The sequence below is a fragment of the Sciurus carolinensis genome, chromosome 4, assembly GCF_902686445.1.
Source record: "Sciurus carolinensis chromosome 4, mSciCar1.2, whole genome shotgun sequence".
Lineage (NCBI taxonomy): Eukaryota > Metazoa > Chordata > Mammalia > Rodentia > Sciuridae > Sciurus > Sciurus carolinensis.
Window position 1 is genome coordinate 48133271 of NC_062216.1, and position 144179 is coordinate 48277449.

The window sequence follows — 144179 nt, forward strand, 5'->3', positions numbered from 1 at the left end:
AGCTGGTCAGTCAGAAGCAAAGTAAACCCTGGGGCTTGCAATTGGAATCCCAGGCATGCAGGGGGTGGGAGGCCAGTCTTAGAGACTGAGCCCTTCAGCTAGTGGGATGCGATGCTATCTCTAGGTGGATAGTGTCAGATTTAAGCTGAATTATAGGACAGCTAGCTGCTGTCTGCTGCAGAATTACTTACTTGCTTTCCAGTGGGGAAAAATCCCCACACCTCTTGAGGCCACTTTTGTGGTGTTAGAGCAGAGGAAAAACCTGGTTTGCTTTTTCTAGCATGGGAGTTTAGGAGAATTGGAGAAGAACTGGTATCAGTTCTTTTCCTTAATATTTGGTAGATTTTACTAATGAAGTCATGCAGTCTGGGTCTTTGTGGGAAATTTAAAAATTAATTCAATCTATTTACTTGATATAGGTCTATTAAGATTTTCTATTTCTTTTTGAGTCAGTTTTGGTAGTTTTTGTCTCTATGGGAATTTGTCCATTTCATCTAGGTAATCCAATTGAATCAGCCTACAACAGTGTTTCCTTATAATCCTTTTTACTTCAGTGACATCAGTAGTCATGTCTCTTTCATTCATAATTTTAGTGATTTGAGCCTTCTTTTTTTTCTTGTTCAGTCTTGCTGAAAGTTTTTGTTTGTTGATCTTCCCAAAGATATCATTGATTTTATCTACTTTGCTATTCCATTTCATTTATTTCTGTTCTTTATTCTTTCGTTCCTTCTATTTATTTTGCGTTTAGTTTGCTTTGTTTTTTCTAGTTTCTTAAGGTGAAATTCAGTCTCTTAATGTAAGGTCTTTCTTCTCTTTAATACAGGCATTTACAGTTCAAACTGTTCTGTGCACTGCTTTAGCTACGTCTTATGATTTGGTATGTTGTGTTTTCATTTGTATTTATCTCCAAGTGTTTTCTAATTTTCCTTGTAATTTCTCTTGGGTTCAGGTATTTAGGAGTATGTGGTTTGATCTTTACCATCTTGTACACTTCCTTATTCCAGTTTGACTTCATTCCATCTGCCTCTTTTGGGCTCATATTGTCAGTCATGATTCACTTAGTGACAGGGCTACCTTTTGAGAAATGCCACCTTAGGTGATTTCATTCTTATATGACTATCACAGAGTGTGCTTACACAAATCAAGATTGCTACGAAGTCACTAGGCAATAGGTCCTTTATGGGACCATTGTGGGATATGCTCTTACTACGTGGCACATGACTATATATTTCATTTCTTTGTGTTATAGGATCAACAGTATAATTAAATGAGTCATGTTTTGTGCAATTACTTTTTAAAAATAAGTCAAGAAAAGAAAGGTGAAAAACATGCAGTGATGAAGTTATTATCATTACCCATATGATTTCTTTTACGGGGCTCACAATGTCCTTAATCAGACTTTTTTTCCCCCCTTATTTTTGTTTGGCGGAGCTACTTAGAGGTCTGCTGTAGGCACTTACAGGCCAAAGATTGTACTCAGGACCCTTTGTCTGTTAGACTTTTACCTTTTACAGTTGGATGTATGTATAACTTGGAGTTTGCAATCATACTTCAGGAAATTTACCTGTTTCTTTTTCTTTTTTCTTTCTTTCTTTTTTTTGCTCTGCATTTAGGGACAAGGAGTTTGGAACTCTCTCTCTCTCTGATCATTTGAGGGGTTTGGCCCATGACACACAGTCTTGTAGACTGCTAGGAATCAGTGTGGCTTTAGTGCTAAGATGGGCTTCCTGGGATTCACCCTGAGGTTGGAGTAACTTATTTTTCTGTAGGAGTTGCTCAGTGGCTGTGTTTAAGCCCCTCGGGCCATGAGGCTTCTGCCTTGTGTGGACTGGTCTGTGTGTGTGGCTTGGGGAATGCTTTCAGGACTGCCCAGCATCCTGCTTCAACAGCCCTGGCCGGTGCAGCCTTGCATATGTGCGAGGTCTTCCCATCCCCCAGGATCCACTGTGATGGCAGGGGTGTTCTTCTTGGCTCTTCCCCTGGTTCTATTAACCTCCAGTCTGCTCTGCATTTCACCTGCACCCAAAGCTGTCAGTTGCCTTTCCTGATGTCCACCAAGGTCTCCACTGGTTTTGAGGATGCCCTTGGGCAGTCTGTTCTCTAGTCCCCTCAGGTACAGCTGAGGAGCTATTCCTCTTATGGACTGCCTTTCCCCTGGCAAAGCCCTGGCCTGCTTGGAACTGAGGGAGAGGACCCTCTTTTGGAATGACACTCCGGCTCCACAAGTGGGTTCTATGGAGGGTAAGGCAGCAGCCTCTGGTTTTGGTTTACCTCCCCTGGCATGGCATCTCTGCCCTGTGAGAGCTGGGCAGGAGCAATCAGGCTGTATTCTTAGCCCTCTGTGGAGCTTCAGTTCTATGAATTGGAGGAGCCATGTTTTCAGTTACTTTTGCCTGGAATAGAGCTTCTGCAACAAGGGGCTGAAGGATATGAGAAAGGTCAGGACCCTGGCCCTCACTAAGTAAAACTGTAGCCCCAGACAAGGAGTCAAGGGAAGGGGGAAATTTCCTTCTACTTGACCACATCTGCCCAGAAAGGGCCCAGGGCAGAACTTCCAGAACTTGGAACTCTGGGAGGGGCCAGGGGTATTAATAGCTTTTTTTTGCTATGGCCAAAATACCTGAAACAACTTAAAGAGGAATGGTTTATTTTGGCTCATGGTTTCAGAGGTTTCAGACTGTGGTCACCGACTTCATTGCTCTGGGCCTGAGGTAAAGCTGAACATTATCATGACATCATGGCAGAAGGGTGAGGTATTGAAAAGCAAAGAGAGAGGCCAGAGAGAGAGAGAGAGAGAGGCGAGAGACAGAGACAAGATTTAGTCCTACTGGTCATCTTCTCCAGCCATGTCCCACTGCCAACATTTACCACTTAGTAGTCCATTCAGATTATCAATCCAACAAATGGATGGTTTGGATCTTCAATGTTCCCCTAAAAGCTCATGTGTTAGGTGAAATTCTGGTAATTTCAGAGGTGAAATCACTACATTACAAGGGCTATAAACCTCAAATGCACTACTGGGTGGTAACCATAGGTAGATGGGGCATGGTTGGAGGAAGTGGTCACTGGGGACTACTGTTGAAGTTTTCACAAGTCAAATAAATTTCCCAAATTTATGAGTTGTATTTATCTGAAAAATCTTTGACTGCACTGAAACAACATTGAAAAATTATAACTATAAATTTCAAATTTAAGAAATAATTTTAATCCTCCAATAAAATTTTTGTCAGCAATTTTAAAAGCTTTTAGGGGCCCTTCAGACATTCTTAATCAAATCACCTGTTCTTTCTGTAGATTGTATTAGACCGAGGTAGGGGTGGCAGAACAGATTCCTTAGTGGTCTCAAACTCTGTCTTCCCATGTTACCCACACATTCACATACCAGTTTCCCAAATTTTGCACACCTTCACAATTTTCTCTGTATTTGTGTATTGCTTACACTTATTCACATACTATTCTTCTAAGACATTTAAAAATATCTTTTTTTTTCTTTTTTTAGGGCAATAGCTCCAGTACCAGAATAAATGAAGTATTTCTTTTTAAATTTTGTTTTGTTTTTTTAATTTTTTTTGTAGTTGTAGATGGGCAGCATGCCTTTATTTTATTCATTTATTTATATGCGGTGCTGAGAATTGAACCCAGTGCCTCACACATGCCAGGCAAGCGCTCTACCACTGAGCCACGACCCCAGCCCTGTTTTTTTGTTTTTTGTGGTGCTGGGGATTGAACCCAGTCTCATGCATGCTAGGCAACAGTGCTACCACTGAGTTACATCCCCAGTCCAGGGTCAGTGTTTAGAATGACATTCATTTCTTTCAAAAACTTTTTTTTTTTTTTGCATAAAAAAAGGCATTTCTTTCCTGAAGGAACTTATAAATATTCAAATCAGTTTCTGCATGGGTGAATTTTTTTCTTGCTGCTCAACCCAGATAACTTCCAAAGGTCATCTGCTGGAGAAGCCTTCCAGTCCCACCATGCCATAGGCCTTCCTTTGCAATGCAGGTGCAAGTCCCGCCAGGTGATGACTTTCCTCACTTCCTATCCCACTGGGGGCTACGCAGTCATGTGCAAAGTTGTCCTTCACAGTGAGAGTCAGCAGAGAAGCAACTTCTCTGTGTTAGTTGTGCTGGATTCAAAGTTCAGTAAACCTGGGATCTATTTTAAAAAGTTGGGGAAAAGAGCCTTGGGAGGGAACAATGTATGTGATAAATAATGTACTTCTAATTGTTAACACTGATACCCGCTTCTCTGTGTGACCTGCTCAGCAAGTTTAACTCAGTTTCCTGACTTAAAAAAAAAAAAAAAATTGAGGGCCAAATTGATGACATATGCTCAATCTGTGCTCTCTCCAACAGGAAGGGACAGCAGTGGCATTGACTGTCAGCTGTGAGGGGCACTTCAGAGGGGCCACACTTCCTGTTACACTACCCTTGGAAATTCTGCCAAATGGTTTCAGCTTTTCCACTGCCAGAGGCATGTTTGATTTCAGGGTATCCAGTGGTCTTACCTTCCTTTTCAGAAATCTTGTGACAAGGTCCACCTGGTCTGAGTGGGCCCTTTTTCCTTGTACCCAATGTCTTACACTTCAGGTCAGGGCTTGTCTGGTCTTGGTCCTTCCCCAGAGGCTATGTCTCTCTAAGAAGCAGTCACATTCTTTTTCTGCTCCATACCTCTGTCTGCCCTTTTTAAAAAGGCAGCAGGAACAGAGCCTCTGTCTGGCCCCCTGAAGGTCTGCTCTTTCGACCTGTCAGAGGCCCCAGGGCAGGACTTACAAGGCTGTGGCAGAACTCCTGCTAAAAGCCCTTGAAAAGAAGATCAGGGAAATGGAGCTTCCAAACCTATCATAAATCCATAACTTTGATTTATAATTATAATGGCTCACCAAAAAGAGGATCCCATTTAGAGACCGCGCCAATGTCGGGGACAGGAAGTAGCTGAGACTTAGAGTGCTGGCCTAGTATGTCTGAGGCCCTGGGTTCCACCTCCAGCCCCAAGAGATAGACAGTGTTCCAGACTCGGAGTTTTAAAACGGACTGAGTCTTCACCCTCAGGGACTCAGTTCCCAGAGAGATGAAAGCTGCCAACCCCCAAAGCTCAAACTTAACCAAACATAAAATAGCTACTCCTGAACTGAGAAAATTAAAAGTAAAAACAAATAACTAAACTCCAGGAATATCACTGCTTAACCATTTCTTTGTATTTTTATTGAATTTTTTTTTTTTTTTTCTGCCCAAATAACCCACAGTGAACTGAGAAACCACAATTACAATTCACAGACTGTGGCATGAAAAACATCACACACTCCATCAGGAATCACATCAAACCCTTTCCTCTTTATTCATTCAAAAGAAAGTCCAATGCACAAGTGTCAAATATGAGCACTGTCATTTTTTTTTTTCTTAGAAGGGGAAAAACATTTATTCTGGCAGCACTTTTACAATTCCAGGAAGTGGCTCTGATACCACAAGTTGCAGGAATAGAACCATAACAAACTTGGAGGGCATTTCTTTGAGAGGCAAGGGACTCCGTGGTTGGAAAAAAATTCTTCTTGTGCTTAGTGAATTGCCTGTCAGCCTCACTGGCCGCTGAGTCTTCCTGGGTGTTGAAAGAGAAAATGGAATTTCCTACATAGACACTGTGGAAAACTCCTGTAGAGCAGAGTGTTTTCTGTATCTCCAACCCTCCCCCCATGCTGAAGCAAGTTCTCACGCTTTTCTGGAGCTTCTTGTGGTCACATGACCCTCATCATGTGAACCTTTTGGCCAAAACACACGTGGTAGCAAGGTTTCCTCTTCCACTGCTTCTCTAGGGTTCAGATGATAGCACAAAACATGACTTGTCAAAAAAGAGCGGATATTAAGAACATGGGCATTTATGTTCATGAAAATAGCAAACACTTTGAGGGTATGTCACCCGAAGGGGCATTATTTCCATTTACATGGCCCTATGGGGAGTTGGCCCAAAGTCATACACTTGGGAGTCTCTTTCAAAGGACTAGTCAAAGTTGGTTGATTAGACAGTGTAAGAACTATCTCATGCCAATTAAAAAACTTATTGCCCAAGAATTCAATGGTCCATAGAGTGATTAAATGTTACCATTCAGTTTACACACACACACACACACACACACACACACACACACACACACGAGAACTGTGACAAAAGGATTAACCAGATTAGTCTTGTGACAGTGTTCTAAAATGAAAATGAGATCTCAAACTTGAAGTGTCATATTCAAGTATTTTAAAAAAAAATGTAAAAAGTCTGATCCCAGTTGATTTTAAGATGATAAGGAAATCATAACCAGGGCTTCTGGAGTCAGTGAAGTTAACTCCTGGGGCACAAAATATTTTACAAAAATTGATTTGTGATGTCTTGAAATGCAGCCACTTGTTCACTCTTTCTTTTAAACATGTGTGAAGACCTCGACTGCTGTGGCATTCCAAGAGTCAATACTTCATCAACAAAGTGAAAGAGTAACACCAGCTGACTCGCTCTTCTGTCTGACACTGGTGTGAAATGGTTTTGCACATTTTCTATCAACACTCGGAGGAGGCAGATGTAAACAGAGTCCTTTACATTCTTCAAAGAATGTGTTACTACTGCAGCATATGCTGTTTGGCCCCAATTAGGAGGAGACTAGAGAGCAACTTGTTGGGTTTGCTTTTTAAGTTTTACCTCCCAGAGATTTCAAAACAAGGGTTTTACTAGTTCTTGGCAGTAGATTGTCCTACTACAAGAGGCTCTGTATGAATAGCTAATGTGGGTTTATGCTCCCCAATGAGGAAGCTCATTATCCCAAGGTCCCACAGCCAGATGTGGAGGGCTCACAAAGTGCTCCGCTAAATTCTGGACCTGTTCTAGAAAGGAGAGGTTATGATTAGCAGAGCCCCTTGCATGTTCAAAACAGACTCCCGATGATCTGAAGCTACACTGATACACTGACTGAGGTTTTCCATGGACTCTCTGTTCCATTAAGAGCACCCCATCTCTGCCTTGACAATAATGATAGAGAACAGGAATGCTTCTGCCACCATGCACAGTGACTTACAGGCAGGGACCTAGAATAAAGATGGGAAGGGACACTGCCTGAAATGCATATGGAAGGATCCTGCTGATAAGTGGCGATCTGTGAAGCAACACTAGATCCGTGGGCTAACAGATACATAGACATCATCTTTTTTCTTTTCTTTTTTAAATCTGAGGAGGTAAAGAATAAAGAAAGAACAAAAAAGTCTTACACTAAAATAAGAAATCAGCCCCATCTTGGCACAGTCCTCATGCAAAATATTGCACCCAGTGTTAACTAACGCTAGAAGCTTCAAACTGTATAAATTTAAATGTATTTGCATATTATAAAAATAAAGATAAACATATACATATTTTACACTAGTTACGGAACAGCAATGAATGTCAGTCGATCCCTCTTTCACATTGAACAGAACTGAAACCCGAGTGCTCTAAATACTGCCACTATACTGTAACTATGGCTTATATGTGCACGGAAAACAAAATCCCTGAGAAGCCATTCAAAAAAAATTTTTTTTTTCTTTTCTTCAAGTAGCGCTCTCCTTGGAGGATCACAGTTCTGAGGTTCCGGTTGTGAAACATTAGCTCCATGCTCTCTCCCTCCTTCCCCCGCCCCCTCCCCACCTCTGCGGTGGTCCTCTGGAAGCACCCTGAGCATGTCTTCGCTCCAGTGCTTAGCACGTGCCTGGAAGTGCGGAGGGTTCCCCAGGTGAGTTCTGATGCTCTATTTTCTCCATGGAAATCCCACAGCCACAAGTCACTGGTTTCTGTGCTTTTCACCAACGTTCTTCCTAGATGGGTGAAAGAGAGGAAAGTACAGAAATGAGGACAGGCAACCAAGAATGATAATCCGAATGATAAGAAACGAGAGTGGTGATACAGATCCATTTGCTGCATGGGTTTTCATTTCTACTCCTATAACTCTCATAAACATGTACATGTCAGACCACTGACGTCCTCAGGAAGGGAAGTTGTTTTAGCAGTAAATCAGTCAAATATTTCTGTCTGTGACATTAGTTGCACATCAGCCATAAAGAGGGAATAATGCTAACTGGCTATAACACTTAATGCTATTGTAAATTTATAGAATAACTAGATTTCTAATTTACAACCCAAACTCTAAACACAAAACTGTTTCCTTTCAATAAACACATGCACGCCTGTGTACACATTACACCACGCTCCAGGAGTGGAAATATATACCAATAAGTGAGAAAGGATGCCTATCTGGTCTAAAAAGCATGATTTTAGGTAGTGTTATAAGCAAGGTTGTTGACTCAGGTCTAGAGTTTGATGAGTATGCAGTGAAGAATCTGCTGCATCTCAGTTGACTAGACACGGCGGCATTCAAGTCAAACCAAATAGTTACAGGAAAGGGACATCAAATATCCCTATCCTTTATTTCGGTTTTCCTACAATGACACAGGACAGCATGTTTTAAAAGCATTTAAGCACCATTTAATAAGCCATTTAATACAAAGACAAGGAAGGAAAGAAAAGGAAAAAGGGGTATGATCTGTGACCCCCCACCCCCATCTCTTCTTTTTTTTTTTTTTTTTTTTGTGCTGCTGGGGATTGAACCCAGGGCCTTGTGCTTGCGAGAGCGAGCACTCTACCAACTGAGCTATCTCCCCAACCCCCCCACCCCCATCTCTAATCATGCTTCCTGAGTTCAGACTCTGATAATTCAATATCCACCTAAGACATCCTTCCATCCCATGTAAGAATCAGCTTGATCAAGCTTAATAAAAGTAACCTCACCCAAAGTAAGCTTCTTCCATTGATTAGTTCCATGCCGGGAGCGGTGCTTTTCAATGTAGCACATTATTTGATTAATTCTCACCACCTGACTATCTCACCAGGTTAGCTCTATCTTACTGGGCACTTTACTGAGACGGAAACTAAGTTCCAAGAGGTTAAATGACTTCCTGGAGGGAGGTAAAACCCCTAGTGCGGGCAGAGCCAGGCCTTTAATCGGGACCATGTGACTCCAAAGCCCGCTTGATGAATACAAGACAGGTGGGTTCTTTGGGACACAGGATAGTTTCACAATTCTGTGTCATTCGACTATAAAGAAGGCCTATTCATACAGTAAACTCCCAGTACAGAAGGTTTTGAAACTCTCAAATTCAAGCAATAATATTATTGATCAAACTGTAAAGAGGATGGGAGTATGAAAATATGTATCTCAACCAGGCAGTTCGTTTTGGTGCTATGAGTTTGGGGTTCAAGTGGGAGATGGGCTATATAATTTTTTTTTTTTTTTTCACTGAATCTAATGAACCTTTGGAAATGCAGCCAGTTGGGTCTGGCTGGCTGCTCCCTTGAGTCACACCTAAGACTGAGAATTGCAAGAACTCCGAATCAAGGGCCCCTAAGAGGGAATATCCCATTGTTTACCAGTTTCAGCAGTTTCCCACATCACCACCAATTTTCACTTTTGAGTTCCTAGGGGAAAAAAGCCATTGAATCTATTTCTCAATAAACTCATCCTTCAAGATCCACCTCAAATATGACTTCCTGGAACTTTCTCTGAAAGTGGAGTTCTTTCTTCTGAGTACATCCCAGATTCCATACACATACTTATCATGGTAGGCATCCTATTTTAATAGCAATTCAACAGTCACAAGTTTGCTTATTTCTTTGATTCTCATTCTATAAAAGAGTCTTGAGGGCAGGATCTGACTTCGTTATTTCTGCATCCTCAAAGACATGCAGGAAAAAATAACTGATTAGAGTTAGAAGCCTTCCCAGAGATGAAAGATGCTAAGGTCCCACAGGGGGTGCTATGGTCGACATCCTCCATAGTAAGGGAGCATCTCTGGGTCAGTAGTGTCTGGGTTCTGTGAAGGGCCTCGTGGGACATGCCCAGGACTTTGCACTTGAACATGTAATCCCCAGGAAGACATCCAAGGCTTTAGGGAGAGATGTGATGGGGGTTGAAGTTAAAAGATAATACTGAAGGACAAAATGATTAGAATGTAGCACGGCAGTTGACACTCCATCAAGTTCATGCATGTCAAGGCACACTGCTAAGAGGGGACAGCTGGTCTTGGTGACAGACCACGCATGGGGAATAGAGGAGAGAAAGGCATTGAGTCTGACAAATTCTTGGTTGGGAAGATGGTTGCAAAGCTCTGCCCCTACCTGAGAGAAAACAGAGACAGTCGAAGATCTTTGGGGGAGATAGACAATTAATTCAGTCCTCCACCTATGCATCCTGAAGGACATTTAGGGGAGTTGCCAAGTGGGACACGGGAGACTGAGGTGTGGAGCTGAAGGGAGAGCTCAGCCTGGGGGTTCCTGGGTTAGAAAACCTGACACTCACTCACAGGATGCAACAAAGAAATTTTGACTTTGAGTCAAAATCAAAATTTCTTAAAACACTGAAGCTGAAAATGAAGCCATAACATTTTGTATTAATCATATCTTTTATTTTCTATGTTCTGATGCTTTGATATCTGGGGTTTTGCTGACCATGGAGGGACTGGCCCTCCCAGAGGTAGCCAGGTCCTAAAAAGAGTAAACAACTCACTGTCCATGTACCTTCCACATACAAACCAACCTGTCCAGAGCCCAGACCCCAGCCACCTCCTTCATTTGCGCTCACAGAGTCTCCATCCACCTGTCCTAATCACCCCAGGGTCAAATGCCAGACATCCAGGGACAGCCTTTTTTTTTTTTTTTTTCACCCAAGAACACTGAAATAATTTAAATGAGCCAATCCCAAGCTTCCTTTCACTTCTTTGCTTGCTCCTTCCCATGGAAACCACAATAAAAGCTTTGCCCATGGTTCCTCCCTCTTTCTCTGCTTCATGATCAACCCCAGTACGTGCTTCCCTAGGTAGCCCCCAACACCGCAGTGTGGCATACCCCCATCTCCTGGGAAGGGTGGATATTAAAACATCGTTTCCATGGCAGTCATCTGCTGATCTGTTGGTTTACTGTACTTTACATCTTCTATGAATGTACTATATTCTTAAATACAAGTGAGAGCCTCCAGAACCATGACAACTACCCCAAAGCAGATTGCAGACACAGCAGTGCATTCAGAAAATGGCTTTGCCTTGGACTCTGCGCTCTCTGTCTTGTGTGATTTACATGGTTGCTGGCAAGATCCAATGAGTCAGGGGTTTTTGCTCTGAGGAATTTATACAGATATTGTTGGCTTGTGACTACAATAAGAAAGAAATGATAGCTCTCATTTCCTCTTTATTCCATGAAGATAGGGTTGGTGTATTGAGGTTTACTGCAGGTACCTTATAAACAGATCTTTGTGCAATGAACCTTGACCTGTGCCTGGTGGTAGAGAAGAAGGGAAGTCAATATCCTTTCCTACCTATCCAGTACATTATGTTTACCCTCCTTGAGCAGGCACTTCAATTAGTAAGCTGCTGAGTAAGTTGGTGGGCAGATTTTTGTCACAGCGTCTACATCCACAGAGGAATTTTGTTTTTATTTTTTACTTTTACATGCTATCAATATATATTCCTAGTAGAAATGATCCTAGCTAAATAACTAGCATAAAAGTTAGTAAACTAACTATACTAAATGATTTACCTGCAATGGCCTGTACATATGAAACAACCTCATGAGATAAGTACTTCTAATATCTGTACTTTATAGATATTTAGAGTCATAGCACCAATAAATAGTAAAGATCCAAACTTGGGAAATATAAAACAGTTTTGAGAAAAGAAATAGAAACACTGTTTTTAAAAAGCTATATGCTGTGTTAACTAACCTTGACTTTTCCTGATGTTATATTCTGGCATAACGATAGAATATATATATATATATATTTTGTATGTGTGGTACTGGGAAACAAACCCACAGCCTTATGTATGCTATACAAGTGCTCTACCTCTGAGCTATATCACCAGCCCTTTAGTTTTATTTTGAGACATGGTCTCACTAAGTTGCCCAGGCTGATCTTGAACTTGTGATCCTCCTGCCTCAGGTGTGGGCCAGTGTGCCCAGCATAGTATAAATGTTTAAAAAATCTTTTTTTTTTTTTTTACCTAGTATGTATCTAAGATTACTGACATATGAAATATTACAGTAAGTTAAATGAAAGAATTAAGCAGCTTCCTATTCCTAATTCCCAAATGTGAGTGCATTCTGGACAAGCAGAAGATTAGCTACCCTAGGATGGCCTGCTCTGTGGAATCTCTTCATCCCCAACGCCCTCACCCCATAAGCTCTCCAGGTCTTCAGGAGGGCCTTACCTATTCAAGACCCTCTCTGCACTTCCCCCAGACTTACCCTTAAAACTTGGTGCTCCTAAAGTCACAGATTTGGTACAGTAAAAATGATGGCATAAGGGAAAGAAGCACTATCTTTTCCATTTAATTTTCCAAGAAAGTATGAAGGTACCTAAGCAGAGAGGGGAGAAATTCCAGTATCAATGTGGCTGATGGGAGACTAAAGGATTAAAGAAACACAATTTTTCCTAGCCTGTAAGAACAGTCAGGCGATGAGTGGTCACTCCTTGCATAGGACAAAACAAACCAATGCAAACCAATGTGACCACTCCACGGGCAACATCCACATTTGGCCTTTTCCTCTGAAACACCAGACCATCCCCATCATCCATGCCTTAAAATTCTGTGACCACTGAAAACTTCTCTATTGTGATAAAACCAAATTCATCTTGTGCCATTGTTTTTAAAAATACGTGATCAAGCCCATACAAACTAATCGTAGGGCACTAAGACATATTTTGCCTCTTTATCTGGTGAGAATAAAGACCACAGAGTCTTCATTCTACTTTTTATAAAAGCTTATTTTAGTTGGTCTTAAATATCCTTATGTCAATACAAAGTCATTGCAAAAATTCCTGTGCAAAGTAATCAGTGGACTTTTGAGAATACTTAGAAGCAGCAAGTCACTGGACTGTTGCTTGAGTGAAAATTCTACTGTACATAGGCATGAATCCAAGTTTTTAAAAAGGGATTTTGAAATGCACTGTATATCAGCCTTGCCCTCTATTGTTATGAGTACTTTCTAGAAAAGGAGAAAGCTTAGCCCAACAATTTTCAAACCCGCCCATTTTTGCTAATTCTTTAACACAGGACCTGCCAAAATCAGAATTAACTGCCTTCTTCACTCTGCAAACTCCCACCACTCCCCAGATGATGGAAAACACAGACATGGTGCCACCAGAAGAGAAGGGTCAACTGTCAGGAAATGAAAATGATACATTCCCACTTCCTGTATGTTCAAGGGTCAGTCCATTAAGAAACCGCATGGAAGAATGTGAGTTGGATTCCAGCCTGCCTCAAGGTAAAATGTTTTCACTGGCTAACCTGTTCAGTTCTGTCTTTTGCACAGAAATCAGCAGTTCAATTTGGTTATCAGGCAGTTTATCACACAGTGTACAGTTTAATTGGTGGAGCAGCACATTGCTCTGAACTTCTTTGGAAAGAAAAAGAGAGACATCCTGCAGAATACCTACAAATGACGTATCACTGGCAAGTTGCCATTTACCCAAAGAAGCTCATGTTCCCTGTGAGCTAGAATATTAAATATCTCAACCTGGATGGAGACAGGCATTCACAAATAAAAATGTAAAAAGATTGAGAGTACAGTTGGCCCTCCCTATTCTTGATTTCTGCATCCTCAGATTCAATCAACTGCAGGTTGAAAATATTTTGGGGGGTTGGGGAGAGGGACGGCATGTGTATGGAATTTGCCTTCATCATTATCCCCTAAACTATACCTTTTAGCAACTATTTATACAGCATTTGCATCATAAGTAATCTAGGAATGATTTATAGTATATAGGAGATACATATAGTATAGTCATATGCAGGTATGCATAGTACTATGGTTTTTTTAAGAAGGGACTTGAGCATCTACAGATTCTTGTGTCCATGGGGGTGGGGGTGGAGTCCTGGAAACAATCCTCTAATGGATATCACAGGGTGAACACTTACTTTTGCCTCTTCCAGCTCCTAATGTCCAAGACTCAGCATCCCCTGAATATCTAGGGGTCAACTGGGCCACCACCAAGAAGCCCTGAAGGAGGGTCATCTCCCTCCATGCAGATCCATCCATCTTTCCTTCATCCAGAACACAAGGGGTCTGCAGTGGGGGTGCAATTTGATTCCTTACCATGGGAACTGAACCGTGCCTGGGATAACATGTTTTTCTGAGAACTTCTTTAAAACTTAGAAAACTGTTTAATTCTAACACACAAGGGAGCAAAACCACTCTGGAAAGTCACACTAAAATGATTTATTGACTGCATGGGACACGAGGTATTGTACTAGACCCAAGTGATAGCAATTAGCACAAGGCATCTTTCTGATGAAGACGGACTGTGATGAATGATGCACTGCACAACTGTAAATACACTGATAATCACTAAATGGGTGAGTTTTATGGTATGTAAATTATGCAACAGTACAGCTTGAAAAAATGAATGTCATGCAAATTGTGTCCTTGAGGAAGTTGGCATTTCTTGTAGCAATGCAGGCGAATTTGCTACAAGATGCAATGTTCATCTCCTGTCAAATGCAGATATCCTTAAAAATCAAGATATCTAAAGTATGGAAATAACTCATGTTTCTATCTAATCATCAGCAAAGAGGACAAAAAGTCACTTAGTTCCCATTTCTTCCTGGAGGGACAGATGTGGGAAGGGAAGCATTTCATTCCATTCCTGAGACCTCTTCTCAACAGAATGCTGGTGGAGACCTGAGTCACCAACCATGGAGACAAGCCGCAGGAATAAATTGTATTTAAAAAAAAAATCACTGATGACTCCTGATTCTGCATCTCTCCTCATGGGGGAATATAACATCTAGAAAAAAATTTAAGTGAGAAACAGAAAAGCTTGGGATTCATAAAGAAGGACCATGGTAGAGCACTTGTTTAGCATACATGAGGCCCTGGGTTCAATCCCAGTACTGCAAATAAACAAAACCAAAAACTCATACAGAGCTGGGCGAGGTGGTTCACACCTGTAATCACAGTGGCTTGGGAGGCTGAGGCAGGAGGAGAGTGAGTTCAAAGCCAAGCCTGCTAAGCAAGTCACTGAGACCCTTTCTCTAAATAAAATACAAAATAGGGCTCAGGACGTAGCTCAGTAGTCAAGGGTCCCTGGGTTCAATGACCAGTAACAAAAACAAAAACAAAACAAAACAAAACCAAAATCAAGAGGAGGTCCAAATAATAGTCATGGATGTTCTTTTTCTTTATAAACTGTACTGTACCACCATTATTTTACATTTGGTCAGAGGCAGGGTAGTTCAATGACAAGTGTCTGATCTAATCTATAAACGAGAGGAGTTGACTCAATTGAGAAAGGTTTGAACTGTCTTTTTTAAAACCACCAAAAGATCTAGACTGACAACCCGAGTAGGGTGGTTATCTTGCTACCTGGGACTGTTCTGATTGGTGCTTGTCGTCCCAGTATGATTATTAACAGCCTTCCTGTCACTCTCCATCCTTTCTTGATGTGAACAACAAATGACAGTTTCACCCTACCTGAGAGTGGAAGGCACTGAGAGAGGCTGATAGTAATGCAGCACCCATCAGTTCTGTCTTGGTGCTGCCAACTGGATATGGACAAGAAAAAGGTCCAACAGACAAAGGCGAGGCCTCACCAGCCAGGAGCCCACCTTAGAGGTGCAGAAGGGATCTGAGAGACCAGAATATCTAGCACACACACATGAATCAATTGAGAGACGTCTATGTTTTTAAGGCTCATGCCTGGTCCTTTTTTCTCCAGAAATTCCGATGCCTGATGAGGCCCCATCTTGCCATCCACATTCATTTAGTGAGATGAGAGGAAATAAAAGGTCACTTTTTAGTGATCAACAACCTCAGTCTCCCAATTTCTCATGCTTGTCAGACTCCAAGTCTCAGACTTGGCACTATGTCACATTGACTTAATGACCACCTCTTCTGACAGCTGTCCTCATCGATCCCCCCCAGATCTTCCACATCAATACACTGTCATCCAGGTATGTTTTAGACCTTCCATTAGACCTTCCACTGGGCCAGGCTGCCTCCATGTATGCTTTTGTGTGTGTGTGTGTGTGTGTGTGTGTGTGTGTGAGTGTGTGTGGTGCTGGGGATCAGATCCAGGGCCTTGTATATGCGAGGCAGGCCCTCTACCAACTGAGCTATATCCCCAGCCCCCATGTATGCTATTGTGTTCATGGATGGGCTGTGGATGCTTAAAGGATGTGGGGTGTAAAATGGATGGCATAAGCAGAGGCTTCAAATCTTAAGCATACGTTCAAGTACATGGTCACGAAAGGTACATTTTCTCCTTGCCTCCACGCTAGAAAATAAGTCCTGCCAGAGAAGTGAAATGTTCCAGCTTAAAGAAAACTCCTTCATTTAGAGTTGAGAATTACACTGCAAAGCTGCCATCCATTTTATGAGACATTGTGGTTTTTTTTTTTTTTTACCTTTTCAAAATAGAGCTATTCAGATTGCTAGGTTAAAAGTGGTTCGATCCCTAATGGTGCTCCCTCCAGCAAGGCCGCCTTTTTCTGATTGCCTGAGATTTTAAAGCTGCCAGTTCATTTAGGTTCAATAAGCTGTCAGAGGGAAAGGCTGATAACATTTTTTTTTTCAGGTTGGTGTAAATGTGGTCTTTCTGTGGCAGTACAAGAAGCCCATGGGAAAACACTGATAACGCTGGCTGGGGGCCAATATGGATATTATAACTCCTACCCCTACTTTGCCTATTAAATGGCATGCATCTACAGCAAAACAATAGATTAATGTCTCTCTTGTCTCTCTTGGGAAATTTATGCCAATGGAAAGTGTATTGAATAACTGTTTCCCTTTATTCCATACCTGCTGGTTCTAAAATACCCCCACATCATGGCCCTAGATGAATCTGAAAAAAAAGGAGGGAACCAATAGATACAAATTCAAAAAAAATTCAAAAAACATAAATAAAATTTCTGCATTGTTGATATGTTCAGGATGGGGGATAATAGGAACTTGCTAAGCAATCCTACTTTAATATTTAAGAAGCACATTCAGATTTCAGTATGTTAGGGTCACATCAGTGATGAAATAAACTAGGCACGTGTTAGATAAAACAGCATGATGAATACAGTATTAGATTAGAGTTTCCCTTGGCATTCAGTGATATTTTCCAGCGAAGATGGATTAGGGATGTTCTGTCTTATGAGTTGCCCCATTTGGTGAAAAGGGGGCTCCCACCTCCACAGCAGCTGCTAATGTGTGACAATGCCACTGGAGAGTCCGGAACCAAAGCTCCTAAAAGAGCTGCCACTTTGAGGACAAGGCATGCATGGTTCCTACCACGCAGAGCTCTGGCATGTGGCTGAACAGGAAATTTCCCCAAGATGATGAACAGTCACAATTCTCAAAAGCAAAATTTCCAGCTTCCCTATAAAAACAGCAACCACACAAAACTTAACATATGAGAAAATAATTCTACGTGGCCAACCAGGCACAAAAATTAAAGTTTGCTGCATGCATAGGAGTCATGTTGCTGATATCACCCAGATAATGAGATGTGACCCAAGAAGATCTGTTGCTGCTTTTTCAAGGTATGAGATACATGGGCATTTCATCTCAGCTAAAAGTGGCCTTTTGGGTTCCTAGTACTACAAAAATAAATATGTAAGTTAAAAACCCAAACAGACAGGGTGGGTTCCATCTAGAATACCAAGCTCACATTCTACCCAATAATTAGTGTGCATACATGCATTCTGTCTTTAAGTCCTTTTTGGGAGAAGGTGGTGGCAAGCTGCATGGTCCTTGATTTTCAGGGATGGACTAGAAATGCAGAGCCCTGCAGCAAAAAAGAATCTCTTACAGATTTTCAGCAGGTTTTTCTTACTTAATGGTTCCTCACTGTTCTCTAAAGTGAAAACCACTTAATTCTGCAATGACAGAGTTAAGAACTCACTTGGGACACTTTTGGGGTTTAGGCAGAACCTAACAACCTCTCAACAAAGCTCTGCATAAATGATGTGGGGGGGAAAATGTTCTTTTGGTTACATATGCTTATAAATATACAAAAAATTAAGCATTTCATTTTACTCATATATATTTATATTTATTTTATATATTTATATATATTTGGGGGGGCACTGGGGATTTAACCCAGGGTGCTTTACTACTGAGCAATATCTCTGGTCCTTTTTAATTTTAATTTTGAGACAGGGTCTCACTGAGTTGCTGAGGCTGGCCTCAAACTTGCAATCCTCCTGTCTCAGCCTCCAGAGTCCCCGGGATTACAGCATGTGACATGGTGCCTGGCTAAACTGGGCATTTTAAATAAGTAAACTGTGTAGTTTGTTTGTGATAGCTCAATGAAGTTGTTAAAAGATGCTCTAACTTTATCAGTGAAAGTAAAAAAAATAGCAAAAAGAGAAAAATAATAGTTCACATTTTGCTACATAAGCCACGGTGTTGACATCATTCAGAAGAATCACATCTTTCTTTTTTTGGAACTGGGGGTTGAACCCAGGGCTTTGTGAATGCAAGGCAGATGCTTTGCCTCTGAGCTACATCCCAGCCCAGAATCACATCTTTCTGCAGGGACTTTTGAGGATTTGTGCAGATGCAATTTAACTTGGCTTTTGGTTATCACATCTACAGAGCCAGGATTAGGAGTGGGAAGCGGGGGCCGGAGGGGCTTTCTAAACTCACTTAGAACAGGGGCTGATCACAGTCGGCGTAGGTGGGTAAACCAAGGCAACATTCACTCGCTCGCTGCCGTTCTTGGGGCAAATGATTTCTGCCACTCCTTCTGGTCTGGGCTGGCTCAGCAACTCCCCTGCAGAAGAAGAGGAAAATGCATTAAGGAGGGGTGGCCTACAGAGAAAGGAACACAATGCCTGAGGTGGGAAAGGGAAGGAGAAGGGCAGGTAGCGAGGAAGCCGGTCTACGGACAATGGAGGCGGAGAACAAAGGTGCTCCCAGGAACAGCAGGACTGGCTGGGCTCCCGTCCTCACTGTCTGAATTGTCATCTGTATCACCATGGAGAAGGTGTTATGGCAGGAAGGCTCCTCTCCTGGACAAAGACAGCATCTGCCACCATCCTGCTCACCTTCCTTTTCACAGACCAACTCAGAGATCTTTATGAGCCAGGCTCCCTAGAGCCCAGCGAGGCAGCACTGCCAAGGAAGGCGTTCATAATTAGGATTTGGGACAGATGGGGTTGGGGCAGAAGGTAGCAGCCTTTCAACAAAGCCCTGCACACAGATGATCTGGACGGGCGGGAGACTCAAGGTGTTAACAAGGTAAAGGGCCCCAAAGCAGCCCAGCCCCCTCCTGGCAAGAGCATTTCCAGGCCAGGTCTGTGTGCCACGCTCAAAGCACCAACTCTGCACTATCTTATGACTAATGGGACCTAGTAAAAACAGATGATTAACTTAATGGATTGCCACAGTGCCTAAAGGAAATCAGATACTGCATGCCCCGGATATGATCTCTCTCCAACTAGATCATCAGTTCCCTAAGGGCAGTGCTGGACTTCTACTTCCATTCCTTAGTTTCCTCCTGCTGATCCACCTTGCCTCCTTCTCTTCTTGGGGCCAGCACAGAGTGCTCCGTCTTCTCAGTTTTCAATAAGCAGCTTTGGCAATGATGATGGCAATTTTTGCCTGAAATTTCCTAGTCAAACCAGGAAAGTCAGTAAACCAGACCAGGGACACAAAAGGTATGCCCGCGGGGGTGAGACATGACTGAAAGTCACACTTCATCTTTATTGTCGTCATGGCTTTTCTTGCTCATGTGAAACTCTAGAGATTCGGAGGACAAGCTATGATCAAAAAAACAAAAAAACAAAAAACGCTTGTTCAAAATACTGTATTTCTGAGCACCTGTTAACTGTGCACAAAGCACATGTTCCATGTGCCAGCACTGCACTTAGAGCTTTAAGTAGACATAGCATTTAATTCATACGACGTCTGGTGAAGGTTTGTCCTCAGTTTATGAATGGGGAAGCTAATGCTCAGGAGGTTGTGTGACATACAACAGGAAATAACAAGTGGCAGACTGAAGACATAAACTCAGTCCCATCTCTTGGGCCCCTCCCGTGGGCTACCAGCCTCCAGATTCTCCCCCAACCAGGGATTGCTTGTTCATGTCAGAATGTCTTTCCTGGAGGAGTAATCTAAAATTCACTATTTAAAAAAAATGAACTAAAGGTTTTACATATTTATGCTTTCAGGAAAGGCACTAGTTTCCGGACTGGAACATTTTTACATGACTTTGCACAATATTCAGTACCACAAACTTACCGTAAACACCAAACTACCACTAAAATTCATTTAGCATCATCGGCTTATCTCGAGGGTGTCAGAACTGCACTCTGACAGTTAGGAAAAGATTCCAAAATATAAAAAGCACAGTGACGAATGTAAACATTAAATGCCATCAAAGTAATAAGGTAAACTCAAGTAACAGCATGTGAGAACTAGACTGAAACCTGGAAGTCCTCCAGTCCAAACACCACTTGGTAAATCAGTAATCTCTGAGTTTTAACAGATCTGCTCCAAGTCCCCTAAGAGCTATGCATCTTTAAACCAACCTCTCCAAACACACCCAGGGCCAGGACCACAAGAGAGGCTGTTTCGAGCACCCCGGCTGGACTGCCCTCACCTGCCTCCTCTTCTGTTAGTTTCGAGTTCTACTTTTGGTTCTAAGATTGTCCCCAAGGACTGAATAGGCTGGGCTTCTTTGGTTTCCCCTCAAAACTCTGTTGGTCAGAATTTCACACAGGCCTCAACTCCATCTGCTTTTGGCTTCCTGGGTTCCCTAGATAACACTGTGGATGCCAAGTCCCTGTCCCCGACGCCCCTCCCAGGCAACAGTCTAGCACAGCTGGCTTCTTTGCTGAGCAAGTTGCAGCTTTTGGTGAGCCTAAGTTTGGTTTGCCAGAAAATTGGAAATAATTTGCAGAAGACTATTAAGCCTTAGTTACCAATTTCTTTGAAACCAATACTGTTACTGTCCTTCCTTAAAAAGCCAGGTAACTGGTTTTGTTTGAATTCTATTCCTAGCAGTGTGGTCAGTTTTAGTGTTATACTTTGGATGTGGTTTGTACCCCAAGGGTCAGACCCAGTACCTTGTGTGGAAGTGCTGAGAGGTGGCAGATCCTTTAAGAGGTGGGGCCTTGAGAGAGATCCTCAGGTCAACTGCACACATGTCCTCAGATGAGACTGAGGGACTCTTCTCTCTCTGACTTCCTGTTTTTTGATATAATTTCTCTTCCCACAAGTGCTCCTATCATTGCCATCTGCCATGAGGTGATGCAGCCAAAATCCTTGCCAGAGTCTGCAGCATGCTGTTTGGACTTTCAGCCTCCAAAACTTGAGAGCTAAATAAACCTTTTTTTTTTTGGTTATAAAAAATTAGCCTGTTTCAGGTATTTCCTTATAGTAATGAAAGGAGGTCTTATACACATGGGAACAGAGCATGAAGGTAGAAGGCAGTTGGTTATAAAAAATTAGCCTGTTTCAGGTATTTCCTTATAGTAATGAAAGGAGGTCTTATACACATGGGAACAGAGCATGAAGGTAGAAGGCAGTTGGTTATAAAAAATTAGCCTGTTTCAGGTATTTCCTTATAGTAATGAAAGGAGGTCTTATACACATGGGAACAGAGCATGAAGGTAGAAGGCAGTGAAGTTTCACATATAAAAAATTCACTTGATGCTAACGAATACTGAGCAATAAGCAGAACAGTTCATAATTTCAAGTGCACTTATATAGTCCAACAATGTACTATATGTGTGTATATATGTCACAAAAATCTCACTATTATAATTATAATGCACTAATAAAAATTAATATACACAAAGAACAATTTTTTTAAAAAAGGAAAAAAGCATGCATAGTTCCTACACTACAAACATAAGAACAATAGCTTTTTCCTCTCAAACCTGTCTCTAAAATGACGAGAGGTTTGTAATGTGTATATTATCAAGAAAACTGTAAAGCTAATCATCCTCAAATTTAGCACAAACTTGATCTTCAAAATAAAGTACATTCTTGAGCTGAGGAACAATTAAGGCCTTCCTGTGTGTGTGGGACTGTAGAAGATGCAGGGGAAATACAGATGTAAGGCATGGATTCTGACAGGAAGGACCTCAGGATCTATAGGGAGAAGATGTACAAAGCACTCAATCCTGCATGACAAGTGCCCTTAGGGAATTCCTATGAGATGTTAGAGAATGATGAGAAGGTGAGGTCAATGCTGATTTGCAGGAATGTGAAAGAGCTCAACAAGTGTGGAATATTTAGCCAAAAGACCCACTGCTATGATCTGGATGAACGCTGTCCCAAGGTCCACAGGTACAGGCATGGTGCTTAGGGTGATGGAATTAGAGGTGCTGTGGATGTTTAAGAGGCAAGGCCTTTTGGAGGCTCCTTAGGTCATCGGAAGCACGCAATGGGATTGTGGGACCCCAGTCTTTTCCTCTGTTTCCCACCTTGATATGTGAACACTGGCTCCAACATGTGCTCTTGCCATGACATTTTGCTCTTGCTAGAGGTTCAGACCAGAGGGTTGCCTGACCTTGGACTTGAACTTCCAGAACCATGAACCCAAATAAATCTCTCCGTCAAGTAGTAATGCAAAGCTGTTTAATACAATCAGTAAAATTCATTATTAAAATGGAGAAAAGAATGTGTGCAGACGTGACAAACCTCAAGCTGAAAACAAAACTGGATTAACCCAGGGAGAAAAAATGATGGCCACAGTAGCTTGATGTCATATATGTATCATCTCAACCCTCATGACAATACTATAAGGCAGGGATAGTTATTATCATGATTATACAGGAGAGGAAACCGGAGCTCAGAGGGGAGAAGGAATTGCTAATGGTCACAGGAGGAAGGAGCAGGGCCACGATGGGGACCCAGGACTGTCTGGCACAACTCTTAACCACCACATCACAGTGTCCAGGATACTGAGATAATTAAATGAGATAACATATGAAAAATAGTGAACACTATCAGCTGGCATTTGATGAATTCTTGACACTATTATTATAGTGATAAGATTATGCAAGAGCTTACTCTTCCAAATATAAAAAGAATTCATACAAGCATATAAAAGCAATATACCAGGATCAGACCATAAATTATCATAGGCAAAACATTACCTCACTAGACATTTGAGAAATTCAAATTTTAAAAATTTAGATTTTTTTTTTTACACTATCCATCATTCCTAGCAAAAGTAAACAAAAAAGGTAAATCCCCAAATTGGCAGGAGTTGTAAAAAGAAAAAATACTTATGAGAGCAGGTTAACAATAGATTGAGAAAAAAATATACGTTTGATCTGGTACCCCTCCATTTTCAGGAACCTGCTTAAAGGAAGTAGGTCTTTCTGACAAAAATTACACAGTGATTGCTCACAGGTCACTGGTGGTTCTTTTTCTTACTGTTTAAAATATGGAGAAAATTTGGTAACTCTCCCAAATGTCCCCCACACAGGGAAATGGCTAAAACAATGACACATGAACAAGAGAGAATACGTTGTAGTCATTAAATATGAGATTGACATTTCCATGTAAATTTGAAAACACATTCTAATTTGAATTCAGAATGAAACGGATCATTCAAGGGTAAACAGTCCTGAGGTTATTTATTTTTTATGTTAGAGTCAACAATAAAAGACTGCCAAGTATGTTTCCTATGGAGGAAGATGCCAGTGATAAATGCTGATCTTTCTCCTTTGTTAGAGATTTTCTGTCCCTGTGCAGTTTCCAATGCAATCAGAGTTTTTGAAGATGCATAAATGCGGCCTACTGAGCAGCTCACTGGCATCCAGAGAGACCACTACACAGTCTCCTGTGCCCATTAAAGTTATGAAAAACCACTTTATTACTCTGGCTCAAGACTTTTGCCATTAAAATGCTAGCCAACTCTTATCAACTGCCTTTCCCTCTGTGCAACGAGAGAACACCTGATTTTATTACATTTTTTAATTGATAGAAGATAACTGAAATGAGCCCCTTTTTTTGCTTATTACAGGAATTCTCAAATATCAGACACATTATGCAAAATACTAAAAAACTTATTTTACTGACAATTCAAACCACAATACTGAATGTTGAAATATCTTTTTAGTGTAAATCAAAAAGTCACTTGTGAGTTGGGGATGTAGCTCAGTGGTAGAGTATTTGCCTAGCAGGAATGAGGCCCTAGGTTTGATTCCCAGTGCTACAAAAAGGAAAAAAAAAAAAAAAAGAAAAGTCACTTGCTGATCTAGAATAAAGACTCAACATATAAATCTCTCAAAGCAATGAAAGTTGCCTAGAACAATTTAAAAATAATTTATACATATAAAATTTGGGGGAACATAATCATTCAGTCCATAGCAAGGAGAAATTGAGTGAATGAATAAAAGAATCGGTCTAGGTCTAGCCAGGAGACAGAAACCACAAAGTAAGGTTTAACATAAATAATCATTTGCTGTTTACAGGGAATTAACTACCAAGAGGGAATAGAAGAGAACTCTAAAAAAACATCCTAAGGCTAAAGAAGGATATCCAAGGAAGGAAATTTTGGAAGTGAAGAGACCCCCACCACCACACCAAAGGCTGAGATTTAAACCTTGCTGGACTGAATTTGGTACAGTCCTTCTCTCCCCCCACCTCAGGTGAAGTTTCTTGGGTTTCTCCAGGTCAGATTAGCCAGAGTTAGTTGACCGAAGCCAGCAGGCAGGGAACTGACCTCTGAGTGCCAAGAAATTCAACTGCCTTTGGAGTTGGGGAAGCAGGTTGAGAGGAGGACATGTTGCTGAACTCCCTGGGAATCCTGATGGGGCACTGGCTAGAGTCCCTGGAGAGCTAAACCCCCCAGGCTGTTGCTGAATTCATGAGGAAGACAACTGGAAAGATCACCCTCAAACCGCAACCCCCCCCCCCCCCGAAAATGCCCATGAGAGTCGTCACCGAACTGGTCAGGAAATTGGCTGAGATGCCCATTATTTCAATAGGACTTTTCCTGCTGAACCACTAGTAAGTCAGCTGGGGTGGTCACAGATGTTTCCCAGCATTTGGCCATCTCTACTCTCAGGAGGTATACTCTGCAGGGAGGCTGTATTCTTTGTGGGCACAGGATTTGCTTTTGTCTCGGTTAGTTCCTCTTAAAAATTAGTCAAACCGATAGGGTCAGTTAATAACTAGACACATCCTAGGGCATAAATTCCTAACACAGCTGCAAAAATTTAAACCATTTTGAAAACTGTGAGCCTCTTCTAGACCAGTGTTTTCATTTTCACCATATAGCCTTGCAATGCTTCAAAATGTAGGTATAATACTCTGAGTTCTAGGCAATTTCATAATATAAGAAATTGTCATCTCTAGCCATTTGTTGAATTCACAAGTCAAGTTTTGATTATGAATAATGAGATTTTTTTAAAAGAAAAAAATATCAGAAATGCCCTCCTGTGCCTTAAAGCTTCAGGGGCAATTTGTAAAGTCTTATTAGTACAGACCAAGTAAATGAGGTCAGTTGAGGGATTTTGGAGATGCCCTTATCTAAGGGTGCATTTCTGCTGATCCTCAGTGAGGTTTCAAGGCCTGGTCATCAGGCAGCACTAAACCAACTAAATTCAACACTTCAACTTCTTCCTAACCCTCTCCAAAGTGATGACAGAGGTGACAGTTACAGGCAGAAGGAAAAACAAGGATCACAATCTTTATTACTTCCATGATTCACACAATGACCCTACTCTGTGAAGTGCTCGAATTCTCCTGATGAATAATGCAATGGAAGCCAAGCAGGGTCCATACTCAGGGTACAAATGACTGACACTGTTCATCATTCTTTCCTGTGGTAGGATCTGCAGGCCTACCCAGTACATGCTAAGGGTAAATAGAGCATTCAGGTTTGAGAGAAAGGTATTTTATCATGAGGTGGGCCTACTTCTGAAGCCCAGGTTAATGGGTCCCCAACACACTTGCCTGAATGAAAAAAACGAGTGGAAGAATAGAGCGGTTGATAAGGTCCCCATCCACTGAGCCACACAGTCAGCCCCGAGTCTCCTTTGAGAAGCAGCAGTGAGCATTGGGGCAGCAGCCCATGAAAGCCGGAGCATGAGCGTGCTGCCTGCCACGATGGCAGGCCTGAGGTGCAGCGAGGGACTACAGTCCAGCAGCATGAAAATGGATGGAAGTTCAGACTCGAGCCTTAACCAAGAGCAGTCATACTTTTCCAAAACCTGATTAGCACAAATTTTAACCAATAGCCCTTAATACTTTTTCCAAACCCTGATTAGCATAAATTTGGACCAATAGCATTGACCCAAGTGCTATATAAACCCCTAGACTAGCACACTCAAGCAGCAACCCCTATTGGGTCCCCTCTCACCTGGAAGGCATTGTTTCTATTTATACTTGAGTAATTCTATTCTTACGCTCACTCATCCTTGTCTGTAGATGTCATTCTTTGAATTCACAAGACAAGAACCCAGAAAAAAGAATTTGCAATGAGCTACTGGGGTCTACTGAAACACTGTAAGGCACAGCCCACAATTAAGAGTTACAATACATTCCTAGGCTGCAGAGGCCGGCAGCTTACCCCACCCAACAGAGGCCAAGAAACTCTGGTTTCACAGTTCTAGTTTTGAGGTCAGATGGATTTGCCAATGTGTCTTTGTACTGACACTTGACAATTTCTGAAACACCATCCTGTGAAAGAACATTGTAAACAGTGCCTGCTCACTAATTCAGTGTTCAGAGAAGATCAGTAACCGAATGCTTACCTTTCAGGTGCTGCCTAGATAACAGAAATTACCCTATTACTTAGAACACCCAAAATGATTTTCTCTTATAGTGAAAAAAGTAGAAAATCTATTTTCCATTTTTGATGAAGATAAAAAAAAAAGATGAGATAAAAAATAAAGTCACTCATAATTCTACCACCATTATTAACACATTATTTTATATAGGTTCTTATATAAGTATAAGTATATCCATAAGTATAAGTATATCTTATAAGTATATCCATAGTGAAATTTTACTGCATTCATGATTTTGCTGCATTTGTCCCGTTATACTGTGAATACTTTGAGTAAATATTATTGTAATATAGATATTCTGAGAAAATATTCTTTAAGATCTATAGAGGAAAAAAAAAAAAGTCATGGCTTTGAACCTTGGCATCTCTTCCAAAGCATTTGGCAAAAGGTCAGTCAAGGAAAACTCGGGGAAAGAGTGCTAGCAAAATTTCTTTTTCAAATTTCCACTTGAATTTAGCTCCCTTTCTCACATTAGAAGCTCAATTTTCCCTTTCATAAACCTCTTGGTTTTTTGTTGTTGTGTTGTTCTTTGATTCACACATACACAATCCTTGGTAGCTTTCTTCCCTATGCCTTCCTGTGCTTGACCATTGGAAATTTCTTTTCCTCCAGGACTCCTGTTTCTAGTATCTTAACTACAATGACAGCCCATCTCCTCTGCCTCTGGTCTGCTCATCCTCCCAGCAGCTCACCAGCTGTGATGCCTCAGGTCTCAGCATCTCCAGAGTTTGTGGGTTGAGGCCCAGGTAGAAAATTCTGGAGGATTCTAGAACATGAGGCTCTAAAAGACACAAAATAAATATTCCTGGGGGCCAGAATTAACATCCCTGAATGGCAGGTGAACCTAACTCCCCTGGCACTTAATAATGACCACGGAGGCTGCAGGAAGCTGAGTTGCCTACTAGGAAGGGCTTTGCTTTTGGTTCAAAAATAGCAAACAATAGCAAAGTCAAAGATATTTTATATCAGAGTTCCTTAAACTTGCTTTTCTCATCAGTCCAGGATTCACTCAGATATGATACAGATTGCAATAATTGGTAGTGTACAAGAACAACAGTTCTTTTCTTTAGATTCTGTATGAAATTTTACCAGAGGATCTAAAAGTGAGCTGCCCCCTATTCTAGAAAGAAAGAACCAGGGGGAACTACTTGAAGTTTAAATGAGGGGGTTTTGATGAGAAAGCATTTGCACGGATGGCAAACAACACTTCATAAACTCACTGTTCACAAGAATTGGCTGGTCCCAAAAGGATTCAACAAATTTATGCAAGTGAAAAAAACCAGCATGACATACTGTGTGAAGCTGAAAGTTTTGGACACTGAAGGTACGGAGGGCAGGGAAGGCTTCCACACTGTTCTCTTAGTAACAACAGCATAAGGTGAACTGCTCTCCACACACACACACACACACACACACACACACACACAAACACACAGAAGTCATGACTAGAGTTGACTGGTCAGCTCTGGCTCTGTTCCCTGCTGTTCCACAGTGGCCCTACACCCTAGCACGTCCTTGGGAAAATGGGCAGGAGGACTTAAACCATCCTCTTCTCCCTGACCCTTCAAAGGCCTGATACAGTCTGACCCCAGTTGAAGCTGCCTGGGGAAGAGGGCCAGAGGGCCATGCCTCTTCCCGCCACGCACCCATTCCCATGGGGCTCCCCTCAGATGTGTGCGCCTGCCACTTGGCTCCGTTTTCATGGCTAAGGGTTTATATAAATACAAATCCACCCAAGAAAGGAAAACTATTTCCCTTTTTCCTGCTCTGGATAAAGTTCCAGCAGACTTGGCTGAGGATTAGACAAGCTTCACAGATCAAAGTGTGTTGAGGGGCTGGGGAGCAAGAGAAGCCCAGCCCAAACCAACTCAGCCCTCCCCTCTCTCCAATGCAAGGCAGGATCATAAAAACCTGCTCTGCTGGGCTGAAGCGCTTTCAAAAGGTGACTCTTTATTTGGATAGCCTGTCACCCACTTCTTACTGGGAAATGGTTCCAGTCAGAGAAGCTAATGCAGACAGCACAGCAGCATCAGATGAAAACATTCTCCCTCCAGCACCAGGAAGAAGCTTAAGTACCTGAAATTGGAAACACGGGCCCAGAGGCCTTGTCATAATCAAACTGGCTTTGCGGTACTAAGGGAGTCAGGGGAAGTCTTTGAGAAGATGATGATCATACACCATTCATTTGTTTCTTGACTCCTAATAAGGAGGAAGACAAATTTCTGCAAATTCACTTTTCCCTGAGTTAGGGAAGGAGGAAGAGGAGTGGGAGTTGGGGCTGGAAGAGCTGAGAGTTCCCTGAAGGGGCTAGGAGACATGAAAAACCCAGACTTGAAGTCAGACCCACAGTCTTAAGATGAGAAAGACCCTTGCACGGTTCCTCGTCCTTCTGCACAGGAATATCTCCCACAGCATAAATAAGCAGGGCAGAGAAGAATCCCAGATGGGACGTGCTTCCCAGGCCCAGCTGTCACTCACTAAGGATCCAGATTGGAACTCAGGCCATTTTAAACACATGGCATCCATGATGACCTCAAAAGCATATAAATTGCATGAAATCACTGAAACCCAGCACTCCTTAGCCTCACCAACATCTGAAAACTTGTAATTGTGAACAAGAACAAATTCTTTATCTTTCATTTATACCTCAACCAGTGAACATCCGTAATGGGTATCCAAGCAGAAGCCTAAACACAGACAGACAAAGAAAAGAACATACTCAGGAAAGCATTCAAGACAGGAAGAGAATGTAGGATGACCAAAAGGGATGGGCTTCATCAAAGACCAGGCAGGGCTGTGCGGGAGCCACCTCTGTCTGGCGAGGGCTCTCTGCTTCTTTTGCTGTATCCCCACAGGTGGAAGGGGGCGACGGAGCTGGCATCAGCTTCTTTTATCAGGGCACCAATCCCACTCAAGAGGGCAGAGCCCTGGTGACATCACCATTTCCCCCGGCCACATCCCTCACACCTATCTATCATATGAATTTGGGGGTACCAACATTTAAAACATAGTGACCAGTCTCCTAGAGAAAATGAAATGCTTGACAGATTCCAGGAAGGGCAAATTTTATTTATTCCCCGCCCCCATGAGTTTCACGCTGTGGAATCATGGAATCTCACAGATCAAATTGGTGGAAAGATAGAAATGCCCTATGGGCACACATCCGTCATTTTGATGAGATTCTTGTTTCAGTTCCTGTTTATGGTCACTTCCGTTTGTGCCTCACTGTGATCTTTATAAAAGGAAAGGTATACACTATTGGATAAAATTCAAGATGAAGCTATATTCAATCATGTAGGAAGTTCTAGTATTAGTTATACTAATATCTAATAATAATTGGCAGGTAACATGATCTACCAATGCTATTAAATTTTATAGATCAAAGAACTTAAAGATAATTGATGGTTTAAGCTTTCAAAGAGTTGTACACTATGTTTCCATGTTATTATGCTGTTAAGTACAAACATGGAAAAGCTGACACTTAGGACCAGGTAAGTCGAGGCAAAGAGGCCTCACCTATCTCTAAGCAACTAAAGGCACATAAGCTTGGCTTCTTTTTCCTCCTCTTCCTCTTTCATCTCCAGAAATGACTCCCCGCCTGTAACAAGCTTAAGAGCATCATAACCTTAAGGTGAACTGGGTTAGTTCATCCAACACTATTTCACTGAACTTCAAGGAGACAAGGCCAAGAGTAATTGGAGTAAGGACGCTGGCTCCTTTCAGCACTGAAGTACGTAGTAATTGAGTGGCAGGCTCACAAAATTAGCTCAGAAGATCATCATCCTCTCTCCACCTGGACTGCAAATTATACCATTTTTGAGAAAATGAACAAAAAAAAAAAAATGAAAAACTTACTATAATAGTCTCTATAACTTACAAAGAAAATTCTTTCTGGCTTTTACAGAAGAAAAAAAAAATCACTTTATTTCTTGAGCTGAGAAATTATGCCAAATTACATCCAAGTCCTTTTAAGGAAAGCCCATTTGATTCAGAAATGATCAGTCTATTAGAGCCATTTGAAATAAAAGGTATAGGCAGTCGCCAAACTACACACACTTGATTTTCCAGAGTAGCAACTGGTCCCGTTCCTCTTTGCTGTGCTCCGTCTGAGGCCTGCAGCAGGCAATTCCACCTGAACCAGCCCCAGCCTCCTGTAGCCCCAAGTGCTCCTGCACAGTCTCTCCTGTTTTTCTTCTTGCTGTGGCTCCAGCAATCCATTCTCAACTATGCATTTTTTTTGTGGGCTGAGTGTGCCAAGAAATTATGGCCACCAGCTTTCTTTGAGAACACTGCTGGTTTTGTGGGCTCTGTGGATAGGCCTGGAAGCCTAACCAGTATTTAGAGCACCACAGCTTTGGGGCTGCGTCTTCTCCTTTAGAATCAGTGGACCAAGAAGGATTTTTGGAACACAGCCCTTTGTGGTTACAGACAATCCATATAATCCCACAACAAACTTTCTCTTTATACCACACAAACCTCTTAAAAGAAAACTCTTAGGCACAAAGTCCTGCGTCACAGGTCAAACTTAGGTAAAACTGGTCTTATACCTAGTTCACTGCTCAAGGCACCCTCAAATTTTACACAATGCAAAAGCTACAGAAGTTTCTGATTTTCTGAAAGAAAAAGGGGTCAGGAAGGATCAAAAACATTTGAGTACTCTGACAAAGTCTGGAAGATGGCTCTGCCACTTATCTGTCCACTGTGTGACATTGGGAAAATTACCTGGCCCCTCTGAGACTTGTCTTTCTCATCTGTGAACTGTAGATAATACATGCCAAATATATACCTGATATGAGTGCTACAAGAACTAAATGATGATATTTGCAATGACCTAACCCTATATGTGGTACTAAATTGCAGCTCACCAAACAAGAGTGAAACATAAAAGCCAAAGTTTGAGCAAAAATGACTTTTAGAAAGAGAGGTGTCTAAAAGAGGAATGACTGGAAAGGACTAGACTTTCCTACTTCCTTCTCTAAAAGCCCTGTTGCTACCATTTGGCTTACATCCCACCTCCGAGGCAGTACTTCAGCACTTGTTCTGTGAAGAATATCAAGCATGTTGATCTATTCCTGAAGGAAGTATAAACTTATACCTCCTCTTTGGAGAGAAATCTGGCAATCCCACTTCGATATTTATTCTATGAGTGTACACACAAATGTCAAAGGTACGGTCTTGAGGATTTACTACAGTATTGTGCACAAACAAAATACTGAAAACAGCTCTGATGCTCACCAATGGAAGGCTGGTTAAATAAAACCATTTCATATAACAGAAAGTCATGCAGGCAATAAAAAAAAAATCATCTAGCTCCCTCTATACTGATATGCCCAGCATATATTTTTAACTTTAAAAAAGGATACAAAATCGTGTTTATATCATGCTACCATTTCTGGATGGGTGACTCTCCTTTATTCTCTCTCTCTCTCTCTCTCACTCACACGCACACACAACCACCCCTCTTCAAGGATAGCCAAGAATTTGGCAACAGCAACAGCTCCAGGAGGGGAAATAAATGGCTGTGAACAGGAGAGATGACATTCTTCTCCCCATCAAGCCTTCTGGACCTTCTGTAGTGTGGAACCATTCACACAGACCATCCATTAAAAACAAATCTTAAAATAATCAACTACCATGTGAATTTAATTATTTTTCCTTTTCTTCCCCAGAACAGCTTTGTTGGTCTTTTAAAATTTTTCTTTCAATTTATTTCTTTAATTATGAAAGTTAACAAATTCTGGCTTTATAAATAAATCAATATCAAGATGTATAAGGAAAAGGGTATAATCTCTTTCGCTCCTTCCTTCCTTCCTGAGTACCCAGTGTTGGTCTGGTGTATGCCCTTCCTGATTTTTCTCCAAAAGCACCATATATACCAAAAAAAAATTTTTATTTTTTATTTTTTTGCTAAATTTCTTCTCTTCCAAGTAGAATCAGCCCATAAGCCTAACTGTAAATTTCTTTTCTTTCATCTGATAGTATGTTACCTGGTAGTCAAATCTAGACTGAAAACTGTATTTGTTTTCAATTTCTTTATCTACCTAATCTCAATGTCTTTCTCTTCCCTACCTCCAACCCCATATTCATACAACTTTACACAAATGGACTTGTGTCATACCTTAAATTTTTGAGTGGGACTCTGTATGCCTAAACAATCTCAAGTCCTGGGGAGGTAAGTCTACATGTCCCCACCCCACCCTGTGGTCCTCCTCCCAAAGCTCTCCTATTTCGCTCCAAGGGCTTCCCAGAGTCAGGGAAGGAACCAAGTCAGGGATTCCCTGAGCAACTTCCAGCCACTGGCTAGACCTTTAAATGTAGGTGGGCTGGGGCCAAGCATGACCTGTGATTTTCAGGATAATGCTGTGGTGCTGTTTGCATCATAGAACTAAATGTCTCTAGATAATCTTAACAAACTCAAATCACGCATTTGATTAAGACAAAACAAATGTGGCAAAGGAAAGCCTGAAGCAGGAAAAGACCTTTAGTTTCACTGTCCTTCCTTCCCCTCCTTTCTTTCAGAGCCAACAGAGAGCTGAGAGCACGTAAGTCCAGGCAGGGAAGGAGCTGGGTCTCAGTCACAGACACTGGCCCCACCTGCCTTGGGTCTGCAGGCCCAGTGGCCACTCCCTGCCTGTCCTTGGGTGTAAGAGGGAGCAGCTGCCAGATGAAGACAGAGTGAACTGCTGGGGGATTAGTGGCTTCTGTGCAAAGCACAGGGAAGCCTCCAAGGTCCCTGTGGCAGGAGGTCCAAGAATCTTAATAGGGAGGAGGGAGTGGAAACGGAAGGCCATTTACTACTAAGCCTATTTCCACCCTACATTTCTTGGTTCTTAGATTTCACCATGGCAAATTGTTGTGGATTCCAAGCACTTATCTCAGTTTGTTGGGCAAGGAGACTAGTGTAGAAACAATCACCTCCCTCCCAAGTGCGCTTACAATTCTTAAGTCCATGGAAAGTCTTTTCTGATGCCAGAGATGATGAAAATACAAATCAATCATCACTGATTCATTATGCTGAAGCTTCACTTTTTTCTTTTCAATGGGGTTGGGGGCGGCTTTTAAGAACCTCACAAACCAGCCAGCCATGTTTAAACCTTCCTTTGGTGTTTCCAGCAGCACTTGACCTATATCAAAGAAATCCTTCGACCCCCCAGCATGTGAACATATTAGTAGACAGATGCAGGCTCCCAACTGAGGTTTTAGTGAAACCTGACATCAAGCCTAGATTGACAACCTTGGGGCCTAAATGGTAACTTTGCAAAAATGTGCGAGAGACAGTTGGGTTCACACAGCAACAGAGCATTTTGACTTAAAGTCGTCTTCCCTTATCTGCAGTTTCACTTTCTTTGGTTTTGGTTACTAGTAGTCCATGGTGGTTCAAAATTACTAAATGGAAAATTTCAGAAATTAAAAAAAAAAATTGTAAGTTTTAGACTGCATGCTATTTTGAGTAGCACAGTGAAATCTCTCACTGCCCGCTTTGATCTGCCAAGGAACGTGAATGGTCCTTCTGTACAGGGAATACACCTGTATATGTGTGACCTACTCATTAGTCACTTGTGGCTGACCCAGTTATCACACTGACTGTCACTGTCAGTACCACAATGTTTCTGTTCAGGGAGCCCCTATTTTATGTATAATGGCTTCAAAATTCAACAAGATTGCTAGAAAGGAGGCACCAGAGCAAAACACAGAAGGACGGACTGATTCGGGTACTATGTGTTCACACCACAGGGCACCTAGGATAAACAGCAAGAATAAGGTTTGGCACTGTCTGAGGTTTCAGGCATCCACTGGAGGGTCTTGGAATATATTCCTCACAGATGGGGGGACACTGCATTAGGAATTTTCTGATTCACTTCAGACAAGCTCAAGTTAGCAGAAGGACCATGCAGTGCTGTCTTCAGGGGGTGCCTGCTCATTCTACCACCCTGGCAGTGGGACCCTGGCAGTGGTTTTGATGTCCCTGCCTGTCTCCTCATCTCCACTGCATGCCTCATGGAGTTGTTGTGAGGACTGAATGAGACAAGCACAAGTATTTGACATGAGGTCTCAGGATCCTGGCCCCATAACAAGACCAGGGCTTCTACCCAGCCACGGGAAGCCAACTCCTCAGTGTGGCAGCGACGCACAATCCAGGGAGAAAAGCTAAAGCAGGCAGGTCAGGTTGCTCCCCGGGGAATTTGAAACTGGGGTGAGAGACGGAATTAGTCTGTGGTGGGCGACTGAGGTCGAGAGAGGCAGAAGCTGTAGAGCAAGTTGCTCTGAGGGGAGAAAGAAATGGAGCAAGTCCTCGGGGAGAGACGGAGATGGCACCGAGATGTGACCATGTTCGAGGCACAGGGACAGATGGAGGGACAGAGATGGGAAGGGCAGGGGTAGGCCAAGTTTAGGAACTAAGATGGACACTGGGGACTCAGATGGGGACAGGAGACAAAGATGGGGACACAAGACTGAGAAGGGGATGAATAGGACACTAAGAAGGGGGCAAAGGACTGAGATGAGTCAGGGGCTGAGGTAGGGACAGGGGACTTAGAGTCAGGGGACTGAGACAAGGGGAACTCAGATGGAGAAACAGGACTGAGATGGGGACTAAGATGGGGAAATGAGATGGAGAAGGGGGGTCAAGATGGCAATGAGGAGACTGGGATGGGGGACAAAGATGGGGACAGGGGACTCAGATGGAGACATGATACCAAGATGGGGACAGGCAGACAGAGAAAAGGCTGAGAGATGGAGATAGGACCAGGGTCTGAGATGGGATGAGGGACTGACAACTAGAATTGTAGGACAGAAGGTACCCACAGCCTAGGGGACAGTGGAGACAAACCCTGGACCTGGGGCAGAACAGGGAAAGAAGCTAGGAGGAGACACAGGACAACCCCAAATTCCCAGGCACACAAGAAAGGCCCATGGTTTGTTTCTTATTCTTGGGTTCTGGGGTGGCTCTCCCCTTGCCTGAATCCTGATTTTGCCCCTTAAATTAGCTTAAAAGCTCTGGCTTGACTACAATAATTAATAAGCATCTTTTATTAAGAGCATGCCTTTCTTTCATTAACTATGTTACTATTTGCAAGTAATTATGTGGCCCTAAAATTATTATTAAACGATTCTTGAAATCTTGGCTTCCGGATGAACATGTTTTTCTTTCCAGAGACTTGTCACAAAGGCCCAGTGGGCATTCCTACTAAAGCAGGAAGGATAGGGAGCCGAGCCTTGAGCCTGGGTTCTGACCCTGGGTGTGCACTGACTCCCTTCAGGTTCATGGCAAGCCATGGGTCCTCAGGGCCTTGATCCTCAGCTGTGAAAGGAAGAGACTGGTTGATCTCTAGGGTTGTTCCAGTTTTAAATAGTCTGTGGCAGCTTAAAATACTGTGCAAATGTATTTTCTACTTAATTTTCTAGGCTTCTCAAGTTAAACTCCTCACAAATTTAGCATGAAGTAGAACAATCTCCTAAATAGGACACACAAACATGTCCTTGGCTCTGCTTGGCCACCCTCCCACCAGTTCCCTAAATCTTCCATTGGCACCCAGCACCCTCTGCCACAAGGTACCAAATCCAACCAGCACCAAGAAGATCAGTGAAATTGTTTTATCTATGAAATTTCAACAGATCCACGGCAGCTGTGCTCAGTTTCAGATTTAGCACAGGGGACAATCAGGGCCAAAAAAAGAAATTATCTCTCCAGTAAAGCCCTTCACAGTGTGGAGGAGATGTGCCCGTCTCAGTGGGCTTCAAAGAACTTAGCCACATTGTGCATAATGCATGAGCTGAATGCTCACATAAAAGGCCTGTTACTCTGTTCTTCATCAGGGCAAGTTTCCCTAGAGCAAAGCAAATAAGGGTAACTCGTACCAAAAGAGGTGAGATTTAATTTTCCATGTAAGTAAAAGTGCTTTTCAGTCCCCACTTAGCAAAACAGTTCCCTCTAGGAGCTCCCAGCTCCACGCCTATGAATCAGATCTAAATATTTACATGTGTGCAGCCCTGTTCTGACACCTGGCCAGTGGCCTCCCCAGCCATGCTCTATGCCTGTTTGCAGCAGAAGTTAGTAAAAAGGCAGGAAAATCCCCTAAGTAAGGCCAACCATCCCCGGGGCTCCGCAGAGAGCAGGATCCCCAAGGTCAATCGGCTCATCTTCAGTTATTCCAACATCTGTCAGACATGCAGGCCTGGCTCCCTCCCAGTGCACAGAGTGTCCTGGAGTGTTATCCACCCAGCAGGAGAAAGGCGCCCTCCTTCGGACCCAGAGAAGATCCAGTCTCCTTGGAACCAAGTCTATTGCAATCTCACATTGTCCTGGAGATTCTGCAATATAAACTGCTACTCTCAGGAAGGTGAAAGGGCCAGAGGACTGTGTTAGCTTGCTAGGCTGTCACACATGGTGCCACAGACTGGTGGCTTAAAGAACAGACATTTATGATCTCACAGTTCTGGAGTCTAGAAGGGTAAGATAAGGTGTCAGCAGAGCAGGTTCTTCAGAGGCTTCTCTTGTTGATTTGAAGAAGGTGTCTTCTCCCAGAATCTTGCCCTGTGCATGCCTGTCTCCCACCTCCTCTTCTCATAAGAAGACAGGTTTTGTTGAATTCAAGCCCATCCTAATCATCCCATTTAACCTTCGGTGACCCTATCTCTAAAAACCATCATATTCTAGGGTCCTGGGAATAAGTCTTCAACATATGAACTTCCAGAGTACACAATTCAGTTCATAACAAAGATCAACTAAAGAACCTGTTCAAAATGCTCTTATGTTCTTTGACTCTTGAGGACCGGGTAATTAACTGCAGGAGGCTCAGAGCTAGATTGAGTCCAAGATGATGTCTAATGGGACCTCTCATTTGACAATTGAGGCTGAAGCCCACAGGAGTTCAGGGACCTGGCTCTAAATAACTGACTGGACAGCTGTACCCAAGGGGTTCTGCTAATGGATTGATGTCAATTTTCTACCAACTTCCTTTCTCTACAGTTAACACATATTCATTGTTTAAAAAAAAATGCTGCAGGAAAGAACAACATAAAATGAATAAATGTCCCTTTTCCTCTTGACCATGGGACTATTCTGTAGAATAGCTGCTGCTATCCTTTTCTGACACCTTCCAAAAATACTGCATGCACACACACAAGTGCATGTGTTGTGTGTTTGTGATCCACACTGCTAGCTGCTCATTCAGTATCCCCTCTCATCTTCTATTTTCACAGAACCCTGGGATTTTGCATCACGGAAGAACATGGGCCTAATCAAAATTTTAGCCTTCAGCAATCCCTTTGAAGGTCTCAGCACCTGTGGTGGGGCAGTTCCAGCCAATGAAATCTGAATACAAGTTACCTGGGGATTTCTGGGAATGTTTTGGCTTTTATGATACAGGAGACTTCATCTTAGAGCTGATATCTTCCTTACTGACATGCCACACATCTTTTTATTAATATACAGGATATCAGCCTACAATACTGATTTGCAATTTTCATTTAACATCCTGAATCTTTCCCAATCAGTACACAGAGGACTTTGCCATTTTTAACACTGCACTATATTTTGCCAGGTACACATAGGTAGCCATATAGCTGCTTCCATTTTTTCCTATTATAAATGCTATTAGAACAGATGGTGTAGCAATTTTTGCATATCTGCTGGAAAACATCCACAGGGTCAGAAGTGGAATTCTTGAGCCTAAGGATATGTACCTTTTAAATTCTCGTAGATATTGAAGAATGCCCTTCAAAAACTCTCACCAACTATCTATATGTGTCAATTTCCTTGCACTCACCCCAACAAATGGAAATTCTCAAACTTCACCACGGTCAATCTCACAGGTGAAAAAGAATGAGATCTCATTACTATTTTCATTTGAATTTTTTTTAAACAGAATGAAGTTTAATATGTCTTTTTATGCTCACTTTTAACAATGAACATTGGTTCAATAACTATCTCATTGTTCATCTTTTCCTTTTTGATGTCTTGGATATACTTCTATACAAAAGGAATTAGCCCTCTGTCGTATATGCCACAAATATTCTCCCTCAGACATTACTTATCACTTGACTCATGTATGAAATTTTTGCCAAATAGGATTCTTAAAGTTTTTTCTTTTTGGGAAGTCAAGTCTCTTCCTTTATGGCGTCTGTGTTCTGTGACATGTTCAAGGCAGGGAGAAAGGTCTCTGGTCTCCAGTACAAGATATACTTAGAAAGTTTACACAAATTCTAATAATCTTTGTGATTCCAGTAAGTAAATCTTGGAGCAAGCTATAATTCATTTTTGTCTAGAGAATGAAAAGGACCTCTAGATTTCTTCTTCTTCTTTTTTTTTTTTTTTTTTTCCTTCCCAGTTGCTATTCAGCCATCCTGAACACCATTTACTGAAGAGTGTATTTCCCCCATGGATCAGAAATGCTACCTCGTCCCATCTGGAGGCACAGTGGGAAGCAGCTGACATCTCACAGGAGTCTGATGCAGGTCTTCTTTACGTGGGCATATCAGTTAATGATGCTGATGAAAATATACAGGGGAGCTCATAAATCACTTGTTTGGCTTACAACCAAGAGAATGAATTAGCAGAATGAAACCTCAGCCTTAAAAAAAAAAAAAAAAAAAAAAAAAAAAAAACTCTCGAAAGGCTAGAGCAATAGGAAATGTAGAACAGGGTAATGTCTGATAGGATATAGTTAGATCTTACATTTAAATACAGTGAAATCAAAGGAAAGAAATAGAGAATGGGAAATAATAATGTGGTAGGCCAGCACACATCAAATCTTTGGGATGTGATAAGTAGCTTCAACTTAACAGTTGAGAGTCAAAATGGTCTCAGATTGCCTTCAAAGAAGCAGGTCCATGCTATGTACATATATGAATATACCACTGTGAATTTCACCTTTATGTATGCCTATAAAGTACTAATTTTTAAAAAACTACAAATAAATATCAGTATAGAGAGGAAGTAGAAGAGGGGGAAGGAAGAGGAGTGGGAAAGGGGAAGTATGGGGACTGAAGTAGAGTAAATTATAGTCCATGCTTGTATGATCGTATCAGAATGAATAGTATGTATAACTATAATGTACCCAATAATGTGTTACTGTAATGCACTCATCAAAGTATGTGTCAATTATCAGTGTTTTCCTACATTTGGTAATAAAAGCAATTATAGTTTTAAAAAGTATGTGTCAATTAAATATTATAATTCCAAGTAATCCTAAGTAAAAAAAAAAAAATCTCAATAAAAACCAGAAAATACTTTTAACTGAGGAAGGAAGTGGGGGGAGGGGGAGGGACTAGACTTTACCTTAGAGCATCTTAACAGAAAGGAGGTAATACCCAGGCCTTACTTGACACTGCTCAGACTACTACCTGGACCACTAAATTCTATTCTAGACACTGATGTTTAAGAGGAATATTAACCATACCATTTCCATGAGGATGAAGGCAGTGATAAAGGCATCCTAAAAACATCACGTGAGGAAGGAACAATCTGCGATGTCCAGGCCCCAGTGAACACTGAAACTCTGGAGGAGGGCAGACCCATGCCTTCTCCATCATACATCCCCCAGGCCAAGCAGTCTGGCATTAACCAGCCCCTAATAAATAGGAGTTGAAAAGTAAATTGAAGGGACATTTGTTTCTTTAGTTTTCTGAGAGAGACCCATGATAGCCCTAGGGGAAAGTCCTAGATCCTGCCATTCCTTGGGTCCCTCATCTTTCCTTTAGATTAGGCCATGCTGAGCAGGCTACCTGCCTCTCTCTCATTGTCCTCTCCCTTGGCCCTCTTCCCATCTTCCATACGATAGCCAGCAGCCATCTTCCTAAAACAAACCTCTGTCCCCCCAACCTCCTAAATAAAACTTCACTCCTCGCACCCTAACAAGTCCTTTGTGATCTGGCCCCTGCCCACTTCTGTAGCCATTAACACTGTAACATAAGCCACTTCTTCAAACTTCTCAGTGACCGCCACTGCAAGTCATCTTTCTAGGGCCTCAGCAAAGTTTTTCTTCTCTATGAAATGCTCTTTGTCTTGGTGACTCTCCCAGAACTCCTCCTCCACTCTGTGTGGAGTAGATCCCCATTCAACCCAAGGGTCTCACCAATATCCTGTTCCTGACAGAATCAGCCCCTCTTCTTGGTACCACTTCAGCACCCTACACATAATTGTCACTGTTATTCACACTGCGCTACCGTGCTACAGTTCATTCACAGATGTTTTTTTCTCTATATTATACTATGAGATCTTTGAAAAACAAGACCCTGTCTTATTGACCTCTGTGTTCCTAATGCCTGGCACATTGGCAGTACCAATGGAGGACTACAAGTTAAAGCAGAAGATAGAGAAAAATGTATTTCAGATCAATGTGAAAAAGAAACATGAGCAGAACAATCCAGAAAAGAAAGAGATTGCCTGTAATGGGGTCACCTTCAGAGACATTCAAAAGCTAGATGGTGTGCTGGGAAGACCAGATGAAGGTTCTCCACTGTTCAACTTGAACAGTGTTCCTCAACCTTGAATGTGCAGAGGTGTGAACACAATAGATCTGGGTGGGGAATGAAATTATGCATTTCTAACATGCTGCTGGATATGCTGAGCCCCTGGTCCAGAGACCACCCTTTGATGGGACAAGGGAATATATGGGCTCTCATTTCTCCCCAACCCTGAGATCTGTCCATGAAGACAGTAGGAGAGGCAGCCTTGAACCTCTGGTTTGGGAAGCTGTGAACTAAGGTGCAAGTGGCACTCGGGGTCACATGTCAGGAAACACCAAATGAAAAGACCCTAGGAAGGAATGACTGTAAAGACTCTTACAATGAACTGAAGAGTCTGGTTCTCCATTAGGATTGTCCTGAAGCATTCTGACATAAGAGTACTAAGCTGTTATTATCAGTCATTCTTTTCATAAGCTATTTGTTTTCGAGCATTGTTTTTGCTTGGCTATTTTAAACCCTGAATCATGGCACACTGTATGATTAAAGGAAAAATCATTTATGGTTCATCAAATATTACAGGTTAGAATTACATGGTACATGAGTGGGGACTACTCCAGAGTCCTCCAGGCCAATCTTCTCATTGCACAGCAGGAAAACTGAGGTCCCAGTTCATCAAAGCGGGGGATCAAGATCTCCTGCCCTGTCTTCTCAGTACATTTTCCCTGCCTTTAAAGTCTGCTTACAATCTGTTAGTCAGCTCAGACTAACTAAAACAAAATATCACAGACTGAGTACTGACAGAAATGTATTTCCCCACAGTCTGGAGGTTGGAAAGTCCAAGGTCAGGGCACCAGCATGGTGGATTTCTGGTGAGGGCCTTGCTCCTGGCTTACAGATGACCACCTTCCCACTGTGTCCTCAGATGGTACAGGGAGAGAGAAAACAGCTCTCTGGGGTCTCCTATAAGGATGCTAATACCATCAAATCAGGGTGCACCCTTATGACCTAGTTCAATCTTAACTACCTCCTTACAGGACATCTCCAATACAGTCACAATGGAGGTTAAGGCTTCAACATATGAATTTGTGGGGTAATATAATTCAGTCCAAAGCAATGCTCAAGTCTAAAAGGAAATATGCTTCAGATTTCAAAAGTAGATTAATGCAGTTTAGAAAAGTTTCATTAAAGAACTCAAATTTGGTCTCCAAAACACTACCTCATTTCAAAGTTTATCAAGAAGTTAAAAAAAAAATCAAGGTAACATGAATAGACACACAGATCAAAGGGCCAGAAGAGAGTTCACAAACATACAAACATAAAAATGCTAGATTTTTCATGAAGGAACTTAGGTAAAGGAAAAAAATTGAAAATTTAAACTCTTGCTCTTCAAAAGACAGTTAAGAAAACAAGAAGGCAAGCCACCAACTAGGAGGAAAAACCAGATATCTGGCAAAATACTTGTATGCTGAATCAATCAATCAATCTATGTATGTATGTTTGTGCATACACATATATGTATATGTATACATATATATAAACTCTTACGATTAAATAAGACAAACAACCTGGTTTTAATATGAGCAAAAGATTTAGCCTCCCCCCTCCCCCCCAACTAGCAGCCAACAAGCACATACAGGGATGCTCACCAGTCTTCAGGGAAATGCCAATTGAAACCTTATTAATACATGCAACAGCTACCTTAGAATAGCTCAAATCACAGACTGATAATGATATTTGCCAATACATTGTTGGCAGGAATGTAATGGAACAAACACTTTGGAAAAGTTGAATAGTTTCATATAAAATTTAAAAAGCACTTACCATGTGATTCAACACTTCTAGTCTTAGAGAAGCATTCTCTATGATTAGTATGAATACACATACTGTAGAATTTCTTAAAATGAAATATAATGATAAAAATAAACTACTAATATTAGATAAAGATCATTAGCATTATACATGCAGCAACACGAATGAATCTCAAAAACATTATACAGAGTAAAAGAAGTCAGACCTGTAGTTCCCAAATCCCAGGATACCACAGTGAACTCACATGTATACAATAAGCTATTTTATATTTTTGAGAGAAACAGCAACAATTGGGAAACATCATGCAAGCTACTTCCAGTGAGCTCTCTAGATCTAATGGAATTACTAGGCATTCTTTTAACTGTACCATGTAAAAATCAACTGCTTCTCTGAGCTGGACACCAAAGAGTATGTATGAGACTAAATCTACTTAGATGAAATTCTAGAACAGATAAACCTAATTTACAGTGACAGAAAGCAGATCAGAGGTAGTGTGGGGTTGGGAGTGAGAGAAATGTTCCATATCTTGACTATAATGTTACCACCTCAAAATTTATCCAATGCTTAGGGCAGGTAAGTTTTACTACATGTACATTATATCTCAATCAATTTTATTTAAAAATAAAATACCCCCAAATAAGTTAAGCTAAAAAAAAAAAAAAAAAAAAAAAAAAAAATCCTCTCCATGGGCCCTAAGCATTGTCCTGGGTTGGTAAGTATCCAAAGCAGGAGCTATGCAACCACCATCAGAGCTGCCCCACAGTGACTAGCACAGACTCCCAAGCGGTACTCAGGAAATGTTCATCATTAATACCCTAATGTTCTTCATAGTGGAGATGTTTCCACAAGGAAATGAAAACTAAATTCCGAACTTGCTATATAATTATCTTTTTATGAGAACAAATTTTATTTCAGCAATTTAATTTTCAGCATTTATAAGTATTTATAAAACTCTTCTCCCGTATTCCCTCAGGAGTCTAGTCCCTGAATAAGGTTTCATATTAAAATTTTAAAAGATTCCTTAGTCCTCTAGGAATATTGGAGGCCTCATAATACCCTAGTGAAGAGCCAACATTCAGACACAATTCTCAGGAACCATGTGTTGAGACTAAACTTTTCCTGGCCCCCTACAATTATTTAGAACAGGGTCAGCAAAATACAATCTGCTGTCTGCTCTTGTAAATAAAGTTTTATTGAGCACAGCCATAGCTAGTCATTTACATATTATTTATGGCTGTTTTCCAAGATGGTAGAACTCTGCTTTCCAACTCTGCCACTACAGCAGAGACAGGAAGTTGCCAGAGCCCATGGTCTCTGAAGCTAAAAATAATCATTATCTGACCCTTCATAGTTAAAGTTTGCTGAACCTTGATCTACACTGTATCTGACCCAAAGCAACATAATGAGGCATGCAAGACAGAGATGAAAATATAAGAGAAAAACCAAACAACTTAAGTGTTTTATTTTCAAACACAACTAAATGATTACACGCAGTTGATGACACAGGTGGGAAATTGATTATTTCAAATGCAATTTTCAGGCAATTCAGTTGCTTTGAAAATTGGGGGGAAATGCATGTCTTGCGTAGTGTCAAGCATCTAGATTGCATTCTGCTCAGAAAATCTTCTGAGTTGCAAATAGTATTATTCTAAGTTTCTTAAGAAAAATGATCTAGCTTTCCTTTTTAAACACTTTCTGGGTGTCTCAACCCACCTATCCAAGAATTCAACAGCACAGAATAAAGTCGAGATGGCTTTCTTTTGTCCCCCTTCTCTTCACATGGATGCTATTGGGTAAGTGCCCTTCAAAAGCCCACGTGTTAAAGACTTGGTCATCAGCCCATGGTGCTATTTGGAGGGAGTGAAATCTTTAAGAGGTGGGCCTTGGGGGCATGTTCTTGAAGAAGACACTGAAATACTGACCCTTCCTCTCTCTCTTTGCTTCCTGGCCGCCATGAGGTGAGCGCATCCACGTTCACAGGTGAGCAGCTTCCTCCACCACACACTCTCACCTTCATATACTGCCTCACCACAAGCCCCAAAGCAAGGAGTCAATGGATCCTGGGCTGGAATCTCCAAAACTGTGAGTCAAAATGAACCTTTCCTCTTCTATGTTGATTAGTTCAGGTATTTTGTTATAGCAAGGAAAGTTGACAAAAAATGGGTCTGAAAACTCTGATTCCTTTTCCCATCTGAATTTCATCTTTTTTTGTTTTTTGTTTTTGGCAAGTTAGCTACCTTTTCCTCTTTCCTATTTTTTCCATAGTATTAATCATTTCATTGTTTATTTAAAAGGGTTCTCCTTATATACACACAAGTAACTGTAATTCTGTTTATTTAATGTAGTGACCAAAACATAGTTCTATGTTTAAAAAAAAAAGAAAAAAAAAATTTTAAGTATTTTTGTATAAGCTGATCTGGGTTAGGGAGAGCAAGGAGGGAACTAGTGATCATGGTGAAACATAATAAAATAACTGAACTCAGTAACTACAAATACTCATTTTAGAATTTTGAAATATGGACTATTATAAATATGTACTCAGCAGCTTGATGATCCTAGCACTACGGTTCTTAAATGATGATACAAATGTGCTCCTAAATTGAAGAAGCTCTTTGTGTATTCTTGGAGCAGAACAAAAAAAGTGATCTTGCTGGACTTTCAAGGTGAAACAGTCTAAAGAGCAATATAGCACAGGACTTCAATAGGCACTTCCCCAAAGAAGAATCACCAATAAACATGTGCAAGGCTGTTCCACGCAACTTATCACTGAAATGCAAATCAAAACCACAATGAGATATATTCACCTCACATCCACCGAGATGGCCATTATCAAAACACACAATAAACAGAAAGTAACACTTGATAAGGACAGGAGAAAATGGATGCTTTATTCATTGCTAGAGAATGAATGGTGTAGCACTGTGGAAAACAGGATGGTGGTTCTTCAAAAAATTAATAGAATTCAGCAATTCCACTTCTGTGTATACACTCAGAAGATTGAAATCAGAGTCTCAAAAACACACCCATGTTCACAGCAGCATTATTCACAACTGCTAACATGTGGAAGCAACCTAGTGTCCACCAAAAGGTAAAAGGATGAACAAGATGCTATGTGTGTATACACTGGACTATTACTCAGTCACAAAAAGGAAATTAAGACATATGCTACAACACAGATGAACCTTGGAGACATTATGCTAAGTGAAATAATCTAGTCACAAAAAAGACAATTACTGCATGATTCCACATCTATCTGGTACCTAACATCATCAAATTCATAGACGGAAGGAAGAATGATGGTTGTTCAATGGGTATTGTGTCTTGGTTTTGGAAGAATAATAATTCTGGAGATGGACTGTGGTGATAATCATACAAGAATATGAACATACTTAAAACCACTGAACAGTATACTTAAAAACAGGATGGTTAATAGTTTTATGCATTTCACCTCAATAAAAAATTGAGAACTACAAAGAAAAAAAATGCAGCAAAAGACTTACATCCAGAATACATAAATTCTTATCATAATAAAAACACAAATAACCCACTTAAAAAATATGCGAAGGCTTAAAGGGACACTTCACAAAAGAAGACATAAGGTCAAAATACATGTGAAAAGATGTTCCATCAACAAGATCTTAATCAACAAGAAAGTGCAAATTAAAATCACCCACTCACTAAAATGATAAAAAAAGAAAAATTGCTGGAATTCTCTCCTACATTGCTAAGGGGGATAAAACAATTTTGCAGTTTCCTATAAAATTAAACCTATACTTACTACATGACACAACAACACCACTCCTAGATATTCACCAGGAGAAATGATAACGTAGGTCTGACACAAAGACTTATACATGAATGTTAAATGTCTATCAGCAGGTGAACGGTTCAACACATTGTGGTGTATTCTTCAATGAAAGGACACACTTCTACAAGTACAACAACACGGGTGAACCTCAAAATATTACAATAAGTAAAAAGACCAGTTGGAAAACGGTCCTTCGTAGTTCCATGTATACAACGCTCTAGAAAAGGTAAATCTGGTTTCTGATGATAAAAAGCCCATCGTGCCTGCCTGACTGGGAAGGGGTGGAAGGGAACTTTGGGGAGTGATGGTAATGATCTGCGATCTTGATTGTGATGGTGGTTATACCTATGTGTGAATTTATCACAACTCACTGAACAGCATAATATATCTACTAAATGGTACATTTTATGAAGTATATAAATTATACTTCAATGAAAAATTTAAAATTATGTGGCTGGGTGTTCAAGAACAAAAAAAGTTTAAAAAAGCAAAGCAGGAAGCCTGTCTCCCACCTTCTAAAAACCTTGTTAGGTAAGAGTTCAGAGTGCAAGATGTCCAAATCCAAGATGGCGGAGGCAGGGTGCAAGAAAAATGCCACTGGAGGACAAGACAGGGAGACGAGTCATCAAGTCCCTGATTGCGATAAGTCCCATTACCATAGCAACTGAGGACTGATGGCCCATGAGAACTCCAACCACAGATTTGTTATTCTACAGTAATCAATGGGGTAATATGGACAGTATTCTAATTAGGTTTTCTAAAGTAAACAACAGGGAAAAATTGGACACTATTCTAATCAAGTATTATAAGGCAACCAATGGGAACAATGGGGTAAGGTGGTCAATTGGGTCTGTATTGATATACAAGATACTAATTTCCAGACATGGCGCCTGCAGCCTCCTTCTTGCATGGCCCACACTGCTCTCCCTCACAGAGTGAGACCTCCAACTTTGCCTTGGATAAATCTGTACTTTGCCTGTCACTTCTGTGTGTCTCACTATATTCTTTGGGACATCAAGAACTTGGACCCCCACTGGATACCCTGATGACAACAGCCCCACACATAATTCCATATAATATCCATGTTCTCCTTTGTCCTCCTGAGTATGTCATTTTCATATTTTAGGGACTTTCCTCTGATTTAACACAATGCAAACTAAGCAAAAGCAAGTCACATTTTATGATACACACAGGATCTGTTTGCTGCTTAACTTGGCACATGAGAAAGGCTGATTTTAATATGATTATGAGTTGCTACTTAAAAAGACCAATGCTACTAAGAAATGAGAATAATATTGACAAACTAGAGCACTAAAATTCTTGAGACCAATAAACCTATTTCCTGTAGGAGATATTTTTTTGGATACTAGTTGGTATTACATTCTTTCCACTCTGTAAAATTAAACCAGGAGGAAAGAAAATAAAAAGAAATCAGGACTATAAGTTTAAAGGATTTGATGCAAAAATTGGGAAAGCAAAAAATAAATGTTTTTTCTCAAATCTTGTCTAGCATCAGTAATTTAAAGAATTGTGAAGAAAAGGTGGCATCGGTGTACAAGCCCTGGCAGACTATAGAGTACTGCACACTAAAAACTACCAACCGTCAATAAGCCAGGATGTCCCTGTGACGTGGAATCCCAGAAAGAACACTGAGCTAGAAATCAGGTATCCTAGTTATGGTCCCAACTCTAAAGATGAAGAACTGAGCTCATGACGTTGGGCAAGCAAGCTAACTACTTGTTTTAAAACCTGTTTTCTTTCATTTTGTTTTTTTCACTGTCAATCTTGCCAGTCTCACTGCTCTGCAGCTCTGCCTGAGGACTGCACATGAACTATTAAAATCATCAAGCTTCTCTCAATCCAAGACAATCTTACTTATTCCTATAACTCTGATTCGAACAACTTACTACATTATCGATTACACACATCAGTGGAAAACTCTCATGATATTCTTCCAAAACAAGCCCAGGGAATAATAATCACATAGTTGAATCCCATTGTTCCTAAGGAATAAAGAATATCTCATTTCATTTAGTATCAAAGTAGAGCGGGTACCTACAGATGAGTTTTCGTGTCAACTCCATGTACAATAACTGGAGGGAAAAACATTGTCATGGCCCCACAAGTGCCTGCATGCATTTCACTTAGCTCCAGTACATGAATGAAAGAATAGGTATGGGTAGACACAGTCTAACTCTCGACATCGTAAAAGTTTGTTGCTCATCATAACATGCATCCCAGCACCAACCGTCAATTTCCCCATCATGGAGGGGACTCCAGGGATGCCAACGATGGCTCATCACCATCTGCACCATCCCGTTCAAATCTGCAGGACAGGGCAACAAGATGCTGCTGGTGAACCAGGGGCCCAGTGATGACAGCGGCAGTAAACATGACACACTAAACATGAAAGCAAAGTGCCCTTTAATTGTTATAAACACACAGTCTTTTTAAGTAGATGATCATTTCTTCAAAATTCTTGTAGGAACAATGCCATTAGTTGGATGCTCCTAGGACTAAGAACCCCTGCCTACTCACCAGATTCCACCTCACTATACTCCCCTGCGATTCTATTTGCCTAGAAGCCTTGCCTGGTGCAATGCGTGTGCTCTTAAAAAGATGGTGTCTGTGCTAACATGTTTAAATGTCCTAAAGACACCTACGGTTTACAGTTTATTTATAAATCCTGCTGTAAAATGATCCACTTCATATACCAAAGTATAATTGCATATTGGATTTGTTTGAAGTAAAGCATAAAAACTGTGATATTATGTGTACACTTAGATATTAAGAAGTTCAATTGAGTCAGGCACGGTGACTAATGCCTGTAATCCCAGTGGCTAGGAAGGCTGAGGCAGGAGGATTGTGAGTTCACCCAATCTTAGCAATTTAGTGAGGCCCTAAGCAACTCAGCAAGACCCTGTCTCAACATAAAATATAAAAAAGGGCTGAGGATGTGGTTCAGTGGTTGAGTGTCCCTGGGTTCAATTCCCTGTACCAAAAAAAATTTTTTTAAAGAAAAAAGCTCAATTGTATGCAGTATCTTAAATGTCTTCATTTAACCCTAATAACTAAATCATAATCGATTGAAGGGCAACTCCAAAGCTAAGTTCCCTAATAAAGACCTGATGCTAAATATGAAACACCTCCTAAAAACAGGTTTTTGAAAATAATGACAGGGTCTGGGGTGTAACTCTGTGGTTGAACTCATGCTTAGTGTGCATAAAGCCCTGGGATCAATTCCCAGCACACACACACAAAAAAACTGATGGCAGACTGTACTTTGATTTCTTTTTGATCTTTATTAGCAATGAGCCCACAACATATAAAACACTGAAACTAGCGCCCTTAATTCAAGAAGCCATGTGAGTCAGATAGTCAAGTTGAAGACCCTTATTTAAAAAATGGTAATGCTGAGGTCCAAAAGGGTTTAAGGAACTCAGTCCAAACTGCAGAGGCTGAATAGGAAAAAGAAGTCCCTGGCTGCCTACTCATCACTGTTTCAGCTTTTCTAGCCCCATTTACCCCACAGGCTCTCCAATTCTCTATGCAGAATGGGAGAAAAGACTTGATCTTACTGTTCTTTTACCAGAATAAACCATCCCTTATGTTATTACATACTTTTGGGAAATATGCCATCCTATTTCGGCAACTCTACGTGAGATCTTCCACATTAAAAAAAAAAAGAAAGAAAAGAAAAAGAGGGATGCATGTTCTGATAAGTACCAGACATAAAACCCCTCCTCAGTCATCAAGGCAAGCAGTTAAAAAAATCAGGACCTGACCTCTAGAGCAAAAGTGAAGCAAAGAGTCAAGCAATGGGTGAGGTGGAGCAAACAGGATTTTCCTTTTCAACGAGCAGATAGATATAAGTAAGTCATCCAACTCCCTGACGCAGGTTTCAAAGGGAAGCCCTGAAAGGAGAAGCAGGACCCACCCCTCCATCCTTTGGGAGAGGCTGCAATTTCAGACATCTAATTTTAGATCCTGACACTTCCTTGGTACACAGTGAATCACAACTTCAAAGTGACTCAGAGGCGTGTGCAAATCCTACCAGAAGCCCACCCCTCACTGCCTTGCTAGCAGTGTGGACCAGCAGCGTCAGCATCACCTGGGAGCTGGTGAGGAAGGCAGAAGCTCAGCTTGGCCCCGATCTCCTGAATCAGGATCCTCAGCTTGAACAAGGTGCCTGGGGGCTAGGCGAGCCTACTGGTGTCTGAACTGCCACAGTCTGGTAACCACTCAGACTATCTGGAAGCAATCCCAGGATGCTACACTTAGTCTTTCCCAGCCTGTGCTTCAGGATGCATGTGGAATTCCTTACAGTGTCTCCATTTTCTCACTTGGGTTTTGGCTATTTCGATTTACAATTCAGCATGGTCTTAATCAATGGGAAAAGAAAGCAGGTGTCTGGTTTGTGTTTAAGAATGTGATAGAGAAAACAGGAAGGGCGTTTTGTTTGGGAAAGAGAGAAAAAAAGTGGAAGTTGGGTAGATCTAGTGTAGAAAGGCAAGGCATGGTGGGACAGGAGGACCAAGGGCAGAGGCCAGTCATCTCTCCCCTGCACTTCACCCTGTGCCTGCTCGCCAAGGAATGCCAGCAACCCATTCATATCTTATAGGCTGGAAGTGAAAAACTGGCATTCATACTAAGGTCAGTGATAATGAACCCAAAATAGAAAGGTAGAATTGAAAGGATTACCTCCCTCGGCATTCTCAGAAGCAGAAATGCCTGGCTAAAAAAGATAAGTTATTTTATAAGTGAATGCAGGATCAATTAATAGAATTAAAAATCTGTTCCTCTTTGAGATTCTAACTGCATATTTTAACCCGGAAGTTGGAAGACCCCAACTGCCAGGTCAGCCCTTCCACTAACCAGAAGGGAACCCTGGGAAAGGTCTCTCTGTCTCATCTTGTCATCCAAAGAAATGGGAGAAATAAGCCAGAAGAGTCTCCAGAGGTCCTTCCATATCAGCTCTAATATGAGCTTCATCCCCAGTCCTTTTTATTTCTTATTCTGAGTCAGGGTCTCACTCAATTGCTGAGACTGTCCTTGAACTTGAAATCCTCCTGCCTTAGCCTCCAGAGGCCCTGGAATTACCGACATCTCATGCCCCCACGCTCGGTCTACTTCTCTTAAAAATAGGAGAAAAGGACTCATAGATGTTTGTATCAGATGCAGGCTTCAAATGTGTCATTTGCTCCTTTTAGGAAAATGTACAGCATTCTTCAGAACATGATCCTATTCCCACTTTGCCAGGTTTCTTTACAAAAATACAAGCGAAATATGCTCAGGCGCATACTTCACTCCTGTCACTGTTTAAAATTAGCACGCCTCTTGCACTGGCTTCTTATCTGAGAAGATCTGAAACTACAGAGCTTACGTGCTGTAGCTGCAGGGGCAGAGCTGGCTTCCAGCCACCTTCTCTGCCATACGCTGGAGGCTCGTGCAGGGATAAATCTGCTTCGAATGCCTCCTCACATGGTCTCCCACACTCTCTGATACCCACCACCCTCCCTTGTGTTTCCTCAAAGTTTAAATCACTGTTTATTTGCGGACTACTGGATTATTGCCTGTCCTCCTCCCTCAACAAGATTTTCAGCTCCTGGAGAGCAGGTCAAGATGTCACTGTGGCATCCACAGTCCCTCCAACTGTGCCTGGTACATAGGACTGTTCCATAATCACTGGCCAAAAAAGTGTAAGTGCCTTATACTGGGCATTTAGGTTGCTGCTATATTCTTATTTTTATTAATTTATGTTTATTGTATGAAGGATTGAACCCAGTGGTGCTTTACCACAGAATCTACATCCCTAGTCCTTTCGACTTTTGTTTGGTTTTTTTGTTTTTTGTTTTTTGGTTTTTTTTGAGACAGGGTCTCACTAAGTTGCTGAGGGCCTCACTAAGTTGCTGAAGTTGGCCTTGAACTTCCGATCCTCCTGCTGAAGCCTCCCAAGTTGCTGAGACTGCAAGCATGTGCCACTGCCCTTGGCTTGTCGCTGTATTTTTAAAAGAAGGTCCAAACACTATCAGCATAACAAAGAAATGTTTGGATGAACACATGAACAACAGCAACACCAGATGAAAAGGAAAGACAAAAATAACTCATTTTAGTTGGAAGAAGAGAAAACTATGAGGTCATACAAAATTCACTAAGTTATAACTTCCCTTAGTATTTTGAATGTAAATATTCTTCCCCCTTAAAACTAGAAACAGATTTAAACTGGCCTGCTCTTTCATACACAAAGAAAATAAAATCAGGTCAATTTAAGAAAAAAAAAATTGCTTCAACTGCCTTTCTCAGATTTAATCAGTTGAACCAATAATGGTATTTTTTTCTAGGTTAGTTTATAAAAGTCGGAAACAGTCTCATAAAAACTTAGGGCCTGGGGGTGTAGTTCAGTGGGTAGAGCAATGCCTAGCATGCCTGAAGCTCTGGGTTCAATCTCCAGCAACAAAACAAAAAACTAAAAACTAAAACTAAACAACAACAAAAACACAACTTGGACCATCACAGCATACCAGGTAACAAGGTGCACCTAGGTGTACACTCAGTCATTGCCAGAAGCAGGAACCAAAGAGAGTCAATGTCATCTGTGAGGTTGCCTAGAAACAGGCTCCTAATTAGATCCCCACCATTTAATTAAATTGCCTTTTATAAGACTCTCCTGCTGGGCCCATGTCATGCTTTTGGGGATGCTTCCTCCCAATGGGCCTGTTCTGATCTTTCCTGAATTTTTCTTTCCTTAAAGATTCCCCATCTTAATGCTTAGTGTTGTCCCCAAACTTACTAATCGAACCACACTTATTTCCATGGAAAAACATGGAGAAGACTAAATGAGACAAAGACTAACTACCATAATAAAAAAACTAAACAGGTGCCAAGCACAACTTTAGAGGTTCCCCTTCAAAATCTGCTCCTCTCCTTACCTTTCCCAATCCAGTAAGTGGCAACTCTATCTTTCTGGTTGCTCAGGCCAAAAACCTTTATGTCTTTCTTCACTTCTTTCTCTCAGAACCCAGAACTAATCCATCAAAAAGCCCTTGAGCTCCATCTTCCAAAAAGTCTAGAATATGACCACTTCTCAACAGTCCATGGCTGCTATGCAGTCCAAATTTCCGTGGCTTCCTGCCTAGACGGTTGCAAAAGTCTTCCACCCTATTATTCAGCCATAAAGAATAATAATATTATGGCATTTGCAAATAAATGGATGGTACTGGAGAATATTGTGCTAAGTGAAATAAGCCAATCCCAAAAAACCAAAGGCTGAACGTTTTCCCTAATAAATGGAGAATGACATATAATGGGGGTGGGGGGGTGGGGAGTGAGAGAAGAATGGAGAAACATCATTACCCTTATGTACATATATGATTACATGAATGGTATGAATCTACATCGTGTACAAACCACAGAAATGAAATGATGTACCCCATTTGTGTACAATGAATCAAAATGCAGTCTGTAAGAAATTTTTTAAAAAATAAATAATTTTTAAAAAATGGTACAAATCCACCCTCAGGAAAAAGAAAATCATCCACCCCACCTTCCTGCTCTCACCCTTGCCTGTTCACCACACACCCACTGGGGGCTTTTAAAATATTTCATTTAAAATGTTCTCAGCTCAACAGCCCCCACTGGCTTCCCAGTCCTCCCAGAATATCCTTCTGGTCCTGATACATCTCTGATCTCATTTATCATTTTCCCCATGCTTCCAGCTTCCTGCTGTGCCTCGAACAAACTAAGAACTCTACTGTCTCAGGACCTTGGCACTGTTCTCTCTGATCAAGTGTTCTTCCCTAGAAAACAATATTGTTCACTTCTTTACAATATTGTTCATCCATCCAAAGTCTCTGCTTGAGTGCCACTTGTCTGTTATGGTTTAGATATTAGGTGTCCCCCAAAAGTTCTTCTATGAGACAATGCAAGAGTTTATAGAAGTGAAATGATTAGGTCATGGAGCCTTAATCCAATCAGTGAATTAATCCTCAGATAGGGATTAACACAGTGGTAACTGAAGGCAGGCAGTGTGTGACTGGAGTAGGTGGACTTTGGGGGAATGACTTTGGGGTATATATTTTGCCCCTGGTGAGTGGAGTCTCAGTCTTTCCATTTCTTTCTCTCTCTGTCTCTCTCTCTCTGCTTCCTGGTGCCACATTTTGTGTACTGAGCTGCCTTTCTCCACCACACATTCCCACTATGATGTTCTGCCTCACTCAGGCCATGAGGAATGGAGTTACGAGTCCCAAAATAAGCCTTTTCTCCTCTAAAATTGTTCTTGTCAGGTCTCTGGTCACAGAAGTAAAAAAAAAGTTGAGTACTAAATTTATCCAAAAGGTCTCCTGTGGCTGTTTTATCTAAAACAGCATCTTCTTGGTTACTCTCACACTATCATGTAAAAATCCATGAAAGCAATGGCTTCCTTTTGTGCCTAGAATGGCCTCTGATATAATGTAGACACTTGAATGCTGGCCGAATATATGAATGAACTTATTAAGCATCTACTATGAACCAAAACAATAAATATTTATTGAATAGACAGATTTAAAGAATGAATGAATTCTAACATCCTTCCACCAACCACTGTCAGCAGAACAAATGGCTTAGATTTCTCAGGGAAATCCTTTATCAAAATGAGACTAATCCTAATGATTAAAAATAAAGTGGTAGGCAGAATGGAGAGAAATGGATACCTGCATGTACTAATAGTGAGAGTATAATGTATCATACTCTTCTTGAAAGGTAACTAAGCAATAGCAGTTAAGAACCCTAAGACTATACAATTAGGAGGCAATCTCCCTGCCTCACATTTCTGTGTACTTCCAAGCAAAGACACTAACATCTTTTATGTGGGATCATCCTTTCAAGAAGGTCTGGATAGTGAACAACCCTGGAAGATAGAGATGATGTCTCACTTTGGAGCAGATGGTAGATTTGGTTAATGTTCAGAATAGCAAAGATAACGTCTTCCTCCAGGACAATGACCAAGCAGGGCCTACCTCCCATCATAAAAGATTCAGGAATCCTAAACTCAGAGTTCCTCAAGTGCAAAACAAAAGTGCACCTACTTGGACCACTCTGCTACTCCATGGAACATGGAAGAGAAAATGAATTGTACAAAATTTAAGTTCTTGCTTCTTGCCATGCTGGAATAGCATTCTTTGCCTCTGATCTGGGAATCTCATGTCTTCTGCCAGAATCCATGAAACTGCGGTAGGCTAGACTAACTTGTTAGCCTGAAAGTAAGGTAAAAATCTCGACTCTTCAAAGTTCTTGACATATGCACTACCACATATTAACTACCTGAAAAAAAAAAAGATCTCATTACACATTTATGAATCAATTTGCAGTGAACTCTACACTTACTACACATTCAAAAAGTATGTCTGAATTAACTAAAATTCAGCCTTCTCAAAAGCAGTAAAAGGAATACTTCACCACCCCAATCACTTCAAATAGTGGGTATTTAAAGTCAAATCACTGGGCAATGATACACTCTTGTAATTCACATTCTAACAGTTTGTCCTAAGGAAACAGTCCTGGGTACACACAAAGATTTCAATATGACAATTTTCAACACAATCTGATGGCAAATTAGATGAGAAAGAACAGAAATGGTCAACAATTTAGGACTTGTTAAATCAAGGCAGTCTTTGTTTTAGTCAGCTATTTTGCTACTGTGACTAAAGTATCTGACCAGTACAACTGTAGAGAAGGAAGAGTTTATTTGAGGGCTCACAGTTTCAGAGGTCTTAGTCCATAGAAGGCCAGCTCCATTCCTCGGGGTTCAAGGGGAGGCAAAACATCATAGTGGAAGAGTGTGGCAGAGGGAATTAGTTCACATGTAGATCAGGAAACAGAGAGTCTATTCACCAGATACAAATACATACCCAAAGCCACACCCCAATTCCCACCTCCTCCAGCCACACCCTACCACTACAGTTACCCCTCAGTTAATACCTATCAGGGGATTAAATTACTGATTAAATTAAGACTCTCACAACTCAATCACTTCTCTGAACCTTCTTGCATTGTCCTGCACCTGAGCTTTTGGGGAACACCTCATATAAACCATAACAGTCTTGCAATGGAATACAGGTGGTAACAATGGTTTGGAAGAATAAAGATGGAGTTAAAACTTTACTAACAGTACAACAAAATGATAACTGTGGTTATCACTGGGGAGATCACAAGTGATTTCTATTTTCCTCTTTCCACTTCGATGCACTGACAACAAACATTGTTTTCATAATTATTAAAATGCTGCTATTTTAAAAACAGAGTTCCCTGTGGCCCGTAAGTAGAAGCTCCAGATACTAGGGATGACCAAGGGCTTAGAGGTGACTCATGGCCCAAATCACTGCCAATCACAACACAAACAGAAGTATCCAAAACCAGGAGTCCCTGAAAGGGTTAGCAACTGAGTTTTGGGGTTTTGTTTCCAAAACACATCTTAGAAATGAAGACTCTCAAAAGTAGAAAGGTTTTACTTAGAATTTAGGAAAAAAAATAAGCTAGAATAAGAGTCCATTATTACTGAGACAGTAAGAAATAAAACAACAGAAGCTTACAATTGTCATATATTAGTATCCTAAAGAGGACACCTCCCCACACATGTATAAACCAATCTGTATTAAATTCCATGCACATTCTATACCTTCAGAAAACATTGACTAAATTCTACCTTATCATTATCATAAATGCGGAATAGAAAAGTTATATTCCTTGCTGCTTCACACAATTGGTGTCTAAGTTCAAATAATTGACTAACAGCACAATCTGCTTAGTATAGCCAATACTTGTTAAAGCCACATAGCCAAATAACTGCAACTTCCCATTAAACTTATGCCTAAAAAATGAAGACATTAAGAATTAATTTGATATGGCATAAAAAAGTGATATAACAGGCAGTATATCAATATCCCTCTCTGTTCTAGGATGTGCTTCTCTATCGTATGATAAAAGGTGAAAACAGACAAAGAGCAACTCAGCAAACAGGACTGCTGGGAAACTCACCTGGGACCACTGGCTTCCATGTTGTTGGCACATGGCTGCACCGGCTAATCGTCGGCTTCTGTGGCTTTGAGCAGGACTCAGGCAGTATCCGGCCTGACACCCAAGGGCTTCAAAGTGCCGAGTACATCCTGCTGTACTCTTGTCTTTAATCATTTCTACAACATTTATCATAATAGCACTCCTCCTGGTCTTCAAAGAAAGGACCGTGACCCAGTTTACACATGATTAAACCCACATTAGCCTTGTTGAGAGGTACTCTAGTTTCTATTTGGAAGAAGCCAGTTGCGCTTAAAAATGAAAAAGAAAAAAGTCTTCCAATTTCATTTCCTTCTCCATTACAAAGAAAGAAATAAAAATGAAAGCCACTGAGCTAAAGAGACACAAGCATAACAATAAAGGGGACTCATGTGGACCTCAAAAAACCCTGAAAGTAAAATATTCATAAGTGTCATGAGATCAAGACAAGCCCTCTAAGAACAGAGCAGGATATTTATTTATAACATAAGTAAATTATTCAACAGAAACTGAACAAAGCTTTCAGTCCTCATGTTGAAGACTTTTCTTTTTCAAGCAAACAAATGAGAAGCACACACAAAAGCAAGCCACCAGCCTGCAGGCGACTTAATACAAAATAATTAACTGACAGCAGCGCTATGTTCACCAGTGAGGCCAAGTCAGCTTCCCCAAGCAAAACTGGTTTGGAAAAAAGTGGTTAAATCAAATCACCATTTTATTTTTCTGAGGGTAGGAGAAGGATTTATTTCTGAATTCAAAACACCATTATATTTACATTCCTCTTAAGTTGGTAAGTGATTGAATTCACCACTTCCTCCCAAAATCTATGGGAAAGGTACAGAATTGAAAGAACAGTACTGGGCAATAATTTACTCTGAAAGTTAACAGAGCACTGACCTTTACCCTTCACTAGCCCAGATACACAGGCATGTGCGTGTGTGAGCACATGTACACACACACATGCATCTTGTTTGCAAGAAGAATGCAGGGTTATTATAAAGATATGCACCCAGTCTCACATTTACACCTTTATAATTTCCTCACTCTTTAGCCCACACTGGAACCAAAGAAGCATCCCTAGAGGCTCAAAATACATCTGTCCCTTGGTGGAGCAAAGAGCTGCCTAGGTGGCTATTTCATTGTGGTCAAGGGAAACCACGCAGTTACACATATAAACTACTCTTCTGTCTACGCTGCAAACAGGTAAGGCCAGATAAGATTTACTTTCTAGCAAGGGCAAACGTTATCTCCTTTCCCTTTCTCTAAAAGGAACCAAAGCCCTCATTGCCTGGAGTGACCCAGGGAAAATTCTGTTTTGAGAAAACATACTCTCCTTTAAATACTTGGAGATGGATAGTAACCAGGCCTCCAAAAAAGTTACTAGACTATCGCAGGATAGTAGAAACTTCCAAGAAAGCAAAGGAATTAAATTACCTAAGTTTTACAGAGTTTGAAATCTTTCTTTTTGGGGGAGGGTGGGGGGGAGCACTCAACCACTGAGCCACATCCCCATCCCTATTTTGTATTTCATTTAGAGACAGGGTCTCACTGAGTTGCTTAGTGCCTCACTTTTGCTGAGGCTGGCTTTGAACTCGTGATCCTCCTGCCTCAGCCTGTTGAGCTGCTGGGATTACAAGCATGCACCAACATGCCCAGCTACAGAGTTTGAAATCTTTATCTGGAGGAATATAGACCACCAATACCAAGCCTTTTCAAATGAAGATATTTTTATTTATTTATTTTTGTGAATTTAAAGTTTTATTTTACTTTGAGACATTGTACACAAATGGGGTACCACTATCATTTCTCTGGTTATACATGAAGTAGAGTCACACCATTTTGCATAATCATACATGCACACAGGGTAATGTGTTTGTCTCATTCTATTATTTTTCTCCCCCCCACCCTCTCCCCATCCCTCATTTTCCTCTATACAATCCATCCTTCTTCCATTTGAAGATATTCTTATATGAATCATCTATTCTTGGCTAGGTTTGAAGAAACCAAAACCAAAATTGGAGTGTAAACCTTTAACTCTGGTGGCAACTACCAATTATTAAACTAGCTAGCATTTATAAACTATTAACACTTAGCTACAACCCTTGGTAAATGTTAACAGTCACTTAAAGTTCCCTTTCATTAACTGAAATGCAAATGGTTTAATAGGGTATGACAATTTGCACTAATAATTTCCCACTTTTTAAAAAACATTTAATAGCTATGAGAACTTTCACTGACACCCAACCTGAAAAAATATATATTCTACTATATATAAGAGAAACAGACTGCAGTGCTAATATTTCCCTAACAGTGAATTTCCAATGATAATAGAATTGTTTAATTAGAAAAGACTTTAGAGATCATTTAATCTAGATCCTCATTTAAAGATTAGGAGACAGGACCAGAGAACTGACATGTCAAAAAGACAACAGTTTACCAGAAATAAAAGCAGAACACCTTGAACTACCAAGCCAGCACGTCACTCACCAACCTGCCTAACTCTCAAGGTTCAGGCCTTTTCCACATAACTCTTCTCTTTCCCTCCTCAGAAGCCGCCCATCATTAGTTTTACCTCCAGTGGAACTAGTCATCTCACGGATGACCAGTTTTTCCTTACAGGAAGTCTCCTCTATCTCACAATCCCACATTCTTACTAGGGTTATGTATGTAACTATCCCTCAAGGATTTGGGAGTAAATTCCAGGGCTAAATGAATGACAGAAGATTAAAAATACAAAGTGTTGGGTCTGGGGCTGTAGCGCAGTAGTAAGGTATGTGCTTAGTGCATTCAAGGCCCTGGGTTCTATCCACAGACAAATAAATAAATAAATAAATAATAAAAAAATCAAGCTTGTTTCTTCTTTATTTAACTTTGATTGTTTTCAGGTTGCCCAATTTGACCAAAAAGAATGTGTTCATTTATGCTATGGTTTGGTTTTGGGTATCTTATTTAATAAGAACTAGATTTTGGTTTTAGATCTCAAATATCAACATTTAGCATTCCTCCTGTACTTTATGTGTGCAGAGCTGCAGTCACTTAAGTGCATACCATCCTGACAAATGAGCAGGACACCAGCCTCCCCCAGACACATAATGAGTAGTCAGCAAACAAGTGCCTTCCGAATGCACGGAGATGTTCAGAACTCTTCAAAGTGAGGTCTGCATATGACAAAACAGTCTCTTCAGATTCCATATGTGGAGTTGCTATCTAAACAAGACTAATTTGCTTGGCAGTTTAACCAATTTCATCAGACCATGCTGTACAACAAAATGGAGTTCTCCTGTGTTGATAAACAACCAGGGAACAGAAAGTTTAAGATTCTTTACCAACTGTTACAAAACAAAACTGAAAACAAAACTCCATTTACTACTATACCCCTTCCCCTTACCTTATTTTTCTCCTTCCACTCACTAACACTTTAACCAAAGAATGCACCTAAAATAAAAATGGAAACAGGAAGTTAATCTGACCAAAACACCTACAATACTATTAAACTAAGATAAACGGAAAAATTTGAAGTTTTGATGCCTCCTATAAAACTAAAGTTTTCTAGCCTGTAGAACCATCATAGGTCCTCCATTCAGTCCTCAGTGATAAAGTATTTTCTCTGGACACAACTCAAGCTTATGTGCAAATTCCAGGTCACCAAGCAGATCCATAAGAAGGACTGTGTGTTCCCTCAGCATCTATGATGCAAAGTCCAATGTGCGAGGCAAAGGGGATGGGGGCAGAAGTTCAGCTTCCACCCAGACCAGGTCCAGCTCCATGGGAGACACACCCACACCAAATATCCTGCCCTCCAGGGAGCCAAGGTTCCAGGAGTGACAGGCCCAGTACAAATGGCCTGAGCATGCCTATGTAAAACATACTAAAGAGGTTTTATGCCCAGCATCTACTGATCTCAATGGTTGTCAAAACCAAAGGGATCATTTTGTTTCTTTGCAAATAAAGGATCCTCTGGCTACCACCGGACTCACTGAGGCTGAAATGCTGACTTCCAAGACCAATGCCATGATGCTTTTAGTGACCATGCATCGATTGGGTTCCAAGGTCTAGAGAACAAGCTTTCTATTTTTGCTTTCCCTAGTAGGGTAGGACCAACAGGGCACACCCCACCATGCAAAGCTGTACCTCAGCTGACATCAGAGCAAAGTCTGTGATCTGCTTTCTTCCCTTAGGTTATTGTTTTTACATTAATGAGTCAAATTTATGAGATGGAAGAAGAGCCGGGTCCTTACTCCCAAATACTTAATGTCGGAATGTTCACAATTTCCACAAAAACAGAAAGATTTATGCCCAGAAAGATTTCAGAATCTTACTTCACGGATGGGAAAATGGCCTTAAAAACCCTAATATGCCCTAAAAGAGGCAGGAGGACCCGGCTCTATTCCCAGCAGCTGCCACTGCATGACTCAGCCCTATCCTTGCTCTCAAGTCCCTGACTACCCCCATCTGCTCTGTTTTCTCCTACTATTAAAATCAGGCTAACAATGTCCACTCATTCTTATTTAGCTACCCTGTGCATATATATACATGCACACACACACACACACAACCCACATCACCCCACACTGAAAAACCCTAAGCTTAAATACCCCATGACGTACTAGGGTATTTTGAGGATATCACCCTCTAGCTCAACAGGTGATAAATCCTGTCCTGCCTGCCCTTTCCCCCCCACAGGAACAAAGGGGAATATTGGGCACTGTGTTGAGAACCTCAGTAATGACAACAAAGGCAGAAGGGAGCAGAGCCTGACTCCTCGCCACAGTTCCAGAATCCCAGACAACTGTTTTATTAGTTAATATGCAAAATCACCCAAGAAGTGATGGAATTACCATAGTGTGAAATTCCCCTAGAAGAAATTAAGTCCACTGAATTGTCTTGGTTGTGGACACATTATAAAATTATATCTATTTTGGATCAAAACAAATAATTTTTAAGTAATGGGTATCATATACAATTTCTTGGTTTAGCAAGTAAAAATACAGGATGACCAATTAAATCTGAATAGTTCATGATACATATTAATATTAAAAAATTGTTATTTATCTGAAATTTAAATTTAAAAACACATGTGTACAAGGGTCATACCTGTAGTTAACACCTTATTGTTTATTTGAAATTCAATTTTTTTTTTTTTTTTTTTTTGGATACCAAAGATTGAACCCAGGGGCGCTTAATCACTGAGTCACATCCACAGCCCTTTTTTACTTTTTATGAGACAGGGTCTTGTTAAGTTGCTTAGGGCCTAACTAAGTTGCTGAGGCTGGCTTTGAACTTGTGATCCCCCTGCCTCAGCCTCCCAAGTTGCTGGGCTTAGAGGTACACACCCCCATCCTTGCCTTGAAATTCAAATTTTATTGGGCAATCTGTATTTGACCTGGCAATCTTAACATTACTAGGACGTGGGGAAATTAAGATGTATTAAGATCCTGCACGTGACCCCCAGTAGCTCACTACCTGGTGAGCGAATCAGACATAAACAAGAATAATACAGAGTACAATGGTAGATTAGAAGGATTTACTTCTTTTTTGCTGGGGGAAGGGGAAGGAACAATTCAATACTAATTCAGATGCACACTGAATGCTTCACAATGAAAATAAACACTATGGAATTTGCTCCATAATTCTATACATTCTACAGACCCTTTAATCCTACCATGAGTTTGCTAAGTGTTCTAAATGTTCCTCCCTGACTGGATCATGCAGCATTTGCCTTTTAAGAGTAAAATCCCCAGTGTGAGAAGTCCACCTCAAGTTAGGCTGTTTCTGAAACCTCTAGGAATTGCCTTGCTGACAACCTCCAGAAACCCAGATAAAAACAGACAGCACCCTAGCTTGCATGCAGTAGGTGCTCAGAAGGGTCATCTGGGTAAGAAAACAGGAGCTTACTAATGCTACACAATTTCATGAGCAAGCCCAAGACCTAAACAAATGAGAACTAAGAATGGTAAAGAATTGGGTTTTTGCCATTATTTGCATCAGAAGTGAGTTACTATCAAAGTCATCTGAAGGGAGAAAGAAGACACTGGTCATCAAGCAGATTCAGAAAGATAGATAAGAAAGTAAGCAGAGTTGTTTATAAAGTCAAATTTTCCTCATCCCTTACCTGTTTTGAGAGCCTGTAGGGTCTGAAAGTTTTCCTTCTCAGAACTACAATTTAGAAGATGGTCCTCACCATTTCTGCTGAGGTGAGGGAGTCTCCACAAAATCCTCACATACACAGCCCTAAAAGTAAGATTTTGGACCACTATGTGCAAACCTCTCCAGCTAATTTTGCACCATCGGCCATGGGAGTTGGGTGAGGCATGACAGTCAATAATCAGGTGAGGTCAATCATGGACAGTGCTGGGGTGACCTGCTTCAAGCTCACCTTCATGGCCCCAGAGCAGGTGTGACATGCACAGTCTAGTACAGAAACAGTCTTGCCTGGAAGACACCCTGAGCCTTCTCCTACAGAGCTACCTCACTGCACCTTGATCTTGAAATCAGCTCTATAAAACATAGCTTTTCTCCAAGGAGGGCAGCAAAGAAAGGAAGCAAAGAAGGCAAGAGGTGGTATGAACTTAGGTCCCACCAGATTCCCTGAGAGCACAAAAAAAGAGGTCAGGATGATGGCCATGAGCATCCAGTAAGGCTTTAGGATCCATTGCTGGGAAGCCAGAATACATTTTACATCAAAGACAATATTCAAAGACTTTAAATTGAGTAATTCACTTGGTACTATTTATAAAGTCTCACATTTTAGTATTTAAAATACCAATACTTTAAAAAATAAAATTGGCCTTTATTCCTAGCAATTCCTATTCACTATTAAGCACTGTGGTGCTGCTTAGCAGAACCCCCATGATACCTGAATAAATTAACAAGTTAATGGATGGTGTCCATGCAGTTCCAACTCCATGAGCCAGATTCGCTATCATGAGTACCCAATAGTGTATTAGGATTCATAGGACACTTTGCAGCCTCCTGGTTTTGTTTATATAGCGTCCTGACAGCCAACACAACTCTCCTAGGTAATACTGGGAGCTATACACAAGTTCTCATTTTCCAAGGCCCAGCATTACAATTTAGCCCAAGTCACACACTTTTACATCAGAGAAGTAAAAAAGAAAAAAATGTGAAACTATCTCATTATACTCACACTCACACACACACACACACACACAAATGCATACACACACGTGTGTGTGTATGTATGTGTGTGTGTGTGTGTGTGTGTGTATGTCAGTCTGTTTATTATTTTATTTTGGATGCAGTACAAAAGGAAACATCTTGGAAAGAACTGACAAATTCTAGTAAGAATCTTGAAAAGCCAAAAACTAATTTGGCCCATTAAACAAAGTAGGGGGAGAAATTATATCAATTTGAGACAATAAAGTTTAAATGGAAATTCCATGAAAGATCAATAAATAAATACCAGATGTGGCCCCTATTGTTTAACTACTAAATAGTCAATCCAACTTTCATTGTTCAGCCAATACAGGAGAAATTTGCTAATTTAGTAACCTTTTCAGATCTCTGACTCCAAAATGAAACATCTTCCAGGTCAAAATATTGCAAACTTTTCAGCCTTGAAACACACCTGTAAACCTTCTGGGACTATGTACTTTTTTTTTTTTTTTTCTTTTTATTTAGCCACTAATGGTATAGTCCCTTTAATCACATCTAATAATATATGAAAATGTATAAATTAAAATATATTTATATATAGCATATATACATAAGTAATGTATATATAACATAGGTAGTAGTATGTATATAAATTTTTAAAAAGCGAATATAGACAATTGCAAAATGAAATTAATTTAAATAATTTTAATTAAAAATAAGGTCAAAACCATTTATTTTTTTGTAAGCCTAATAGACAGATGACTGTCTTTTTTCGGGGGGGGGGGGTGTATTGGGGATTGAACATCCCCAGTCCTATTTTGTATTTTTATTTAGAGACAGGGTCTCACTGAGTTGCTTAGTGCCTTGCTTTTGCTAAAGCTGGCTTTGAACTCTTGATCCTCCTGTCTTTCAACTATTTGTTAATCTAACAAAAAGTGGCTTTTACAAATTGATTTTTAAAGTACCTAAAGTCTAAATTGTAGCAAGTTTTTCTCTATAGTTAGGCAAATTCCATCTATTGATACACACACACACTATTCTCAGTAATTCCTCAGCAGCAATTGCTGGTAAACCACTGTCCAAACTGATGAGAAAGGTCAAGGTGACTCAACTAGCTGAGATACACCAAATTAAACACTCCAGTAGAATAACTGGTGTGCATGGACCTGGGTCATCCCTACCTGCAGATCTGACAACCCTTCACCTACAGGAGAAAGAGCCATTCAGTGCTTGAACACAAACTGGAGTGGGTGGAGGGCAGTGGACAGGTAGGGAGTGGCTAAGAAACCAGGAAGAGAAGGAAGGAAATTGTTTAGAAAGTGCCTACTGCATGCCAAACATTGTGCTGTGCACTTTTACATACATGGTCTTATTTAAGTCTTAAAATAGCTCTATGAAACAGTGTGCTTTTTTATAACCAAGGAAATAGACTCAGGTGTCTTCACATTATCTCTATCTAAATAAATAGAACTACTTTTTTTCATACTTTTTATATTACACTTCATATTACCCTATTAAGTGAAAGAAAATTTAACAATTAAACTTCTATTAAATAGTTCATCCCATTTTGGAGGCTAAAAAGGGCCAAAATTGAGTGATCTACTTTACTAGGACCTAGAGCCACAGACTAGATCTATACAATGTAAAATGATTATGCAATGCTATGAGTACAACTATATTAAAAATGTTCAGGCTTTCTGAATGATGGATACATTCATTATCTTGATGCTGTAAAGGTTTCGGATTTATACCTATGTCAAAACTTACCAAATTATACATTTGAAATATATGCAGTTTACTGTATCTCATTTGCACCTCAATACAGCTGTGTAAAAAATGTATACACATAGATCAGACCAAAGAAATAAGGAAAGTCTCCATAACTATATCAATAAAATACTGAGTCCAAAAAAAAAAAAAAAAAAAAAAACCTGTAAAGTAGCTAGATTTCTCCATTTAGCATTTCTCAAAGTTTATCCCATATACCAACTCCAGGGGATGCTGGGTCTTAAACACAAACACAAACACACACACACACACACACACACACACACACACACACAGAGGTTCCATAGTCAAATAAGTTTGGTGAAACCAAGTTCACCATCTTAGCTACAGAACTTGAGGGCTTTCTCATATGCTAAGACACTTGGTGCTTTTCAAAGACAGCTCTATAAAATACAGCTTTATGCAAACTAATTTGACCAGAAACCCTTTTCTCAGAGGATTTCTAGGACTAATAATATACATTGGGGAATACTGCTTTAATTCAGACTCATGGGGTCTGCATTGGCTGGATTCTCAGAACTCAGCCCAGAGTATAACGGCCCCTGCTTCATTAGTAACAGGAACAATGTGTACAACTCAGAGACATGAAGAGAACAGAGGGTTGTTGGTAAAGATCTGCAAATCAAATCATGCTGTAGAAGTCCTCCTGGCCCCCTCTGTGATAGTGTCCTAGGGCTGCCATAACATCAGCTACCACAAACTGAGTGGCTCACACCAAAGGAACTGATTATCGCACAGATCTGGAGGTTGCAAGGTGTCATCAGAGTTGGATCCTTCTGAGGGCTGAGGGAAGGATCTCTTCCAGGTATCCTTGGCTTATAGGCAGCTGTCTCCTCCCTGTGTGCTTGTCTATCCCCAAATTTCCCCTTTTCATGAGTTCACCAGTCACTGGATTAGAACCTAATTTTAACATGATTACCTCTGTAAAGTCACTATCTCCACCTGAACTCACATTCAGAGGTCCCAGGGCTTAGGCTTCAATGTAGGAATCTGAGGGAGACACAGTTGAATCCAAAATATATTCCAATGGTGCTAAACTGGCAAGAAACACAGATGAGGTCAAGTTTACTGACTTATCCTTGGGAAGCTGGAACCTTATGGGTGTTGTTACTTCTCTGAGTGTCCTTCTGTACTCGCTGACGCTCTCATTAATAGTCTAGTTTGGTAAAGGTATTCTTATTTTGTCATGTATAAATAGACTAAAACACTTTTTCCTCTGAGATTTACCTATAGGCAGCTTTTTATTACAGTTTCTATTACAATCGACTGAGCCCATGATATGATTAATGATTATTAATCATTCTATCTCTGGAGTAGGCATTTTTCATATTAAGGTAAAAAAGAGGAGGGGGGTAGGTTAAGTAACATTCCCTCAGGTCACAAAGGTACCAAGGAGCAGAGAGCAGGGATCTGAGTCCATCTGCATGCAGAGTCCCTGCCCTCCCTGCCCACCACACTGCAGTTCCCAAGCTTGAATGGATGCTTTATCCTCATACTTAGGAAATGCTGAGTTAAAATGATGGAAGTAGCAAGTTCAGAGGGGAGGACAATCAAGAGCTCTATTTTTGGCATGAGACACCTATTAAATATCCAAGTGTTGACATAAAATAGGAAGCTGAATATGTTTCTCTGAAATTCAGAGGACAATAGGCCTGGAGGGATTAATCTGTCATTCATCTGCATATTTGTACATATTTAGACACAGAATGGGAGGAGATGGCCCATGCCATAGTAGGAATCCTGTTTTTGTTTGACCCATGAGTTAAGAATTATTTTTATATTTTTAAATGGTTAAAAAAATGAAAAATAGTATTTCTGGAGATATAATAACCATGTGAAATTCAAATCTTAGCACCCATAGACCTACTAGAACACAGTCACACCTGCTTGTTGACATAATGTCTATATGGGCTTTCTGGTACAATAGCAGAAGTGAAAAGCTGCGACAGCATGTGTGGTCCCTAAAACCTTCATAGAAAACATCTGTAAAACCTGAGAGAGAGAGAAAGAGAGAGAGAGTGAGAGAGAGAGAAGGGAAGAAGGAGCCTAGGACAGGATTGGTGGAGGGTGGCCTACGGCCCTTAAGATGCTGGGGTGAGGAAGCATATCCAGCAAAAGGAGAAGGAGAAGCACATGTAGTGGAGTAAGAAGGTAACTAGCAGTGTGATCTCCAAAAGTAGCTAATAATAATAATGATGATAGACAACAACGATGCCAGGGGAAGGTAGTATTTCAAGAAGGAAAGAGGGAACAACTATGGGGTCAAGTACAAGGAGGACTGAGGACTGCCCATGTACCATAGATGGAATCACTGAAGACCAAACAAGAGCAAGCTCTGGGGAAAGGGTGGTGCCAAGCCTGGCTGAAACAGAGACAAAGAAAGAATGGGAGACAGGGAAGCAAACAGGGTGCATAAATCACTCTTTCAGAAAACGTGACAAAAAAACAACAAGGCAGCAGCTTGAGTGGGTAAAAAATATTTGGGGTTGCTTGTTGAAGACCGGAGATGTTACACCCTCATAGTATGCAAAGGGTATGGCCAAATAGAGGGGATGCTGGTGAGTGTAAGAATGAGGAGCTTGGGAGTGGACAGGGGAGAAGATGCCCTTGCTAGGAGCAGGCCTAATGTGACTGCCATGTCCCCCCCAGAGTCAGAAAGAAAACTGACCAGGGTGATGGACTGGCATGGTCTCACCACTCACAGAGAACAATTGAGAGATGTGATTCGATTCATTTATGGTAAGACCATTCTGTGTGGCTCTTTCTGTCCTGGAAGCTTCAGATACTTGAGCATCAAAATTACCACGCGGCAAGAAAACTGGGCTAGGGGAATCGAGGTGTAGACATGAACACTCAGTGATGGACTGCGCCATCTCAACCAGGTGATTAAGGAGGTGAGGATGTGAACTGGGCTGGGAAAAATGTGCGAAGGGTAAGGTCAACAAACTCAGGATGTGATCAAAGAATTTTTAAGTGGATTATGTAAATAATTAACCAAATATGCCCTATGAATTTAGATCTTCAAATTCTATATATTTTTTAAAACCCAAAGTAGGGTCTAGTCTAGACTTCAAGCTGCTGATAGTTTTCTTGAAGAAACATATCACAACCCAAGAAGCCCCAAACCACCTAACAATTAGGGATTTCCTCCTGTCGGGGAAGAGGACTCAATAAAGGTACAATGTCACTCAATTCAGCTCTGGGCAGCCACAAGTGGTAGGACCTCTGAGGAGTGGGTTAGAAGGAAGCTGACTGGGCACTGTGAGAGAAAGAATTGGGAAGACAGAGGGAAGGAGAGGAGGTTGAGGAACATAAAAAGGAAGAGAGGTGAAGCCATAATAATGATAAAACCACTTTAAAAAACAGTAGTGGAAGTAAAGAGGTCTCTGTATGGTGGCAGGAGCACCAGGAAATGTCCACTGTCACATACTGAGCAGTCACAGCACCAAGACTCAAAGTTATCAAATATCAATTGTCCTTGCTTCACAAAGAACTTCTTTCAAAAAAAAAAAAAAAAATCATTTAATCGAGGACCACGTATTCATTCCCTAGGGCCGTTATGACAAAGTGCCACAAACTGGGTGGCATAACAGAAATATTTGTCTCAGAGTTCTAGACACTGTTAGTCCAAGATTAGGGTGTGGGCAGGCTTGGTTCCTTCTGAGGAAGAATCTGTTCCAGGCCTCTTCTCAGGTTCTGGCCATCTTTGATGTTCCTGACTTGCTGACACACATCCCAACTTCCACCATTATGTGATGTTCTCATTCTATGGGTGTTGCTGTCTCTGTTTCCCATTTCTATTAAGAATACTAGTGGAACCAGATTATAGTCCATCCTAATGATGTCATTTTAATTTACTTCAGTGATCACTCTGTTCCAAAATAAGGTCAGGCATTGGGGGTTAGGATTCTAATATATCTTTTTCTGGTTGAGTAGTGGGTAGACTACAGCTCAACTTAAAAGAGACAGGAAGGTTAGTCTTAGTTTTGCCTCTGAAGTTAGACTATAAATAACCAAAAAGCAGATAGTGATTTTTAAAGAAATTTGCCTCAAAAGATGGAGAGATTCTGTAGACAAAGTATGTACTTTGCAACCTTGGTTGGAACTAATGTTAAACGTGGTACAAAACATAGTTTTGTTAAACACAGTTTGTATGATTGCATTAGAAAGGACCTCAATGGCTGGGTGCAGGGGTACATGCCTGTAAACCCAGTGGCTTGGGAGGCTGAGGCAAGAGAACGGCAAGTTTAAAGCCAAGCTTTAAAGCTCACTGAGACCCTGTCTCTAAATAAAATATAAAATAGGGCTGGGGATGAGTCTCTGTGGTTGAGTGCCCTTGAGTTTAATCCCTGGTACCAAAAAAAAAAAAAAAAAAAAAAGGACCAAGGACCTCAGTGCAGAAGTAGTTTTGGAATTAAGATTAAGACTTTCTAGAGATGAACTTTTCCAATAACTATGTAGGATTATATAAGTTTTTTCTGACAAAAGGATAAAGGGAAAAGAAAGTAATTAGTAATTACTATTGTATCCCCTCCTCCTACCAGAACACAGAAAAGGTATTTTGAACATACATAATTTTCTCAATTTCGTAAGTTAAAGATTTCCCTAAGTTTTGGGTGATATGAATATAAATTAAGAATAATCTGTACACCAAAACTCTTCTTAAAAAATAAGTCTTTATGAAAGGGGAAAAGGGACAACAGGACAGAGTTTTTCTGGGATAATGGTATTCTATACCCTGACTATGGTGGTAGTTATAAAAATCTACAAATGAGTTGAAATTCAGAGAACTGTATACCAAAAAAAGTCAATTTTACTACATGGTGATAATTTTAAAAAATATTCTTAAAGACTATTAGTGCTTATTTCATGTTTGCTTTCCAACAATTGTAAGGGGCACCCAGTTTTAATCCCATTTTTCTGACTCAAAAAGTGACAGCTCAAACAGATTAAATAGTCTGCCCAGGATTATATATTTTAGATGGATGTCCTAGGATTCAAAGCCACATTTGATTAGCTGCAAAGCGTGAACGGTCCTTCACTGTCTCACAATGCTCCCCCACAACCCCTGAAGTAATTAGGTGGGACATGGCTGTTCCCTCTCAGAGCTGCAAACCCTCTGCAGTGTCAGAGGGAGCATACATGCAGGCCTGGATTCTGTAGAGAGAGCCCAGAACAAAACATGGAAGCCCATCCCACTTACATAACATGGGTCCTTGGGTACACTCTCTTCTGTGGCAGATGTCCAAAGACAACAGACTATGTGCCGTGTGTCGACAATGTCACCTCTGACTGCCAGGGTAGGCCCATTCCTCATAGAAATAACAACCACCTGCCTTCTCAGTTCCCTGTGCATACTTATTAGAAAAACAGGAGAGAACATGCCAGGTGGGACGCTGAATGCATGCATTTCGTCTTTTTCCCTTTTGCAAGATGGATCTTCACTAGAGATCTAAGAAGCCACAGCATCGCGTTGATCAGCCTGGCCATGCCATTGTGCTGAATTCTCTAGAGCATGTCTTCAGGCATTTCCCAGGGCTCTTCATCTGACACTGAGTGTGACCTCTGTCACCGTCACAGCACACAAGAGGTTTGGGGATGAAGCGACAACCACAGAACCACTTTCCCAGTGTCTTCTTTCCTCCAAGTGAGATGCCATAAAGTCACTCAGAGGGTCTCTCTCAGGACTAATGGCTCGACATGGTCAACCAATAACTAAAGACAGAATCAGCAAGAGGTTATCCACTAAGTAATGGTAAGTTACAGACTTTTTCTTACATTGAAAAAGGCTAAAAGCGAAGTTTGCTCTCAGCAGACTTCCAATTTTCATGCGATGTGAATCCTTGGTCTCGATGCCCCTTTTTTTTTGGACTCATATTCAAACACGTACATATGTTTATAAATCCACAACCACATATTTCCTCAGTATGAATATCCAAAGTTAACAATTCCTATATGACTGAGAGTTGTATTTCATATTCCCTTATTAACAACCATGACAAAAGTCTATGTGTCTTTTAATTTCATCACCTAAATTCTTTCGGGCTGAGGAAACACTTTTATGTCCACCCACCGCCATTCCCAGCAGAATGCCCTAAAAGTGGCAAAGATATATAAAATGTTTATTGAACCGAATTAAAGCAAAATGAGGCAAAATAAAATGCATAACTTGGAATAAAAAACTGAGACTTTTTGTCTTATAAAACCCTTGAAATTTAATTGCCAGTCTTGAGATATAACCATTGCCAAGAGTCATTCCAATGAAATAAAAAAGCAAACAGAACTTCTTCTATTAGTTAAGCCATATGAAAGTGCTGCTTTTGAAAAAGGTCAAAAATGACTAGACATCAACAATTTCATGTAGTTCTAGAACATAATTAAACACACAAACTAAGATGGACAATCTGGATACTCACTTACTAGCAATGTTCCATTTACCAAAATCATTCATATACAGGATATAATCACAAGGCATAAGCCACATTAATGTGAAAAGGTATGTCTCAGGATACCTAAGGAAATTATTTTAATCAGAACTTGTTTTTACATTAACATCAATGAGTTATAATTTATATGTAATAAAATTCAGTAATTTCAAGTGTAGAATTTGATGAGTTTTGACAAATGAATCCAGTCTTATATCTGCCACCACAATCAGGACGCGGAACACTTTAATCAACCCCAAAAACATTCCCCTGTGGCCCTTTGCACTCAATTCCCTCCCCAAACCACCAGCCCCTAACCTGCTTTCTATCATGACAGCAGTTTTGCCTTTTCTAGAACTCCACATAAATGAACTCACAACGGTATGTATTCCTTTGAGTCTGGCTTCTTTCGCTTAGCGTAATGCTTCTAAGAGTCATACAGGATGCTTTCTCAGAAGTTCATTTCTTTCACTGTTAAGTAATATACCAAAATTTGTTTATCCACTTACTTGGCAAGTTGTTTACAATATTTGGCTATTATGAGAAAAGCTGTCATGAACATTTATGCATTTTTTATTCTTTCTTTCTTTTTCATACTAAGGATTGAACTCAAGCATGCTTTACCACAGAGCTACATTCCGAGGACTTTTTTATTTTTTTTATTTTGAGACAGGGTCTTGCTAGGTTGCTGAGGCTGTCCTCAAACTTGCAATCCTCCTGCCTCAGCTTCCCAAGTGACTGGAATTATAGGCATGTGCCACTGTGCCCAGCTGCATAAACCTTTTAAAAAAAATTTAAGTTGTTGATGGACCTTTATTTTTATTTATTTATAGGTAGTGCTGAGAATCGAACCCAGTGCCTCACACATGCTAGGCAAGTACTATACCACTGAGCCACAACTCCAGTCCCTACATAAGCCTTTTTTAAACCTAGATTTTCTTTTCCCTTGGGTAAATAGAAATTAAATACTGAGCTGCATGGTAAATGTAGGTTTATAATAAAGTAACAAACTTTCTCAAAGTGGCTATACTATTTTTCATTCCCAAGAAGGAAGCTCTATTGTTACATATCCTTGCCAATACTTGGCATGGCCAGTCTTAATCTTAGCAATGTAAAGGGCAAGTAGTGGCATCTCCTAGTGGTTACAATTTACATTTATCTAGTGACCAATGCTGACAGCATATTTGTATGGCGTATCTTGAGAAGTGCCTATTCAAATCTTTTGTCCACTTTTAACTGAGTTGTCTTACAATTGAGTTGTTAAGACTTTTTAAAATCTAATATACATTTTGCAAATATTTTCTCCCAAACTATGGATTGCCTCTTTATTTTCTTAACAGAACTTTTGAAGACCAAAAGTTGTTCATTTTGGTTAAGTATAAATTTTTTTCTAACATGGTTTCTATGATTAAAATAAAAAAGTCTTTGCTGTTTTAAAGAAAGGATGAACAGAGCATAGGGAACTTTTAGGGCAGTGAAACTCTCTGTGTTACACTATAATATATGGGGTACGTATCATTGTACATTTGTCCAAATCCATAGGAAGCACAGCACCAAGAGTGAACCCTAATATAAACTATGGTTCATCAACTATAACTAGCACCACTGTGGTGGGGGTGTTGTTAGTGGAGAGGGATATGTACCTTCAATTCAGTTTTGTTGTGAACTTAAAAACAATTCTACAAAATAAAGTCTATTTTTAAAAAAAACAAAACATTTACCTGTTCAAAAGTCACAAAGTTTCTTCAGAAAGACTATAGATTTGGTTCTTACATTTACATCTATGATCCATTTCGAGTCAATTTGTGTGTTCTGTGTGAACTACAGATCAACGTTCATTTTCGAAACACAGTTATCCTACAGTTTCAGCATCATTTGCTGAAAATATCATCCTTTCCTTATGCAATTATATTTGCATCTTTGTGAAAAATCAAGACTATATATGTATGGACTGGTTTATCTATACTTAAACCACTGTCTCGATGACTAGAGCTTTTGGTAAGTATTACAATCAGGTGGCGAGAGTCCTCCCACTTGGATTACTGATTTTTAAATAATTTAATAACCACAAGTCGATTCCCCAGGGGACCACTCACTCTCAATGGTATATGTACCATAAGAATCCAAATGATACCATTACTCCCTCCTTCACGCTTTTCCCTTTGTATATTAAGAGTGGTTCTTTCCACACATTTTGGTGAAACACCAAAGGTCTTCCTCTGTTTCTTTCTTAGATGGAGCATAAAGAATTCCTATCCAGTTGACTTCACCAAGAGCAGGCATTCACCTATATTATTATAGCAGATTCTCTTTTCCCAGTCCACCAACTGTAACCCCTTGAGCCCCCCTGGACTTTATATTTTTCCAAACCATATCACTGGAAGATATCTAACCTCCATTTTGATTATTTAATGTCTATATCTCTAGCCTGCCTCACAGAAACATGTACTGGGCAAGCCAATACTTAAACCAGAGTGTGGCCTGGTTCACGCAAGAGTCTGGGCCTTATCCAAACTATCACTAAAGAAGGAAAAAAATGAACAAACAAAACCATTTTCACCCAAAGTCCAACTAAAACTGCTAATGCCCAAGAGAGCTATCCAGTGCACAACTCAAGGGGCATGAATCTCACCGAGCTCATGCTTAGACATTTAGATACCCCCCTTTAGATAGAAGACACAATGTCTTCATATCAAAAAACCACCAAGTGAAAATATTTTCAATGTTCCTGGGACCAAATCAAATTCTAAGTATTCTTCTTTTGACCTTGATATATTTCAGAGAAGTCAAAATACAAAAGAACACAAGTAACTGGGTAAGACCATGTTTTAAATTTCTTTTCCTTAAAATACATCATCTTACAGAACCACAATGAGTACAACATTAGCTATACCCTTCCTATAATTTGTATTGGCTACCTATTACATAGTTTCAAAATGTGTTTCTCATCTAACAGATCCTAGGATGAAGTCCTCGGACTTGGGGTCACTTGGCAGTCACTTTACCTCTAAACTCACCTATACTCTCTGGAGGAAGAAAAAGAGAGTAACAGAAAAAGAATAAAGGGCAGAGGGCAGGCAGATGGGCAGACACACTGATATGAGATGGCATCCCACAGTTACATAAGAGTGCTGATTTTCTCATCCAAAAGATTACTTGAGATCTCTCTTGGTTTTATGCATGGATCACATATTAGCTACTAAAAAGGATATCTAGTTTCTAAAAAAAAAAAAAAAAAAAACAATTAGGAATTCATTTAGGGTAAAAAATAGTTTCACCTTCGAGATAAGAAGATGAGAAACTACTTCCCTACAAAGATTTAGCTTCCTTAGTTTAAGAAACAAAAATTAAACGGCAAAAATAAAAAAATTCCTGGATATGATCATTAAGAGTGGGTAAGGAGTTGCTTCATCAGGAGATGAAGAGAGCAGATTAGGCATGACCCTAACTCAGATGGACCTGGAACCCAACCAGAGATGCCACCAAGGAGCACCCTGGAGGAGTGCAGACATGCTGAGAAGCAGCAGATGACACGTGGCATTAACTGCTCCCTGGAAAACTTACTTTTAGAAAATGGCTGTTAAATAAAATTTTATATCACTCAACTGTCAAGTCCTCACCTATTCAAGGTGAGCTGCCTGTAACTTCTTTGAAATTTTTCCCATTACGAAACTGAGTTGCCACTATCAAGCCATGCATCCACTTTGGGGACTATTTTTGTCCCCAAATTTGATATTCAGCATCTTAGAAGAATTTAATTTTCATAAAACAAAAAGGTCATAAAACGAAAAGGCCAGAAGGATGGTTTATATAGAACAATTGAAATTCTCTTATCTTACTCAGGAAGACATAAAAACTAAGGCAGGGGTTATTCCTACTAAAGAACAGCTGTCCTCCACCCCCGCCTGGTTCAGTTTGCTTGCTTGCTCTCCCAACAGGACAGCCACAGAAAAAACACCGAGCCATATGCCACCCTCCAAAGGAGATGATGATGAAGAGCTTTAATTCTGGGTCCCCCAGGGCTTGGCTGGGCAATTTCTGAAAAGCTTTACTCTTGGCTAAAGTGGTTTTATTCTCTTTCTTTAAGCGCAAAGAACACAGAACAACCTAGGAGTAGTACTCAGTACCACTGGTCCATGCCCCTGAGGTCCAAGCTCTCCCTCTAACTGAGCACTGTTGTTTCAGAAGTTAAAACTCAGGAACTGAAATGAGATCCAAACAGAGGATCTACGGCTACCTAATAAGGATCCATCTTAGACCTGGTAAGAAAGGTCAGTAATACTACATGGTCATTGAGTCCCTTCCCTCTAATCTCCTACATATTCTCACCATGATCCTTACCATATCTTGTATGCAGAAGACAGAATTGCAGGAGCAAGATAGAAAATGTTCATGTTACTACTTGAATCTCTCTGGTTTTGCAGACTACCCTAGTAAGCAATTACCTCAAGGAATCCTACAATAAAATTATGATATGAATTCATGAATCACAAGTTTCCTTGAGTAATTAGCTGCCTTTAGAGGATAGGGAGATACATATATATAACAATTTTAAGGTGTAATTCCATTTGCAAATAACCACTATAAATTTAGAACATGACAATGGAGGAAAAAGAGAGCCAGATGACTTGACACCTTCTATTTTAATATACAACTCAGCTATAATGTATTCACAATATTTCCCATATTACTAAGAAGTACTAATACAATAGGAGAAATAGGTCTTCAGATTGAAAGATGATGATAAAGCAGATGGACTGAGCACATCAAGTCTGTGCTAGCAGATAATGCAATTAAACAAAGACTATGACTTTTATTAAAATCACAATGATAAATTCACAATGAATTTAATAATAAAGAGGGGTGGGAGGGGTGGGGGGAAGGGAAAAATAACAGAATGAATCAAACATCATTACCCTATGTAAATGTATGATTCCACAAATGGTATGCTGTTACTCCATCTACAAACAGAAACAACATGTATCCCATTTGTTTACAATAAAAATAAATTAAAATTTAAAAAAAAAAATCACAATGATTATTAGTATATGTAAACCCACTAAATTTTTCACCATATAAACTTTATGGTATATTTTTATAGCACAAGTTAAAAATGTGCTTTTCTCGGAATTATGCTTTTAACTATTCCTAAGAGAACAAAAAAATAATAAAAATTCCTAAAATAATCATAAAAGGCAATACATATACATGTACCTCCTTATAAGATCCACGTAGAAAAACTACTTTAATCAATATTTCTACTCCTTTATTATTCATTTTAACCCCAGGATTTCAAAAGTAAGGCAAAGTATTATTACATGAGAATAATTTTAAAAATTATTAATTATTGTACACTTTTTGTAACAGGTTAAAAAAATCTGATGTGATGATTTCTCTAGAAGAAAAGAGATCATGTGTTTAACTCTGCCCCTTAATCCCAGCATGCCTCTCCTACTGTGAATACATGGAACTCTGGTTTCTCCATGACCCATGGTCAGAAGGATTCTTTCTCCTCTAAATTCTGAAGGCGCCCTGTCTACAGTTATTTCTCATAATGAATTAGAGCTGTGCACAAGCCTGATCTCCCCTCTGGACCAAGTTCCTAGGCCGTGAGGGCCTGCTGACCTTCTGTGCTGTCTGGAGTAACCTCCTGCTGAATAAATACAGGAATAAATTAATACATACCCTGATAAAGATCATCTACCTGCATGGAAATTCAAGATGCTATCCTACTTTCTCTATACTGCATAAGTATTGCATTGCATCTTTTAGTTACTATAAACTAAGTCAAATAATTATGCTTACAAACTGTCCTTTAAAAATCTAGCATGAGCTAAAAATCATAATTAACCCCAGAGAAGGACAATCCCAACAGTTTTATAGTGACTATAAATTGATTAGACTGTCACTCTTGGCAAATACACTGGAACCAATCCTTGGTGGACAGATGTGTACTCCAAAGGTGGCCAGTTGGCCTTGGGCTCACCTCAATTTAGAGTCACTCTCAACTACTCACATTTTTGATTGGCACCATCTTATGAAGGATGAGGCGGCTCACCAACCTACAATAAAGAACAAGGCAGGATCCTTTTCTAATTAACCACGGATGAACCTGGCATGGCACCTGTGTTGGGAAGCTCCTCCCTCGAAACAGGTAGCAGCTTCCATTATTGAAAGAAGCTGTAAATGACTAAAACAAGCCATGTTGCAATTGGCTTTCACTATAGTCATTGTCATTTAGTGTGTGAAATTTAAACAGTGCCTTTGATATCTCAGCAGAACACACAAACTAATTCTTTGCTCTGTTTTTTTTTTTTTCCTGCATTACTTTGGGTTGAACTCAGAGGTGCTCTACCACTGAGTCACATACCCAGTTCTTTTTGAGACAAAGTCTCACTAAGTTGCTGAGGCTGGTCTCAAAATTATGATCCTTGTGCTCAGCTTCTGGAGTCATTGGGATTACAGGCATGCACCAGTGTGCCAGGCTAATCCTCTCTAATTCATCAAGAGTCCAGAGAAAATTGCTAGGGAAAAAGATCATGCATATGTTCCTAATCATTTATTCCAATTTATTTTTATTGCTAGGTCAGAAAGTAAAGATCTAGCTGCTTTTGCACAGAGAGTAAAGATCTTTGTCAGGGGTCCACTGCTTTGAAGAATTTAAAAGGGGCAGAGAGGAGGGAACAGAGGCCAAGAAGAGGGCTGCTTTGGGGATGCATGAACCAAGAAGAGATGTGCCAGCTCTGTGCTCTGCCATTAGCCCAACCCGCAGCTGTGAACACCACAGGGGCCTCCACTCCCCCACTTCCCAAATTTGATAATGAAAAGGAAAAAAAAAAAAAAAAAAAAAAAAAAAAAAAAAGCACAAACAAAAGCAACAAACAGGAGAGCAAACCCAATCGCCCTGCACCAAACAGATCTCTTTAATGCACTTGCTCTGACCTCTTCTTTTATAGGCACCACCACTGAAAATAACCTAGAACAAAAGAAGATTCGTGATGCACAGTCATAAAGAACTCCAGGCTTGTTGCATACATAATTCATGATGCAAAGCAAGCCACCATCAGCATCATTTATCCTTTCAATATTTTAAAGTGGAGAAAGGTTACCAGATACTATTTATAAAGTCTCTTATTTCTACTCGACCCTTCCAAATTTAAGAAATGGGGAACTTTATTCTTCTGCAAATGGCACCGCTTACAAACATGAGACTATAAATCTTCTGGAATTTACTCAGTGTACATCCATCCAGGAGGGTGGTGGCTAAACAATCCTGATAAACCAATTAAGAAAGCAGGCAACACAGAACAGTCCTGTTGAGATTGACCTTATCAAATTACTTCTGCTTTTTGTTTTTAAAATAAATGCCCCAGTTTTCTTCCCATGGTGGTTAAAATTTATCCTGAGCCATAAACTTAAATCAGAGTCCTGCTTTCAGTCTGATGGATGAGGAAACTGGAGCCAGCAAAGTTTCCTTGACATGCCTCAAGATCTCAGGGTGAGGACCTAGGTCTCCACCTCATTAACATTCCAGATCCCATTTCCTTGGTCCCTAAAGACCTGCCTGGGGTCCTTAAATGACTTCTAGTGGTTCCTGACTCTTTTCTTACTCCTTTCACATCCACCTTCTCTGCTACTGTCCTGAGAGGCCCCACAAAAGGTAAATCCAACAGTTCCCCATTTGGCTTCAATATTTTTCTCTTGTCTGAAAAAAAAAAAAATCATCAGGCCTTACTTTAGCTATATGTTGGAGTTACCAAGAGTTCTCCTTTAGGGGAAAAAAAAAATAGCTAATCAGATACATAGGCTGAAAAATATTTACACAGGATGTGCATTAATAAATGAATCGTTATGTTCCCAGTAATTTGTATAACCTTTATCCTCCCCACCTGACTCAGTGGCCCTGGTGTTTTACAGAAAGCCTACAAGCACCTGATTTCTGAGACCTCTTCCCATCCATCTACCCCACCCACCTGGCTCTAGACAGATGCCCTTGTTGGGACAGATGCCCTTTGGAAGGTCTTTGTCCTTGGAATTGATCACACAGCACTGCCACTGTGTTTGCTCTGCTTCCCTGGATTGCAGCTTTCTGGGTTCAGGGCCTTGTTCACCTCCCATGCCCCATGACCTGCACTATGCCTAGTCATGGCAGGTCCCCAGTCAATGTTCACAGTTCAGGGCTCCAGAGTTAAAAAGAACCATGCACATGTCATTCCAATTTCATTCAAATTATCACCCACTTTTAACAGGTGGAAGTTATTACTTTTCCTGAGAAGCAGTCTAGGGTGGTAGCAGACAGTAGGTTTTGAGGGACAGCCTGGACTTGTTACATCCTGTATGCCCCTGGTCCTCCTGTGCCTTAGTATCCCTCATCTGTGAACAAGGAGCCTGATAATCAGAGTTCACATTTACTAAGCACTTACCTTACGGTAAAAACTACTCTGGGGCCTAGATGTCCAGTAATCACTTTATCCTCGCAACATCAGAGGAGACAGTAACAGCAAGGACAAATGCTTTGGAGCTATTCGGACTATTTCTCTTCATTTATAGATGAAGAAACTGAGGCTGAAGGAGGCTAAGTCCCAGTCCCAGCCTCCTCACTCCCTAATCCACTGCCTCTGGCTTCATCCAAAGATAAAGAATGTAAGACCTCTTTCTCTGATGATGGTGGTTAAGGAGAAAGCAAAAGAAGCCTCATCTCACCTCATCTCTGGCTGTATCCAGAGAGACACCGGTTCTAAGTCACCCTGCATATGAAACCGTAGAGACTCCTTGGGATGAAGATCAGCCCCTTTACAGAAATGAGCTAAATCAGCGAAGGGGTGTGGTAGGAAGAGGAGGAGGAAGCAGTTATTCATGCTTTGAGTAACACATACCCAGATTCTAAGCATTATGAAATGACCAGTGTAACACATGCTTCTGAATCCTTAGAAGGCGAGAGAGCATGTTTCTGCAGGGTTAAGAACAAAGCCACTGACACAACACCAGATTCTTCAAAAGCAAGTATTTGTCTACAACCAAAGAATCAGATTCCTTCCTAACAAAGAACAATGGATACCATTCTAATTCCTGATTCTTCCTCCTGGTTTACAGTGGGTTATGATCTCACTGGAGATCCCCCATGAATGAACGTGTCTTGAATCACAAACAGCACCGTAAATCAGAAGGTTTATGGACTGTGGAGAGGGGCAGCATGAGCATTCTGACCCCATGGCTTCCTTCATGTGGAACACCGGGGACCGGATATGTGGCAGTTTATCTATTGCTGAAAATAGTCACCTGTTTTTCTGGCCAAGCAAGAAAATTTTAACAGCCCTGGGGATCAACAAGATACAGTCACTCCTGCTATCCAGATAAGCTCTGAATGCTGCACCATGTTACACAGACAAGACTCAGAGGCACCCATGGTGTCCAAGAAGTGGCTGCGAGTCCAGCAGGCTAAGCCCTGGGTGACTGCAGTGAAGGCCACACAGCCCGAAGGCAAATTCCTGAAATGACCAAACAGAAAACCAGTGGATTTTTCCTTTCCCTACATCAAGGGGGGGAAAAGAATTCGGAAACAATGTAGTAGCCAGGGAGAAGCAGAGAACATGCACATGTGTTTTTCTTGGGGAGGAGAAAAGGCATACATAGAAACAGAGGCTTAATAAAAGAAGTAAATTCAAAAGAACACCTGCTTCACCCAAGAGAGGCATCCAAACATCTTGGAAGAGCGAGAGGGGGACAAACAGGGTTGTGCCTCTCACACGCCATCTGAGGGTGAGTGGTATCAGTGATGGGGACAGATGCATCCTACAGAGGCTTTGCATCCCATTTTTTTGGTACTGTCCTATCCTGGGCACAAAACAGCCCAGCTCTCAGTGGACCAGTGAGCTGTTTTTGGCATCATAATGTTCTTCTGGAAAATTCACATTTCTATTTTTAGTCCTTCTCATGCAGTTCACAAGCAGCAACACTCCTAAATCAAAGGCACCCCAGCTATGCCATGAGTCAAGAGAATCCCAGTGAATATATATTTTTAATAACATGTTCAGAGAAAATGTGGCCTGCCCTTCCAACTGTCTGTATTGATTTGGTCACTTAGGATGAGAGGAGGGAATTTAAAGACCAGAGTTCAATGAGCCCTGTTTAGGGGGGAAAAAAAAAAAACTCTTAAGAGCCTGATGAATGACTTTGTTAGCTTCAAAAAAGAAAATATGCCTGTAACTATCTTTTAAACACAAAAGGAACTAAACAGGATTTCATTGTTTAGTGTTTTCCAGGTCAAACACATTTTAGTGTGCTGGATTAGCCTCATTCTTTATTCATTACCCACAGAGAAAAGCAAACAATGTGGGTAATCTCTTAAATTTTATACCCCCACTTGCTATGAGGACAAAACATCCAAAGCACAGGTCCTACACATAACACACCAAGCCTAGGTCTAGAAAATACCACCCAGGTGCGGAACTTCAGAGTGGAGCGTGGGACAGAAAGGGAAAGGGCCATGTTGGCACAGGCAGATCTTCCTCTGGATAACAGCTGGGTAGGAAGGTTGCAGCAGTGTTCTGAACCGGCGAGATATGGTTCATTACCATTTTTTTCCTCATTGATTTCTTACACGGACCCAGCATTATTCTTGCTGCCACAGTCTTATTTTGATTACTGGTCTATTTATTTGTAAACATGCAAGATTTGTAATTATTGCTAGGTCTAAACATTGCATCTTGCATTCTGTGATAGTGGATGAATTAAACTGTGAAATGCATAATTATGTGGAAAACAATGGTGTTCCAATATGCATCACAAAGGGCAATTAAAAACATTACCTTTGTTTGAAATCACAAAATTAAGCTTTCATAATTCCCAAGCCTCTTTTTATGTCCCGCCATTTGATTCAGAGATTTGTCTTTTTCTAATTGCATCTCAAGAGTGTTCTGAGCACGAAGAGGGGACTGCTAATCTTGAAAGAAATAAAATTGAGTATTTCTTAAACTTTTAGAGGGTGGAAAGCTTACTTAGCTTAAAATCTATAAAACAACTTGGAACCAAAGGAACAAAGGTCTGTCAGTACAGGTCTGCCTAACCAGTTCAGTCATGGGTAGACTATTGTGAGGCATAGATAGACAAGTAATAGGTTTATGACTTCTATGAAAGCATTACTCTGAAGTGACCAAAAGCAAGGTGCAGGACAATGAGCATAACAGCATCATCTCTTTGAGTAAAACACATGCAAATACATGCCTTATTTTCCCTAAAATAAATCATAAGAAACATTTTACAGAGGAGAAATGAGCCCAGCTTAGGAAGGGGGCTTTGGCTACTGAATTCACTATCCACATACAGACATTATTTTTTTAATGTCAGTTAAAATTATATAGGTGAAGAATCACTCAGTAATTTCTTCTGTTACCTCTGTGCATTTAGAAAAATAACAATGCAGCGGTTTTTTTTTTGTTTTTTTTTTTTTTAAGTTCTAGAAGAAATCATACAGGGAACTATCAATTGTATTGAAAGATATTTATTTATTTTTAAAGTTGTCGATGAACCTTTCATTTTAGTTATTTATATGTGGTGCTAAGAATTGAACCCAGTGCCTCACACATGCTAGGCAAGCACTCTACTACTAAGTCACAACCCCAGCCCCTTGAATGATATTTAAAACCTCAAAACAAGGGCTGGGGATATAGCTCAGTTGATAGAGTGCTTGCCTTGCAAGCACAAGGCCCTAGGTTCAAACCTCAGCACCGCAAAAAAAAAAAAAAACTCAAAACATCTAAAGATTTTAATCAATCGAAAAGGCAAACAAGCTAGAAAAAAATGCCTTAAATATGATAGCCATAAGGTTATTATCTTTAACATATGAAGAGTTAATATAAACTGGTCAAACACTGTGACAAAAAATTTAAAAGCAAAGTAAGACACAAAAAATGAAAAACTAAACAGCAATATCAGAGAACTCAGAAAAGCAGCAACACAATTAGGCAACATGCCCACAATAAAAACTTACATTCACTGATTAAAATTTTGAATCACCGGTGATTGAGATACCATTTTCCACCAAATGTTAGTGCATTTTTAAGATGACATCCAATGCAGAGGAAGCACAGGGAAAGACATCTCACATCCAAAGCAGACAGAAGAATGAACTGCGCCACCCTGGCTGGGTCACCCTCAAGGAAAGCAACATAGACATGAATTGGGACTTAATGACATTCTTTGCCTTTCATGCAATGATTCTACTTTGGAGATTACTGTCCAAAGCAAAAAGAGCTTTTATAAGGAAATGCAGTCATCACAGAATTACCAAAAAAATAATAATAATAAAAAAAAGGAAAGGAAACAACTTAAGAGTTCAAATGGTTACACCATGGTAACATGAGGTTAAATTAACAAAGGTAAAATCACCTTGATATACTCTACAAGCACTTATAATTATGGTGTAGATGCTAATCCCATCAAACTATATTCACAATAGATTCTGCTTAAAAAAATCAATATTTATATGATTTATACAACAAAATAACCATGTATTTTACAGCCTAAGCTTGGGCTGGGTTTGTGGCTCAGTGGTGGAGCACTTGCCTGGCATGTATGAGGCACTGGATTTGATCTGTAGCGTCACATAAAAATAAATAAATAAAAATAAAGGTATTATGTCTATCTACAACTAAAAAAAAATCTTAAAAAAACCTACACTTATAGTTGGAGGGGGTTGAAATACCTGAAAGGAATCCACAAAATGTGTAGTGTGATTATGCTGTATATCAGCTAAGAACAATCTTTTAAGTCTACTCTCCAAATTTGCATAAGTATACAGAGGGAAAAGAGCACTTTTAAAAAAGACATAAGGTGTTTATGAACAAGGATCACACTGTGTTCTCCCCCTGTTATGAAAAAGGAAGAGTTTTATCCACAACCTTATCAGATTTCCAAAAATACTGTTTAGCCTTTCATACCTTCTGGAATTTTGGCAGTCACGGCAAGAGTCAACATCTATTGACCACTTTCATGTGTCAGGCATCATTGTAAGCCATTTACCTGCATTAACTCTATTCTCAGGACTACTCTATAAGACAGAACCCATGATGACTCCCAAAACGCTCAGCTGACAGGTGGTAGAACAGGGATTGGAAACCTGCAGTCTATCCTCAGAGCCCTTGCATCTAACTACCATACCATAATGCTTCCATTTTAAAGTGCAACACAAAATCCTTTGTTTCATGTCAAAATAGAAAGTAAACATAGCTGGACATGGGTGTCATATGCCTATAATTCCAGTGATTTGGGAGGTTGAGGAGGATCACAAGTTCGAGGTTTAGGCTAAGCAACTGACCCCTGTCTCAAAATATGAAAAGGACCAGGAGTGTAGCTTGCTGATAAGAGTCCTCCTGGATTAAATCCCCAGTAATGGGGTGAAAAATGAAAGTAAACATAGATTAAAAAGTAAATTTTAAAACTATCCTGTACTTCCTAGCATGTCAACTAAAACGTAATTGAGTATATTCTGATAAACTGAGATGCAAAGGAAGACAAATTCAAATTCCATCATAGGATGTAAGGTGCAAGAAACCAGCGTCTTAGTATGGTGATTCACGTCCAAACAAATGAAATGTGTAAAAGCTGGTGTTCTGACAGCAAAAAAGTAAATAAAAAATATATTTTCAGTTAGTCTATAGTGTCATAAAAGAAAGTATAAAGAGAATGAAATGCAAATGGCCCACAATAAAATGCTAACTGTATTAGATCCAAATTTGCCTTTATCGTGGGGTCTGTTAGGGTAAGATGCAGAGCAAGGAAAATCAATGTTCTTGGCTACATTCCGAGGGATTACACAGGCATGCAGCTCTCTGGCTGTTAGAATAACCAATGCTCCTTTTCTCCCTGGACTCGGATGTGGAGAAAGTGGCCAGTGTCGTGCCAAGACATGGATCTACAGAGCAGGTGTTTTATTAGCTCAACAATAATTTAATCATGAATCTGAGCAAATCATCTGAAACCACCCTTCGGTTGTCCCAGCCATAAATCTTTTCCATGGGCTCAACAGAGTCTTGCCTGACAGAAAAGAAACATGCTAGGACAAGGTTTCCAAAATTCTACTTTATGGGTCAGCAGGGGTCACTGACAAATGTTAACCAGTTCAGGAACGTAATTGAAATATTATACATTACATCTGCCTTATTACAATTGTTGAATGCTTCTGTATACGCACACATGCACACGAACCCACCCAGGCCTGGGCCCCTCTTGTGTGTTTAAATGCCATTCTAATTGGAAATGCCCTTGCCCACTACTTCTTTATGTGTCTACCTGGAATCATCACAGAGCCCTCTCCACCTCTTACCCTTCCTGACCAGGACCCCTGCAGGTCTCTTGTGGCAGGTCTCTGTAGGCCCACCTCATAGTAACACAGAAAGAAGAGGGAAAGAAGGACAGGAGAGCTTGTGCATGTTGGGAAGTGTGCCCGACACAACTGAGAGGCAGGACAGGGCAGCAGGTAGGAGCAGCAGGCTGGGCTGAAACCCCAGAGCCCTCTCACTCAGGGGAGTTCACTGCATTTCTAAACCTCAGCTTCTCCATCTGATAATGAAGTCGGTCGTGATACTACTTCACAGGGTTCCCACAGGAGACGGTCCACATGGGGCACTTCACACCATCTCTGGAACACAGTACAGACTCAACAGTCACCCAGTCTCAACATCTCCACACCTGTGCCCTCAGAAAGGCAGATGTGAGGGTACATACAACAAATGACCTTTAGGGCCTAAAAAATAAGAACTTAATGGCAGCAGTAAAGTTGAAAAACAATAGCACCTAAGCAAAATATTTTCTGATTTTATATTTCCCCGATTACCGTAAAAAAAAAAACAAAAAAAAAAAAAACTCTTTTTCAAAAGAAAGGAAGAGAACAGAACTAAGGAAAGAAGGGAAGGCGAAAAGAAGGAGAGACAGAGGGGAAGGAAGGAGGGAGAGATGAAAGTTTATGTTACTACCCCAGAATTCACCACTACTATAACCAAGGGCTAATAACAGTGCTAATAGCACATGCTTCATCCTAGGGGTAGCGAGGATCTAAGAAAATTAACTCTTTAATTCTTTCAACATTTATAGACTAATAATAGGAAAGCACTACAACAAAGCATCCCTCAACAAAGACAGCTAAAGAGCAGTCATATATTTTTATTACAACAGCATCCAATTTAATTCACTCTGTCTTTGGAGTCAGTGATCATTCGAAGTCTTTGGTGTCTGGAAATGACTGATGACTTCAATCCCTTCCAAAATGGGAGCAAATCCATAAATGACTGAGGAAGGTAAAGATTTCTAATGAAGAACCATTTCTTTCCTTCAAAAAGGATAAATTTTGGAACTCTTTAGAAAACCTCACATTTAATGCGCTTTCTTTTTCCAGCATCCTCTCAAGGTCTGCCTGGTGTGCAAACAAAAGATCCAGACTGGAAAGCAACTGAAAAGAATGAGTGGGGCATTGCTTGCCACCTATTCCTCATCCATGCCAAGTAAATTCAAAGCTGCAGCCAGTTTTTCTCAGTACGATCATTTTTTTTTTTTTTCTGGAAAACTCAAAAGTCAGAATTTTTTTTTCTCTCTCCAATAATTTCTCAAATACACAAATGATTTTCTCTGTACATGCTCAGATTCCATATACTCAAGAATCGACAATTACTCAATGGACTTGGTGGCACATGCCTATAATCCCAGCAGCTGGGGAGATGAAGGCAGAAGGATCCAGGGAGTTCAAAAACAGCCTCAACCACTTAGCCAGGCTCTAAGCAACTCAGCAAGACCCTGTCTCTCAATAAAATATAAAAAAGCTAGGGATGTGGCTCAGTGGTTAAGCGCCTCTGGGTTCTATCCCGGGTACCAAAAAAGAAAAAAAAAAAAAAAACCAATGGACAATTACATTAGCCAAGATCCCACCCACCCCAGTTCCCTATGGCCCAAGGTCACTTATTTTCTTCTCCTAAAATTCTCAGTTCAGTGCAAACTTCTGCCTGTAGCTGGTTTTCAACAGTGACTATGACAGAATCAAGCTAATAAACATATGGTCCACTCTTCTGTCTCATCTGGCAAATGTCCTAATTCTGTGCCACTGCCACTCGATCCCCTTTCCCTCAGATCCACACAGTCTTGCCAAGCATGCCTGGGGCTCTTCGAGATGAATAAGGAAAAACGCTCCATGCAGAAGACAGCGACTCCACAGCACTCACGTGTGCTTCTCTTCCATGTGTCCTTCCCAACGTCCCATGTGTGTCTTTCCCCCATTAAGTCATATTCTCCACAAACAGACCAGAGGGCCTGGATGTCCCGTTTCTGGTCCTCTTATCAACACTGAATAAGAGGGTTCTCACTACAACCAGGGGAAAAGATGCCTAATCAATGCAGCATCTCAAGGCCAGTACAAAAATCCCTACTCAAGACACGCCCTAGAAGGAAAGTTGCCACCAAGAGCCTGGCAAGAATTCCCAGGAGGTTCGCCCCAGAAAGGAAGCCACCCACAGCCCAAGTGCTCCTTGCCTGGACAAGCACTTGACTTAGAGGTGGTGAGTGCACAAGTCTGTGAGGGAGGGAAATACCAAGCGATTGTTCACTTTTCAATGGTTAATTTCACATTGGGTCAATTTCACCTCAGAAAAGAGGAAGGGAGAAAGAAGAGGAGGAAGAGAGGAGGAAGGGGAAGAGGAGGAGCAATAGCAGCATCAGCAGCAGGCACTTGACTCATTCAGCCATCCCACCCAAAAAGCAGAATGGCCCACACAAGCAGGAGCCTCCAAAGAACAGTCTTGACATCACTCCTGTTTCCTCTCCTCCTTGCCCTTCTCCCAAGCACACTGTGCGCAGATTCGCAGAAGTGAAGGAAATAGCTGGAACAGCCCGGGTGCCCAGGCTGCAGGCCATGAGCAGGAAGTCCCTTGCAGAGGCCAGTGAAACAGCCTCCAGGCTTACAATGCCCCTGCAAATCGGTCGCCAGCCACCCCGTGCCTCCGTCCCACCTCTGCCCACATTCTCTCTCCTCTACAGCTCGCACACTTCATATTCTCTGTCTCCCATAAATTTACAGCTAAAGAAAACAAAACGTGGCTGATGGCTTTTCACTAATTCACTCTTTAAGAAATCAAGCCCCAGTGTTTTCAGCTAAGAGATTATGTTGAGGAAGGAAAAATGAGAAAATGTTTACAAGCATTTAGTGCCAAAAATAAAAATAACTCAAAATTTTTCCTTTTCCATCTCCACAAATAAGTCAGTCCTGCTGGCAGTAGTATCTGGGAATTGTTATCCACACTGCCTCCGTAGTATATAGTACACACAGAATTGTATCTGCATGACAGTCAGCAACTCTTCCACATTCTTCCATGAACTCAAACCAGCAGGCTTAGCCAGGACAGAGTTTCTGGAAGGCAACATCGCCTGGAAGAAGGCAAAGCTGCTGGTACGAACCACCAGAAAATCTTTCTTCCCAGACCCATTCCACCTCCCCTGTCACATCTTCATACTCCTCTTCATCTATCCTTTTCCTCTTCCAGAAGCCAATGTTAAGGTAGGGTTGGGGCTTTATCAGAAAAAAAGTTACAGAACAGTAGGCTTTGGGAAGACGGGGTATTCACTGCCTCAAGGAAAACGAACATGAGGTCAGGTGGCAAAAGGCTTTCAGAGGCAACTCCTACACTCAATTCACTCGGCACCCTGTTAAGCTGACCCTTGCCTGCCACTCTCCCACATGTGTCAGAATTAGGAGATGGTTACAGAGGACAGGAATAATTGTACCAGAAAAATCATGTGGGAAAATCATATGTGACTCCCTTAACTACACGCTTTAAGATAAAGAACACCATAAACACCCAAAGTCCTCATCACTAATCAAGTTAAGAATCACTAGAATTTGAGTTTTCAAAATAACCAAGTTGCATTGAGCCCCTTCCACCTGCTTAGCACTGCGTCAGGCAAAGACTGCTGTTGTCCCATGGCATAAGACATTGGAACTCGAGGACCGTACACCTTGTAGGTAATAAAGCATCTCTTAATGTGAGAGGGTCTTTGTGGTTCCAATGCAACACATGGTCACGTGTATTCTGTGGCCATGTGAGATGTCCATCATCCCTGGGTGGCGGGGTGGTACGGGTGAGAGGCCCAGCTTCACAAGTGCTAGAGCTGGAGCAGAGCAAGCGGGCTGAAGTGGGGTTACCTAGCCCCTCCCCACTGAAGTGAAGGTTGCCAGTCCCTGAGGAGGGGAACCCGACAATTCACCCAACAACTGGTTTTGTAATCGGAAAAGCTGATCCAGGGAGATCTGGAACTAGGCTGGGCCTGCTCTAAGCAGATCCCATCTGATGTACTTTCCACAGACTGGGAACTTGAAGCAGCTCTCCACTCCCCGGGGACAGGCACACCAATGCTGCAGGAGACAAGAGAGGACAAAGCCTAGGCCAGCACTTGCCCTCCAGTTTTCAAAACACAAAGCAAAAAGTACCCTATGGGTAGATGGTCAGGTCCTTAATCAAAACAAGCTCTAATAGAAACAAGTTAAGGAGCTGATGGAGAAAATCACTAGGCATGTCTGATCCAACCTTTCTCTATTCACCCCTTCCTATGTGATGGGTGAAGCTCCACTTTTCTTCTCAGGCATGGGTAAGACTGTTTTCCTGAGCCATTCCTGGGGCTGGGGAGATAGCTCAGCTGGTAGAGCACTTGTCTCGCAAGCGCAAGGCCCTGAGTTCGATCCCCAGTACCAAAAAAAAAAAAAAAAAAAAAAAAAGAAAGTCTAATCTGAGCCATTCCCTTACCCAATCCCCACAGCACCCCGTAAACGTTCTAGGTGTTAAGATGAAGTAATGAGTAAAAACCAACATAGGTGAGGACTAGTGCGGAGTAAAAAGAACAGGCAGCAGACCAGCATAAAATGCCTGTTAACAAATAAAAAACACTTTCTCTGGAAAATTCTAAATCACTTGTGCGATCCTATTCTGGAATTTAAAGAAGTAGACTAAGAGTTAAACAATTTGAACACTCCCAAGACCTTTCCACTCTTTGACTTTAATTCCACGCAGTTTTTCTTCCACTGCATGATTAAGGTTTTTATTTTTATATGAAACAAAGTCCCTGGGAGTTCAAAGCGGCCTGTTCAAAAAAATAAAAGCCAAGGGGCATCAATATTAATAAAGCTAAACTAAAAAGATATTGAATAACCTTTGTAAAATTAAAAACAATGACTAATTCAATCCAAACAACTAGGTCATGCTCAAATTCCAGTAATTCTAAAACTTAGATATAATAAGGCAAGAATTTTGCTTTGCTTCAGTGGTCAAAATGAAGGACCCATTCAAGGGCAAGACCAGTAGTACAGGCACAGAGGGAAGGCTAGAAGAACGCCTGGAGGTGGGGGAAGCCCAATGGGGCAAGATTCTCATTACATTACTACCTGGGAATCTGACAGAGTCTGAGAGTGACAAAGAAAAGATTTCTCACAAAAGACCAAACAATCATTCAGCGTACATCTGAGAGACTCTCCCAGAGACAACAAAGCCTCAGCTAGGTGTGTATGCACTTCCCTGCTTAGAAGAGGTAAGTGAACCATCCCATCAAAGAGATGTTATGACATACACATACACCAATGGAATAAGGCAAAATACACCCAGCTTCATCAGACAGGTACACACCAGGTGTAAGGAACTGAAGAAGGGCAGAAGTATAGAAAGCTTTGCTCTGTGTTACTGAGTGAATGAAAGACATGGAAGTTAAAGAAAACCATGCAACTAATTGGGTTTATTGATTTGGATTTGCTTTCTCATTATCCTTAAAAATGATCTTTAATCATTTAGAGGGTAGGATATTGGGTGAAAATGCACATTCGATGCCAAGTTGGACTCACTAAGACACACTCTTCCAACTGAAGAACACCCAGCATTCACTCAGTTGTTAAATGGAATATCCAAGCAATAGAATCTTGCTGGAGGCCAATGTTCCAGCCACCAAGTCTTACCCAATATATCAACAGCAGTACTCAACTTTTTTGGTTTAAATGTCATACTGGTAGAAAAGAATAAAAGCACACACAGAGAAGTGTGCTCTTGGGCAAGAACACAGAACCAAATGACCAGCAGGCAAAGAGCATAAGGGAAGGAAGCCTCACTAAGGGAGGTAGTGGGTACCTGAGAGAGCAGGTATAGGTTTTCAAGTGACACTGAAGCATCATCGGAGACCTCCTTTGAGTCTCCCAAAGAATCTCCTGTGGCTCAGTCCAACTGTCTTAAATAAGACACATAAGTAATCTCTTTGACAGCTTGATTAGATCTTTTTTTTTTTTTTTTTACAAGAGCTTTTAACCAATGGTTGCAGGCTGAGATTTTCCAAAACATTTACATTTCCAAAACCAAAACATGAAAAGAGAAATCTAGCATTATACTGACTTCAGCCAACTACATAAATGCAGTTCAGGTCAGAAAATTCAAGAGGACAGGGTCAAACTGGCTTTTTACAGAAAAACATTTTAAAAGATACTAATGCAACTTTGCATTTCTTCTGGATAATATCAAGGGAGACAGTAAGCTGCTATTTATTCTTACTGTAATGTCGCAAAGTTAAAAAAAAAACTAAAAATCCAATCTTTTTCACCACTGTATATAATATTTTTAGTTTACAGGATTTGATAATTGTAAATAAGTGTAAAACTAAATAACCAATTTTATGTCCCTAAAAAGCAAAATGTTTTCTTAAAAAAACAAAAGGCTACTGATAGATTCAAGGATTTCTCTTGAATTGTTTTAATTAATTAATGAATGCATTTTTAATGTATAACCTAACTGAACAACCAACATTATAATTGTTCTTACATCACCTTCTAGCTTTTATTATTTTAGCTCCTACTAAATCTTTCAGAATTTTGATAATCGCTAACAAATCATGGCTATCACAGAAAAACAAAAAAGGAAGATGAGGTTTTTCCTTGTCTTCATAATATAATGAAAAAGGTACTTCAATCACCTGTCCCACTATTCTGAGCCCTTTGATACTTCTGGGAAAAAAAAAAAAATACAACTCTAAACAAATCAAAAAGATGACATTTCTGATTGTAAATACGAAATAAAAATTCTGCATTACAGAAAAATGACCAATGACTTAGTCCTAAGCAATACTCAGGATTTTACAGTTTTTCAACCATTTTTGTTGTTGTTTTGCAAGTTGAAAAATTAATCACTTCCTTGTATTCTGGCTTATCAACCAGGTGTACCTCATCTGAAAGGAAAACAGGACAAAACAATAAGAGGACAGACTTGTTCTGCATCTCAGTACAACTTATTTGTAGAATTTATGATTGTTAAAAAAATAAGGAGCTAAGGTTTGGGGAAAAAAAAAAAAAAGCCCAGCCTCACTGTTTACTTCTCAAAGACCTTGAAATTCCTCTTTATGGATCCTTTACCTGTTCAATAACCCATGTCTTTCCCTTTGTTGTTAGTAATTTAGTTTTATTAATGTTTCATCTCTGGATTACTAACTGGTTTTAAGTAGCGCCTTCAATAAGCTACTTTGTGACTATGTATCTCTCACTTATACAAGTTAGCAACACACAGGAAGTATTTCACTTCCACGAATAAACTACAATGGTAAATACAAAACAAACTGAAGAGTCCACCAAGTCATGAACTGTGACAAGATGCCAGATTGTCATACAGAATGAAAGGCTCAGTTGACTAGTAACCCAATATGGTGGCTTTTTTCAAACTGAAGAATTAAACTCAGCCTAGATCTAGGGCAACGGAAAGATGTTACCTTCGGAAATATTGGTATCCGATTCCCTCCAGATACTATTAAGAACTGCATTCTTGTTGGCACTCCGACCAGGACAAAGGTCAGGGTGGACTATAGTCTTCCATTTTATCACCCTCAAAGTGCCCTGGGGACAGGGGATCAAGGTAAGACATTGGCAATGACACAATTTCCGTATGGTTTATGCTTAGGACTCTTGTAATGCTGTTCACCAACCCTGCTCCAGAAAAATCAGTTGTTCAAAAACTTCAGAAAATGAGGAAACAGACACGTTCCCAGTTAAAGACTTGTTTGAGATTAATTAATAAAACTCAATAAAATCCCAGAGAAGGAAAAGGCAAAATTATGGGGATAATAAAATGATCAATGGTTGGCAAGACTGGGGGTGGGGTGGGGAAGAGAGGGAGATAAACTAGGGGAGCACACAGGATTTTTTTTTTGTGGTGCTGGGGATTAAACCCAGGGCCTTGTACTTGACAGGCAAGCACTCCACCAACTGAGCTATATTCCCAGCCCCACACAGGATTTTTAAGATAGTGAAACTCTTCTGTATGATACAACAATGGTAGATATTTGTCATTATTCATTTGTCCAAACCCACAGAATGTACAACACAAAGAGTGAACTCTAAGGTTAACTATGAACTTTGGGTGATAATGATGTGCCAGGGCAGGTTCATGGATTGGCACACATGCACCACCCTGGTGCAGGGTGCTGACCATGGGGAGGCTCTGCATACTGGAGGGCAGGGATACATGAAACATCTCCATTCCTTCTGTTCTGTTTTGCTTTAAACCTGAAATTGCTCCGAAAAAAAAAAGAAAAGAAAATCTGACAAAGAAAATAAATCCCAGACAACTAGTCATGGAATTCTCCCACTTGACTATAACAGTTTCAAAAAGAAATTAAAAAAAAAAGTCTGTTGGAAAACCTCCCCAGAGGATTCCTGTCAGCTTTTTGTCCCTTCCATTTCTGATACACCACTGCCAGAGGACTCCCTTCTTAACATTTACCAAGAAACAAACGGTATGTCTATAAAGCTCAAAACTGCCAGGAAATACCCAAGGAAACTCCCCTCGGAGATTTCAGTAATTTTTTTTCATGCCCCAGAGTGTGTGGGGTGAAACAGCAATCTCAGGATTTAGTCATGCATGACAGTCTGAAATGTTTGTCTTTACTCATCCACCATTCGCCCCAATTACAGAACATTCTTCTTTGAAATTTCTTAAGAAAAGTGAGCCATCACTGTGACTGGAAGACTGCATTCTGGATTTAAACAAAAGAATAGGACCATAGACCCAATTCAGACTCCTCCCTCTGTCTAATTTGCATGACAGCCAAGGCTTGGCAAGTGACTAATGTCACTAGTCCCAGTTTCTGTTCAACCACCTGAAATTTCCTTCCACAAAATGTGGCTAAATTAAGTAGAGGGGAAAGGAGATGGGAAATATTTTGATTTCGGAAGTCTGGAGAAATTAGGAGAAGATGACACTTGTGACTGTATTCCATGTTGCTCAGGTACTCAGTGCCCTTTGCTTGTCCCCCAAACTCCCTATATTTACCATGCACAGCTTTCCTAAGGAATCTGTGAGGTTAAATAAACATTCTGGCAAGTTAGTAACAAATATCTCCAAAATGCAACTTGCAACGCACCACAGAACTGTGACCTTCTCTCCACTTACCTGGGAAAGCGTGTGGATTGGGCGACCCTCTCTTAAGGCACTTAGAACAGAGGATGTGCACCGTGTAGTGCAGTCCAGGCCATTCCTGAAGTAGGACATTCAGTTCCTCTACCAAGGGGGTGATGGCTTGCCATGCGGTCCATATATTTGGTAAAGATGCATGGCTGGCAATGGACAGGGTATCTGGCTGCAGGACCCCCTTGGCAGGTCTGTAACTCACCACCACAGGAACCTTTCCTCTATATGCAAAGATCTGAAATTTACCATCCGATCTGTGCACTACATGACTGTTGATCTGGACACTGTAGCGTGCAAACAACCCAGGTGGAAAGGTAAAGGGAAAACTATATTCGATCTGCAGCTGCTCAGCCACAAAAGACTGCCCTGCTAGGTTGGTCCCATTAATCCATGCCTCTGCATGGGGCACCTCATTCTGCACATAGCATGGGAACTTGTACCAAGCCGTGGACCCATTCAAAGGCTTGCCCTTAGGTTTATTGAGGCAGTAACAGAGTCCCATCTTCTCCAGCAGCTCCAGCAGCAGCTGCAAGTCCTGCTGAGCCTGGATATGAGGCTTAAGCAGCAATCGAATGACATGGGCTGGCAGGAGCCCATGCAGCAGAAAGCCCTCCACATAGTGATGGAGCTGGGTGGCCCGGAGCAGGTCCTGGCTCTGGGTGGGCAGCGACATCACTGGGGAGCTTTCCCCCTCACCCTCGCTCTCTCCACTGGTCCCCAGTAGCAGTTTATGCAGCAGCAAGGAAGCATCCCTCTGGAAAAAGACATTGAGGATGTCAATGAGGCGGGTGAGGTTGTGGAAGACGTGCTCCTTGAGGGCCGGGCTATCCTCAAAGTAGAGCAACTTGCCGCTCTCGTGCAAGTAGGAAAGGGCACTCTGCAGTCGGTCCTCGGTCAGCCCTGCCTGCAGGCCCAGGCGCGCAGAGTCCCACCAGCTGAGCCAAAGTCGTTGTGCCTGTGGTGGTTGGAAATGCAGTTCCTCCAGCACCTGCCAGGATCGAGGCAGGACTCTATGTAAGTTGGGGAAGATTTCTCGGTGCTCAGCTACAGAAAGCAGTTTGTCCCGAAGGCGCTGCAATTGACGGGGATCCCTGCAGCTAACGGGCAATACTGGAGAGAGGATCTGCAGCCGGTGGTTGAGCAGGTATTGAAAATGGGCCTTGCGTCGCCGAAGGTTCTTGTCAGAAACACCATAGTAGGCTGCGTGGGGGCTGGCAGAACGAAGCTCAAAGTCCCGGGTCAAGGCCTCATCTACCACCTGGGCTAGACGGCTCAGGCCCTCAGCATCGTGCTTCTCCTGCAGGGCAATCTGGCGGTGAATATCCAGACACTTCTCCTCCAGCTCCCGCTCCTCACATAGGTCTGCATGTGTGCCCACAATGCACACCACAGCATGAGGAACCCGTGCCCCAACCCGATGCAAGAAGGAGCCCACAGTACTGGGAAAGCGGCGTGGTTCATAGGTGGCCAAGTTGACTACCAGCACATACAGGGCTCCTGGGGAAAGGAAGAAGGGCTGGATCACCTCATAGCTTTCATCACCAGCTAAATCATACACGATGAACCGAAGACCCCTGGAAGCATCAGCTGTCCAGCTGGTCACCTCAATGCCCTTGCTACTGGTGGGAGGGGAAGGTGGGTAGCTCTTCTCTTTGTCCCCTCCTCCATGGCTTCCCTCCACTCTCTCCTCAGTGAGGCAGTGCCGGAGCAAGGTCTTTCCTGCAGCCTTATGCCCCATCAGGAGCAGCTTGAGGCGGGGCTGCACCGCTGGCTGGGAATGAGCTAGCTCCTTCTGGTAGGCCGCTATGTAGGGGATCCCCTTCATGCAGACCTCGTAAGGGGGCTGTATCAGTGGGTTGTCCTTGATCTTCCACAGTCCCACACGGGAGAGCTGGCCAAAGTTGTCAGGCAGCACTGCGATCTGGTTCCCTTGCAGCACCAACTCCTCCAGGCCTGTCAGTTCCACAATGGAGTCGGGCAGGTATCGGATGCGGTTATTATCCAGCCACAGAGTGAGAAGCCGTCCCAGCCCCGAGATAAGGGATGGCACTGAGGTGAGCTGGTTGCGACTAAGGTAAAGCTCCTCCAGACCAGCCAGGGGCAGCAGAGCGGCAGGGAACTCCTCAAAGAGGTTGGAAGACAGATTGAGCATTTTGAGTCTTTGGAGCTGGCTGAACTGGGTGGGCAGAGCCTGCAGCCCGTTGTTGTCAAGCATGAGGCTCTCCAAACTGGAAAGCTCGCAGAAGCCGTTGGGCAGAGTGCCAAGCTCGGCCCCACTCAGCCAGAGGATCTTGAGGGCACGCAGGGCACTGATATCCTCAGGTAGGCCTCTCAGCCGGTTGCTGGACACGTCCAGTTCCTCCAGGGCCGCCAGTTGCAGCAGCTGCCGGGGAAAGGCAGTGAGCTGGTTGTGGTCCACATCGAGGGTGCGCAGGCGGTAGAGGCAGGAAAGGGAGTCGGGCAGGTGCGCCAGCCGGTTGAAACTAACATCCAGCTCCTCCAGGTGGGCAAGGACGCCCAGCTGGGAGGGCAGGGCAGGTAGCTGGTTATGGCTGAGGTTTAGCTTGCGCAGCTCCCTTAGGGCACTCACCACCTCGGCGCCCAGGGCTGTCAGCCGATTGTGGCTCACGTCCAGTTCGGTGAGATGGTGGCCGAGCTCTGCCACCGCAGGGGGCAGCCGGGCAAAGCGGTTCCTGCGCAGGACCAGGACGCGTAGGCTGCCAAGGGCCGACCCCAGCCCTTCAGGCACCTCCTCCAGGCCGTTGTTCCCCAGGTTCAGCACTTCAATGTCCCCGATGTTGGCGGGCAGCACTAGCTGGGGAGCGTCCGGGGACTCCAGCGGATCAGCTCCGGCTCCGGCTCCGGGGCAGCCCCCAGTCGCGCTAAGCGTTAGCTGGCGCAGGTTGCTCCGCAGCTTCCTGGCGCGAAGGGCGGCGTCCCGCCACAGCCTCACCGTCTTCAGGTTGCCACTGTCCTTCCCAGCCATGGCGGGGCCCGGGACTGACACCCTCAAGCGGGCGCGGGAGCCCACAGCTGCATGCCGTGCTGCACCCGGGCCGGCGCCGGTCTCCCGGGCCCTCTTGCTCCCACTCCTCGCTAGCCTCCACCCCTCGGCGGCCAGCGGATGTGGGTCCTAGCGCAGCGAGCGGCCCGGCGCCCGCAGCTGAGGGGCGGCGGCGACGGGAGCAGCTCTGGGGGGCGCCGAGCACGCGGCGCGGGGGGAGGCGGCAGCCGGCGCGGAGTGCAGCTCGCATTCTCCGTTCTCCCGGGCCATGGGCGCGCCGGGCAGCAGGGCCGCCGCCCGCCGCGCCGCGGAGGATGCCTGCTCCTCCTCCCGCTCCGCCCGCCTTGCGGCTCCTGGGTGCCCAACTCCGGCCCCGCTACCCTCGCAGCCGCGGCCCCGCGGCCGGCAGCGTCGTCGCCTCCACGAGCTCCGGGAGGAGGGCGGCGCTCCGCTCCGCGGTGGGCATGCTGCGGGCGCAGGGCCGGGACGCAGCCGCAGGGCCCGGGCGCAGCCGCGAGGAGGGGGCGGCGGCGCCTCCTTGTCTCCGCTTCCCTGGGGCTCGGGCGGGAGCGCGAGCTCCGCGTCCCCGGCGCTGGGAGGGCGCGATCGGGAAGCGGCAGCGCCGCCCGGCGGAGCGGCCCCCACGTGACCGGCGGAGGCGCCGCGTGTTCCCGGCACCGCCCCGGGGGCGGGAGCGGCGGACTAGCACCGGGTGCTGGGCTGGGGGCTCCGAGCCCGGAGCGGGCCAGCACTGGGCCAGGAGGCGCGCAGGGACTCGTCCTCGCTGCTGATCTGGGGCTCCGGGTTCTAGCGATTGGGTTCGCCTGCGTCTGCCTCTTTGTTGGCCCCAAGTCTCTAAGGATTTCTTTCTTTTCCCTGTGGGATCCGCTGGTTTCCCGTCTCGTTCTTCACCTGCTTCCCCTTCTACCTCCACCTACCCTACACCCACACCCTAATGGAACTGGAACTGGTAGAATTTGAGTCCTGGGTGTCATTGCAGGAGCTTAGAAGGAGACATTGGTTAAACAAAAGAAGGGGGAAGGCAGGTAATCATTCACTCATTTGCTAAATATTGAGGCCCTATTTTGTGCCAGACCAAATAAAGGAGAGCGGTTTGAGCGGACACTTCCCTGGCCAAATATTGGTGGTCGAGGTAGGGGCAATGAAAAGTGTTTTATCTGGGGTATCCCATTTATCTTCACAACAGATGCGTGAAACAAATACCACATCCTGAACAGTACAGTACCTGTTGCTCTATGGGTTCAAGAAAATGACAGCTGTTTCAGGTAAAATTCACAGTACTCAACTCAGGTTCATGTTCCTACTGTGAGGAAAGGTTTCTTGGAGAAATTAATACGAAGTAAATGATTTCTTCAGAATTTACCAAAGCCTTGAAACCTGTGAAGACCCTTCCTTACCACCTCCATCATTGCTTCCAAGTTGGTTAATCATGAATCAAATAGTTTTCAGGAAGGTGGAACTGAATTTAGTTAGTTAAATGCACCTCTTAAAACCTTATAGCTCCACATGTCATTTAAGGACCGTTTCCTGTGCAATTAACAGAGAAGTGATAATTTGTCTCTTTAAAGAGAATGACTGAGAGGAAATCCGCCCCCCTCTGCTAGGTCTCCCATACCACAGGTGAAATGTGGGTAACTGAACAGCCAGAGCTGCTCTGTGTTCACTCTACAGACCTTCGTATGGCAATAAATTGCTCAAGGGGTCTACCCTCCCAGAGATGCTCAAATTTTACAAGAAATAATTCAAGGCAAGAAAGCTGACCCTTTTTTCACAGAGGTAGAAAGGGGTCCAAACATTTCTAGGCGCTTGTCAACTCACAAGCAAGGTAAAGGGTAGAGCCAGGTATGTTAAATCCCCATTTGGGACATACCCCTGAATGTATCGCCCTTATGATGTTTTTGAACTGGACCCCAAATCTTCCATCCTTCACTTCTTCAAAAACAAATCTGAATGTCACCTTGCGGAAGGAGACCAGACAAGGCATCAGCTCTCTACTCCATCTTAAATGGCTAAATGTAAGTCCTAAAGTGGCTTAGATTATGTCTAAATAGCATGCACTACACTGTTCCTCTTGGAAGCCATCAGAAAATTAGTATGTTCCCATCTTAAATGTCTTTTGAAAACTGTATTCTACCTTTATCAACTAGTAATTTGTTTTATCTGATAAAGAAAACTGCATAGGACCAGAAAACACCTCTCCAGTGAGAGGCGCCATATCTGATATGAATGAGTTTGGTCAAAAGGAACTGTCTCAGAAGCTCTTGACTTGCAAAGTGCTGATGCAGTTAGTACTGTAGGAAGCCAGGTAAGAAGCCTTGTCCACATGTTCTTATGAAAGCCAGTGTTCTAGAAAACTAAAATAAAACCTCAGGGAAAGAAATTATATTCATTATCCCTCTTATGCCCACGTAAGAAGGACGTCTGCCCTGAGCAAACAACTTGGCCCTCTTGTATCCACACTACACCCTGTGTGGTTAAGTTTCTAATGGGCCAAAGAGACATGCCCTCTCTACCTTTTAAAACACAGTAGGTATGAAGAACCTTAAATTCCAGATGTAGACACCCTCAAGACTGGGTAAAGAGTGCTATAGTTTGGATCTTGAATGTCCCTCAAAAATCCAAAGTTTGAAAGACTTAGTCCCTAGCACAGTGCTATTGGAACATGGTGACACCTCTAAGAGGGGGCACCTAGTAGAAGATATTCCAGTCATTGGGGGTGTTCCTTTGAGAGGGATCAAGGGATGCTTCCCCTTTCTTTTCTTCTCTTGTACTTTCCAGCTGCCATGAGATGAGTAGCTTGCTCTACCACGTGTTGACTGTAATGTGCTGCCTTGACACAGGCCCTAAAGCAGTGTAGCCAATGGATCATAGACTATGAGCCAAAATAAACCTTTTCTCTTTGGAAGCTGTTTATAGCAACTTTCTTTTGTAGTAAGAGAAAGCTAATGAATTTAGGGAGGATGGGGTGGTCATGGTCATTCAAAAGGAGTTACTCATCCTTGAGCCTGGGGTTTGTGCATGGGGCTTGACTAGCTATGTACCCACGTGGCTCCTTGCTGCTGGATGGAGTCAAGTTAGGATGAGAAGGGGCATGAGCATGCCACATTTATGAGCATAATGTAATGCATTTACATATTTAGGTATATAGTATGTGGGTATCCCTTGGTTCTCTTGCCCCAGGCTCTAGAGATGGCAGGATAGTCTTAACCCCCCCCCCCCCAAAAAGCCCGTAATCCCAGTGACTCAGGAGGCTGAGGCAGGAGGATCTCAAGTTCCAAGTCAGCCTCAGCAACTTAGTGAGACCCTAATCAACTCAGCAAGACACTGTCTCAAAACTTTAAAAAGATTTTTTAAAAAGAGGGCTGGATGTGACTCAGTGGTTAAGCGCCCCTGGATTTAATGCCTAGTAACCACCACCCCACCTCCATAAAAAAGAAAAATCTCAGTTTGGAGAACTGCTTAGTAGAAGTTTTCTTGTCTTAGATTATGTAGTATCATAGGCCTGACCTATAAACTTTACAAAACTTTTCCAATTTAGCCTTTTAATTTATTGTTTTACTTACACTATTGCCATTTGAGCTGGTGCCCTGTGATTGTTATAACATCTCCTGCACAGTGGCTTTGTTCCGGATTCCAGACCCTCTGTGGTACACACAGTTATTTACAGGTTAAGAAGAGGATCTATAAAGAGGTAGTGCCTTACTGTGAGACCTTAAAAGATACAGCTAAGAAGAAGGGAGGATTGTGGTCACTCCAGAGAAGGGTTCTCCCTTTACACTTCTGTCAGTATTAGCCTGAATTGGGGGCAAGTGGCAGAGATCTTTTGCTCTTATTCCTTGATAAGACTACAAATGAAATCCACATGATCTTTATCTCTAGTGTCTTTCCCTCCATCTTCAACATACACAACTCTCCTCCATCTTGACAAATTTCCCTTTCGACCTTCCTAATGCCCTTGTTACAATCTCATTTCCTTATCACCTGTCCCTATAGAATACCTTAGATGGGTTGTCCAAGGTGATCTGGCTCTTCTCCACTGGTTCCCTCCTTGGGCCAAGGAATCCCACCAGGTCACCAGCTATTTTAGTCTACTTTTTCACTGCTGTGAGTAAAAGATCTGACCAGAACAATTTTAGGGGAGGAAAAGTCTATTTAAGGTCTCAAGGTTTCAAAGGTCTTAGTCCACAGAAGGCCATCTCCTCAGAGTCAAGGTGAGGAGAGGGAAGGAAGCAGCTCATATCATGGTGATCAGAAAGTAGAGAGAGACTCTATTCTCCAGATACAAAATATATATCCCATAGCCACACCCCCCAAGAACCACTTCCTCCAGCCACACCCCACCTGCCTCCAGTTACCACTCAATTAATCCCATCAGGTATTAATCCCCTGATTGGGTTAAAACTATAACCCATTCCTTCTCCAGACGTTCTTGCATCATCTCACACATGAGCTTCTGGGGGACACCTCACATCCAAACCATAACACCAGCCTTGCTCTATGAAAGGTTAGTTAACCAATTCTACTTCCTTGACCTCCCATCATCGAAAATGTTAAACTCCTTAGGAAACTTTCTTTTTTCTTGGCCTGTAGGATGTTTGGATCTTCAAAAAGAGCCCTGTAAAAATTAATTCTTTCCCTCTAGGAATCAAATTTGCAATTAGATGAAGTACTACCAAATGACCCATTGTAATTAGATGGGCAAACTGGCTAGGGTCTGCCCAGGTATGAAGGGATGGCTTCTTTTGATAATACTTAGTCACTATGATTTTTCTGCTTATTTTACTCTACCTAATTAAAATACATAATTATAAAAAAAAAGTATTCTTTTCCACTGAATTTTAACTTTGTCACTTGTGACTTGATAAAGTCTTTATTGTAGGGTGACCCAATGTCCCAGTTTGCACAAGACTGAGGTGTTTCCCAGGATGAGAGACATTCTGGACTTAAAAGCAGGGCAATCCTAGGAAACTAGTACAGTTAGTTCACCTGCTTGGTCTTTTAAAAGAGCCCTTTCTCTTGCTCTTCCTTCATCCTTTAAGAGTTCAGAAAGCACTGTTTTCCTGAAGTGCAGCATTTTACTGGTTCATCTTTAGACTCAGTATAGTTCTGATTTCATTTACCTAGCTGCTTTCTAACTTAGAAGAGAAAGCATTTGTGGGCTGGATGTTCTAACTAACAGTGGAGTATGGAAACTATCATGTCCAGTCTTGAAAGGATATTTGGCAATCCCTTAACCCTGCAATGCAAATGAGACTCAGGTCTGGGTTATGCCACATGAGAAAACAAATTTGAACTCTCCTTGAAGTCTGGAGTTGTTGAGTATATACTACTTGATCATGAAGGGGAGAGCTTCCCACATTGTTCTCTTGTAATTTTAGATTCAGCCGATGTTTTACAATAACAAAAACATCAAGGTTTCCTTCTTTCTAGCTAAATGTAACTAAAAGAAATCTCACTCTTCTTGGCTCTGCTTTACAAAAGTCAAGGAAATCAAGGGAAAAACAGAAGGATGAAAAGAAAGGGCTGTCCCTCTAAAACATTTTAGACTTAATTTGAAGAACAGTATTAAAAATGAGTTTTAAAAATTGACATCAACAAATTGGCTATGGTGGCGTACACCTATAATCCCAGGTACTTGGGAGACTGAAGAAGGTGGATCACCAGTTCAAGACCAGTCTGGACAATTTAGTGAGACAGTGTGTCAGAAGATAGAAAAAGAGGTTGGAGCTCAGTGATATAGCACTTGCCTAGTATGTATGAACCCCTAGGTTTGATTCCCCAGTTCTAAAAACAAAACAAAACAAAAAAATTGACATCAATATGCTCATGTTTACTCTGGCACTATTCACAATAAATAAGATGTGAAATCAACTTAGGTGCCTATTAACAAATGAATGGATAAATAAAATATGGAATATGTACATAATGGAAGATTATTCAGACATAATGAAGAATGAAATCTTGTCATTTAAAGTAAAAATGGGTGGAACCAGAAGACATTGTGTTAATGAAATAAACCAGACACATAAAAGCAAGTACTACCTGCTCTCCCTCATACGCAGAATTAAAAAAAAAAAAAAAAAAAAGCATCAACATGGATGTTGAAGAGTGATTACTAGAGATTGGGAGGGGGGCATTGGGAGGAGGAGGGTAGACAAAGGGAGACTGAACTTAATCAATGCATACTGTATGCTTGTGTTAAAATATCACACCAAACTTCATTAATAGGTATAATTAATACATGGAAATCAAAATAATAAAATATGTTTTACATCAACATTGATCAATTTAACCAAAGAGTGGCTTACAAGTTGTGTCATCTAAACTCCTACTATTAAAATAAATAAATAAATAAATAAAATAAAAATAAAAAATAAAAAAGTAAACTCCTACTATTGGGCCTCACTGCCCGAAATAGCTAAGCATAATTCACCAGTGTCTATAACTGAGATGTATTCAAATGGTGTTCCATGCACCCAAACTCTGTGCTGTGTGCTGTCCATGCAATATTTCATTTAATCACCACAATCTCCCTGAATAGTAGATTCCATTATTATCCTCATTTTAGAAATAGAGAAAAAGGAAGGCAGAGTCGGTTGGTACTAGAATCCAGACTCAAAACAGAGTACAAAATTCATGCAGTTGGTCCTGGTGCTATTGCATGAGGGGTTGGAAAGGTGGAGGGAGCAGGTTCTATGCTCCCTGGAAGCAGACTGAATATTTTAAGTCTAGAGTACCAGATGGAAAGCAGGACTCAGGAGAAATTGAACTTTGCTCAGAATCAAAGAATGTCCTATTGAGCAATCAAAAGCTCTAAACAAACAGTATTCCCAAAATACAAGATCAGGATTTAACATCTATTATTAAATGTTACTGCAGGAAACCAACAGAATTTCTATGCCAGTTATTATTTGATCTGTCTTAGACAAATGGGTGTAATACCAGCATCTACAAAATCCATACTTCAATTAGAAGGCATTTCACACTATATTGATAAGGGCATTTGAAAAAAAAAAAAAAACTACTTTATCAAGTTGAAATTAAGGACAAAGAATCTAACATCTTTTGTTTAGGTTTTAACAAAAATCTAATTTAAGCATGTCCCCCCTCCTTCCTAAAGTTCAATAAATCTGCCTTTGAAGCATCATTTGATTTGTCTGATTTTAATACAAACCAGTTCCTATCAGCAATGGTTAAGAGCCTGAGAGTTGTCACCTAACTACAGAGAGTTAAAAAAAATATATGTGTTCAAGACACTGACTCCTTCAGAAAGCAAAGGCAAAATTGTACCAATATGTCCACTGTTTTTTCTTTCCCTTGTACTACTGAAAACAAATTTATCTTGGAATGGGTAGCATTAAATTTAACATTGGATCTCTTTGTGTTTCCAGGTCAAGTGGGAACACATAGGCTCCCTACCGAGGAAAATAAACTGCAATGTATTTTTAGCATCCGTTAAAAGTACTTTCAGCTGAAGATATTCTGCAGGAGCCAGTTTATTTCACTGAAGGCCAAAGGATTTGCCACAATGTCACCTACAATTCCAGAACTTTCTCTAAGGCTATGTAAATATGCCCCCACCCCACCCATTCCACTGCACACCATTCTCAGTCCAAATCCTGGAGCAAATATTCTCTTTCTGAGAAAAAGAAGGAAAACCAGTCCAGTGAAAGATAAATGGAAAACATCTGTGAAATAGTTATGACAAATGAAACTAACTATAGAATACTTGGCACTTTGAAATGAAGCACATCCAGGAGGAGGGAATAGAGAATGTGTTGCAGAGGGGATGGCCTCCACTGTGCTCTGTGCCCAGCGCTGATGATAAGCCATGGACAGACCTCCACTCCATGGTCAGGCTGTTTGAAAGGTGCCTCTGAGGTGCATTGTACTGTTAAGGTTTGGATGTGAGGTGTCCCCAGAAGCTCTTGTATGAGACAATGCAAGAAGGTTTAGAGAAGAAATGATTGGGTTGTGAGAGTCTTAACCTAATCAGTGAATTAATCTCTGATGGGATTAACTGAGTGGTAACTGAAGGCAGGTAGGGCATGGCTGGAGGTGGTGGGTCCCTTGGGGTGTGCCTTTGGGGCATATATTTTGTATCTGGCAGTGGAGTCTCTCTCTGTTCCCTGATCATCATGTGAGTTGCTTCCCTCAGCCACACCACTCTCTCCCACCATGATGTTCTGCCTTACCTGGAGCCCCAGGGAGGGGAGTAGGCTGTCCCTAGACTGAGACCTCTGAAACTGTGAGCCCCCAAATAAACTTTTACTCCTCTAAAATTGTTCTTGTTAGGTCTTTCAGTCACAGCAGCGAAAAAAGCTGACTAAAACATATGCAAAGCCACGCAAGGAAGCTGTTTCTACAGACACCACCACGTTCAAGTGCAAGGGGAGAATAAAGTTCAGGTAGTGTCTACTTTCACTCCTTCCCTTCAAGGGTAGTGTGTGTGCATGAGTTCTGCAGACCTAGTAGTGGAGTTTTAGTGACTAATCTGAAATTTAATGAAATTCAATGACAGTGAGACAAATGGTTAAAGACTTTACCTCTGTCAGCAGAGTTTTTAAAAATATTTCCCATTTTTAAAAGTGTATTTACTTGACTCCTAATCTTTGAATAACTGACACAGGGATACTGGGCTCTCCTTTTTGAACATTGTCATTCCCCAAATTTTTGTAAGTCTATAATGGCATAATATAACTTATCGTGAAGCATAGCATGAAGAACGTAGTCTTCCCAAAGAACTAAAGTTTTGATTATTATTGTTATCATAAAACTGTGTCAGTCAGCTGTCTGATACATAACAAATACCTCAGACAATCAACTTATAAAAAAGAAGTTTTATTTTGACTCACAGTTTTGAAATTTTTAGTCCATGACCAATTTGCCCTGTTGCTTTGGGCCTGGGGCAACACATCATGTTAGGAGCACACTACAGAGCAATCTGTTTACCTCTTACCCAGGAAACTATAGAGAAAAAGAGGAAGGAGCTGGAGTCCCTATATACTCTTCAAGGGCATGCCCTGATGACTACACCTTCCATTAGGCTCTACTCTTAAAGGCTCCACCACCTCCCAATAGCACCAAGCTGAAGATTAAACTTTTAAAACAAGGGTTTATGGGGGAAATTCCACATCCAAAGTATTACAAAAGCCGTGTATTTATTAAAGAACATGAAGCCAAATTTGCCATTTATGGTCTTCCTGATACTACTCTTGTAGCAAAAAAGATTTTCTATATATTATTCTGTAAAACAGAACCAAAAGCCCTATTTCCCTTTCTACTCTCAGCTCCATCCTATGAAATGGCGAAGTTCCTTGAAATAATGTCACATAAACATAAGGGAGTATGGAGTGTCACAATGTCACATTATGTTTGGTCATAGCTTTATTATTAATCCAACAAATATTTTTGTCAGATCCTGTTTAAGATGTCTGAATACAAGATAACTCGAGAAGACTTCTCTGTTCTCTTCGTTGAAATATAAAATTAATGTATTTATCTTATTATTAATGTTTTAATTAAGATAGTCTTCAAAAGCTGTGGTCCTCTGGTAAGTTAAAAAGAGACTATTTAAAAATTCTCAAAGCAGATTTGATGAAGGTCTAGATAAAGCAGCCAGCAGACACCTCAGTTTGATTCCTTTGTTTCCTGACTACAGTGACTTGACTGTTCAGGTATTAAAGAACAATTTGAGGAAGCCCTTCCCTTCCTCCAGGGGAATATTGTTCCATGGTCTTGAATAAAATCATATTAATATTTTATTTACATTTTCAAAATTACATTTTGAATAATAAGTTTATGTATTAGGGATTTGGGTTTTGTTCTAATATGAAATATTACATTTATTATGATTTTTCCTTAGTTTGGCTTATTTTAATAAATTTTCTTTTAGTAAGCTTAAACTAAGTGTACATAGTAAATGAAAATATGCCCCAAGATTAACTGGAAAAATTATAGGAGGCTTATTCTAGCAGTTTAGGGCCTATACTACATTCAACATAATCACATACCCTCTGTGCTTATCATTGTTGTGTTAGAGTCTGTGTCTACAAAACAAGTGCATTTAACTACAACCAAACTCTCAGGTTTTCTCTCAAATGTTAGTGTTCAGATGAGAAACTTAAAATGGATAGTTTTAGTTTATTTTTGAATCTCCTCGTACATGACGTTAAATCTGAAATTATAGGACACACTTTTAAAAATACAGTTGGTGTGATGCTCAACTCTTTGGTATCATTGCAAATTAGTGGTTCTTTTGCCCAGCAGCCATTTGTCCAGGTGGCCCCACACCCCTGCCTTCACTTAATTAGATCTGAGGTAGGCACTTAATGGAAACTGGGCCAAAGTCCCCTTCCTGGATATTTGAACTTAGGACTGGGAGAAGGAAAGTCAGACTTTCTGGGGGTCTAGATGGTAATGGTGGGGCCATGGGTAGGCATCTCTATACTATTAGAGATTTAGGAGCAGAGGAAAGTCAATTCATCAAAAAAGAAAATCAGAAAACCTGTTCACCTAATCCCAGCAGCTTGGGAGGCTGAGGTAGGAAGATCACAAGTTCAAAGTCAGTTTCAGCAAAAGCAAGGTGCTAAGCAACTCAGTGAGATCTTGTCTCTAAATAAAATACAAAATAGGGCTGGGGATGTGGCTCAGTGACCGAGTGCCCAGGGTTCAATCGCCAGTACAAAGAAAGAAAGAAAGAAAGAAAGAAGAGAGAGAGAGAGAGAGAGAGAGAGAGAGAGAGAGAGAAAGGAAGGAAGGAAGGAAGGAAGGAAGGAAGGAAGAAAGAAAAATTAGGTGTGAAATGATGACAGGAGAAAGAGAGCAGATTTTGGGGGGTTTCCAACAACATTTGGGTTTCTTGGCTTGTCCTACCTCTATTCCCTACCCTAAAGCCTTATATTAAATCCTCTTTGCTAGATTGCCCTTGAATTGGTTTCTCTCCTTTGAAGCTAAAAGATCATGATAGAAAATTTTATGTGAAAGTGAGTTTGTCAATTACAGTCCATCAGGGGAAAAAAAAGGTCAATGCTCTCAACCAAGGAACAGTATGTTAGAGTGTGCTCAGTTCTTGCAGCCTTTCAAAGAAGTGCAGAGACTATGAAGGAAGAGACACCAATCCAAGGTTGTGTCACCAAAGGCAGATGGAGGAAAATAGACTAAGAATTAGAATTTTGGGCAAGAAGCCATCTGAGATCAAAGTCAGATGAAAAACAATCTTCAAGAACACAAGTCTTGTCTCACAGTAGCAACCAGATTCTGTATTGTACCATTTTTTTGAAACTAAAATAGGAGCAGTTGAGAAAAATGTATGATATTGGAAATTAGAAGGGAAGTATTTCAGAGAAATTGAGGACTTCAACTTCAAAACTTCAAAACTTTTAACTCCCAAATCCTCCACATTTGCCCTCTTTACTCCACTTCACTCATCCCACAACCAGGATTGAGACTTGCCCCTTGTATAGCAATTCAGCTCAGATCAACTTAGGTGACTTTTCATGATACTGAAGAAGAAGAAATGCCATTGTAAGCTTAAGAAAACGATAGAGAAAATATCTTAACACATATTACATAGTTTATATTCAATATATAAGGGCTTCCTACAAATCAACTTGCAAAGATGAACAATATTATAGGAAAGTAGACAAAGAGTTTACATTGAAAGAAATGAAAATGCTAATAGACATATGAAAAAAATTTGATCTCAGGATTAATCAAAATAATGCAGATTAGGACAGGATACTGTATTAGCCTATTTTCTGTTCCTATAATGGAGTACCTGGGAATGGGTACTTTATAAAGAAATGAGGGTTTTTTTGTTTTGTTTCCACAATTCTAGTTGTTTAAGTTCATGTATTGGCTTCTGCTCTTTTTGGGTGAAGAAGGACCCCATAGCTGATGGCATCACAATGATGGGTGCATTGGGGATGCAAATATCACAGAGGGAAACAAGAAGATGAGTGTCTAGGATGTGACCAGTCTTATTGCTTTGTAACAACCAGTGATGAGAGCTAATCCAGGGTCCCACAAGAACTACATTAATCTCTTCCAAGGGTGTGCTTCCAGGAAGACCTAACTACCTCCCACTAGGCCTAACCTGTTAAAGATCCCACCACCTCTGAACATCACCATGAAAAGGACCAAGCTCTCAACACATGAACCCATGGGAGCATACACTCAAGCCATATCCAAACTATTGCATATGCAACATTTAGTCTTTCAAATTGGAATTGAATTTTAAACATCCAACATGAATAAGACCCTAGGGGAAAGGGACACTTTCAGGTACTATAGATACAAGTGCAAACTAGTATAGCATTATTAAAAATGTTTTAAAGGAAGTTGTTCTAAAGAAATAGAGATGCACCCTAAAAGCCACTCAAGGATATTCAGGAAAGAAAATTGAAAACACTCTGGATTTCCAACAATAAAATAAATGTCATGAATGTATGATAGAAACTATGCACACATTAAAAATTGTTTTTCAGGGGCTAAATATATAGCTCAGCAGTATACAGCATGCAGAAGGCCCTAGGTTCAATCTCTAAGCATCACATTAAAAAAAAAAAAGTCTTCCAACCAGGTATGGTGATAAGTCGCTGGGATTCCAGCAATTTGGTAGGCTGAGGCAGGAGGATCACAAGTTCAAAGCCAACCTCAGTGACTTAGCAAGGCCATAAGCAGTGTAGCAAGACCCTGTCTTAAAAAATAAATAGGACTGGGATGTGGCTCAGTGGTTAAATTCCCCTGGGTTCAATTCCTGGTACCAAAAAAAAAGTCTAAAAAATTCAATAACTTAAAAAATATCTGTATTGTAGTATCTGTTGAAAATATCAAAATACAGTTCTTCACATAAAGCATAACCCCACTTTGATATAAAATAGTTACATACATTATATACACATATATATGTGCATGTGTATGTTTGAGTGTGTAAAAGTACCTTCATAGAAAAAAGTCTGAAAATATATGCATCTACATATTGGTGATTATTATTTCTGCTTGCTGGAATTACAGCAATTTTATTTTCTTCCTTTCATATTTTCCAAATTTTCCATGGCAGGTATTATCTTTATCATCAAAATATATTATATCTCAAAAATATATTATATCTCAAAAAATATATGCATGCAAAAATATGCATATATTTTTGTTTAAGCAATCATAAAAGAGCACTTGGTAAATTTAATGCTACAGTTCTGTCTTTCAATTCGTGATTGTTTGAGAGCAAACATGTTCACAAGGAAATCCCCCTCCTTCCTGGAATATCAATCTAAACTTCCTCCTTAGCCTTAACACAACCCTTATCCAACATGTGCAGTTTCTCCAAATTAATTGCATGCGACTCTTAAAATTGGGGATTTTTAAATACATTTCAACAATGTCAGGAATCTGGTTGCTTAGTATTACAATACAAAACATTTCCAGAACTCTAGTTTCCAACTACAAAGAAAAAAAAAAATTTAAAGCAGATGAAGTTCTGGAAATGCACTTTTGCTTAGCTTTAGTCCTGCCAAGGAGACTCTTCACCGCACCCCCTCTTTTTAGATAATGTATTTCTCCACTGCCACCTCCTTGTTCTGCAGAGCTGCTCCTGAAGGAGTAAGCAAAGGCATGAGTATAGGGTCACTGTCTCACTCTGTAACCATGGGCAAGTTACGTAACCACCACGCTTGTCAGTTCTGTCCACCATAAAAGGAAGGAGTTGAATTGCATCAGCCTCTTCCTTTAAATCAATTAGTTTAAAAAATTGATATTTAAAATTGTATGAATTTATCACGCATAACGTGTTGTTTTGAAATGTGAACACTGTGCTAACTGATTAACAAATTCATTACCTCTCATCTTTATAATTTTCATGATATTTTTCAGATCATTTTTGAGGTCACTTAAACATTTACTCTCTTAGCATTTTTCAAGAATGCAGTATATCATCATTAATTATAGTTGCCATGATGCACAATAGACCTCTTTTAAAAAAAATTTTTTTTAGTTGTATGTGGGCACAGTATCTTTATTTTCTTAATTTTATGTGGTACTGAGGATCAAACCCAGTGCCTCACACATGCGAGGCAAGCCCTCTACTACTGAGGTACAGCCCCAGCCCCACAATAGACCTCTTGAACTGATTCCTTCTAACTCTAAGTATGTATCCCTTCATCAACAACTCCTGATACCAGATTCTTAATTTGGAGTTGAACAATAGGCATCAGAAGATCCATAAACAGGGCTGAGGATATAGCTAAGTAGGTAGAATGCTTGCCTGCCTGCCACACATGCACAAGGCCCTGGATTCAATCTCCAGCACCACAAAAAAGAAAAGAAAAGAAAAGAAAAGAAATTATAAGTAGAATAATAGGAGTTTTTCAAGGGAAGACATCCATAGCTTTCATCAGGTTCTCAGTTCATGAACCCAAGAGAAATGGTGGCCACTGAATTACAGAACTTTTTAATTTCATTTAACATTAACACTCCACGTTTATCATTTTTGCATATTTTGGTTACACTTTTACTTGATTTGAAAGCTTTATTTTATACCATGCTTAGCTTTATTCAGACTTCAAGTTGGTGAGGTCAGACTCCAGTGTGAAGTGAAAATTATGGTTCATCTTTTAATCTTAATAGGTTTTGTGCCTGGCAAGGTGGTGTATGCCTGTAATCCCAGCAACTCCAGAGGCTAAGGCAGGAGGATTGCAAGTTCAAAGTCAGCCTCAGCAACTTAGGCCCTAAACAACTTAGCAAGACCCTGTTTCAAAATATAGCATAAAAGAGGCTGGGGACGTGGCTCAGTACTTAAGCATCCTTGGGTCCTGGTACAATAGCAACAAAAAAAGAGGTTTTATAACAGAAGGTATGTAAATTGATATATATCCTTAAATGTATGCTTGTATATGTGCATTATACATTTATCTTCACATGAACAAGAGCTACAAAATGCAGAACATTTTTAAAATTAGTTTAATGTTCATGTCAATAAAAGAAATTCTGCAATTATGTGAAATTACACATAATTTAATGGTCTCATGGCCCTAATTAAAATATTTTTAAATGAATATATGTTAAGACAATTAGATAGCATAATATTCTTAAGAAGTAGATTGGAAAGAAGAGGAGCAAAGTCATAGAACTGTACTTCCAAGACCCCTAAACCCATCAATATGTAGTTAATATAGCTATAATTAATTTACAATCTTCAGATGCTCACTACCTCTTTCATATTAATAATGCAAAATATCTGCTCACATTCATCTCTCTGATACTCACTATTCTTTCAAGAGACCACATTGGAAATGTCTTGATGATAATGCAGGCTCATGGCACCTTGTTGCTTTAGAAGCCACTGTAGAATGGTATTGGGAAATTCTGTCTGGCACCAACACTCTGGTAGTGTCTTTGCCAGGGGCACTGAGTCAACGTGCCAGATCACATCCCTCTTTCCTGACCAGCCTTGATGAGCAAGAGCCCATCTCACTGGTTCTGGGTGCTCTGCAGTGATGTGCAACAGAGATTACCACACCCACAAAACAAAATAATAACCTGGCCCTGCCACTGTGAAGAACAGTTTAGTTTTATTTAAAATGTGGTTAATCTTGGAGTCTTAGATCTCCTATAAACATCTTGCAAAGGGTTGAATTCAGTCATTGAATCCTGAAATTCCTCATCTCTTTGACTTTTTGAAAAGTATCACTACCACATTTTATGTGCATTTTTTTTTAAGTGCAGCTTTGTCCCCAAAGAATTCAGTGGATTTGAAAATAAGGACCAAAATAAAACAATTAAAAGTAAATTTGAGGCAATGGGATAAACACAATGTGCTATACACATACAAAGGAATATTAGTCAGCTGCAGAAAGGATAGAAACGTTGAAGCTTGCACAGCGTGGGTGGGGCTTGAAGATCTTAAACTAAGTGAAACAAGCCAGTCACAAAAGAACAAATACTTGACTGATTCCACTTGTCTGAGGGATAGACAGAGTCACAGACAGGAAGTAGAAGGCCAGTTGCCATATTACTGAGGGAGGCAGATGCGGGTGGGGAGTTAATGTGTCGTGGGGACAGAGTTTTGGTATTAGAGAATGAAAAAGTTCTGGAGATGGATGTTGGTGATGGTTATACAACAGTGTGACAATGTGCTTAAATGAATGTAATGCCACGTATCTGCACACTTAAAAAATAGTTAAAGTGGTAAATTTTATGTGTTATATACACATACATATTGTGTATGTGTTTTATATAAGTATGTATAATACATATAATAAATAAATAGACATATTTTTAAACAATCCTTTGAGTTGGAAAGAGGAGAAGGAGGAGATGAGGAGGAAGAAGGAAAGAAAAAAAGGAAAGAAAGAATTATAATGAAATGAAGGAAATTTTAACATTAGCTAGATATGCAGTGATATAAAGGAAGTATTTTTAAAGGCTCTGACTTTTAGTAGTATGTAATGAAATATTTATAGATGAAGTGATGTCTGTCATATGCTCCAGAATAACCTGCTGAGGAGTGATAAAGGAGGTACAGATGAAATCATGCTCGACACAAGTTGATTAAATGTAAAGGGAAAATAAGAATAGTCTTGAGCAAATGACTCCTCAAAGTCATTTAGCTATATCTTGTGCTAGTTACAACTTATTTAAAAACGTTTACTATCCCCAAATTTTAAAAAGTCTCTCAGTGAGAAAATTGGTATATTGTGACAGTGGGTGACTCAGTTATTGTGAATCCTCTTTCAAGAATGCATTCCTCAGTCTGTGTCATGTCATTCGTGAAATATGTTTGTCTCAGCAGAAATAAATGGTCTATAAGTAACTTATCAATTAGTAGTTTTATTAATGTTCATCTTTCATTCAGTTAAAAATGGATTATACCACCCCAAATCTATGCAAACATGGGGGAACTTTTTGGCAGTGCCTGTAAAGGATTTTCTCAAAATCCGATTTTACTTTGGATTCTTACTAGAAGTGATATGATCCTGAATTTTAGTATTCCAGAAGGATCAGACATCCCATTTTTCATCAGAAATTCTCTTTTTAGGGACAGTGGTCCTAAACTTTGGCTTCATTTTTTAACCCTCTAGAAACTTTACAAATTGGAATTCCTGGATTCTACTCCCAGAAATACTTATTTATATGATCTAGGATGTAGGAAGCTTTTAATGTTTAACCAAGATGGAGGTCATCATAGAAGAGGCTCAGTTCATGGGTCTCCCAACTGGAGACCTGGGAATGGAGTTCGTAATGAAGTAAATGCCAAAGGACTATGGATAGAATGGTTTCTAGCTTCCTCTGTAATCCTAGGTAGTTTAAACTATTTCAGTATTATCGCTAGTAACATCTTACAGTATTCTTCTCCTTGGGGTTATTTCTCAGAAGGATCTAGTTTTCAGAGGCTAAGATGTAAGTTCAGTTGGGCTAAACTGAAAAGGATGTCAAGGTGACTGCCCCTGGGATAAAGTGTGAGAAGTACTTAAAATGTAATAAGCTATAAAAATGTGAGATATATGTTTTGTGTGTATATATATATATATGTTATTATGAATCATAACATTGATATGACACATGAGCCATACAGGACAAAAGTAGTTATTTGTATAACACAGACTACCTCAAAAATAACCCTTAATAAAATACACACAAAAGACAAAAGATGTCTGCTTTTATTTTGGAAGTGTTGATGATTTCATCATCTATCTCTCTTACTTGCTGGAAAATGAATGTCATTTTTTTATGACTGAAAGTTCTCCCCCTCTGATACCTAGGGCATAAAGCAAAACAGACCCCTTTTGCAACATGCTAATTACTAAGTTAGCAGTGCAGATCTCTGCGTTTGAAGAGTCAACCACACATGGTTTTGCTTTCTATTACATTCTCACACCTGGTATGTATCTGATTTACTTGCTTGTTAACTGTGAATGATAGCAAAAGTAACTTAGAAAATAAGATACAATGGAAAATTTACGGAAAAATAGATTTTTTAAAAACCAGCAAGAAGCAGCACATGAATTCAGCCCTGTGAGCGCGAAGACTAGAAACTGCTTTCTGGGTGGTTCAGCCTTTGCATCCTGTTGGGTGCTTCCAGACCACCTCCCTCACTGCATAGCTGTGGGTCCTGGTTTCTTGTCACATGACTACTTAAGCCTTTTATGGAGTCATTTCCCCCTGCTTTACTCCGGGCTGTTGGGCTTGTATTTGGTACAGAGTCTCAGAAACCACGGGGCTGGTGTCACTATTCAACACCCCTATTTAAACACTCCTTTAGTTCCTCATGTTTAGTCTGGCTCATTGGGTGTTGCCCATAAAAACTGTTTGGCTTTTGTAATCACCATTAGAGCAGAGTGTGTGACTAATCGGTCAGTTCGCTGCATCTCTGTTATCTTCTGCGAAGTGAGTCAGTTGCAACTTTGACTCTGTGCTTATGTGTCACTCCCATCTCTCTGATGTTCAAGTCCATATTTGTTCTTGACTCTAGACTTTTTAAAAAGTTTTTCTTTTCCTTTTCTCTACAAACCCATGCTATATTCCCTCTTCAGAGTGAAACTAACTCGACAGAACTCTGGAAATTTTCAATAATGCTGACCGACTCTGCAGAACTCCCGGGACAAGAAAGTCATTTGTTGTGTGCCTTTGGGGACTGGTACCAATTAGACAACCACTTCAGGTCATCATGCTTATGTTGAATATTTGCAATGTGCCAGGTACTTTGCATTTATCATCTTATTAAAAATAAAATTTATGCTAAAGCAGAAAAGTTACAAAGACAGTACAGAGGTCCCATATATCCTTCATCCAGTTTCCCCTATTAATATCTTACAGCTTCGTGATACCTTTGTTGCAACTAACATAACATTGTAATAATATGCCCATATGGACACATTGTGAATAACTTTACTATTTCCTGTTTTTGTTTCCCTAATTTTTGCCTATCTGTTCAAGGATCCCAACCCACACTTTACATTTAATCCTCATGCTTCTTTAGGCTCCTCTTGGTTGTGACAGATTTTTTATTTGTTTGTTTGTTTGTTTCTTTTTGAAGAACTTGACTGTTTTGAAGGTACTGATCAGACATTTTGTAGGCCTTCAGTGGAATTTGTCTAGTGTTTTTTGTTTTTGTTTTTTGCGGTGCTGGGGATCGAACCCAGGGCCTTATGCTTGCAAGGCAAGCACTCTACGAACTGAGCTATATCCCCAGCCCTTGTCTAGTGTTTTTATCCTGGAAAGAAGACCGTAGTGGTAAAACGTCATGGTCACTGCATCACACCAAGGGTATATACTATCAATGTGACTTATCCTGTGACTGCTATGTTTGATCACCTGGCTGAGGCAGGTTTCTCTACTATAAAGTCACCCCCTCCCCCATTCCATTTTGCATTTTTGGAAGGAAAAGTCACTACACAGCTCACATTGATTATAGTACACCTCCTTAAAACAGGGTATTTGCATAAATTATTTGAATTTCTTTAGTCATATGTTTATATAAGTATGAACTCAAGAATTTTTTTGTAATACTTTGGGAGACAATCCAACAGTTCCTTATTTATTTTCTTGCTCTGAGTTTCCCAGCTTTGGCCACTGGGAGCTCATTCAGTTGGCTCTAGTCCCTTGGACAAGCTCCCTTGTTTTGGTGGTGGTAGGAGGGAGCACTCCCTTCTGGCTTACAACATGCTCTGGCCTCTTCTGGTGTATTTCTTGCTCCACTCCTAGAATCAGCCATTTCTCCAAGGAGCCCAAGTGCTTGTCATTGCATGATGTTATTATAAATCAAGATCCAAGTATCAGGGATGGTTGTTCTTGCTGGGGTGTGTTCACCTCTCAGCTGAAGGAGAAAGGAAATATCTGTGTATATACTAACCCATGTATTCACACATATCCATAAATATTTCTATAGTAGCCATTAGCATCTGTATTAAACTAGGCATGCATTTACAGGGAAGTCTCCAACTCTATCCATAACCACAGGGAACATTCTAGCCTCTCTCCCTTGGTCTGATGGCAAGAAACATGACTCCCACCATCCACCATCCACCATCCGTCTATGTAATTGTTCAATTCCAGTAAACATGTTATCAGATTCAGAACTGTTGTTAACCTATGGGAGGCCACTTTATCAGCTGGACTCATTTTCCAGTGTCGGAAGACATTGTTATGAATGACCATGAGCATGGTATCATTCAACAAATCTGTTACTGAGGAGGAAGAAGAGATAAGAAAAGATAGCGATCTCCAAAAGAATGCAGTGGAGTGGCCGGCCAGGGAGGAGAAAAGTGTAAAGTTTCTATTTTGAATTTGAGCTCAATTTCTATGAAAAGGTCAGTTTTTTTTCTCCCTTAAACTGCAAACTTTTGGCCCCACGTTCATCTCCCTCCCTTCCGACTGCACCACTCAGTCTTCAGCCGTGGCTCACAGAAGGAGGAGAAACCTTAGTGAGCTCACCAGAAGTCGTGAGGTGAGAGGATGCAGCAGAGAAATTTGCTGGCAGGATCAGCAAAGAGTGCTGACTGATCTAAGGTATTAATGCAACGAGAAGAAAGAATCATGGGAGATGTGATGGGCTTTTACAGCTGACCCTGCGTGAGGCCCTGTTGCACCTCCCACTGTTTCCCTTTATTGGTCTATTATGAAATCAATTGCCAATGTGCTGTTTTCATCCCCTGGCAGTTGACAATTCTAAAGACAAATTTGATAGCCACTTTCCCAGTGTTATGGGGTGCAACTCAAGAACAGACTGATCACCACTGAAAAGTCCAAATTTGAGAGTCTTTATTAAACTGGCCAACTGACTGTCTCACACAATGCCCCAAAAATGGCTTTTGGGAGAACAGCCCGGACCATAGGGTTGCAGGGGTTTTTATACCATAAATCCATACACCAATCATAAGTATCTGTTGCTATGATTCAAAGTTACAAACTAACATCATGAGATCTGAAATCATTAGCAGAGGGGGAAGCGGGTCAAAATGACCTTACTTTGGTGCAAATTAAAAAATGTTTACTAACATCTAGACAATCGCTGTTAACATCACTGTTGACATGGTACAGTGTTTAGGAAAACAGGAAGCAAAAAGAGAGCAACTTTTCATTATACAAGAATTGCCATTTTTGTCATTTTGTATTGCCAAACAAGTCGTGCTAAGTAACTAATGACGGGTTCAGAGGTGGGGTGTTCCCATGGGAGAAGCCTTTCCTACGCAATATGGAGTCTCAGAGCAAACTGGAGTCTGTTAAGTCATTGCCCATATGGCCTGGCCTATAACTTTTCTGTGGAGTCAAATCTGTCAGCCTGTCACACCAGTCTGCCAATTATGCCAATACCTAGAAAAGGACAAGTAACCCCACACAGGGAAACCTAAATTGATTGAGAGTTTCAGATGCTTGAAAAAAGAAAAGGGTATAGTGAAAGGAAAGGTTCTGGAGACCCAGACCCCTGAGTTTGAACCCCAGCTCTGCCACTTAAGAGCTGTGCAACCCCTGGGCAAATTTTTCGCTGCTCTTTATATAAAAGTGATGTTAAATGACTAAATATGACTCATTAAAATATTTACATGATATAATTTTCTCAATATTAGAACAATACATGCCGAAATCTAGAATTTTATAGTGTGAGGAGTAAGAACTTTCATGTACAACAAATTCATAAATCATTTAGGAGGTGGAGGGATCTCGGGATGGAAAGCAGGATGGGTCAAAGCAATCTGTATACGAGACCGTGAGACGACCTCACTGATGTGTCCCCTTGGTAACTGGAAATGAAAGGAGCCTGTCAGACTAGAGGCCTAAGAGCTGTGCATAAACACTTTTGTGCTATAGTTGGAACTGGAATGTAAAACTTCCAGAAAGTGTCTTTTAAATGAGACGGGTACCCTCCTCATCTCTTCTCTTATTTTCTACTGCACAGAATGAGGACAGGATACCTGGGGAGGAGCAGCCATCTGGGACCCCAGGGGGTGGAAGACAAGGATTAAGGAAGATGGAGCAAGAAGGTGGAGATCTATATTCTTCTCACGATGGGGAGATATCCGACCAGCAAAATGCACATCACACGAACACAAGCTTCTGCCTTGTTTAACTCGCTCTTATTTTGGATTTTCTGTCACTCCCAGATGAACCTAATCCAAACTAATATAGATTTGACTTACATCATTAGTCCTTCCTATCATGTATCCCTCCTCCACCTCCTGCAAAAAAATTAGGTCACATGACTTTTCACGATGTACACCTCCCTGTGAGATACGCTGAGTATTCCAAAGTATCTAATTCTAGTCCATAAAAGGGGGACACAAAGTGAACATTCATGAAAAGATGGTGCCCTTGGATGGAAGAGTGACTAACAGTAAGTAGCATAATTTGTATTAACCTGTCATCTTCCCCAAAGAGTTTTAAAATGAGCCAAACAACAGTATAAATTTAGCTTTTATTTTCTTTATATCAAAATCACACACTTGCTGACTTTGGGGAGAAATGCAAAGAAGAATGACCCATCACCACCACCCCTCCCCCCCAAAAAAAGAAAAGCAACACAAGTTGCTTTGGTTGGGGGGGCATAACGTTTGGGTCTAAAACAATGAAAATATTAAGAAAACAGTCATTCGTGAGTGTTCTGTTGTTTTCATTTTATTCCACAGATAGTTGCTAATCTCCCTTCTCTCCAGAATGTAGGTGTCATGCTGGGATTTAGGAATCAAGATTACTGTCTATAGAAGAAGTAGATAAGAAGGTTGGTAGTTAATAGTTGCTAGGTGTCCATTGTGAAACTGTTACCTACCAACAAACAATGCCAGACCCCAGCTACTGTTCAGAGGTGTGCTTGAGTCACATACCTGCTTTGCTGAAGGTCAACTGGTTTTCAAATAAGAACTGCCTTTGAGGGACACTGCACTTCTGTCTGACACTCCACCATATATATATATATATATATATATATATATACACACACACACACACACACACATTAGCTGTAGGTGGACACAATACCTTTATTTTTATGTGGTGCTGAGAATCGAACCCAGGGCTAGGTGAGCACGCTACCACTGAGCCACAACCCCAGTCCGACCATCTGTTTTATTTGTCTTATCTCACCCTCTGACAAGGTGAATGGACTTGCTGTGTTTACTCAACCTGTAGGGGGAAAAGAAATCTGACAGTATTTGGAACTAAAACAAAATATCTTTCAAAGTTCCTAGATGCCAATAATGGCAACTACGTAATTCCCAAATAGATTTAAACAAGAGTAACAAAGTCTACTTTAAAGTAAGAAAATTAACAGTTTATTTAAACCCACAGAATAAGTTGAAAGAGTTTAAGTCAGTGTCACATAAAATAATTTTCACTAAAGTTAAATATTATTCTAAGAGCACTCTAACTAACCCAGCCTCCCAAGTTTACGTCTCTTTATATTCAGTTCCAGGAAACTAAGACAAATACCTATAAAAGGAGAAATGCAGGATGTGTTACAGTGGTTGTGGCACTTGATATTTGTATCCTGTCGTTCAGCTGCACCTTTATTTTCTTTGTGTTAAACCTCTCTCTTGTTTACACCTACTTTCTATCTACATTTCAAAACCATGACAAATATTTCTTCGGTTTCAGTTTCTTTGTAAAGTCTTTTCAGCACTAATATCTCAAAAGGAAAACTTCCCAATCAGGCTTAAATACACACTATAATGTTAAATGTATCAGAAATGAGATTTCTGCTAGAAGTCAAGTTCAGGAGATTAAACTATTTCAATACACCAAGGTTTATAGCAGATTTATGCATAATACGCAAGAGCGGAAACTACCTAAGAGTTCGTGGTTAGATGGCTGGATAAACGAAAGACGGTGGATGGGTATGTTTGTGTGCCTATGGGCACTGTGGAATATTATTCAACCTTGAAAAGGAATGAAATTTTGACATGCTACAATATGAATGAATCTTAAAGACATTCTGCTAGAATAAGTCAGACATAAAAGGACAAATACTGTGTGGTTCCACTTACGTAAGATACCAACAGTAACCAAGTCTGTAGAGGCAGAAAGTAGAATGGGTGGTTGCCAGTGACTGGAGGGAGAGAGTAATTGGGACTTATTGTTCAACAATATAAGGTTTCCGTTAGGGAAGATGAAAGGGTTTTGGAGATAGTAGGTGGTGATGGTTGCAAGTGAATATACTTGATAATAATCAACTGTGCACCTAAAAATGGTTAAATGGGTCAGTCTTGTCAATCATACATCATGTGTATTTTACCACAGTAAAAGAAGTCAAATGTAGTTATTTGATCCATACCAAATGTTGATAGTGCTCTGCTTCTTCCTTGTCTGCAATGTCCTGTCTCAGGCCTAGGAAGAGATCATTACATGACAGGAGAGAAGAAACGGCTGTGGGTGTTGCACAGTATGTCCCTGAGTAAACAGAAGGATGAGCCACAGCATCCAAAGAGCAAAGTCCTGCCTGACTCTTGCTAGGAATTCTGATATTAGTTAAGTCACATTTTTATTTATTTAGGTATCAAGGATTGAACCCAGGGGCACTTAATTACTGAGCCACATCCCCAGTCCTTTTTATATTTTGTTTTGAGACAGGGACCCTCTCAATTGCTCAAGGCCTTGCTAAGTTGCTGAGACTGGCTTTGAACTTGAGATCCTCCTACCTCAGTCTCCCGAGCCACTGGGATTACAGGCCTGGGCTACCATGACCAGCAAGCCACATTTTTAGAAAAGTGAATGAAGGACTCTTTCGAGAGGCAAGGGGCTATCAATACATATTCTAAGAAATTTCTATATATGGTTTATTATAGTCTTTTTCTTTATCTGGCCAGACATTTACTAAGTTTGCCTATTCTTAAGTATTAAACAAAATATATTTAATAATTACTAAACTTGAAATTATATTTTGTTATTGCTCCCCCTGAGCAGAACTTTCATAAAACATAACATGACTTTTATAATTGACCCCGTTCAGCAAAGTGGTTACAATACTAAATTTGTTTGCTTTTTTCCATCCGTGGAAAGCCATTATATAGAGACACTGCTATTTTTATTACAGTGCCATGGGTTAATAATGATCGACTCCAAATAAAGACCAAATTAGACCTTTGGGCTATTCTAAGTCACAGACTTACAATGTATAATTTTTATAAAAGACTCAGTTCATTTAAAACATGATTTTAATCTTTTATCTCTAATGTTCTTCTAATTACAAAGCAAAGTATCCATTACAGAAAAATCAGGAAATGGTTGGAGACCTCATAAATTTGAGGAGCACACCAGTGCAGTGGCCATGGAATTCTGCCTGAGAAGCACGCACAGTAGGGCAGCACATCTGGCTCTGACAGTGTCATGCCGATCATGTTCATTTGCTGCACCCCATTTCCTCTAGGTCCTTACCCCTGACCTTCTCAGTGGTGCTCCATCCTCTCTGAGGCCGATCCCTGCATACAGAACACCAGGTTTCCTGCTTCTGATTGGGTGTAATTTTTATTACACCAGCCCTGCATCACCAGCATCCTGAAGGAGTAGCTACCCCAAAGGAATTCAGCATTTCCTTAGAAGCTTCCCCCAGAGCACATCTTGAAGCAACAACTAGAATGCAAGTAATTTATTTGGGGGGTGAACCCAAGACAGAGGGATGGGGAAATGAGGAAGTAAAAGAGAGATGACAAGAAACCAAACCAAAGGGTATCTTACCTATGTTTAATCTCTGCAGGAATCTTGGGAATGGAAGTGAATATGCACCTGTGAGCGGGTCCATGCCACTCCAAGGTGCAGGCATTGGGGTATTTAGTACCAATTCCCATTTGTTTTTGACTGAGAACTTGATAGAGAACTCAGAGTAGTGTATGTGAAAAATGTAAGGAATAAGTAGCTACAGACTGGGTCAGGAGAATAAGAGAAGAGCAGGGACAACCTCACAAGGTAGCTGTAAGGACTGAGAGCACCCTCGGCACTCTCACAAGGAGTTGCTGCAGAGCCAGTTTCCACGGAGTGGCATGGACACAGTTCAGCACAGTGGAAGCCTGAATGCTTCAGAGAAAGAAGTGGAGATGATGTGTGCAGACGAGTCTTCAAAAACCTCGATTCTAGGTTGGTTCCACAATCTAGCTGTTGTGAATTGAGCTGCTGTAAACATTGATGTGGCCGTGTTACTGTAGTTTGCTGATTTTAGGTCCTTTGGGTATAAACCGAGGTGTGGGATAACTGGGTCAAAATGTGGGTCCATTCCAAGCTTTCTGAGGATTCTCCATACTGCTTTCCAGAGTGGCTGTACCAATTTGCAACTCCACCAGCAATGTAAAAGTATGCCTTTTCCCCCACATCCACGCCAACATCTGTTATTGTTTGTGTTCTTGATAATAGCCATTCTAATTGGAGTAAGATGGAATCTTAGAGTTGTTTTAATTTGCATTTCTGTAATTACTAGAGATGTTGAACACTTTTTCATATATTTATTAATTGCCTGTGTGTCTTCTTCTGTAAAGGGTCTGTCCAGTTCCTTTATTGTGGAACCAACCTAGATGTCCTTCAACAGATGAATGGATAAAGAAACTCTGGTATATATACTCAATAGAATGCTATTCAGCCATAAAGAAGAATAATATTATGGCATTTGCAAATAAAAGGATGGAATTGGAGAATATCATGCTAAATGGATGGAATTGGAGAATATCATGCTAAGTGAAATAAGTCAATCCCCAAAAACCAAAGGCCAAATGTTTTCCCTGATAAGTGGAAAATGATATATAATGGGAGTGTGGGGGGGGGTGGGGAGTGAGAGAAGAATGGAGGAACTTTGGATTATGTAGAAGGAAATGAGGGGGGTGGTATGAAAAATGATGGAATGAGACAGACATCATTACCCTATGTACATGTATGATTACATGAATGGTGTGAATCTACAGTGTGTACAACCATAGAAACGAAATGATGTACCCCATTTGTGTACAATGAATCAAAATGCAGTCTGTAAAAAATTAAAAGCTAAAAAAAAAAAAAAAAAAAAACCTTGATTCTGAAAGAAAGGAGAGAAGGGTAGAGCCAAAAGGCTATGGGTTCAGAACATTGTTTTTCAAACTCTATTCTCAGCTTGGTCATATAAGACCAGAGAATTTTAAAAGAGACTGCACACTGAATCCCCTGAATACCCACTTATAACCAAGTATTGTTCTCAGAGGTCAGTTCTTCTGCTTTTATTCGTGTTTACAATGAAGTTTCTGCCGGGCAGTAATTCCTGAAAGATCACTTTTAGACAGAAACTGTTCTCGCTGCATCAGAGAAGAAATGGTAGCCACGAGTGTGAACATCGGTGTTGACAAGGAGAAACGCAATCTTGCCATGTGCTGTAGTCCACAAAGCACTAGGGATGCTTGAATTATCACCTTCCCAAAGCAGAAGGTTCGTGGCCTAGAAAAGACACCAGGTTCAAAGAGAACAAAGAGAAACAGAAAAATATTGGGGAAGATAGATTCTTCATGTTAAACAAGAGCGTAAGCTAAAAGCTTTATCTCATTTGCCTAACAGATTAGGGCATTATCTTGAAATTATCTCATGGATTTATGGCTTTGATTTTCAGAGAGGAATCCAGCAAGACAGTGTGGATGGGCTCTCTGGTGACCATGGCAATGTTGAAAGTGGGAGCAGACTAGGTTGGCCAGATGTAAAAGCCACTTGTTTGTAAAAGTCACAATCTCCCTTTCTTTATGGGAATGCAGGTCCTAATCAGGATTCGTGTGTATCTGCGGGAAAGCAAAGTGACTATATGACAGGAAATCTCAAGGATTTTAAGATATTTAATAAAAAGTTCAAGAACACAGTGTCAGTGATCAGGATAAATAATCTCAGAAAATAATCAGGGTTTAAAGCAACCTTACAAAAAACAGGCACAGATAGGCACAGAGATAAACACTATGTTTTAATGGTGCAACTATTTGCAGCTTGTTACGGTATTTCCAATCATGATCTATTTACCCATAGTTTAAATCATTGTGGTTAATGTGTTGATTATTTCATGAGTGACTCCAGACAATAACAAATAGAGATAATTCCTTTTATTTCACAAGGCTGCTGTGAAAACAAGTGAGATAATGTCAAAATGATTTATAAACTCTGAAGTATATAATTATGAGGCATAATGTGATTGTTTCTAGTGTGATTTCCTATACATCATTTTAATGGTTGTGAATTATTTTAACTGAATTGCTATCATAGTTTATTTAATCATTGTCTAATAGTTACTCATTCTTGCTTTTTTTGCTATCATAAAGTTGTTTATAAGCATCTCTGTGTTTTTAGCATTTTTTCCCTTTTGAAATATTTCCTTAAGATGGATTCCTAGTAGAATAAATGAGTCTGGATAGTATTGAGACATTCTTCTTTAAATGATGTACATTTTCTTAGTACAAAAAAACAGGAAAAAAAAAAAAGAATCTAGTTAATTGTGGTGTACCACCATTCAGATGAATTAGGAAACTAACATTAATTCTGGAGTTGCTAGAAAGTCAGCATAGAGAAAGCCATATTAACCCAATTTTCAAGAGGCAAGAAATCTTCTCTAATCATGGAACATATTTTCCAGTGATTTGAAGTCCTCTTTGGAAAGTGGCAAGATACAGCATGAAATGTAAAGACCCTGACTGGTAGGATTCTTGTCCAGGTTTGGGGTCCTCTCTTTACAAGAACTCTATTTTTTCCCGCCTGAGGCTTCATGCTCCTTTGTTTCTGTTGGTTTAGATTCAGAGCAAAGCAGTCTTAGTAAAGAAGGGCTTTCTATGTGGCTTTTAGGTTAAAGTCAGTGAGAGGAATTTTATGCAGCAGATTTACAAAATACGAAACTGTACTCCTTATGGTCTGGTTCCAGTGTTCTGGGAAGAGTATGTTAATATCTATAAAGCATATGCAGATTCTTAGACTCCTGGACTGTAAGGGCTCTTAACATTTATTTTCTGACACAATTTTTGGAAGCTTAACTGCTCAGATTGGCAAGATTTTCTGCCTTCAATTTCTCTTTCTGGATGGGAATTTTGCTATCCTCTGGGCCATTTCTTAGAAATGACTGCAAGAATCAAAGAAGAAATATCTGACCAAACAAATGTGGTTCAGTGGAAACTTCCCCCATGAGATGTTTCAGGGGAATTTTCCTGATATCACCAATGGAGGAACCAGCATGATGGATGGCTGAATGACCAGCTGGACTTCTCTTCTCTGTGCCTCTCCACATACTTCTCTTTCAAATGGTTTGATAGAAAGTTGAGAGAAGACATAATGGGAAAGTCTTGGCTACAAGTTCGAGCTGATTTATGGTTTCAACTTTGCCACCAACTAGCTGTATGTCCAGGTCCAAATTATTTAACCCATCTGGGCCTGTTTCTTTCATTACAAAGTTGAGTCTAAGGTCTCTTCAGCTGACTTTATGTTTCTACATGGAAGGAAGGTCCTTTGCAAGAGGTAAGTCACCTTCTATGGTCAAACGACCAGTTAATTCTCCCCCAGTGTTGCTTCTTTGTGTGTGCATTAGGGTGTGTTGGAGCCGGGAGGGTAGCAGGAGATTCCTACTCTTTTCACATCAACAGATAAAAACAGTTTTTAAAAAACAAAACAAGGGAAAAAAACCCACCATGCTGTCTTGTGTTTGGGCAAACAGGAATCAGGCCACCCTGACCTCGAGGTCCTATGGAGACTGCCAGGAAACCCAGAAACTCCATCCAGCACTGGCTGCTGAGACAGCGTCCTTGGCAGAGCTAAAAGGAAGCTGAGCAAGGCAATGCAGAGAGCTAATGCCCGAAATGGGTAAGCACAAAAGTGTGGCATCAAGCAAGTAAGTGCTGTCAACCCCGTGTCATTATCAGCACTGACAGAAACAGCCAGTGGAGTTATCTAGGGAAGTGGGACAAACAAAAAATTAAAAATTTTAAAAAACATTTCAATTCAAACTTCATTCCAGATGCACTGATATTTTTAAAAATAAACGGTAGGGTTGGGTGTAGCTCGGTGGTAAAGTGCTTGCCTGAGATGCAGGAGGCACTGGATTCCATTGCTAGTCCTGCAACAAACAAACAGATGAACTGTAACATGTCTACTTATAGTTAAGGCACTAGTGTTCTTCAGAGTCATATTCTGGCAGATGTTTGTTTACATATTCCTTTGATATCCCTCTAGCATGGCTGTTGAATCTAAGGCTCCAGACTGAAGGTGACCTACAAAGTGCTTATGAGAGCTGAGAGGAGGTCCCAGTGGCTCCCCAGTCTTCCTGCCTTTTGTGGTTGAGGTGCCCCCCAAAAGCTGCTGTGTTAATTCAGGAATGTTCAGAGGTGACATAATTGGATTCTAGGAGCTGTGACCTAATCGTCCTAACCATCCTGATGTGAATGGACTAATAGCGTGGTAACTGCAGGCAGGTGGGGTGTGACTGGAAGAGGTGGGTCCCCTGTGGCATGTCCTGGAGGTGTTCATCTGTCCTGCACCCCCTTCCCCACTCCCACTCTCTGCTTCCTGGTCAGCCTGAAACACAGCACAGTCCTCCATCATGCCCTTCTACTATGATGTGCTACCTCACCTTGGGCCCAGAGCAATGGAGTCGCCCCTCCAGGGACTAAATCTGGGAAACCATGAGCCGAAATAAACTTTCCCTCCTCTACGTCATTCTTGTCAGGTATTTTGGTCACAACAATTCAAGCCAGGATAACACACTGCTTCTCTGAAGCTTCCCTTTGGACCCCACTGCCCCACACCTTGGGTGCTACCTGACTGTCTAACGGTCTCTGGCTTCCCCAGGTTGCTTACCTCTGTGAATCCCTCTCCATGATCACACTTTCCTTTCTCTCTAAAACCTCTCTGGTGGGTGCACCCGGACCCTGCCTGCTTCTTGCACCTTCTTTATGCGGCCCTTAGATCCAAGGAAAGCCACTTGCTTTGGGCTTTCAAGTGCCCTTCCCCAGCCCTCCACCTAGAAGGTTCTTGCTCCTGCTCACTAGCCTAGTAAATTCTTACACCTGCCATCCTTCCAGATATTTTATTATTTCCTCCTCTGAGCCACTTTAGCACCCTAGACAATTATATATCCACCAGAGACTGAATTTCCTGGAGCCAAGCATTTTATTTTGATTTTTATATCTTAAACTTTGAGCACAGAATCTGGTGAAGAGTCACTCAACACATGCCAAATAATTATATAGATCTGAATTCTAATAAAAATCTCTTCAATTCCTGTTTAGTATAAAGTAGTGGGGGTGGGTAAATGATAAAGAAATTTGTAATGGACATGTGGGGATGTGTATTAAAACATGCTCATAATTTGTTTTATGGAAATTCATCTTGAAGCAAGGAAAAATGAGACTAGATGTTCTAGTGTTCCTTTCCATTTCAAAGGTCTTATACAAAAGGAAAGCCCCTCAATACTCTGCCCCTAAATGCCCTCATGAATTTCTCTTACACTTGCTAGCAACCATGGACTCATTTAGGTTAACAAGTGACTCTTAAAAATTCCATTACTTGTTAGGAAGGCTAAGCCTTATTCACCACTTGGTGCAAATCATTCTAAGTGGAAATCCTTCTGCAGAACTACTTGCCAGGGACAGTGAGCACTGGAGAAGTGTTTTGAATGGAGGGTTCTTTCCTGGCATCTAAGCCACAGCCTTAATTCTAATCCATGCTCCTGGGCTGCAATCCACTGTTGGCCCAGTTCCCGGGCTCATGGGAACATAGTCCCCATAATGGGAAGAGCCTGGGCAACTCTACCAGACTAAGCTAGTGTCAAATCCTGGCTGTTACCTACAGGCTTTCTGACTTTGGGAAAGTTAGCAGAGTCTCTGTTCTCTTACCAGTGAAATGGTGATAATAACAGCAGATCCCTGAGATCAGAGGTATAGGGTCTAGTAGATCTTTGGGTGACTCTGGGACCCTGAGACCTGCCAGGAGTATGCATGGATTGTCTGGTTATTACTTTGACCTGGAGATGGAGTGGGAGGATGATTCAGTCACAGCACAGGTAGCCTGGGAGGTACCAGTCAGGTGTGGCACGCTGGTACTAGTCAGGTGTGGTACGCTGTGGAGTCCTAATCTGCTGGGGCCATATGGTATTCTATGTGCTCCAGGACAATCTTGAACCCACAGCCAGCCAAAGTGGGCACTGGCTGATTAGATTCTAGGGTCCACTCCCTCTTCCCATTGAGGATCTTTGCCATTTCAAGCAAGCTGAGCTAGGCAAGGGCACTGAATTCCATGAAGCTAAAACACACAACAACTTTGAAATTTGCATAAGAAATGAAATGCCAGAAGCAGTTCATATCAGTAAATGATCAGTTTCTGCACTTCACCCTTGGAAGTGAAGGTCATGGAGGAATTAATTCTCAATGAATCCACAGTATGGACCCCCTAAACCCTACCTCATATCTGCTAGATAAGGGTCTCTGAGATGGAGATGGAGAATCTTGAAGAAATTAAGCTCCCTGGGTCATCCAGGAACACTTGAACTTTGGTTAATACAAGAGTAGTCCCTGGGAAAACAGTACCAGCATCAATTGGGCACTTCTAAGAAATGCAGAGTCTCAAGTTCTGCCCCAAACCTATGGAACTGGCATTTTTAGAAGATTGTAGTAAAATAATATGAGATCTACCATCCTAGCTATTTTTAGTGTGTAGTTCAGCAGCGTTAAGTGCAACTCCATCATTGTGTGACACATCTCCAGAAATCTCCTGCAAAACAGAAACTTGATACCGTTTCTCTTTCCCCCTCCCCCACTCCCAACAAACACCCAGAATCTGCCTTTTCACAAGATCCCCAGGTCCTTTTTATATCCATTAAAGTTTGAGAAGCATTGCTTGAAAATCAAAGATAATAAAATCAAGATACTTCAGTGGGTTTAGGGAGGCAGCCAGGCCATTTCCATAGGGCAAGGTAAGGGGCAAGTAAGGGAATTCAATCAGCAGAAGGATGGCAATGTCCTCTGGATAATTCTGATGCCTCTCAAGGTTGGGAGCCACTGCTCAAGAGCAGCGACCTGCCACTCTGCAGACTTATTAGACTCGCTTGGGGACTTTAGAAACATATTCATACCCAAGACCATCCAAAACCAACTCACTCTACTTTCTAGAGCCATCTAGTTTGATTATTTATTTATTTATTGGTAAGGGGATTGAACCCAGGGGCCCTAACCACTGGGCCACACCCCCAGTCCTTTTCCGTATTTATTTAAAGACAAGGTCTTGCTGAGTTGCTTGGGGACTCACTAAGTTGCTGAGGCTGGCTTTGAACTCACGATCCTCCTGTCTCAGTCTCCCAAGTTTCTGGGATTACAGGCATGTGCCACCACACTCAGCGAGTTTTAATTTTTAAAAATTTTTATTGGTTCTATTTAGTTATACATAACATTAGGATTCATTCTGACATAATTATAAAAGCATAAAATACAACTTGCTCTAATTCAGTCCCTGGTACTTCCCTTTTCCCTCCACTTCTACCACCCTCTGTTCCCTTCTCTCTGCTCTACTGATCTTTCTGCCGTTGATTTTTAGAGATCTTCCAGGGATTCTAATAACTTGATTAGACATTATTTTTGAACTTTTAAATTATTTTAATTTTTGGTCCATTGAAGCCTTTTACTTGCATCTATGTATTCCATCCCTAGAAAAAGAATTCCTGGACTTTCCGTCCTCCTGCGTATTTTCATCTTCCTTCTTCTTGGTTCATCATTTCCAGTTGAGGTTGCCAGTACAATGAAACCAAACTGACCAGATGGAAACAATTTATTCTGCCGTTTTTCTAGATATTAGTTACACAGCAAATCTGGAACTGATCATTCCACACTCGTTAACCACCTGTGAGGTGGTTTTGTTTGCTTGCTTTGTTTTTTAATGATGGTGCTGGGGATCAATACATGCTAGGCAAGCATTTTGCATTTTACTACTGAGCTACATCCCCAGCCCACCTGTGAGGTTTATAGCAATTTTCCCATCTCCGTGGTCATCAGTGATTTCAAATGATTTCAAATGTGCTAATATAATCATACTTCAATCACTACAATGAGAGACCAGATGATGACTTTGGAGCAAGACTTGGTAAAGATGTGGTGTTTGCCTCTCTTTTCTGCATTACTGATTGTAATGGTTCATTTGAATTGTCAAATTGATTGCATTAAGAGATGTCAATGATTAAGAGGCCTCTGGGTGTGTCAATGAGGGGGTCTAGGAATGATTGTGTCTAGGAATGATTGGAATGTGGGGTAGTGAACTGAAGTGGAGACCCTCCCTAAGTGTGAGTAGCATCGCCCAATAGGATGGAATAGAAGTTGGAAGAACAAGGAAGCAGATGCAGATGTAAGTTCGACTCTTCTCGAACGGGTGCTGCTTTGATCATCTGAGGATATCAGACTCTCACTTCTTCATTCTTCCAAAGCAGACTCTACCAGTGATTCTCCAGGGAGTTTCCAGAAGCCTTGGTCTCAGACTAGGGTAGCTCTGAAGATCTTTCTTGTTCTGGGGCTTCCAAGTCTTGGACTGCGCAGCTGCTAATTCTTCCAGCTCTCCAGCTGCAGATGGCCATTGTGGACTATCCAACTTCTGGTTGTGTAAGTCAATCTAATAAATCCCCTTTAATAATCATACTTCCTATTGATTCCGTTCCTCTGGAGAACCCTGACTAATACCCTGATACTCTTGAAACTATCAGCCTAAACGTTCATATGTACCATTATGATGGCATTATAAGGTGGTGGAGAGGTCAGCTTTTAGAACCACTGATGTGGTTAAAGGGGGTTGGTGGGATGAAGAGGATTCTGCAAAAGTGTGCAGGCACAGAAGAAAATAATGATTCCAAGGAAAGCCTCAGAGCTGCTCCTTTGACTATTCATTCAACTACCCTGGCATGAGTGACAGCTCTGAGAAATTTGAACAAACAAAGTTGTTTTTGAGAAAGAAGAAATTGCTATCATATTAGATGTTCTAATTCTTTGGATGCAAACAATCAAGCTAATACTTTAGATGCAAACCCCACCCTATTATTGGTCATTATTTACTATTATAGCCCTCTTGTTTTTCTCTTAATGGGATTCACCACCTTAGCAATAATTATGTCCATTGCCTCCTCCCACTAAAATAACACTTAGCTGTGCCTGTGTAAGAACCAGTTTGCTTGGTCTTGCTTGCCTCTTGTTCACTAAGAGGTCCTTGATACAAACTTGAATGAATGAAACAAATATAGTACTCAATGAACTAATATACTGATCAACTCTGCTATGCCATCAAAGCACTTTTTTAAAAAATATTTTTAGTTGTAGATGGACACAATGTCTTTATTTTGTTTATTTATTTTTATGTGCTGCTGAGGATTGGACCCAGTGCCTCACACAAGCGAGGCAAGCGCTCTCCCACTGAGTTACAACCCTAGTCCTCAAAGCACTTTTGACCTTGTAGCCCCAAACTACCTGTGTTTGTCAGTTTCCCATCACTATAATAAAATACCTGAGATACTGAACTTATAAAAAGGAAAGGTTTATTTTGGTTCATAGTTTTGGAGGTCCCAGTTCATGATTGATTTGCCTTGTCACCTTGGGACTGTGGCAAGGTGGCACATCATGGTGGGTGCACATGATGCAGCAAAACCACTCATCTCATGACTAGAAAGGAAAAAGAAAAGGAAGGGGTTCACATAATACCCTTCAAGTGCACTGGTCCAATGCTCTAGGACCTCCCACAGGGCCCCATCTCTCAAAGGTTCCCCCACCTGCCCATAGTGCCACCCTGTGGATGAAGTCTCTAACACATGGGACGTTAGGGGACACTCAACATGCAAACCATTACACCAACTGAGTGTGATATAGAAAAGGGAGAGCAGTCTTTTTACAGTGGGAAGCTGCTGAACTGTTAGGATGAGAGAATTACGGTAGTAAAAGGGAACAGGAGTGTGTGTAAGGTTTGCTGGAACCAGTCAAGGTCAGTGGTGGCCACACTTGCCCAGTTGGTAGGCACTTTTGCAGGGCAGCAGAACAGACCCATTCATCAGGCAAATTCAGAATTCTTACATGAATAAGAGATGAGGACTTGGGCTAGTGAAATCTGAATATAAATGCAACCTCATCCAGAACCTCCCAGTTGAGGAGGCTTGGATTAAGGCACATGTATGCTGCTCTCCAAGTAGAACTTCATAGTAGAAAGAGCATAGATTTTGGAAAAGAGTTGCATTCAAATTCTGCTCCATTATCTGGTTATTCAACCAAGGGAAATTATTTATCAGAGCTTCGACTTCATCATCTGAAAACGGAATAGTGATATTTATCTCATGTGTTATGCAAGGTACCTTGTAAAATGCCAACATGTAGCAGCATTTAATGCATGTTTACTCTTCAGTCTACAATCTGCACTTTTTTATGCTTTCTCTTTCAAATCTTTTCTTTCTTTAGTTACAGATTATCTCAACCTTCTCATCACTAGAACCACAGGTAATTACTTTCAGCACTTATTGTCTGTAACGTTTGATTGGGGAAAAAATTACATACTGCCATATGGATTTTCCTCTAACATTATATGGAGAGCTCTTGTAACTGTGGATATATTAAAAGCTGAAGGAGTTAATTAGCTTATTTTCCAACACTAATGGAAATGTCTTTTGGAACAGGAGCCTCACCTGCTGCTTTCTGTTCTCTAGCACTGAATTCTGCAGTCAGACATACTCAGTCTAGTATGAACTTTCCGGATTTCAGTAAGTGCAATAGTAGGATCCCTGAATGTATCTATATCCTCCAAGTGAAGTCTTGAATGCAGCCCAATCACGTGTTACAGATACTATGAATCTATTTAAATTTTGATGATATCCTATACTGATTGAAACAGGTTCTGCCTTTTTTTAAATCAGATTTTTATTTGATTTACCTCTTAACAGAATTAAAGTTTTGTGAAAAGAGGCATAGAATATGTAAATCAAGATATTATTATGGGGCTGGAGATATAGCTCAGTTGGGAGGCAAGCACAAGGCCCTGGTTCAATTCCCAACACTGCAAAAAAAAAAAAAAAAAAAAAGATATTATTTATGTTAAGATAGTGCCAGGGAATACAAATTTTACTCTCCCCTTTTTCTTCACTAAGACATCCCCAATTTTTTTTTTTTTTTTTTTTTTTTTTTTGGGTGCTGGGGATCGAACCCAGGGCCTTGTGCTTACAAGGCAAGCACTCTACCGACTGAGCTATCTCCCCAGCACCCCCAATTTTTGGCTGACACATTACAGTTCAGGTAAAAGATGACATTTCCTTGTATCATTTGCAGTTGACTTGGTCTGATGATTAGGTACTAATTATAGAGATGTAAGTGAAAGTTCTGTGCGATACTTCTGGAACTCTTCTCTTAATGGAAGTTGTCTGTGTTTATTCTTTCTTTTTTCTGGAACATAGATGAGATGACTGGAGCACTGTTCCCCACAAGGGCCATAACCTAGAAATGCATAGTTGACAGCCTGAGAGAGACTGAGTCCTTAATGAACTTTAGTACCTTACCAAACCAACTCCAAACTAACTACTTGCAAAATCCTTTTATAGGAGCAAGTGTCCAACTGTTATACACAGCTGGCTCTAATTCGAAATGATTCACATTGTAGTGAAATTCACTTCTTTCCTATTCAATTCACATAAATAAGGCTGATTACAAAAAATCAATATACTATTTTCATGATAACCAAATAATTTAGTCTACTAATTGTTCTGAAGTACTACCTGAATATAGCATTTTGATATAAAATGCAAAATTAAAAAAATTAAGATACTTAAGAAAAATATAATTGATCCACAAAGTCAATTTTAGATAGCAGTAAATAGTCCTAAGTTTCTCTGGGGACCAAAGATTACCCTTCAAGGAAAATATATGCAAAAAGTCACCATAATCTGATTCAAGGAAAAGCACTGCCTTTGGCTTTATGGATATTACTAGGCATTTTTGTCTTTAAATTTTAAACAGATTTTAGACACATTTGTTGTGCTAGACCATTTTTTTTAATCACTACTAAAAAATAAAGCCTCTATCCTGGAAACAGGAATACATCGGTTTTTGAATTTTGTTTTTTCACTGGAAAATGAACAAGATTGGGGAGAGAGAGGGGCAGAGGCAATGTGGGGATAAGGGAATGTGAAGGAAATGAAGGATCAGGATGCTTACTAGTAGGAAAATGGGACCAATGGAAGTTGGAGGAAAATGATGGCGGACACTGTCCCGTAGTTCTGCTGGGGTGTGGGGTAGTGATACCATTTGAATCATGGTTCATATTTACAAAACCATGAACAATCTCACTTGGAGATAAAGTAGGAAACACAGGGAAGGCTGCAGGGGTTCTGGGCCAGAGAACAGAGAACCTCAAAGGAACAGAAAGAGGACATGTTTTTTGATTGATAGAAAAGTATAGTCTCCACATTCCAACTTCCTGTGGGAGTAAAGGTAGGCTGTAATGTTTATTATGTATGTAAATATCAGGGAGTGACTCAGGTGTTGTACCTAACACTGATTTTTAAGACTCTTATGAAAAATACAAAATTAAGTTCAGGTCTTGGAACTGACCAAGGCAAATTCTGAGGCAAATCAGAATTCTCCAGCCTTAAACTCAGCTCCACTGTATATCCAATTTTGATCATTATTTACACTTTAAAAATAATCAAAAGAGGGATCTTAGTATGCACACTGTCCTAGAAGAAAAATTTTCTCTTGACTCTATATCTTAGATACATTTCCTTATCAATAGGAGTCTAGCTCATCTTAAAATAATTCTGTAGTTGTTCTAATATTTATTATACATTATTGAATGATATTTCAATGATTTCCACCATTCCATCCTGTCAGCCAGGAGGGATGCTTTGTACAATAACAGAACCTGGAATACAAGGTTTGTTGAATTGCTGCATTGTTACGAGCTGTGTGGTTTCCAGGTTTGACAGGGTTAAGAGAAGGGCTTTCTACTTGGCTTTCTACTCCCCAACTCCCCTGGCCTGGGGACTGAGGGGAGAGAACAAAGCACTCTATTCTATTCCCATTCCTGGATGCCTGTCCTTCTCATGTTTATCCTTCTTCCCTCCCACTTCCTCTGGGCTGTCAGCACCCAGCCTGGCTGTTCCTGAAGGGTGGGAAATATCGCCGAACAGGTTCGGTCAGAAAGAAAGATGGTGTTTGGGGAATATGCTGTAGCTTTCAAAACACTTTTAACTTTACATGGCAAGTTTCCTGAACATTCTTTCTCAGGATCAATGACAACAAAATTCCAAACATAAAACTTGAGTGACAGTGGCAACCAGGGAGTCTGGAGTAGTCTTGGCAATCTGCAATCCTGAAAAACAATATTAAAAATGAATAAAAATTTCACAAAATCAAGGAGGGTAGGACTCACTTTATATTCTCGTATTAGAGTGGATGATGGATAAGTCTCCCTTAGCTGGGTCAAAAGGCAAAACTGAAGGGTTATGGAAAATAATATTCCTACATGACAGCTCCCCAAGAAAAACAGAGGGACAGTGTGGTTCAGGAGGAGGGAGAGGAAATTGGTCAAACATTAAACTTCTCCCAGTGCACCCTTTGCTAATAACAATGGGCCCTGAGGGGATAAAGCAAACTTTCAACCCTTCCCAAGTTCATCCCCAGCATCTCCACCAAAAGCAAACAGTTACCCCTTCCCAGCCCCAGTGCATCTTGAAGGAGGGAGGCAAATACTGAATGCTGGACCCTGAACTTTGACCTTCCCCATAGTACATTTGTCTTCAATGGAGACACAGCAGATATTGAAACTCTGGGAAACAATGGATCTCAGAGAAAGTAAAACAATGGGCGAGACTTGAGTACTCATCCCTCAGGATCTGGACTCCTCTCTCCCCAGATAATAATGAGTTTCAACCTTTTTACAACTACCTTCCTAAGTTAAAGTTCTAACCTATACAACTAGCCCCTGACTGTCAAAACTGAACATCCGCAGTCTCCAATAAAACTATAAAACCCAGACTCCTTCTGTAACTGGGGGGCCAGCGCCATACCCAGGAAATGGGCCCTCCCATGCCTGATCCATGGACCTCACTGCAGAATAAAGGAAAGCTTGCTGATTCGAGGTTTGCTTATCATCTTCTGCCTCTGTCATTTGTGGGTTATAAGCTTACAAAATTCATTGGTTCATTTGTGATTAGAGATATTCTCTAACAATAATAAACAGACTGAAATACTAGTGAAAGAAACAATAGGTTCAAACCCTGCCATTCCAGAATAACAGAGTTTGGGTTTTTGTTATTGCTTTTATTTCTTCATTGTCGGTGCTGGGATTTGAACCCTGGCCCTTGCACATGCTAAGCACATACTGTACCACTGATCTATTCCCTCAGCCCCTGTTTTGGGGATTTTAGTGAGAAAATCTGTATACTCACTTCCTAGAGTAAGTCTCCATCCCATGATGGAATATGAAGTGGAATATGAAGACTACCTACCAACTTCTCTCATTTCCAGCCTCTGTAGCCTCGAAGCTTCTAGACCATGGTTTCCCTTCTGTACGGATTTATTTGTGCATGAGGGTCTGAGGGACCCAAAGACAAGTGCTCAGAACAAAGGCAGGGGAACTCTTTACTTCCAGCTTGCCGGGAGCAGGGCTCTGGCTTCATTCAAAGGGCCCAATTGGCCGTCAACGGGGTTCAGGACACACCACCCCAAAATATTAAGCTGAAGGAATTGAGAATTGGCAGAAGCAAGAAGGCCACTTTCTTTCCCCTGACTCTTTCCCCTGAACTGAGTCATGAGACTGTCACTTGAGAGGAGCCTTCCCTACTTATGGAGAAAAGGAACATATGTATCTCCAAAGATACAGGAACACTGAGAAGAATCTGAAAAAACAGGACTTGCAAAATTCCCCCCAGTATTTCCATCAGATTCTATCTCTTTTTCTAATCCTACTTCTTCATCAAACCCTGTATAAAAAATACGCAGGCTTACCATTTCTTCAGGTCTTTGTGTCCTTATGAAGGCTCCCATGTCACATAAAACTTAAATTTGTATGCTTTTCTCTTGTTACTCTGTTCCTTGTGATGGGGGACTTTTGGCATCATCTAAGACAGGAGGGAAAGTTATTTCTCTTCCTACTCTGCCAAGTGAGTTTCAGTAACCAGTTTACATGTCTATCCCATAGTGATCTCTAGATCCTTGAGCTGTCTTGGCAATTCTTTTTGATATTCCAGTTTTTCTGGAACCAGAACCTTCTGTGGTCATTATTAGTTGCCCAACCATCATCTATTCCTATTTCCTAACATACTTACCTCTTTCCTATGTAGCCCAGGCATTTCAGAGAACCTGACCCATGTCCAGCTGAGGAAGGGGGCTCTGGGAACTTTATAGTCCCTTGTTTAGTTTATCAGTTCAGGGATGTGCATGTGATCCAGGCAATCCCTTAGGATGACTCTCAGTCTCTTACTTAGAATGCAGGGACTCGGGTGCTCAGCTTCTCATTGGATAAAAGCTAGAAAACATTTAGCTCCCAACCAACTAGCTAACTATTCACCAGCATTTCCCTTTATTTTCCTGGGCACCAGCTGGACTACATTTCCCAGATTTCCTTGGAATTAATTGGTCATGTGTCTGAGATCTACCCATAGAACATGGGCCAAAGATCAAGGCAGACATAACCACAATGGAAGGAGCCTGAGTACCACATGGAGGATGACTTCTCAGGACTATTGCTTGAGCAAGAACATGGGACTAGATAGTTGCATGAATAAATAAATCTATACCGTGTTGTCACCAGAATTTTGTTGGTCACAGTGTTAATCTTCCCTGATTAGTTTGCTTTGTTAACTCTTAGTTTCCTTTTGATGCTCCTACAAATCATTTTTATTGTTTGGACACATTTGAGTTGGGTTTTTCTGTTGCTGCCTAGAACATGATAACTGGAAGAGGTCCTTCCCCGCACCCCATCTAGTCATTGCACTGGTTCTTTTAGTTGTGTTGTTGAGACTTATCAGATTCAGTTTGTTTCTGACATTCAATATCACCCTGCTTAAAGAGAGTAGATTTTGTTTGGTTAATGACTTAACTAGCAATTGGGGTTAGGTGCTTTGCCTATTTTCTTCATTCACTTAAATAGTACTTTTTTTGTTCACTGCGAATTTCTTTTGGTTTAAGGACTGAGTATAATCACCTTTGGGTCTATGCTGCTTCTGCTTAATTACTTAATGCTTCCTAATTACTTAATAAAAACCCCAGCAACCAAATAGTTTAAGTAATAGCACAAGTCAGAAAAGATGTAAATTTGAACAGGAGTACCTCATGGTTACTTTCACGGGGATTCTAAAGGGCTAATGGAAACATTCACATTCCTTGTTTCTATAATTTTAACAGGGTTTGAGTAGCCTGGAAGGCAAATAACAAAAGTCAAGGTAACAATAAAGTGATCTGACTTTGTCCTCTGCAGAGTGCTGTCTATTTAGAGGAAGCAGTCTTTTGCTTTAAAGGTCACACCCTTGTCATTTTCATATTCGCAAGCAAGCCAAAGTTGAAGTGCCAAAATTGCTGGTGAGCAAACACTTTTTTTTTTTTTTTTTTGGTGCTGGGGATTGAACCTAGGGCCTTGCGGCTGCTACACACATACTCTAACCATTGAGCCTCTAGTCAAGCTCTTTTTCTTTTCACACCCTCTTTTCCCCTAATATTTCCGAGGTCCTGCCCAGGTACTCCAAATGTGTAACCAATACCACAGTCAGCTATTTGAATCAACTGATCCTGATTCCTTTCTTTTCTACCTCTACCGCATTGAACACTGGAAGGACAAAGTTGATGGAGACACAGTCTCCTTTCTCAAAGAACTTGCAGCCTCATGAAGGAGACAAACACATGTGCATTTAGTTCTAATAAAACGTGTGACCTGCTGGGACAGAGTGATGTACAGCATAGCATGGGGCACAGGGAAATATTTTCAGGGGGAAACAATTCCTAAGCTTAACCACGAAAAGCTGAATATTGTCTGAACACGAAGCACCAGACAGGAGGTGCTGGGATCTGATGGGATGGTTGATGTATATAGGCAGGATGGTAGAAGGCAGGCAAGGTCAGGGCTATATAAAGAGGCACCTGAGACTGGCTTTGGATTATTTATCCCTATTAGGGTTTAAATTCCTTGAGTGTGTGAACCTGATCTGTCTTGTTTATAAACATATCTCAATAACTAAAGTGGTTGCTGGCACACTTAAGTGTGAAAATAAGGATTTGTGGGACTGAGTGAAAGCTTAGAAGTGGTGCCATCAGATATACATTTTTTTTTTTTTTTTTTTTTTAGGTCCTGGGGATTGAACTCAGATACTTGACCACTGAGCCCATCCCCAGTTCTATTTTGTATTTTATTTGGAGACAGCGTCTTACCGTTTAGTGCCTCCCTTTTGCTGAGGCTGGCTTTGAACTCTTGATCCTCTTGCCTCAGCCTCCTGAGCCGCTGGGAGTGTGCCACTGTGCCCGGCTGATACACATCCTTGATACATCATTTTGGCAGCTATTGGAGACTGGCAGGGAGACCAGTCCCCAGGGAATGCAATAGCCCAAGCAGCCAACTGAGTGGGATCAGGGGGAAGGGACACATTTGAGACATGAGTACACAGTAAAGTCAGCAGGAATTCATATCTGCATGTGGGAGATGAAGGAGAGACCAGGATGACTCTGACTGATAAAGAATACAAGAGAAGAACCAAACTCAGGGAGAGAATAAAACAGAAGAAAACTAAGGGCCTAGGAGTTTGATTCTAACAAAACCTTTCTCCCACCGCCCTTCCCATTATCTGTCTTTGACCCTTGGGGATCCCCAGGCAGATAACATTCAAACACATTCATACAGTCGTATCCATTTGAGTAGCATTTATATAATTTCAAACTTATGTAATTTATGAGAATATAATTAAAATATATATTCTCAGAAATGCATGTTATTCTAAAAATGTATGTTAGATATTCTTACTAGATCTTCCCAGACTCTTTCCTCTGCTTTGCATTTCCATATTTTTGACTTTATATTCAAAATGCTTGATGATAATATATATAGCTTTGTGTGTGTGTTTAAGAGTGTAATCTCAATCAGATGAGCTTATAATTTATGGAAGTGGCTTATTTAAGAGAAGATGCTATTTTATCACAGCTAGGAGAGATAAATTTTCTTCTGTTATGATTAGAAAGGATAGAAACATTATTTTTATTTAAATAGATAATTTGGATTACTCTATCTGGCATGTAAATGGATTTATAATATCTAGTTTACAAATAGGACATTTCCTTCTCCTATTTTATTTTCTCTCTCTCTCTCTCTCTCTCTCTCTCTCTCTCTCTTTTTTAACTAGCAGTGAATTAAAGTCTCATGAATGGCAAAAGCAAGGGATACAGCATCCTTTAATTTCTGACTTTTAAATTACCTTATATATAGTCACATCCTAACTCTATCAGTCATCTATTTTTATTTTGGTTGGTTGGTTGTTACATTACATAAATATGAAAGAGATGTAGGAATAAAAATAAATTATAAAATTAACAACTGAGTTTCTCCTCTACCCAGGTTAAGAAATACCAATTAGATTTTTAAATAATT

General features: G+C 40.9%; 1 protein-coding gene across 3 annotated transcripts; it reads right to left on the reverse strand.

The window, feature by feature from the left end:
• Window positions 1-5197: 5197 nt before the first annotated feature.
• Window positions 5198-99632, reverse strand: Mfhas1 (multifunctional ROCO family signaling regulator 1). Of its 3 annotated transcripts, XR_007108255.1 has the most exons (4): window positions 96620-99632; window positions 18685-18811; window positions 12295-12405; window positions 5198-7820 (listed from the first exon to the last, which is right to left on the reverse strand). XR_007108255.1 is itself a non-coding variant. In XM_047548820.1 (3 exons), the coding sequence occupies exons 1-3, from the start codon at window positions 99621-99623 to the stop codon at window positions 7787-7789; spliced, it is 3165 nt and encodes a 1054-aa protein (XP_047404776.1). In that variant the 5' UTR covers window positions 99624-99632; the 3' UTR covers window positions 5198-7786. The 3 variants fall into 3 exon arrangements, 2 of the variants coding, with proteins under 2 accessions (XP_047404776.1, XP_047404778.1); XM_047548820.1 differs by lacking the exon at window positions 12295-12405; XM_047548822.1 differs by lacking the exons at window positions 5198-7820; window positions 12295-12405; window positions 18685-18811 and adding an exon at window positions 73199-73649.
• Window positions 99633-144179: the final 44547 nt, after the last annotated feature.

What these genes read in the sequence shown, in the direction of transcription:
- Mfhas1 (XM_047548820.1), bottom strand. Translation starts at nt 99,623, where the DNA reads ATGGCTGGGAAGGACAGTGGCAACCTGAAGACGGTGAGGCTGTGGCGG. An exon ending in CAATCCACACGCTTTCCCAG is followed by an intron (nt 18,812 to 96,619) that starts GTAAGTGGAGAG and finishes CTTCTTCTGCAG; the next exon opens with GGGAGTTGCTGAGCCAGCCC. An exon ending in GTGATCAGCCCCTGTTCTAA is followed by an intron (nt 7,821 to 18,684) that starts GTGAGTTTAGAA and finishes TCACCCATCTAG; the next exon opens with GAAGAACGTTGGTGAAAAGC.